The sequence below is a fragment of the Oncorhynchus nerka genome, linkage group LG25 (genome assembly GCF_034236695.1).
Source record: "Oncorhynchus nerka isolate Pitt River linkage group LG25, Oner_Uvic_2.0, whole genome shotgun sequence".
NCBI lineage: Eukaryota > Metazoa > Chordata > Actinopteri > Salmoniformes > Salmonidae > Oncorhynchus > Oncorhynchus nerka.
The window spans coordinates 4,026,759-4,133,845 of record NC_088420.1 but is presented as its reverse complement, the minus strand read 5'-3'; the positions used below and the strand labels follow the sequence as shown (position 1 = coordinate 4,133,845).

The following is a 107,087-nucleotide window of genomic DNA, read 5'->3' as shown; positions in this document are numbered from 1 at the left end:
CCGTTGCCAGTATCCTAGACCGTTGCCAGTATCCTAGACCGTTGCCAGTATCCTAGACCGTTGCCAGTATCCTAGACCTTTGCCAGTATCCTAGACCGTTGCCAGTATCCTAGACCGTTGCCAGTATCCTAGACCGTTGCCAGTATCCTAGACCGTTGCCAGTATCCTAGACCGTTGCCAGTATCCTAGACCGTTGCCAGTATCCTAGACCTTTGCCAGTATCCTAGACCGTTGCCAGTATCCTAGACCGTTGCCAGTATCCTAGACCGTTGCCAGTATCCTAGACCGTTGCCAGTATCCTAGACCGTTGCCAGTATCCTAGACCTTTGCCAGTATCCTAGACCGTTGCCAGTATCCTAGACCGTTGCCAGTATCCTAGACCGTTGCCAGTATCCTAGACCGTTGCCAGTATCCTAGACCGTTGCCAGTATCCTAGACCGTTGCCAGTATCCTAGACCATGGCTGACTTTGTAGTCCCAGGATTCAGCCAAGGGACAATTATTTTCTCTTCAGAGGATGGTCGGAGGGCTTGGAACACAATTACAAATCATTTGTAGACTGACTTTCTTGCGGTCAATTTGCAAACAGATATAATATTTTAACTAAAACATTAACAATTTTAAATCCTTGCTTCGATTTGTATTTGATCAGGTCTCTCTATTATGCCTAGAAATACTTGGGAACAGATGAACCAAATTAAAATCACTTGGAGCTGATATCCTGTTTTTTTTGTGTTTTTTTTTTACAGTTGCAAATTCAAACACGTGAGCCACCAGTTGGGAAATCCTGGTGTAAAAGTCCATCTAGACAAGTCGGTTCCTAGACTGTGGGTCGTCCTGCCAGACAGTATGAGCAGCACAGAAGGTGCAGGAGAAAAGGAAGTGGTGAGAAGCCTGATCGAATCAAAGTGTCACTGTGTCTGGTCCATGGAGCTGTGGGAGACATGGAGGAGTTAGGTTGGTATTCAAGGCAGAGGCAGAACACAATGGCCCGGTCATGACTAAGCTATAATGGTTGTTTAGGTTTAGGCATCATCACCAAGCCAGGTGTTTCTATCTATTCAGGTAAAGTAGACAATTTGTCAGAAATGATACATCGCAGTCTATTTTACAACAATGAAGGATTATACTGCCTAGACTTGACTGAACCCACAATGATACAGACCATAGGGACTTAGAGCTACAGAGAAGTCTGGAGATTCAGGGTTAAATCCACTGTCATCAGAGACATGGGCTGAGTCTGACACGGCACCTTAAACTCTAGGGGCTCTGGTCTAAAGTAGTGCACTACATAGGGAATAGGGCTCTGGTATAAAGTAGTGCACTATCTAGGGAATAGGGCTCTGGTCTAAAGTAGTGCACTATGTAGGGAATAGGGCTCTGGTCTAAAGTAGTGCACTACATAGGGAATAGGGCTCTGGTCTAAAGTAGTGCACTACGGAGGGAATAGGGCTCTGGTCTAAAGTAGTGCACTATGTAGGGAATAGGGGCTCTGGTCTAAAGTAGTGCACTATGGAGGGAATAGGGGCTCTGGTCTAAAGTAGTGCACTATGGAGGGAATAGGGGCTCTGGTATAAAGTAGTGCACTACGGAGGGAATAGGGCTCTGGTCTAAAGTAGTGCACTATGTAGGGAATAGGGGCTCTGGTCTAAAGTAGTGCACTATATAGGGAATAGGGCTCTGGTCTAATGTAGTGCACTATATAGGGAATAGGGCTCTGGTCTAAAGTAGTGCACTATCTAGGGAATAGGGGCTCTGGTCTAAAGTAGTGCACTACATAGGGAATAGGGCTCTGGTATAAAGTAGTGCACTACGGAGGGAATAGGGCTCTGGTCTAAAGTAGTGCACTATATAGGGAACAGAGTGCCATTTGGGAATCAACCATTCTGTTTATTCTGCGGTTTCCCCGTGATGCATATTCCCAGGTCCTGCGCTGCCTAAAAACAAGTTAATTGCGGCGATCAACTGGATAGGCATCAGCTTCCTGGATGAGGAGAGGAGACTGCTGCAGCTCTCCTACCCAGAGGTCACTAGGAGTCAACACCATGAGGTACAGAAAGATAAGTCAACAGTCATAGTTTCAGGCACAGTTGGTTGGGAGCATGGAGTTTAGTGGGACTGAAAATGGCAACAACGCTGCGGCATCCCACCACTCTTTTGTTAAACAGTTGTGCGGCTGGAGAAATTTAACCACTCGCAAATTCCTAGAAAGAGCTATGAATTCAAGGATCGGACCATCCATGATCTGTGTGGTATTGATTTCCTCTCCTTCCCTCAGGGGAGGGCAAGAAGTTTGGCCAGTCTGTGAGTCTCCTGACTCTGAAGGGAGACTTCTCTCTGAAATGCGGTGATGACTGGGAACATAACAGAGCTGGTGCATCTGTTCCTGGGAGGACTGAGGGAACGCTCTCAGTATGCTGTGGCCCTGCAGGAAGTCAACCAAAGTTAGTCAGACACAAACACCAACAAATTATTTAAGAGACGTTACTTTTTCTTTTGCAAACTTTAAAATCATGTTTTATATCCAGTACCAGTCAAAAGTTTGGGACACACCTACTCATTCAAGGGTTTTTTTTTTTTTTTTTTACTCTTTTCTAAAATTGTAGAATAACAGTGAAGACGTCATGAATGAAATATGAAATACCACATACTAGTACTAACGCAGAAAGTGTTAAACAATCTAAATATATTTGATCGGCGTCCAAAGAATGCCGTATAACCGATTGTTATGAAAACTTGAAATTGGCCCTAATTAATCGGTCGACCTCTACAATCCATGAATATGATAGTTATTATAAGCGGACTCTAAGGGCCACTCTACCTACCTGCAGCCAGAGAGCTTCATGGCTCTATGCCCACAGTCCACCCTCTCTTATGTAACAGTTGCCCATCTTTGTTGTCGCGCTGGTCTTCAAAGTAGCCACCCTTTGCCTTGATGAATGAGTAGGTGTGTCCAAACTTCTGACGTACACATGAAGTAGTATGTGAACCCTTTGGAATCACCTGGATGTCTGCATAAATTGGTCATAGAAATTTTTACCTGATCTTCATCTAAGCCACAATAATAGACAAAACACTGTCTGCTTAAACTAATAACACACAAACAATTATACGTTTTCATGTGTAAACATTCACAGTGCAGGGTGGGAAAAGTAAGTGAACCCTTGGATTTAATAACTGGTTGACCCTCCTTTGGCAGCAATAACCTCAACCAAACGTGTTCTGTAGTTGTGGATCAGATCGGCACAACGAGTCAGGAGGAATTTTAGACCGTTCCTCAACAAAACTCTTTCAGTTCATCAATATTCTTGAGATGTCTGGTGTGAACCGCTCTCGAGGTCATGTCACCGCATCAGGTTGAGGTCATGTCACCGCATCAGGTTGAGGTCATGTCACCGCATCAGGTTGAGGTCATGTCACCGCATCAGGTTGAGGTCATGTCACCGCATCAGGTTGAGGTCATGTCACCGCATCAGGTTGAGGTAATGTATCAGGTTGAGGTCATGTCACCGCATCAGGTTGAGGTCATGTCACCGCATCAGGTTGAGGTCATGTATCAGGTTGAGGTCATGTATCAGGTTGAGGTCATGCATCAGGTTGAGGTCATGCATCAGGTTGAGGTCATGCATCAGGTTGAGGCCATGTATCAGGTTGAGGTCATGTATCAGGTTGAGGTCATGCATCAGGTTGAGGTCATGTATCAGGTTGAGGTCAGGCATCAGGTTGAGGTCATGTATCAGGTTGAGGTCAGGCATCAGGTTGAGGTCATGTATCAGGTTGAGGTCAGGCATCAGGTTGAGGTCATGTATCAGGTTGAGGTCATGCATCAGGTTGAGGTCATGTATCAGGTTGAGGTCAGGCATCAGGTTGAGGTCATGTATCAGGTTGAGGTCATGCATCAGGTTGAGGTCATGTATCAGGTTGAGGTCATGTCACCGCATCAGGTTGAGGTCATGTCACCGCATCAGGTTGAGGTCATGTCACCGCATCAGGTTGAGGTCATGTCACCGCATCAGGTTGAGGTCATGTCACCGCATCAGGTTGAGGTCATGTATCAGGTTGAGGTCATGTATCAGGTTGAGGTCATGCATCAGGTTGAGGTCATGTATCAGGTTGAGGTCATGCATCAGGTTGAGGTCATGTATCAGGTTGAGGTCATGCATCAGGTTGAGGTCATGCATCAGGTTGAGGTCATGTATCAGGTTGAGGTCATGCATCAGGTTGAGGTCGTGTATCAGGTTGAGGTTGTGTATCAGGTTGAGGTCATGCATCAGGTTGAGGTCATGCATCAGGTTGAGGTCATGTCACCGCATCAGGTTGAGGTCATGTCACCGCATCAGGTTGAGGTCATGTCACCGCATCAGGTTGAGGTCATGTCACCGCATCAGGTTGAGGTCATGTATCAGGTTGAGGTCATGTCACCGCATCAGGTTGAGGTCATGTCACCGCATCTGGTTGAGGTCATGTATCAGGTTGAGGTCATGCATCAGGTTGAGGTCATGCATCAGGTTGAGGCCATGTATCAGGTTGAGGCCATGTATCAGGTTGAGGTCATGCATCAGGTTGAGGTCATGTATCAGGTTGAGGTCAGGCATCAGGTTGAGGTCATGCATCAGGTTGAGGTCATGCATCAGGTTGAGGTCATGCATCAGGTTGAGGTCATGCATCAGGTTGAGGTCATCTAACATCAAGGCGGTGGCCCGTTCCTGTAGGTTCATGCTCTACAACATCCGCAGAGTACGACCCTGCCTCACACAGGAAGCGGCGCAGGTCCTAATCCAGGCACTTGTCATCTCCCGTCTGGATTACTGCAACTCGCTGTTGGCTGGGCTCCCTGCCTGTGCCATTAAACCCCTACAACTCATCCAGAACGCCGCAGCCCGTCTGGTGTTCAACCTTCCCAAGTTCTCTCACGTCACCCCGCTCCTCCGCTCTCTCCACTGGCTTCCAGTTGAAGCTCGCATCCGCTACAAGACCATGGTGCTTGCCTACGGAGCTGTGAGGGGAACGGCACCTCAGTACCTCCAGGCTCTGATCAGGCCCTACACCCAAACAAGGGCACTGCGTTCATCCACCTCTGGCCTGCTCGCCTCCCTACCACTGAGGAAGTACAGTTCCCGCTCAGCCCAGTCAAAACTGTTCGCTGCTCTGGCCCCCCAATGGTGGAACAAACTCCCTCACGACGCCAGGACAGCGGAGTCAATCACCACCTTCCAGAGACACCTGAAACCCCACCTCTTTAAGGAATACCTAGGATAGGATAAAGTAATCCCTCTCACCCCCCCCCTTAAAAGATTTAGATGCACTACTGTTCCACTGGATGTCATAAGGTGAATGCACCAATTTGTAAGTCGCTCTGGATAAGAGCGTCTGCTAAATGACTTAAATGTTAAATGTATCAGGTTGAGGTCATGTCACCACATCAGGTTGAGGTCATGTATCAGGTTGAGGTCATGTATCAGGTTGAGGTCATGCATCAGGTTGAGGTCATGCATCAGGTTGAGGTCATGCATCAGGTTGAGGTCATGTATCAGGTTGAGGTCATGCATCAGGTTGAGGTCATGTATCAGGTTGAGGTCAGGCATCAGGTTGAGGTCATGCATCAGGTTGAGGTCATGCATCAGGTTGAGGTCATGTATCAGGTTGAGGTCATGTATCAGGTTGAGGTCATGTATCAGGTTGAGGTCATGCATCAGGTTGAGGTCATGCATCAGGTTGAGGTCATGCATCAGGTTGAGGTCATGTATCAGGTTGAGGTCATGCATCAGGTTGAGGTCATGTATCAGGTTGAGGTCAGGCATCAGGTTGAGGTCATGTATCAGGTTGAGGTCATGCATCAGGTTGAGGTCATGCATCAGGTTGAGGTCATGTCACCACATCAGGTTGAGGTCATGTATCAGGTTAGGGTCATGTCACCGTATCAGGTTGAGGTCATGTCACTGCATCAGGTTGAGGTCATGTATCAGGTTGAGGTCATGTCACCGCATCAGGTTGAGGTCATGTCACCGCATCAGGTTGAGGTCATGTCACCGCATCAGGTTGAGGTCATGTCACCGCATCAGGTTGAGGTCATGTCACCGCATCAGGTTGAGGTCATGTCACCGCATCAGGTTGAGGTCATGTATCAGGTTGAGGTCATGTATCAGGTTGAGGTCATGTATCAGGTTGAGGTCATGCATCAGGTTGAGGTCATGCATCAGGTTGAGGTCATGCATCAGGTTGAGGTCGTGTATCAGGTTGAGGTCGTGTATCAGGTTGAGGTCATGCATCAGGTTGAGGTCATGTCACCGCATCAGGTTGAGGTCATGTCACCGCATCAGGTTGAGGTCATGTCACCGCATCAGGTTGAGGTCAGGTCATGTCACCGCATCAGGTTGAGGTCATGTCACCGCATCAGGTTGAGGTCATGTCACCGCATCTGGTTGAGGTCATGTATCAGGTTGAGGTCATGTATCAGGTTGAGGTCATGCATCAGGTTGAGGTCATGCATCAGGTTGAGGTCATGTATCAGGTTGAGGTCATGTATCAGGTTGAGGTCATGCATCAGGTTGAGGTCATGTATCAGGTTGAGGTCAGGCATCAGGTTGAGGTCATGCATCAGGTTGAGGTCATGCATCAGGTTGAGGTCATGCATCAGGTTGAGGTCATGTATCAGGTTGAGGTCATGTATCAGGTTGAGGTCATGCATCAGGTTGAGGTCATGTCAGGTTGAGGCCATGCATCAGGTTGAGGTCATGTCATGCACCGCATCAGGTTGAGGTCATGCATCAGGTTGAGGTCATGTATCAGGTTGAGGTCATGGGTTGAGGTCATGTCACCGCATCAGGTTGAGGTCATGTCAGGTTGAAGTCATGCATCAGGTTGAGGTCATGTATCAGGTTGAGGTCAGGTTGAGTCATCAGGTTGAGGTCATGTATCAGGTTGAGGTCATGCATCAGGTTGAGGTCATGTATCAGGTTGAGGTCATGTATCAGGTTGAGGTCATGCATCAGGTTGAGGTCATGCATCAGGTTGAGGTCATGCATCAGGTTGAGGTCATGCATCAGGTTGAGGTCATGCATCAGGTTGAGGTCATGTATCATGGGTTGAGGTCATGCATCAGGTTGAGGTCATGCATCATGTTGAGGTCATGCATCAGGTTGAGGTCATGTATCAGGTTGAGGTCATGCATCAGGTTGAGGTCATGCATCAGGTTGAGGTCATGCATCAGGTTGAGGTCATCAGGTTGAGGTCAGGTTGAGGTCATCAGGTTGAGGTCATGTCATCAGGTTGAGGTCATGTCATCAGGTTGAGGTCATGTCATCAGGTTGAGGTCATGTCATGCATCAGGTTGAGGTCATGTCATCTGGTTGAGGTCATGTATCAGGTTGAGGTCATGCATCAGGTTGAGGTCATGCATCAGGTTGAGGTCATGCATCAGGTTGAGGTCATGCATCAGGTTGAGGCCATGTCAGGTTGAGGTCATGTATCAGGTTGAGGTCATGCATCAGGTTGAGGTCATGTATCAGGTTGAGGTCAGGCATCAGGTTGAGGTCATGCATCAGGTTGAGGTCATGCATCAGGTTGGTTGAGGTCATGAGGTCGTGTATCAGGTTGAGGTCATGCATCAGGTTGAGGTCATGTCATCAGGTTGAGGTCATGTCATCAGGTTGAGGTCATGTCACCGCATCAGGTTGAGGTCATGCATCAGGTTGAGGTCATGTCATCAGGTTGAGGTCATGTCACCGCATCTGGTTGAGGTTGAGGTCATGTATCAGGTTGAGGTCATGCATCAGGTTGATCATGGGTTGAGGTCATGCATCAGGTTGAGGTCATGCATCAGGTTGAGGCCATGTCAGGTTGAGGTCATGTATCAGGTTGAGGTCATGCATCAGGTTGATCATGTATGGTTGAGGTCAGGCATCAGGTTGAGGTCATGTATCAGGTTGAGGTCATGCATCAGGTTGAGGTCATGCATCAGGTTGAGGTCATGCATCAGGTTGAGGTCATGTATCAGGTTGAGGTCATGCATGAGGTTGAGGTCATGCATCAGGTTGAAGTCATGCATCAGGTTGAGGTCATGTATCAGGTTGAGGTCATGTATCAGGTTGAGGTCATGCATCAGGTTGAGGTCATGTATCAGGTTGAGGTCATGCATCAGGTTGAAGTCATGTATCATGTTGAGGTCATGCATCAGGTTGAGGTCATGTATCAGGTTGAGGTCATGCATCAGGTTGAGGTCATGTATCAGGTTGAGGTCATGGGTTGAGGTCATGCAAAACATGCATCAGGTTGAGGTCATGTATCAGGTTGAGGTCATGCATCAGGTTGAGGTCATGTAACAGGTTGAGGTCATGTATCAGGTTGAGGTCATGTATCAGGTTGAGGTCAGGCCGTATCTTCTGTTTAAGCCATTCCGTTGTTGATTTGCTGTTTTGAGTCGTTGTCCTGTTGAATTTAAATTTACGGCAACAGACATATACCACAAAATACACAATGTGGACCCAGAGGAAATCACTTGAAAGTATTTATTAAAACACATATTTCCAACGTGGCTATTAAAACAATAACACATGGATGGTTAAAACAATAACACATGGATGGTTAAAACAATAACACATGGATGGTTAAAACAATAACACATTGATGGTTAAAACAATAACACATGGATGGTTAAAACAATAACACATGGATGGTTAAAACAATAACACATGGATGGTTAAAACAATAACACATGGATGGCTATTAAAACAATAACACATGGATGGCTATTAAAACAATAACACATTGATGGTTAAAACAATAACACATGGATGGTTAAAACAATAACACATTAATGGTTAAAACAATAACACATGGATGGTTAAAACAATAACACATGGATGGTTAAAACAATAACACATGGATGGTTAAAACAATAACACATGGATGGTTAAAACAATAACACATGGATGGTTAAAACAATAACACATGGATGGTTAAAACAATAACACATTGATGGTTAAAACAATAACACATGGATGGTTAAAACAATAACACATGGATGGTTAAAACAATAACACATGGATGGTTAAAACAATAACACATGGATGGTTAAAACAATAACACATGGATGGTTAAAACAATAACACATGGATTAAAAGACGAGACAAAATTACAAACAACCGTAAAAATATATTAATTTATATTGACGTCCTAAAAAAATGTCACTAGTCACTGCACGTCTCCCTAACCTTAAAAATCAACCGTATTCATTTTACATTAAAACAATCTATTAATTGCACTTCATACCGATCCTTCAAATCAATACACCTGACCAACACTAGGCGGCAGTGGAGTTGTTTCTCTTACTTAGACAACCTTGTCCAAAGGAAAACTTTTGCCTGCTTTTTAAAGCTATTTTAACTTTTTAAATTTGCTTGATCTCCAAGGGGAGGCTATTCCATAGACAAATGCCTGGTTGGAAAAACGTGCTGAACTTTCTCCATTTTTAGACAATTTATCTTACCGTCAACGGATGAACATCAAGGCTTTCAAGAGATACTTTTGTAATCCTTTCCAGCTTTATGCAAGTCAACAATTCTTAATCTTAGGTCTTCTGAGATCTCTTTTGTTCAAGGCAGGGTTCACATCAAACAATGCTTCTGGTGAACAGCAAACTCACATTTTGTGAGTGTTTTTTTATAGGGCAGGGCCCTACTCCAGGATAGCTGACTCCTGACTCCAATTAGCTTTTGGAGAAGTCATTAGCCTATGGGTTTAGATACGTTTTCCAACCTACACTGTGAATGTTTAAATGATGTATTCTGTGTTTGTCTATTGTTGTGACTTAGATGAAGATCAGATGTAATTTGATGACCAATTTCAGCAGAAATCCAGGTATTTCCAAAGGGTTCACATACTGTTTCTTGCCACTGTGTGTGTTTTTATGTATACTGAAACGAGTAGTATTTCACCTGTATTCATTACTATCGCTATCTCTTATTCCCTCTCCCCCTTTCTGTCTCTCTTTCTCTCACCCCCCCTCTCACCCCCCTCTCATCCCCCTCTCTCTCTACCTCTCTTTCCCTCTCATACCCCATCTCTCTCCCGCTCTCTCCATCTCTCCCTCTCTCTCCCCCCATCTCTCTCCATCTCTCCCTCTCTCTCTCCCCCATCTCTCTCCATCTCTCCCTCTCTCTCTCCCTCATCTCTCTCCATCTCTCCCTCGCCCCATCTCTCTCCCGCTCTCTCCATCTCTCCCTCTCTCTCTCCCCCATCTCTCTCCATCTCTCCCTCTCTATCTCGCCCCCATCTCTCTCCATCTCTCCCTCTCATCCCCCTCTCTCTACCTCTCTTTCCCTCTCATACCCCATCTCTCTCCACCTCTCCCTCTCTCTCTCCCCCATCTCTCTCCATCTCTCCCTCTCTCTCTCCCCCCATCTCTCTCCATCTCTCCCTCTCTCTCTCCCCATCTCTCTCCATCTCTCCCTCTCTCTCTCATCTCTCCCTCGCCCCATCTCTCTCCCGCTCTCTCCATCTCTCCCTCTCTCTCCCCCATCTCTCTCCATCTCTCCCTCTCTATCTCGCCCCCATCTCTCTCCATCTCTCCCTCTCATACCCCATCTCTCTCCCGCTCTCACCATCTCTCCCTCTCTCTCTCCCCATCTCTCTCCATCTCTCCCTCTCTCTCTCGCCCCCATCTCTCTCCATCTCTCCCACTCATACCCCATCTCTCTCCCGCTATCTCCATCTCTCCCTCTCTCTCTCCCCCATCTCTCTCCATCTCTCCCTCTCTCTCTCCCCCATCTCTCCCTCTCTCTCTCCCCATCTCTCTCTCTCTCTCTCGCCCCCATCTCTCTCTCTCCATCTCTCCCTCGCCCCATCTCTCTCCCTCTCTCGCCCCCATCTCTCTCCATCTCTCCCTCTCATACCCCATCTCTCCATCTCTCCCTCTCATACCCCATCTCTCCATCTCTCCCTCTCTTCCCCCCATCTCTCCATCTCTCGCCCCCATCTCTCTCCATCTCTTCCTCTCTATCTACCCCATCTCTCTCCATCTCTCCATCTCTCCCCATCTCTCTCCCCTCTCTCCATCTCTCCCTCTCTCTCTCCCCATCTCTCTCCATCTCTCCCTCTCTCTCCCCCCATCTCTCCCGCTCCATCTCTCCCTCTCTCTCCCCATCTCTCTCCCGCTATCTCCATCTCTCCCTCTCTCTCTCCCCCATCTCTCCCTCTCTCTCTCCCCCATCTCTCTCTCTCTCTCTCGCCCCCATCTCTCTCCATCTCTCCATCTCTCCCTCGCCCCATCTCTCTCCCTCTCTCCCTCTCATACCCCATCTCTCCATCTCTCCCTCTCATACCCCATCTCTCTCGCCCCCATATCTCTCCATCTCTCGCCCCCATCTCTCTCCATCTCTTCCTCTCTATCTCGCCCCCATCTCTCTCCATCTCTCCCTCTCTCGCCCCATCTCTCTCCCGCTATCTCCATCTCTCCCTCTCTCTCTCCCCCATCTCTCCCTCTCTCTCTCCCTCTCTCTTTCCCCATCTCTCTCTCTCTCGCCCCCATCTCTCTCCCTCTCTCGCCCCATCTCTCTCCATCTCTCCCTCTCTCTCGCCCCCATCTCTCTCTCTCTCTCTCTCTCTATAACCCTATGTTTCTGAGCTTTAAGAAAGGAGAGCTGATAGTCCTCATTAAAGACGATGAGCTGACTGTCGGCTGGATCAAGGGCAAGAACGAACGCACCAGTAAGACAGGGGCGGTACGCACCGACGCTATCCTGGTCCTGCCCACTCTCACTAAACCCACCAATGAAGTCATGGTATGAACACATAGTCCTGCCCACTCTCACTAAACCCACCAATGAAGTCATGGTATGAACACATAGTCCTGCCCACTCTCACTAAACCCACCAATGAAGTCATGGTATGAACACATAGTCCTGCCCACTCTCACTAAACCCACCAATGAAGTCATGGTATGAACACATAGTCCTGCCCACTCTCACTAAACCCACCAATGAAGTCATGGTATGAACACATAGTCCTGCCCATCTCACTAAACCCACCAATGAAGTCATGGTATAGTCCTGCCCAACTAAACCCACCAATGAACACATAGTCCTGCCCACTCTCACTAAACCCACCAATGAAGTCATGGTATGAACACATAGTCCTGCCCACTCTCACTAAACCCACCAATGAAGTCATGGTATGAACACATAGTCCTGCCCACTCTCACTAAACCCACCAATGAAGTCATGGTATGAACACATAGTCCTGCCCACTCTCACTAAACCCACCAATGAAGTCATGGTATGAACACATAGTCCTGCCCACTCTCACTAAACCCACCAATGAAGTCATGGTATGAACACATAGTCCGTATGTTTCTGAAGTGGATAATGGTTTCTAGGAACTCAGGGATGTTGCAACTCTTACACATCAATCCTGTTCCTCACTCGCTCTGATTGGTGGCTAGTGTCAAGGTTTAACTGACAATGATTGTTATCTGTGGTTGTTCAACCTTCTTTGGTTGAATACATTTGAATCCGTTGACTGTAAGTGGCTCTAACGAAATGACTCAACTGTTTTTTACAGAGTCTACTGAATCTGTCACCTGACCAGACGAAGAGCATCATGGCAGCCAATCAGAAGGAGACAGGCAATGTGGAGAGTATGGCCCCCGTGTCCCTCCAAGAGTTATCCTACGAGTACTTCAGATAAGAAGATCTATCCTTATGTTCCTCAAAGGATCAGATTAAAGAGTTGTCCTATGAGTACTTCAGGTAACAGGTTCCATACATCTGTCCCTCAAAATGTTCTCCTACCAATGCTTCAGGTAACAGTTCTACTACCATAGATATATATGGTATATTATGTAGATTTGTCCTTATATGGTATAGAATGTAGATATGTCCATATAGATCTACTGTAAATGGACTAGAACTAACACATGTAATGTATATTGGAAAACATTGCAATTATAACAGTTCCTAAAAGTTATGTGATTCTGTCTGTCCCTCCAGGCAGCCCATCAAGGATGTGAATCGTCAGGTGATCTCTAAGAACGTGGCCCCTGAGAGGCTGTGGGTCAACTCCAGGGAGCCAATCAGGGAGCCCCTTCTTAAGAGGCTGACGGGGAACTCTGAACTCAGCCACAAGGGCCTGCCTGGGCTTCACTGATATCCTTTAATAATTGATGTACTACCTTCTCACTGACAGATGACTTCAATATTATCTTCAAGAGCATCTTTGGAATCACATGAACATTACATTTGCAGCCCTTTAGCATTCTTATTCAGAGCGACTTACCCTGGCCTTTACTGATATCCTTATACTGTGTTATCGCTACCTACATTTCTATCCAAACCAAGGTGTCATGAACAGTAGAGCCGACGGAAGATTAAAAAGATATGGAATAAGTGCAAAGATATGGAATAAGTGCAAAAATATGGAATAAGTGCAAAGATATGGAATAAGTGCAAAAATATGGAATAAGTGCAAAAATATGGAATAAGTGCAAAGATATGGAATAAGTGCAAAGATATGGAATAAGTGCAAAGATATGGAATAAGTGCAAAGATATGGAATAAGTGCAAAGATATGGAATAAGTGCAAAGATATGGAATAAGTGCAAAGATATGGAATAAGTGCAAAGATATGGAATAAGTGCAAACCATTTTGTCTGGATAAGAGGATACATCACCTTTTGTTATCACGTGTCACGGATCCCTCCGGAACATTCCTCACGCACACCTGTCCCCTGTTCACCTGTCCCCTGTTCACCTGTCCCCTGTTCACCTGTCCCCTGTGCAGCTGTCCCCTGTTCACCTGTCCCCTGTCCGCTGTTTACCTCTCCCCTGTTCACCTGTCCCCTGTTCACCTGTCCCCTGTTCACCTGTCCCCTGTCCCCTGTTCACCTGTCCCCTGTTCACCTGTCCCCTGTTCACCTGTCCCCTGTTCACGTGTCCCCTGTTCACCTGTCCCCTGTTCACCTGCCCCCTGTTCACCTGCCCCCTGTTCACCTGTCCCCTGTTCAGCTGTCCCCTGTTCACCTGTCCCCTGTTCAGCTGTCCCCTGTTCACCTGCCCCCTGTTCACCTGCCCCCTGTTCACCTGTCCCCTGTTCACCTGTCCCCTGTTCACCTGTCCCCTGTTCACCTGCCCCCTGTTCACCTGTCCCCTGTTCAGCTGTCCCCTCTCCCCTGTTCACCTCTCCCCTGTTCACCTGTCCTCTATTCACCTGTCCCCTGTTCACCTGTCCCCTGTTCGCCTGTCCCCTGTTCACCTGTCCCCTGTTCACCTGCCCCCTGTTCACCTGCCCCCTGTTCACCTGTCCCCTGTTCAGCTGTCCCCTCTCCCCTGTTCACCTGTCCCCTGTTCACCTGCCCCTGTTCACCTGTCCCCTGTTCACCTGTCCCCTGTTCACCTGTCCCCTGTTCACCTCTCCCCTGTTCACCTGTCCCCTGTTAACCTGTCCCCTGTTAACCTGTCCCTGTTCACCTGTCCCCTGTTCACCTGTCCCCTGTTCACCTGTCCCCTGTTCACCTCTCCCCTGTTCACCTGTCCCCTGTTAACCTGTCCCCTGTTAACCTGTCCCCTGTTCACCTCTCCCCTATTCACCTGTCCCCTGCTCACCTGTCCCCTGTTCACCTGTCCCCTGTCCCCTGTTCACCTGTCCCCTGTTCACCTGTCCCCTGTTCACCTGTCCCCTAGTCACCTGTCCCCTGTTCACCTGTCCCTGTCCCCTGTTCACCTGTCCCCTGTTCACCTGTCCCCTGTTCACCTGTCCCCTGTTCACCTGCCCCCTGTTCACCTGTCCCTGTTCAGCTGTCCCCTGTTCACCTCTCCCCTGTTCACCTGTCCCTGTTAACCTGTCCCCTGTTCACCTCTCCCCTATTCACCTGTCCCCTGCTCACCTGTCCCCTGTTCACCTGTCCCCTGTCCCCTGTTCACCTGTCCCTGTTCACCTGTCCCCTAGTCACCTGTCCCCTGTTCACCTGTCCCCTGTCCCCTGTTCACCTGTCCCCTGTTCACCTGTCCCCTGTTCACCTGTCCCCTGTTCACCTGTCCCTGTTCACCTGCCCCCTGTTCACCTGTCCCTGTTCAGCTGTCCCCTGTTCACCTCTCCCTGTTAACCTGTCCCCTGTTAACCTGTCCCCTGTTCACCTCTCCCCTATTCACCTGTCCCCTGCTCACCTGTCCCCTGTTCACCTGTCCCCTGTTCACCTGTCCCCTGTTCACCTGTCCCCTGTTCACCTGTCCCCTAGTCACCTGTCCCCTGTTCACCTGTCCCCTGTTCACCTGTCCCCTGTCCACCTGTCCCCTGTTCACCTGTCCCCTGTTCACCTGTCCCCTGTTCACCTGTCCCCTGTTCACCTGTCCCCTGTCCCCTATTCACCTCTCCCCTGTTCACCTGTCCCCTGTTCACCTGTCCCCTGTTCACCTGCCCCCTGTTCACCTGTCCCCTGTTCACCTGTCCCCTGTTCACCTGTCCCCTGTTCACCTCTCCCCTGTTCACCTGTCCCCTGTTCACCTGTCACCTGTCCCCTGTTCACCTGTCCCCTGTTCACCTGTCCCCTGTTCACCTGTCCCCTGTTCACCTCTCCCCTGTTCACCTGTCCCCCCCTGTTCACCTGTCCCTGTTCGCCTGTCCCCTGTCCCTGTCCCTGTTCACCTGTCCCTGTTCACCTCTCCCTGTTCACCTGTCCCCTGTTCACCTGTCCCCTGTTAACCTGTCCCCTGTTCACCTGTCCCCTGTTCATCTTTCCCCTGTTCACCTCTCCCCTGTTCACCTGCCCCCTGTTCACCTGTCCCCTGTTCAGCTGTCCCCTGTTCACCTGCCCCCTGTTCACCTGTCCCTGTTCAGCTGTCCCCTAGTCACCTGTCCCCTGTTCACCTGTTCACCTGTCCCTGTTCACCTGTCCCCATTCGCCTGTCCGCTGTTCACCTGTCCCCTGTTCACCTGTCCCCATTCACCTGTCCCCATTCACCTGTCCCCTAGTCACCTGTCCCCTGTTCACCTGTCCCCTGTTCACCTGTCCCCATTCGCCTGTCCGCTGTTCACCTGTCCCCATTCACCTGTCCCCTAGTCACCTGTCCCCTGTTCACCTGTCCCCATTCGCCTGTCCGCTGTTCACCTGTCCCCTGTTCACCTGTCCCCATTCACCTGTCCCCATTCACCTGTCCCCTAGTCACCTGTCCCCTGTTCACCTGTCCCCTGTTCACCTGTCCCCATTCGCCTGTCCGCTGTTCACCTGTCCCCTGTTCACCTGTCCCCTGTTCACCTGTCCCCATTCACCTGTCCCCTAGTCACCTGTCCCCTGTTCACCTGTCCCCTGTTCACCTGTCCCCATTCGCCTGTCCGCTGTTCACCTGTCCCCTGTTCACCTGTCCCCATTCACCTGTCCCCATTCACCTGTCCCCATTCACCTGTCCCCTAGTCACCTGTCCCCTGTTCACCTGTCCCCTGTCCCCTGTTCACCTGTCCCCAATTCCCACTGATTACTATTTGTATTTATGTGCCCTTTGGTTTCCATGGTCTTGTTTGATTATTGTTCCAATGTCCGTTGGTGCATGTGACTACCTGTGCTGTGTGTTTTGGGCTTTCGTGCCATTGTGGATTGCGCAGATGATTATGGGTCTCGTCCCGTGTGTTAATCATTGTATGCGTGTGTTATTTATTCTAGGTACTCCTCGCTCTTTTGTTTTGGGTTTCAACCCTGTGTCTTTACACGGCACGCTGTAATATGGACTTAATAAAAAAAACTATTACGCATTCCTGCGCCTGTCTCCCGATCCTTCATACCAACGTTACATCACGGTTGGTTCCATATCCTTAAAGGTTGAAGAGCCCAGGATCACAGACCCCACCCCTTCTCTCGTGGTTGGATCACAGACCCCACCCCTTCTCTCGTGGTTGGATCACAGACCCCACCCCTTCTCTCGTGGTTGGATCACAGACTCATCTCTTCTCTCGTGGTTGGATCACAGACTCATCTCTTCTCTCGTGGTTGGATCACAGAATCACCTCTTCTCTCGTGGTTGGATCACAGACCCCACCCCTTCTCTCGTGGTTGGATCACAGACCCCACCCCTTCTCTCGTGGTTGGATCACAGACCCCACCCCTTCTCTCGTGGTTGGATCACAGACCCCACCCCTTCTCTCGTGGTTGGATCACAGACTCATCTCTTCTCTCGTGGTTGGATCACAGACTCATCTCTTCTCTCGTGGTTGGATCACAGAATCACCTCTTCTCTCGTGGTTGGATCACAGACCCCACCCCTTCTCTCGTGGTTGGATCACAGACCCCACCCCTTCTCTCGTGGTTGGATCACAGACCCCACCCCTTCCCTCGTGGTTGGATCACAGACCCCACCCCTTCTCTCGTGGTTGGATCACAGACCCCACCCCTTCTCTCGTGGTTGGATCCCAGAATCACCTCTTCTTTCGTGGTTGGATCACAGAATCACCTCTTCTCTCGTGGTTGGATCACAGAATCACCTCTTCTCTCGTGGTTGGATCACAGAATCACCTCTTCTCTCGTGGTTGGATCACAGAATCACCCCTTCTCTCATGCTTGGATGGTGGGCCTGATTGGCATGCACAGTATTTGACAGACTGTTTTCAGAGATGTTTCAGTTCCTTTTCTTGCCCATCATGTACCTATCCTGGGTGGTTTTAATACTGTTTTCAGGTATGTGTTCCTTCCTTTCCACGACCTGTGTGTACCTATCCTGAAGTACATGGGAGACTACCCCACCAGGCAGATACAGAGTCCTCTAGAGTTGACAGACCAGATCTTTGACCCAGCCACCAAGGACGAGGGCCTGAGAGACAAGATCTACTGTCAGATCATGAAACAAACGACCAGCAACAACAACATGTAGGCTTGAAGGGCCCGTTTCCCAGACGCAGATTAGATGAAGCGTAATCCATTGATCAAGTGGTTATAGCCTACTGTTACTGGTAGATATTAGTGACATAACCACTATATTACTACGATATTGTGATTATTACCCCCAGCATCACTGTAGTTGCACAGTTTCTCTGTTACCCCCCCCTCCTGAAATATACAGTATATATATTTTTTAAATCTATTGAGTCAATGGTCAGCTACTCACAAAGTATAGTCTGCTGTAGTCATTCTCAGTGGCATTAGGCTATGTTGTTCAACATAATTATAATGATGAAAGTGGAGAGAGAGAGAACTTCAAAGAAGTATAATCATAATCATACACTGAAGAAAATAATCAGGATAATCTTCTAGGATGAATCTCGAACGGATCTCGTTTCATTCTTTTAATTTTAACAAGAGAGGAAAAGCAGAACTGGCACCTGTCTTCAGCCCTCGATCGTACACGCTTCGCCGCCCACAGGTCTAGACAGGCCTGTTTTCAGAAAGCTTCCTGATTGGACATATAGAGAATGAGCAAACTCATAGCACGGATCCCCAAAGGACCCATCAATCAAAGTAGCGCATTTCACTCAGACACTTAAAGCAAATCACATTTCTCCTTTCCCTAAAAAAACATATTTTTAAAACCTTGCTTTATCTTCAAATCCGTTCCGCAGGATAGCAAAAATGCGTATAGGCCTACATTGTAGGATAATGCTAAAACAATGTAGCCTATTATGTATATTGACAAGCTCCCTGTGTAGATGTCATCAATATAACACTACATGGCATAGTAATTATCTGGGGGGGGGTTTATACAGCTCTGTAGATGCCTAATGGACAACATTTATTTGTATTGCTTCTAAAATCTTTTTAATGAATTTTTATCTTATTAACACTTTGTTGTAGCTAGCTATTTGTGTCGGTTGCTATCAAGTAAACACAATGATATAGTATTGGATTATTATAGTACTACTATTATAATATTGTATTATACCTGTGTGTATTATACAGTATATCCCAAAAGTGAGTACACCCCTCACATTTTTGTAGATATTTGAGTATGTCTTTTCATGTGACAACACTGAAGAATTGACACTTTGCTACAATGTAAAGTAGTGAGTGTACAGCTTGTATAACAGTGTACATTTTCTGTCCCCTCAAAATAACTCAACACACAGCCATTAATGTTTAAACCGCTGGTAACAAAAGTGAGTACACTCCTAAGTGAAAATGTCCAAATTGGGCCCAATTAGCCATTTCCCTCCCCGGTGTCATGTGACTCGTTAGGTCTCAGGTGTGAATGGGGAGCAGGTGTGTTACATTTGGTGTCATCGCTGTCACACTCCCTCATACTGACTGGTCACTGTCATTGGGCGCTCTGAACGCTCTGAGAGCGAAACGCTCTGAATTTACAAATGGTAATATGACAACGCTCTGAACTTACAACCAGACAATCTGACAACGCTCTGAATTTACAACCAGACAATCTGACAACGCTCTGAATTTACAACCAGACAATCTGACAACGCTCTGAATGTACAACCAGACAATCTGACAACGCTCTGAACTTACAACCAGACAATCTGACAACGCTCTGAACTTACAACCAGACAATCTGACAACGCTCTGAACGTACAACCAGACAATCTGACAACGCTCTGAACTTACAACCAGACAATCTGACAACGCTCTGAATGTACAACCAGACAATCTGACAACGCTCTGAATGTACAACCAGACAATCTGACAACGCTCTGAATGTACAACCAGACAATCTGACAACGCTCTGAATTTACAAACGCCCAACTCTGAACATACTCTGGCACTCCAGAGTGAATTTATGAATGAACACACCCAAAGTAGTAGAAGTGAGGTAACTACGTAAATTATACTCTGAATCAGTATTCATGTTACAATAAGGACTTTACCATGTCAACAAATTGGGGAAAACTCTATTATTTTCCCCATTGACCCCCAGTGTAAAAGAGCCAACTTTCAATCCTTGATTTTTTAAATTTATTATCTGGTTTAATATATCTCTAAAAATATATATATTTTATTTCACCTTTATTTAACCAGGTAGGCAAGTTGAGAACAAGTTCTCATTTACAATTGCGACCTGGCCAAGATAAAGCAAAGCAGTTCGACAGATACAACGACACAGAGTTACACATGGAGTAAAACAAACATACAGTCAATAATACAGTAAAAAAAACAAGTCTATATACAATGTGAGCAAATTAGGTGAGAAGGGAGGTAAAGGCAAAAAAGGCCATGGTGGCAAAGTAAATACAATATAGCAAGTAAAACACCGGAATGGTAGTTTTGCAATGGAAGAATGTGCAAAGTAGAAATAAAAATAATGGGGTGCAAAGGAGCAAAATAAATTAATTAATTAAATACAGTTGGGAAAGAGGTAGTTGTTTGGGCTAAATTATAGGTTGGCTATGTACAGGTGCAGTAATCTGTAAGATGCTCTGACAGTTGGTGCTTAAAGCTAGTGAGGGAGATAAGTGTTTCCAGTTTCAGAGATTTTTGTACTTCGTTCCAGTCATTGGCAGCAGAGAACTGGAAGGAGAGGCGGCCAAAGAAAGAATTGGTTTTGGGGGTGACTAGAGAGATATACCTGCTGGAGCGTGTGCTACAGGTGGGAGATGCTATGGTGACCAGCGAGCTGAGATAAGGGGGGACTTTACCTAGCAGGGTCTTGTAGATGACATGGAGCCAGTGGGTTTGGCGACGAGTATGAAGCGAGGGCCAGCCAACGAGAGCGTACAGGTCGCAATGGTGGGTAGTATATGGGGCTTTGGTGACAAAACGGATTGCACTGTGATAGACTGCATCCAATTTGTTGAGTAGGGTATTGGAGGCTATTTTGTAAATGACATCGCCAAAGTCAAGGATTGGTAGGATGGTCAGTTTTACAAGGGTATGTTTGGCAGCATGAGTGAAGGATGCTTTGTTGCGAAATAGGAAGCCAATTCTAGATTTAACTTTGGATTGGAGATGTTTGATATGGGTCTGGAAGGAGAGTTTACAGTCCAACCAGACACCTAAGTATTTGTAGTTGTCCACGAGCCTTCCAGAGTAGTGATGTTGGACAGGCGGGTAGGTGCAGGTAGTGATCGGTTGGAGAGCATGCATTTAGTATTTAAGAGCAATTGGAGGCCACGGAAGGAGAGTTGTATGGCATTGAAGCTTGCCTGGAGGGTTCAAATGTTTGGATGAAAGATGATTCACTTCAAAGTGATTCAAATTTTAAAAAATTCTAGAACAACAGCGTTGTTTACATGATATCTTGCCTGGGTTTGTTTACATGATATCTTGCCTGGGTTTGTTTACATGATGTCTAGCCTGGGTTTGTTTACATGATCTCTAGCCTGGGTTTGTTTACATGATGTCTAGCCTGGGTTTGTTTACATGATGTCTAGCCTGGGTTTGTTTACATGATGTCTAGCCTGGGTTTGTTTACATGATGTCTTGCCTGGGTTTGTTTACATGATGTCTAGCCTGGGTTTGTTTACATGATGTCTAGCCTGGGTTTGTTTACATGATGTCTTGCCTGGGTTTGTTTACATGATGTCTGGGTTTGTTTATATGATGTCTGGGTTTGTTTACATGATGTCTAGCCTGGGTTTGTTTACATGATGTCTTGCCTGGGTTTGTTTATGTGATGTCTGGGTTTGTTTACATGATGTCTAGCCTGGGTTTGTTTACATTATGTCTTGCCTGGGTTTGTTTACATAATGTCTTGCCTGGGTTTGTTTACATGATGTCTTGCCTGGGTTTGTTTACATGATGTCTTGCCTGGGTTTGTTTACATGATGTCTTGCCTGGGTTTGTTTACATGATGTCTAGTCTGGGTTTGTTTACATGATGTCTTGCCTGGGTTTGTTTACATGATGTCTAGCCTGGGTTTGTTTACATGATGTCTAGCCTGGGTTTGTTTACATGATGTCTAGCCTGGGTTTGTTTACATGATGTCTTGCCTGGGTTTGTTTACATGATGTCTTGCCTGGGTTTGTTTACATAATGTCTTGCCTGGGTTTGTTTACATGATGTCTTGCCTGGGTTTGTTTACATGATGTCTAGCCTGGGTTTGTTTACATGTCTTGTCTGGGTTTGTTTACATGATGTCTAGCCTGGGTTTGTTTACATGATGTCTAGCCTGGGTTTGTTTACATGATGTCTTGCCTGGGTTTGTTTGCATGATGTCTAGCCTGGGTTTGTTTACATGATGTCTTGCCTGGGTTTGTTTACATGATGTCTTGCCTGGGTTTGTTTACATGATGTCTTGCCTGGGTTTGTTTACATGATGTCTAGCCTGGGTTTGTTTACATGATGTCTAGCCTGGGTTTGTTTTCATGATGTCTAGTCTGGGTTTGTTTACATGATGTCTTGCCTGGGTTTGCTTTGTCACCCTGACAGTTTGATATTTCTTAATCACAAATGATGTAAATGACATTTACTGAGTCTTGCTTGAATGTTCTGGAACGGTAGGTAGCTAGCTAGCTAGCTAGCACTCACTCACTCACTCACTCACTCACTCACTCACTCACTCACTCACTCACTCACTCACTCACTCACTCACTCACTCACTCACCTGGCTGCTAGCACTCACTCACTCACCTGGCTGCTAGCACTCACTCACTCACTCACCTGGCTGCTAGCACTCACTCACTCACCTGGCTGCTAGCACTCACTCACCTGGCTGCTAGCACTCACTCACTCACCTGGCTGCTAGCACTCACTCACTCACTCACCTGGCTGCTAGCACTCACTCACTCACCTGGCTGCTAGCACTCACTCACTCACTCACCTGGCTGCTAGCACTCACTCACTCACTCACCTGGCTGCTAGCACTCACTCACTCACCTGGCTGCTAGCACTCACTCACTCACCTGGCTGCTAGCACTCACTCACTCACCTGGCTGCTAGCACTCACTCACTCACCTGGCTGCTAGCACTCACTCACTCACCTGGCTGCTAGCACTCACTCACTCACCTGGCTGCTAGCACTCACTCACTCACCTGGCTGCTAGCTAGCACTCACTCCCCTGGCTGCTAGCACGTCATGAAAAGTTGTCTGCTTGACTAAAACAAGCAGACAACAAGAACATTGTGTTTGAAAAATGTCAAGTTTTTGCTGTGAGCCAATTCGGTAACCAAGGTGACCATGGGTCGTTGTCCCCCGAGGCAGGCGGTGCCGCAACATTCTATTTAATACCAACTGCGAAAAAATAAATAAAAAATAAATAAAAGAAACCACCAACCACTTGTTGTTGATTCTTCACAAAAAAATACAGTTTTATATCTTTATGTTTGAAGCCTGAAATGTGGCAAAAGGTCGCAAAGTTCAAGGGGGCCGAATACTTTCGCAAGGCACTGTATGTCCCCTATAGTTATATATTTCTCCTATAGTGATATATGTCTCTATAGTGATATGTCTCTATAGTGATATATATCTCCTATAGTTATATACTGTATGTCCTCTATAGTGATATATGTCTATATAGTGATATATGTCCTCTATAGTGATATATGTCCCCTATAGTGATATATGTCCTCTATAGTGATATATGTCCCCTATAGTGATATATGTCTGTATAGTGATATATGTCTCCTATAGTGATATACAGTATGTCCTCTATAGTGATATATGTCTCTATAGTGATATATGTCCCCTATAGTGATATATGTCCCCTATAGCGATATATGTCCCCTATAGCGATATATGTCCCCTATAGTGATATATGTCTCTATAGTGATATATGTCTCCTATAGTGATAATCAGTATGTCCTCTATAGTGATATATGTCTCTATAGTGATATATGTCCCCTATAGTTATATGTCTCTATAGTGATATATGTCCCCTATAGTGATATATGTCTCCTATAGTTATATACGGTATGTCCTCTATAGTGATATGTCTCTATAGTGATATATGTCCCCTATAGTTATATATTTATCCTATAGTGATATGTCTCCTATAGTGATATATTGTATGTCCTCTATAGTGATATATGTCTCTATAGTGATATATGTCCCCTATAGTGATATATGTCCTCTATAGTCATATATGTCCTCTATAGTGATATATGTCATCTATAGTGATATTTGTCTCTACAGTGATATATGTCCCCTATAGTGATATATGTCTCTATAGTGATATATGTCCCCTATAGTGATATATGTCTCTATAGTGATATATGTCCCCTATAGTGATATATGTCCCCTATAGTTATATACGGTATGTCCTCTATAGTGATATATGTCCCCTATAGTGATATATGTCTCTATAGTGATATATGTCCCCTATAGTTATATACTGTATGTCCTCTATAGTGATATATGTCCCCTATAGTGATATATGTCTCCTATAGTTGCATACGGTATGTCCTCTATAGTGATATAGTCTGTCACATATAGTGCATACATTGTACAGTGTAGGCTGAGGTTAGAAAAGCCTGTTTCAGTGGTTAAATAACGAAGTGATTTGCATCAAGATTAGAGAAGCCTGTTTCAGTGGTTATTAAGTAACTGTACTTGAGTTGCATCACACTAATACATAACGTTGTTAGGTCTCCACTGCAACCCTCATGCTGTCCTCTTCTAGATATACAGGTAACTGGCCAAATAAACACCCACATACAGTGTGTTAATAAGGGCTTTGGGCCACCGTGAGCAGCCAGAACAGATTCAATGCACCTTGGCATAGATTCTACAGGGTCTGGACCTCCTATCTGGGGACCAGGAATGCCATTAGTTTGTGTTTTGTGATTTGGTGATTGGTGGAAAACACTGTCTCCGACGCCGCTCCAGAATCTCCCGTTCAAACAAGGTTGAGATCTTGTGACTGAGACGGCCACGGCATATGGTTTACATATAATGGCCTGCCCAGCATTTTTATACATGACCCTAAGCATGATGGGATGTTAATTGCTTAATTAACTCAGGCCCTGGTCAAAAGTGGTGCGTTATATTTATTATATTTTATTTATTTATTTCACCTTTAGGTAGGCCAGTTGAGAACAAGTTCTCATTTACAATTTACAAGATAAAGCAAAGCAGTGCGACACAAACAACAACACAGAGTTACACATGTGAAGTAATTACAAATTAGCAAATGAACACTGGAGTGATAGATGAGCAGATGATGAGCAGATGGTGATGTGCAAGTAGTGATACTGGTGTGCAAAAGAGCAGAAAAGTACAAAACAATATGGGGATGAGGTAGGGGGAAATGAGGTAGGTGGAAATGAGGTAGGGGGAAATGAGGTAGGGGGAAATGAGGTAGGTGGAAATGAGGTAGGGGGAAATGAGGTAGGGGGAAATGAGGTAGGGGGAAATGAGGTAGGTGGAAATGAGGTAGGGGGAAATGAGGTAGGAAATAGGGTGACATTTGAGACTCATACACAGACAGGATAGAAACCTTCAGGGCTCAGTAACACCTAATTTTGTAGATCATGTGACTCAGACTGGGTTCTCTTTTCAGGTTATGTGACTCAGACTGGGATATCTTTTCAGGTCATGTGTATGTAGTAACCAGTAGTGACCAGTAGTGACCAGTAGTAACCAGTAGTGACCAGTAGGAACCAGTAGTGACCAGTAGTGACCAGTAGTAACCAGTAGTGACAAGTAGGAACCAGTAGTAACCAGTAGTGACCAGTATGAACCAGTAGGAAATGGTAGGAACTAGTAGTGACCAGTAGGAACCAGTAGTGACCAGTGGTGACCAGTAGGAACCAGTAGTGACCAGTAGGAACCAGTAGTGACCAGTAGGAACCAGTAGTGACCAGTAAGAACCAGCGGTGACCAGTAGGAACCAGTAGTGACCAGTGGTGACCAGTAGGAACCAGTAGTGACCAGTAGGAACCAGAAGTGACCAGTAAGAACCAGTGGTGACCAGTAGGAGCCAGTAGAGACCAGTGGTAACCAGAATACAAGTTAGTGTGGTAGCCTTCTGTTGCCTAGCCCTGCACAGTAGGAACCAGTAGGCTCTCTCTGTAAAGTAAGTGTAATAACTGGTGGCTAGGCCTAGAACTTAGACCTTGAGTCTATTTCCCAGCCAACCTGCACTGTACTAGAATCCTAACCAGATGGTTTAATTGGGTTTCCTGAAACTATTCAAAGCAGCATATCTTCCTCTTCATTAGCCTAATGCTAACAGCGCTGATACAGATGTGTCAGATGTGATAACAAACACCCACACACATGGAACCTTCGCATGACTTTTCAGACCAGGGGTTGTGAGTTCCAAATGGAACCCTATTGACTATATAGTGCACTACTTTAGATCAAAGCCCTATGGCACCCTATTGACTATATAGTCCACTACTTTAGACCAGAGCCCTGTGGCACCCTATTCCCTATATAGGGCACTACTTTAGACCCCGTAGGTCATAGGGTGCCATTTGGGATGCATCCCAGAACAGATGAAACATGTATATTCTAACCTCTCACAGGCTAAAACACAGGCCACTAAAATGTATGTTTCCTATCAGACAGTTCAACATGACAGTGGTGGAAAGATAGTCTTAGCCTTGGGTAACTATTACAACAGTGCGACAAAGCTCTGTGACCAGCAGTCGTGTGCGTGCGTGCGTGCGCATGTGCGTGCGTGTGTGTGTGTGTGGTAGTGGTTCAGCTCTCTCTCTGGCCCTCCTCTCTCTTTCTAACTTCTCAAATGAGGAAGTTCACAGCCATGTTTGTAGCAGCTTCCTTTTTACAGCTTTCGACTCGCTAACAGGAAGAGAGAGAGAGATATAGAGAGTAAGAGAGAAACAGAGAGTAAGGGAGAGAGCAAGAGAGAAGTCTGTGAGAAACATGTCTGTAGCTGAGTGTTTTCAGTAGAGAACTGAACTCTCTAGCTGAGTGTTTTTCAGTAGAGAACTGAACTCTGTCTGTAGCTGAGTGTTTTCAGTAGAGAACTGAACTCTCTAGCTGAGTGTTTTCAGTAGAGAACTGAACTCTCTAGCTGAGTGTTTTCAGTAGAGAACTGGACTCTCTAGCTGAGTGTTTTCAGTAGAGAACTGGACTCTCTAGCTGAGTGTTTTCAGTAGAGAACTGAATTCTCTAGCTGAGTGTTTTCAGTAGAGAACTGAACTCTCCAGGATGTCTACGTCGTACCAGCCATGGCACCATGGTAATATCACCCGATCTAAGGCTGAGGATCTGCTCTCCAAAGCAGCTAAGGATGGGAGCTTCCTCCTCCGGGACAGTGAGTCCATACAGGGTGCCTATGCCCTCTGTGTTCTGTAAGTAAAATGTCCATTCTGACTACTTTTTGAAGATACATATATCTTCAAAAAAAGATATATATATATATATATAAAATATATAAATAAACTGACAGTTTAACAGTCCAATATTCTGTCAAATTGAGGAGGGAAGATTATGTTGAGAACTCGTCCCTTATACCTCTTCGTATGCAGAGAGAGACGGACAAGGAAATATTTGACAGCTAAACTACAAATGCTGTTGTACAAAGTTCAAATTGAGGAAGGAAGATGATGTTGAAGTCTTGACTCTGCAATGCACAGATCAAAGTAGCTTGGGGAGTAGGAAGAGCTGATTTTTTTTTAAATACGACTTTTGAAATCTGACCAAGCAATGATCAACGCTAATCACACTGTTTATTTTTTGGGAGCGATTTCAATCTGAAACCGTCAAATACCTACTTGTATATTATTTCGGATGACGTATTATCCTGCAGTGTGCGTTTGGGATGTATGGCAGAACAATGGGACGTTGACTTTCTGTTTCCTTACATCATGACATAAATCATGCCAACAAGTACATCGGTTGGGAATTTAAAAATCTTTTTGTTCAAGACTTTTGATTAACCAGAGAAACTGTCTAGAATACTGTTGTTGTTGCATGCAGTTATATACATATCTATCTATAGCAGGGACTCTATGTAACGTAGAACTAGTTTAAAAGTACACCTGCGTACTGCAGCAGACAACTCATCGGCACATACAGTCGTGCCGTGAAGCTGGGTAGAGACTCCGTTGTACAACTCATTGGCACATACAGTCGTGCCGTGAAGCTGGGTAGAGACTCCGTTGTACAACTCATTGGCACATACAGTCGTGCCGTGAAGCTGGGTAGAGACTCCGTTGTACAACTCATTGGCACATACAGTCGTGCCGTGAAGCTGGGTAGAGACTCCGTTGTACAACTCACGCCGCACATCTCTGTGTCGCTCTGATGCTTTTATTAGAATAATTGCTAAACAAAATAAATGAATGGTCATTTACTATTTTCCATTGTACACAAAGACCAAACGGAAGGGTGTTTGAGGGCATGCCATCTGTCATTACTGCACCTGTCACACTGCTGTGAAACGTCAGTTACTTTAAACCAGAAACCCAGACCCAACCTCTTCAGACCCAGACCCAGTCTGCTTCTCAAGACCCAGTCGGCTTCTCAAGACCCAGTCGGCTTCTCAAGACCCAGTCGGCTTCTCAAGACCCAGACTGCTTCTCAAGACCCAGTTGGCTTCTCAAGAAACAGACCACTTCTCAAGATCCATACCGCTTCTCAAGATCCAGACCGCTTCTCAAGACCCAGACGGCTTCTCAAGACCCAGACGGCTTCTCAAAACCCAGACCGCTTCTCAAGAACCAGACCGCCAGATCAAGACATCTCTGTAAACTGTATTATGATAACCCATCTTTCCTATTTCCAGGTTCCAGAACTGTGTGTATACCTACAGGATCCTACCCAATGAAGAGAGGAAACTCTCTGTCCAGGTCAGTCAGACAGCTCCACAATATATATTCTTACCAAATGCAATGTGAGGGATCTGCACCCTGTTTTGGGAGTGGATCCCCCTACAAAGCATTTAATGGTATTATTTTTTATGTAATATCTAAGAAGTAATCTAACAGTTCCCCAACAACTACCTAATACACACAAATCTAAAGGGGTGAATGAGAATATGTACATATAAATATATGGATGAGCGATGGCCGATCGACATAGGCAAGGTGCAATAGATGGTATAAAATACAGTATATACATATGATATGAGTTTTGTAAGATATGTAAACATTATTAAAGTGACATTATTTAAAGTGACTAGTGATCCATTTATTAGTGGCCAGTGATTGGATCTCAATGTAGGCAGCAGCATCTCTGAGTTAGTGATTGTTGTTTAGCTGTCTGATGGCCTTGAGATAGAAGCTGTTCTTCAGTCTCTCGGTCCCAGCTTTGATGCACCTGTACTGACCTCGCCTTCTGGGTGGTAGCGGTGTGAACAGGCAGTGGCTCGGGTGGATGTTCTCCTTGATGATCTTGTTGGCCTTCCTGTGACATCGGGTGGTGTAGGTGTCCTGGAGGGCAGGTAGTTTGCCCCCGGTGAGAGCCTTGCGGTTGAGGGCGGTGCAGTTGCCATACCAGTCTGTAAAATGGGTTTTGGGTGACAAGCCAAATTTCTTCAGCCTCCATCCAAGATGGCGTAGCAGTCAGACTTCTTTGTCTTTGTCCTGTCATGTCCCTTGTATATATCTTTTTATATATTTTTCTTCGCATTACATTTTTATAATATTTTCCTAAACCTCAACTTCTAAATTCTCTCCTGCAACCCGCCTCACCCAATGTGGCGTGGATCTGTTTTTTTTTCTAAAGTATTTCTATTTACCTCCAAACTGGAACCCCTCAACTGAAGCTAGTCAGCTAACTAGCTACCAGCTATCAGTCAGCAAACCACTGCTAGCGGTCATCAGCTAACCTCGGAAAGCTCTCGCCAGTTCGTACAACGTGACTCAAACCAGAGCACAACAGACCTATTCTTTTCTCTCCTTATTCCCGGATTCCCACCGCACACTCAGAACATTTTCATCTGGATCTTCGCAACTAGCTAACCGCATTCCCGGGTGACTACTCCTGGCTAGTGTTTCCATCCCGGAGCAAGCACCAATTAGCCTGAAGCTAGCCCGGATAGGGCTCCTAATTAGCCTGAAGCTAGCCCGGCTAGGGCTCCTAATTAGCCTGAAGCTAGCCCGGCTAGGGCTCCTGGGCTACCACCGAATCCCACTCCTGGGCTTCAATATCCGGACCCCTTCTACTGCCGTTACGGGGCACGGAACCCCGCCGATCGTCTACGACTGGAATACCGACATAATCTGCCCGAGGATTCCAACAGGCCCCTCCGGCGTAACGTCCGCTGAAGGCCAATTCTGCTAACCGCGGCCTGCTAGCTACCTAGAGCTACTTGGAACCCTACTAATCCACGACTGGTCTATCAACGTCACCTCACGAAGAGGCAAAAACAGACTTACCTCCATCACGAGATCCCCCAAAGGCCCTTCTGCTAGCTTGCTAGCCCCGGTCTGCTAACTGCTAGCTTGCCTGCCCCGGTCTGCTAACTGCTAGCTGGCTGCCCCAGCCTACTGACTGCTAGCTTGTTAGCATCGGCCTGCTAACTGTCTGAATCGCCGTGTCCCCAGCCAGCCCAACAACTCACTGGACCCATACGCATGCCTCTCTCTGATATCAATATGCCTTGTCCATTACTGTCCTGGTTAGTGATTACTGTCTTATTTCACTGTAGAGCCTCTAGGTTGTTCCACCTCCTACATATGCGATGACATCACCTGGTTTAAACGTCTCTAGAGACTAGAGGTCGACCGATTATGATTTTTCAATGTCGATTCCGATTATTGGAGGACCAAAAAAGCCGATGCCGATTAATCGGCCGATTTTAAAAAAATTAGAAAAATTATATTATATATATATTTGTAATAATGACAATTACAACAATACCGAATGAACACTTATTTTAACTTAATATAACATCAATAAAAATCCATTTAGCCTCAAATAAATAATGAAACATGTTCAATTTGGTTTAAATAATGCAAAAATAAAGTGTTGGAGAAGAAAGTAAAAGTGCAATATGTGCCATGTAAAAAAGCAAACGTTTAAGTTCCTTGCTCAGAACATGAGAACATATGAAAGCTGGTGGTTCCTTTTAACATGAGACTTTTAGGTTATAGTTATAGTATTTATAGGACTCTCTCTATACCATTTGTATCTCATATACCTTTGACTATTGGATGTTCTTATTGGCACTTTAGTATTGCCAGTTTAACAGTATTCCGTCCCTCTCCTCACCCCTACCTGGGCTCAAAACAGGAAGACATCGACAACAGCCACACTTGAAGCAGCGTTATCCATGCAGAGCAAGGGGAACAACTACTCCATGTCTCAGAGTGAGTGACGTTTGAAACGCTATTAGCGCGCACCCCGCTAATTAGCTAGCCATTTCACATCGGTTACATCTGCCTAATCTCAGGAGTTGATAGGCTTGAAGTCATAAACAGCGCAATGCTTGAAGCACAGGGAAGAGCTGCTGGCAAACGCACGAAAGTGCTGTTTGAATTAATGCTTACGAGCCTGCTGCTGCCTACCACCACTCAGTCAGACTGCTCTATCAAATATTAAATCATAGACTTAATTATAACATAATAACACACAGAAATACGAGCCTGGTCATTAATATGGTCGAATCCGGAAACTATAATTTCGAAAACAAAACGTTTATTCTTTCAGTGAAATACGGAACTGTTCGGTATTTTATCTAATGGGTGGCATCCCTAAGTCTACATATTCCTGTTACATTGTACAACCTTCAATGTTATGTGATATTTACGTAAAATTCTGGCAAATTAGTTCGCAACGAGCTACGCGGCCCAAACTGTTGCATATACCCTGACTCTGCGTGCAATGAACGCAAGAGAAGTGACACAATTTCACCTGGTTAATATTGCCTGCTAACCTGGATTTCTTTTAGCTAAATATGCAGGTTTAAAAATATATACTTATGTATGTTGATTTTAAGAAAGGCATTGGTGTTTATGGTTAGGTACAGTTGTCCAATGATTGTGCTTTTTTCGCAAATGCGCTTTTGTTAAATCATCCCCCTGCGTTGCATCGATTATATGCAACGTAGGACACGCTAGATAAACTAGTAATATCATCAACCATGTGTAGTTAACTGGTGATTATGATTGATTGGTTGTTTTTTATAAGATAAGTTTAATGCAAGCTTGTAACTTACCTTGGCTTCTTACTGCATTCGCGTAACAGGCAGGCTCCTCATGGAGCGCAATGAGAGGCGGCAGGGTAGCCTAGTGGTTAGAGCGTTGGACTAGTAACCGAAAGGGTGCAAGTTCGAATCCCCGAGCTGACAAGGCACAAATCTGTCGTTCTGCCCCTGAACAGGCAGTTAACCCACCGTTCCTAGGCAGTCATTGAAAATAAGAATGTGTTCTTAACTGACTTGCCTATTTAAAAAGGTGTAAAAAAAAAAATTGGGGGCCAAATCGGTGTACAAAAATACCAATTTCCGATTGTTTTGAAAACTTGAAATCAGCCCTAATTAATCGGCCATTCCGATTAGTCGGTCGACCTCTACTAGAGACTATATCTCTCTCATCATTACTCAATGCCTAGGTTTACCTCCAATGTACTCACACCCTACCTTGCCTTTGTCTGTACACTATGCATTTAATCTATGCTATCGTTCCCAGAAACCTGCTCCTTTTACTCTCTGTTCCGAACGTGCTAGACGTCCAGTTCGTATATCCTTTAGCCGTACCCTTATCCTACTTCTCCTCTGTTCCTCTGGTAATGTAGAGTTTAATCCAGGACCTGCAGTGCCTAGCTCCACTCCCACTCCCCAGGTGCTCTCATTTGTTGACTTCTGTAACCGTAAAAGCCTTGGTTTCATGCATGTTAACATTAGAAGCCTACGCTTCACTGCTTTAGCACACTCTGCCAACCCGGATGTCTTAGCCGTGTCTGAATCCTGGCTTAGGAAAACCACCAAAAACCCTGAAATCTCCATCCCTAACTATAACATTTTAGATAGAACTGCCAAAGGGGGCGGTGTTGCAATCTACTGCAAAGATAGCCTGCAGAGTTCTGTCCTACTATCCAGGTCTGTACCCAAACAATTTGAGCTTCTACTTCTAAAAAGAAAACAAGTCTCTCACCATTGCCGCTTGCTATAGACCACCCTCTGCCCCCAACTGTGCCCTCAACACCATATGTGATTTGATTGCCCCCCCCCCATCTATCTTCTGAGCTTGTGCTACTAGGTGACCTAAACTGGAACATGCTTAAGTTGACCCCCGTTCAGCTGAAAAGGTGGCGCAGGGAATGCAAAAATATTCTTTAGAAATATTTAACCTCCACACATTAACAAGTCCAATACCTCAAATGAAAGATAAACACCTTGTTCATCTACCCAGCGTGTCAGATTTTTAAAATGTTTTATGGCGAAAACACAACATTTATGTTAGACCACCACCAAACCAAAGAAAAAACATAGCCATTTTTTCCAGCAAAATATAAAAATCACAAAAGCAGGATTAAAAAAAAAATCTATCACTAACCTCTTGAAAATCTTCATCAGATGACAGTCCTATGACATGTTACACAGTACATTTATGTTTTGTTCGATAATATGCATTTTTATATCCATAAATCTCGGTTTACATTGACGCCTTGTTCAGAAAATCGTCCAAAATATCTATAGAAAGCTACGCCAGATAACAGAAATACTCATCATAAACTTTGACTAAAGATACATGTTCTACATATAAATAAAGATACACTGGTTCTTAATGCAACTGCTGTGTCAGATTTTTTTTTAAACGTTATGGAAAAAGCCTAACATTGCAATAATCTGAGACGGCGCTCAGACGTAACAATATTTCTCCGCCATGTTGGAGTCAACAAAATACAAAATTACAACATAAATATTCCCTTACCTTTGATGATCTTTCATCAGAATGTAGTGCAAGGAGTCCTAGTTCAACAATAAATCGTTTTGTTTCATAATGTTCAATTCTAGTGTCCAAGTAGCAGCATTTGCTACCACTTTCAGCTCAAATGCCCCAAAAATGACTTCTGGTCCAGGATAACTTTGCATGAAAACTTCCAAAACTTCCAAAAGACATATTACAGGTCGAAGAAACTGGTCAAACTAAGAATCAATCTTCAGGATGTTATAATCATATATATCCAATAGCATTCCAACCGGATCATTCGTTTTCATCTGGGGCTGATTGGAACAGCCGAAGCACTCAAAGACAAACGCGCCACAACAAAATGGCATTCTTTTTGCGACACCAACTACTTTCCTTCCCATTAGGTCAAAGTTCGCAGCAAATGCTCCATTACACTTTCTACTGAATGAGGACATCTAGTGGAAGACGTAGGACGTGTTTCCAGATCCATAACTTGTTGGGAAGGGAGTGGGCGATGACGTCAAAGTTGCCCCAACTTTCAGGATTTCAAAACTTGTTTGGAAGATTGCCTGCCCTGTGAGTTCTGTTATACTCACAGACATAATTCAAACGGTTTTAGAAACTTCAGAGTGTTTTCTATCCAATATTATTAATAATATGCATATATTAGCAATTTAGGACAGATTTTGATGCAGTTCACTATGGGCACGCAATTCATCCAAAGTGGAAATACTGCCTCCTATCTCTAACTGGTTTTAACACCCCGGCCATCCTACAATCTAAGCTTGATGCCCTCAATCTCAAACAAATGATCAATGAACCTACCAGGTACAACCCCAAATCCGTAAACACGGGCACCCTCATAGATATCATCCTAACTAACCCGCCCTCCAAATACACCTCTGCTGTTTTCAATCAAGATCTCAAGGTCTGTGACCAAACGACCACTCCTCATCACTGTCAAACGCTCCCTAAAACACTTCTGCGGGCAGGCCTTTCTAATCGACATGGCCGGGGTATCCTGGAATGACATTGATCTCATCCCGTCAGTAGAGGATGCCTGGTTATTCTTTAAAAGTGCCTTCCTCACCATCTTAAATAAGCATGCCCCATTCAATTGTTTTTAACTAGGAATAGATATAGTCCACTCCAGACCTGTCTGCCCTTCACCAGCACAAAAACATCCTGTGGCGTTCTGCATTAGCATCAAATAGTGATATGCAACTTTTCAGGGAAGTTAGGAACAAATATACACAGGCAGTTAGGAAAGCTAAGGCTAGCTTTTTCAAACAGACATTTGCATCCTGTAGTACAAACTCAAAAAAGTTCTGGGACACTGTAAAGTCCATGGAGAATAAGAGAACCTCCTCCCAGCTGCCCACTGCTCTGAGGCTAGGAAACACTGTTACCACTGATAAATCCACTATAATTGAGAATTTCAATAAGCATTTCTCTATGGCTGGCCATGCTTTCCACCTGGCTACCCCTACCCCGGTCAACTGCCCGGCACCCTCCACAGCAACCCGCCCAAGCCCCCACCATTTCTCCTTCACCCAAACCCAGATAGCTGATGTTCTGAAAGAGCTGCAAAATCTGGACCCCTACAAATCAGCCGGGCTAGACAATCTGGACCCTCTCGTTCTAAAATTGTCTGCAGAAATTGCTGGAACCCATATTACTAGCCTGTTCAACCTCTCTTTCATATCGTCTGAGATCCCCAAAGATTGGAAAGCTGCCACGGTCATCCCCCTCTTCAAAGGGGGTGAGACTCTAGACTCAAACTGCTACAGACCTATATCTATCCTACCCTGTCTTTCTAAGGTCTTCGAAAACCAAGTTAACAAACAGATTACCGACCATTTCGAATCCCACCGTACCTTCTCCGCTATGCAATCTGGTTTCAGAGCTGGTCATGGGTGCACCTCAGCCACCCTCAAGGTCCTAAACGATATCTTAACCGCCATCGATAAGAAACATTACTGTGCAGCCGTATTCATCGACCTGGCCAAGGCTTTAAACTCTGTCAATCACCACATTCTTATTGGCAGACTCGACAGCCTTGGTTTCTCAAATGATTGCCTCGCCTGGCTTACCAATTACTTCTCTGATAGAGTTCCTTGTGTCAAATCGGAGGGCCTGTTGTCCAGACCTCTGGCAGTCTCTATGGGGGTGCCACAGGGTTCAATTCTCGGGCCGACCCATTTCTCCGTAAACATCAATGATGTCGCTCTTGCTGCTGTTGATTCTCTGATCCACCTCTACACAGATGACACCATTCTCTATACTTCTGACCCCTATTTGGACACTGTGTTAACTAACCTCCAGACGACCTTCAATGCCATACAACTCTCATTCCGTAGCCTCCAACTGCTCTTAAATGCAAGTAAAACTAAATACATGCTATTCAATCGATCACTGCCCGCACCTGCCCGCCTGTCCAGCATCACTACTCTGGACGGCTCTGACTTAGAATACGTGGACAACTACAAATACCTAGGTGTCTGGTTAGACTGTAAACTCTCCTTCCAGACTCACATTAAGCATCTACAATCCAAAATTAAATCTAGAATCGGCTTCCTATTCAGCATCAAAGCATCCTTCACTCATGCTGCCAAACATACCCTCGTAAAACTGACCATACTACGAATCTTCGACTTCGGCGATGTCATCTATAAAATAGCCTCCAACACTCAAGAAATTGGATGCAGTCTATCACAGTGCCATCAGTTTGTCACCAAAGCCACATACACTACCCACCACTGCGACCTGTACACTCTTGTTGATTGGCCCTCGCTTCATACTAGTCGCCAAACCCACTGGCTACAGGTTATCTACAAGTCTCTGCTAGGTAAAGCCCCGCCTTATCTCAGCTCACTGGTCACCATAGCAGCACCCACTCATAGCACGCACTCCAGCAGGTATATCTCACTGGTCACCCCCAAAGCCAATTCCTCCTTTGGTCGCCTTTCCTTCCAGTTCTCTGCTGCCAGTGACTGGAACGGAACAAACTGCAAAAATCACTGAAGTTGGAGACTCATATCCCACTCACTAGCTTTAAGCACCAGCTGTCAGAGCAGCTCACAGATCACTGCACCTGTACATAGCCCATCTGTAAACAGCCCATCTATCTACCTCATCCCCCTACTGTATTTATTTATTTATCTTGCTCCTTTGCACCCCAGTATCTCTACTCGCGCAGTCATCTTCTGCACATCAATTACTTCGCCACCATGGCCTATTTATTGCCTTAACTCCCTTATCTTACCTCATCTGCACACAATGGAAACATTCTTTTTCTTTCTTTTTCTATCTGTATTATTGTTATGTATGTTTGTTTATTCCATGTGTAACTCTGTGTTGTTGTATGTGTCGAACTGGTTTGCTTTATCTTGGCCAGGTTGCAGTTGTAAATGAGAACTTGTTCTCAAATGGCCTACCTGGTTTTTGGGGCGGCAGAGTAGCCTAGTGGTTAGAGCGTTGGACTAGTAACCGAAAGGTTGCAAGTTCGAATCCCTGAGCTGACAAGGTACAAATCTGTCGTTCTGCCCCTGAACAGGCAGTTAAACCCACTGTTCCTAGGCCGTCATTGAAAATAAGAATTTGTTCATAACTGACTTGCCTGGTTAAATAAAGGTAAAATAAAATAAATTAAAAACCTGGTTAAATAAACAAACAGCATTCTTACATAGGTATTCCTCTTGTCCAGATGGGATAGGGCAGTGTGCAGTGTGATGACGATTGTGTCGTATGTGCACCTGTTGGGGCGGTGTTCAAAGACCTCTTGGGTCTTGAGTGGCTGGTAAGGTGGAGGTGATATGATCCTTGACTAGTCTCTCAAAGCAATTCATGATGAACAGACTGTTTATTGTTGCAGTCCACTTCCAGGTGTTGGGTGTTAAGGGGTATTTTAAGAGCCATTTCTCAATTTCTCATGCATCAGGCAACTTCTGCTTTTGCTTTCAATGCCTTCAGAAATTAAGACAGGCCACATGTGGTGGGAACGTTCTGGAATTTAGCATTTTACTGTGAATATTGTGTAACCTATTATGGTTATGCATTGCACAAAATCGACTTGCACGGTGTTTGGGCCAATTCAAGTCAGGGGCTAAAATGTGAGAGCTCTGTAAAACTAGACACTTGATATTAACTGTCACGTTCTTGGGCTGTAAATGAGTTACACTGCTCCTGTCCTCTATTCAAAAAACAGACTGTACACTACAGTCTCTGTTCAATAAACAGACTGTACACTACAGTCTCTATTCAATAAACAGACTGTACACTACAGTCTATATTCAATTAACAGACTGTACACTACAGTCTCTATTCAATAAACAGACTGTACACTACAGTCTCTATTCAATTAACAGACTGTACACTACAGTCTCTATTCAATTAACAGACTGTACACTACAGTCTCTATTCAATAAACAGACTGTACACTACAGTCTCTATTCAATAAACAGACTGTACACTACAGTCTATATTCAATAAACAGACTGTACACTACAGTCTCTATTCAATAAAAGGTGTGTACAGCACAGCGGGTGTAGCTCCATCCTCTCTGCTCTCTCTGTCACCCAGAGGCAGAGGTTGAGATTTAAATACATTTGGTTATTATACATTACTATACATTCCCTTATTACTGTGGCAGTCAGAATATTCCAAACCTAGAGACCATACTACAGTACACAGTCAGATAGATTAGATTAGTTATTCATTTATCTATTGTAGCTGGAAAGCATGAAAGTCATCAATGCTGATTTACAAGTTCTTGAGTTTTAACTTGCCCTGTACACAGAAATGAAGGGTACTGTAGATCATACAGGCTACTCTGCTAATGTTGAAGGGTACTGCAATTCCTAGCAGGCTACTCTGCTAATGCTGAATGGTACTGCAATTCCTAACAGGCTACTCTGCTAATGTTGAAGGGTACTGCAATTCCTAACAGGCTACTCTGTTAATGTTGAAGGATACTTGTAGTTCATACAGGCTACTCTGCTAATGTTGAATGGTACTTGTAGTTCATACAGGCTATTCTGCTAATGTTGAAGGGTACTTGTAGTTCCTACAGGCTACTCTGCTAATGTTGAAGGGTGCTTGTAGTTCCTACAGGCCACTCTGCTAATGTTGAAGGGTACTTGTAGTTCATACAGGCCACTCTGCTAATGTTGAAGGATACTTGTAGTTCATACAGGCTACTCTGCTAATGTTGAAGGGTACTTGTAGTTCATACAGGCTATTCTGCTAATGTTGAAGGGTACTTGTAGTTCCTACAGGCTACTCTGCTAATGTTGAAGGGTGCTTGTAGTTCCTACAGGCCACTCTGCTAATGTTGAAGGGTACTTGTAGTTCATACAGGCCACTCTGCTAATGTTGAAGGATACTTGTAGTTCATACAGGCTACTCTGCTAATGTTGAAGAGTACTTGTAGTTCATACAGGCTATTCTGCTAATGTTGAAGGGTACTTGTAGTTCATACAGGCTACTCTGCTAATGTTGAAGGATACTTGTAGTTCATACAGGCTACTCTGCTAATGTTGAAGGATACTTGTAGTTCATACAGGCTACTCTGCTAATGTTGAAGGATACTTGTAGTTCATACAGGCTACTCTGCTAATGTTGAAGGATACTTGTAGTTCATACAGGCTACTCTGCTAATGTTGAAGGATACTTGTAGTTCATACAGGCTACTCTGCTAATGTTGAAGAATACTTGTAGTTCATACAGGCTACTCTGCTAATGTTGAAGGATACTTGTAGTTCATACAGGCTACTCTGCTAATGTTGAAGGATACTTGTAGTTCATACAGGCTACTCTGCTAATGTTGAAGGATACTTGTAGTTCATACAGGCTACTCTGCTAATGTTGAAGGATACTTGTAGTTCATACAGGCTACTCTGCTAATGTTGAAGGATACTTGTAGTTCATACAGGCTACTCTGCTAATGTTGAAGGATACTTGTAGTTCATACAGGCTACTCTGCTAATGTTGAAGGATACTTGTAGTTCATACAGGCTACTCTGCTAATGTTGAAGGATACTTGTAGTTCCTACAGGCTACTCTGCTAATGTTGAAGGGTACTTGTAGTTCCTACAGGCTACTCTGCTAATGTTGAAGGGTGCTTGTAGTTCCTACAGGCTACTCTGATAATGTTGAAGAGTACTTGTAGTTCATACAGGCTACTCTGCTAATGTTGAAGAGTACTTGTAGTTCATACAGGCCACTCTGCTAATGTTGAAGGGTACTTGTAGTTCATACAGGCCACTCTGCTAATGTTGAAGGATACTTGTAGTTCCCACAGGCCACTCTGCTAATGTTGAAGGATGCTTGTAGTTCCTACAGGCTACTCTGCTAATGTTGAAGGATACTTGTAGTTCATACAGGCTACTCTGCTAATGTTGAAGGATACTTGTAGTTCATACAGGCTACTCTGCTAATGTTGAAGGATACTTGTAGTTCATACAGGCTACTCTGCTAATGTTGAAGGATACTTGTAGTTCATACAGGCTACTCTGCTAATGTTGAAGGATACTTGTAGTTCATACAGGCTACTCTGCTAATGTTGAAGGATACTTGTAGTTCATACAGGCTACTCTGCTAATGTTGAAGAGTACTTGTAGTTCATACAGGCTATTCTGCTAATGTTGAAGGGTACTTGTAGTTCATACAGGCTACTCTGCTAATGTTGAAGGATACTTGTAGTTCATACAGGCTACTCTGCTAATGTTGAAGGATACTTGTAGTTCATACAGGCTACTCTGCTAATGTTGAAGGATACTTGTAGTTCATACAGGCTACTCTGCTAATGTTGAAGGATACTTGTAGTTCATACAGGCTACTCTGCTAATGTTGAAGGATACTTGTAGTTCATACAGGCTACTCTGCTAATGTTGAAGAATACTTGTAGTTCATACAGGCTACTCTGCTAATGTTGAAGGATACTTGTAGTTCATACAGGCTACTCTGCTAATGTTGAAGGATACTTGTAGTTCATACAGGCTACTCTGCTAATGTTGAAGGATACTTGTAGTTCATACAGGCTACTCTGCTAATGTTGAAGGATACTTGTAGTTCATACAGGCTACTCTGCTAATGTTGAAGGATACTTGTAGTTCATACAGGCTACTCTGCTAATGTTGAAGAATACTTGTAGTTCATACAGGCTACTCTGCTAATGTTGAAGGATACTTGTAGTTCATACAGGCTACTCTGCTAATGTTGAAGGATACTTGTAGTTCCTACAGGCTACTCTGCTAATGTTGAAGGGTACTTGTAGTTCCTACAGGCTACTCTGCTAATGTTGAAGGGTGCTTGTAGTTCCTACAGGCTACTCTGATAATGTTGAAGAGTTGAAGAGTACTTGTAGTTCATACAGGCTACTCTGCTAATGTTGAAGGATACTTGTAGTTCCCACAGGCCACTCTGCTAATGTTGAAGGATGCTTGTAGTTCAGGCTATTCTGCTAATGTTGAAGGATACTTGTAGTTCATTGCTAATGTTGAATGATACTTGTAGTTCATACAGGCTACTCTGCTAATGTTGAAGGATACTTGTAGTTCCTACAGGCACCTCAGTACCTCTAATGTTGAAGGGTGCTCTGGCTACTCTGAGTTGAAGGATACAGTTCAAACAAGGGCTTGTAGTTCTACAGGCCACTCTGCTAATGTTGAAGGGTACTTGTAGTTCATCCACCTCTGTTCCTGCAGGCTCTCTGCCAATGTTGAAGGATACTTGTAGTTCATACAGGCCAGTCTGCTAATGTTGAAGGATGTTACTCTGCTAATGTTCTTCATACAGGCTACTCTGCTAATGTTGAAGGATACAAAGTTCCTACAGGCTACTCTGCTAATGTTGAAGGATACTTGTAGTTCATACAGGCTACTCTGCTAATGTTGAAGACACCTGAGTTCCCACCTCTTTAAGGCTACTAATGTTGAAGGATACTTGTAGTTCATACAGGCTACTCTGCTAATGTTGAAGGATACTTGTAGTTCATACAATGTTGAAGGATACTTGTACTGGCTGCTAATGTTGAAGGATACTTGTAGTTCAATACAGGCCACTCTGCTAATGTTGAAGGATACTTGTAGTTCATACAGGCCACTCTGCTAAATGGCTCTGCTAATGTTGAAGGATACTTGTAGTTCATACAGGCCACTCTGCTAATGTTGAAGGATACTTGTAGTTCCCACAGGCCACTCTGCTAATGTTGAAGGATACTTGTAGTTCATACAGGCCACTCTGCTAATGTTGAAGGATACTTGTAGTTCCCACAGGCCACTCTGCTAATGTTGAAGGATACTTGTAGTTCATACAGGCCACTCTGCTAATGTTGAAGGATGGTTGTAGTTCATACAGGCCACTCTGCTAATGTTGATCAAAAGCCTCTTCCTCTTTCAGTTGCAGGAGGTTTTGAATGATCCCCTAGCGTGGGCGTATGACAAGCCACAAGGCTCATCTCGTGGTGCTTAACAGAAAAGAACGGAAACTTCACTTAGAAAAACAACATCGACAGTGGCAGTGAAAGAGGCTATAAAATAAAAAAAAACAGGTGACTTTGGTCGTTAATACGCCCTTGGAATGTAGCCTAACAGTACAAAGTCCTTTATAACAGTGTGTCAGCTGTATGATTGTGATAGAAGGAAAACCTGTCGTTCAGAACAACATGACCTAAAGTCTCTGGAAACATGCAACAGTAAAGCCCTCTAAGATCTTGCTCTTGTGTTGCTACACTGATCTATACCTGCACCAGAAATATCTATACCTGCACCAGAAAGATCTATACCTGCACCAGAAATATCTATACCTGCACCAGAAATATCTATACCTGCACCAGAAATATCTATACCTGCACCAGAAATATCTATACCTGCACCAGAAAGATCTATACCTGCACCAGAAATATCTATACCTGCACCAGAAATATCTATACCTGCATCAGAAATATCTATAATATCTATACCTGCACCAGAAATATCTATACCTGCACCAGAAAGATCTATACCTGCACCAGAAATATCTATACCTGCACCAGAAATATCTATACCTGCACCAGAAATATCTATAATATCTATACCTGCACCAGAAATATCTATACCTGCACCAGAAAGATCTATACCTGCACCAGAAATATCTATACCTGCACCAGAAATATCTATACCTGCACCAGAAATATCTATACCTGCACCAGAAAGATATATACCTGCACCAGAAAGATCTATACCTGCACCAGAAATATCTATACCTGCACCAGAAATATCTATACCTGCACCAGAAAGATCTATACCTGCACCAGAAATATCTATACCTGCACTAGAAATATCTATACCAGCACCATATATGTCTATACCAGCACCAGAAATATCTATACCTGCACCAGAAATATCTATACCTGCACCAGAAATATCTATACCTGCACCAGAAATATCTATACCAGCACCATATATATCTATACCAGCACCAGAAATATCTATACCTGCACCAGAAATATCTATACCTGCACCAGAAATATCCATACCTGCACCATAAATATCTATACCAGCACCAGAAATATCCATACCTGCACCAGACATATCTATACCTGCACCAGAAATATCTATACTCGCACCAGAAATATCTATACCTGCACCAGAAATATCTATACCTGCACCAGAAATATCTATACCAGCACCAGAAATATCTATACCTGCACCAGAAATATCTATACCTGCACCAGAAATATCTATACCTGCACCAGAAATATCTATACCTGCACCAGAAATATCCATACCTGCACCAGAAATATCTATACCTGCACCATAAATATCTAGACCTGCACCATAAATATCTATACCAGCACCATAAATATCCATACCTGCACCAGAAATATCTATACCTGCACCAGAAATATCCATACCTGCACCAGAAATATGTATACCTGCACCAGAAATATCTAGACCTGCACCATAAATATTTATACCTACACCATAAATATCTAGACCTGCAAAATAAATATATATACCTGCACCAGAAATATCGATACCAGCACCAGAAAGATCTATACCTGCACCAGAAATATCTATACCAGTGTCGTGTCTTTGGCTATGCCGGATTAAGTGATATGACATGCTATTCTTTAAAATAATTTCTCCGTAATTAATATTACGTGATTGAGCTAATCATGTAAATGTAATTAACTAGAGAGTCGGGGCACCACGAAATAATATTTATAGAGCTGTTATCTTACGAATAAACTCTTAAAGACCTAGTAATATTTTACATCAATAGCAGTCAATATTAAACGTCATCTTAATTCAGTCTCATCTGAAAGTTGTACATTCTTAGTTATCTGCACGAATCCTGGCTAACAAATTGAATCAGCAATACAAAATTGGGTTTAATTATTTATTTACTAAATGCCTAACTAATCACACAGAATTATACATACACATAATTAAATTATAACTTGATTACAAATTACGTCATAAAGGAAAACGCCCCTGGCGGGCGGAACAGATATGACAGCTTGTTACACAAAAGAAAAGGGCTGGGTGAAAGTGAAAGAGCAGGAAGACTGAGGAACAAAGGGTGAAGCTGTGCTATCGTAAATACAGTATCTTATGCATTCTCAATTACCGCCCATTTGGAAAAGGAAAATGCAATAAATATTTACTCTGAGCAGCGCTTCGGTAGGTTGGTGGTAGATGGAAGGCCGTGTTGCCCAACCAAGTCCTTTGAAGAATGTCTCTGGATGTCAATTGGAGAAATTGTAGTAACGTCGTTGTGTGGTAGACGGGATACTCTGTCTGTTCCTTCCTAACCCTCAATTTGCAGCTGCTGTTGCTAACTCAACGGCTAGGAGGTATCACTTCTGAAGTGAATAAGAGTTCAAAGTTCATACCATACGCAACCATCAGCTCACGCTGATGTTGGCTTCGTTCTGTAGTTATTATCTGAACCATTCTGACATCGGACTGTCGTCCTCACGTCCTCGGAACAGGAGGTTATATTGTCGTCTAGGGCTTATATGGGAAGGGAGAGGAGGGCGTGTTTGAAAAGTTTTATAGCCCATTGAGCAGAGCCCTATCTTATGAAAACCCAAATCTCATATTTTAGAAGCTAAAATCACATTTCATCCCATCACGAAACATTTCATATTCAAACATTTAAATTGAACAACAATTCCATGTGAATCCGATAACTCTGATGTGTAGACTTTCCACTGTAGAGTTTATGTCATCTTATCATTGATGAGAATGTCTCAGATGACAACCGAACTGACATCATATTCATTAAGTACCACTGCATATGTTCCATTGGTCGGATTACCAGAATATAGTTCATTTCCCCCCACATTCTGATGTTCCCAGAATATCTATGTTAACCAAGGGTTTTGCAAATGTAACATCAGTAGGGTAGAGAGAGGTAAAAGGGGGGAAGAGGTATTTATGACTGTCATAAACCTACCCCCAGGCCAACTTCATGACACCAGCACCATAAATATCTATACCAGCACCGTAAATTAAGCACCAAGTAGAGACATGAGAAGAAAGGCTACTAGCCTGTGTCTTCCTGTTGTGCTCTCTAGTGTACTTGTCTTGATGTGGGGCTCTGTAGTGTTATTGTCTTGCTGATGTTGTGCTCTCTAGAGTTCTAGCCTGTGACTGATGTTGTGCTCTCTAGTTCTAGCCTGTGACTGATGTTGTCCTCTCTAGACTCCTAGCCTGTGACTGATGTTGTCCTCTCTAGACTCCTAGCCTGTGACTGATGTTGTCCTCTCTAGACTCCTAGCCTGTGACTGATGTTGTCCTCTCTAGACTCCTAGCCTGTGACTGATGTTGTCCTCTCTAGACTCCTAGCCTGTGACTGATGTTGTCCTCTCTAGACTCCTAGCCTGTGACTGATGTTGTCCTCTCTAGACTCCTAGCCTGTGACTGATGTTGTGCTCTCTAGACTCCTAGCCTGTGACTGATGTTGTGCTCTCTAGACTCCTAGCCTGTGACTGATGTCATTTCTAGACTCAGTAGTGTGTGCCACTAACCAGTGTTTGTTGTTTCTCTGTCTCTGTCTCCAGGCCTCTGAGGGTGTCCCTATCCGGTTCTTCTCTGTGCTGGCTGACCTGGTGGAGACGTACTACAGTCCCAACATGGGTCTGGCTACACACCTGCAGTTCCCTGTTCAGAAAGAGGAGGAGCCAGAGGAGGAGCCAGGTCAGATAATAACCTGTTTATTATCTTTCTGTGTTTCAAAGGGACCTGTGGGACCTGGTCAAAAGTAGTGCACTATCTAGGGAGTATGGTTTCATTTGTGATTTAGCCATTCTCTCGTATTATGTTTTGCTACAGCTGAGCTAACCCAAGGTAGCTTGGATCTGACCTAGCCCAAGTTAGCTTGGTGGTCCCAGATCTGACCTAATCCAAGTTAGCTTGGTGGTCCCAGATCTGACCTAATCCAAGGTAGCTTGGATCTGACCTAGCCCAAGTTAGCTTGGTGGTCCCAGATCTGACCTAATCCAAGGTAGCTTGGATCTGACCTAGCCCAAGTTAGCTTGGCGATCCCAGATCTGACCTAATCCAAGGTAGTTTGGATCTGACTTAGCCCAAGTTAGCTTGGTGGTCCCAGATCTGACCTAATCCAAGGTAGCTTGGTGGTCCCAGATCTGACCTAATCCAAGGTAGCTTGGTGGTCCCAGATCTGACCTAATCCAAGGTAGTTTGGATCTGACTTAGCCCAAGTTAGCTTGGTGGTCCCAGATCTGACCTAATCCAAGGTAGCTTGGATCTGACCTAGCCCAAGTTAGCTTGGTGGTCCCAGATCTGACCTAATCCAAGGTAGCTTGGTGGTCCCAGATCTGACCTAATCCAAGGTAGCTTGGTGGTCCCAGATCTGTTAATGTTGTATAGCCAACTTCTACTGTACCTCAATAACTCCAGTAACCCTGCACACTGTAATTATGGTGGTGGCCCTGAGCCTGTATATAGCTTGCATTTCCTTCTATATACTTTGAAACTTGAAAACTTGAAACCTCTAATACCTGTCCAAAATTGTAATCAGTCAAATAAATGTGGGTTTACTTTTCCCCGAAGAGGCAATAGAAGAAGACAAAACGATCTATCGAACACATTTGTCGTGTCATCATAGCGATCTTTGACTTGTGGTCAGACTGGCTCAGGTGGAACGAACTTAAACTTGCACCTTTTTTTCTGATGCTGAATTGAATGTCATTAAGAAAACATGACTTTCTAAATTTAAAAGTAATCCAAGAAGTAATCATCTAGTTGTGTAATCTGTAATATGATTACAATATTTTTAAGATGATAATGTAACTGAGATTGGTTTTTTAATAATCAGATTACATACAATCCAGCACAGTTAAGGTAGATACACTAAATCAAATCAAATGTATTTATATAGCCCTTCGTACATCAGCTGATGTCACAAAGTGCTGTACAGAAACACAGCCCAAAACCCCAAACAGCAAGCAATGCAGGTGTAGAAGCACGGTGTCTAGGAAAAACTCCCTAGAAAGGCCCAAACCTAGGAAGAAACCTAGAGAGGAACCAGGCTCTGAGGGGTAGCCAGTCCTCTTCTGGCTGTGCCGGGTGGAGATTATAAACCTAGAGAGGAACCAGGCTATGAGGGGTAGCCAGTCCTCTTCTGGCTGTGCCGGGTGAGGATTATAACAGAACATAGCCAAGATGTTCAAATGTTCATAGATGACCAGCATGGTCAAATAATAATAATCACAGTAGTTGTCGAGGGTGCAACAAGTCAGCACCTCAGGAGTAAATGTCAGTTGGCTTTTCATAGCCGATCATTCAGAGTATCTCTACCGCTCCTACTGTCTCTAGAGAGTTGAAAACAGCAGGTCTGGGACAGGTAGCACGTCCGGTGAACAGGTCAGGGTTCCATAGCCGCAGGCTACATGACCAAAAGTATGTGGACACCTGCTCGTCGAACATCTCCTTCCAAAATCATGGGCATTAATATGGAGTTGGTCCCCCCTTTGTTGCTATAACAGCATGGACTCTTCTGGGAAGGCTTTCCACTAGATGTGCGAACATTGCTGAGGGAACTGCTTCCATTCAGCCACAAGAGCATTAGTGAGGTCGGGCACTGATGTTGAGCAATTAGGCCTGGCTCGCAGTCTGCATTCCAATTCATTCCAAAGGTGTTTGGTGGGGTTGAGGTCAGGGCTCTGTGCAGGCCAGTCAAGTTCTTCCACATCAATCTCAACAAACCATTTCTGTATGGACCTCGCTTTGTGCACAGGGGCATTGCCATGCTGAAACAGGAAAAGGCCTACCCCAAACTGTTGCCACAATGTTGGAAGCACAGAATCATCTAGACGATTTGTGCTGCGCGCTTCAGCACTCGGCGGTCATGTTCTGTGAGCTTGTGTGGCCTACCATTTCGCGGCTGAGCCGTTGTTGCTCCTAGACGTTTCCACCTCACAATAACAGCATTTACAGTGGACCAGGGCAGCTCTAGAGGGGCAGAAATTTGACGAACTGACTTGTTGAAAAGGTGGCACCCTATGACAGTGCCACGTTGAAAGTCAATGAGCTCTTCAGTTAGGCCATTCTACTGCCAATGTTTGTCTTTGGAAATTGCATGGCTGTCTTCTCGATTTTATACACCTGTCAGCAACGGGTGTGGTTGAAATAGCCAAATTCATTCAATTGAAGAAGTGTCCACATACTGTACTATATATAGTGCATTTATATGTAAAGTGGGGCACCAGAGTCATTGAGGTAGATATATACATGTTAACAGGAGTACTGGAATCATTGAGGTAGATGTATAACAAATACAGTGCAAATTGCGGAATTTCTTATAAGTTTCCTGGTTAGAATCCCGCTCCTTGAAAGCAGCAGCTCTACCCTTTAGCTCGATGCGGATGTTGCCTCTTGGCTTCTGGTTGGGGTATGTACGTACGGTCACTGTGGGGGCAACGTCATCGATGCACTTATTGATGAAGCCAATGACTGATGTGGTGTGCTCCTCAATGCCATCGGATGAATCCCGGAACATATTCCAGGCTGTGCTAGCAAAACAGTCCTGTAGCTTAGCATCTGCGTCATCTGACCACTTCCGTATTGAGCGAGTCACTGGTACTTCCTGCTTTAGTTTTGCTTGAAAGCAGGAATCAGGAGGATCGTTATGGTCACATTTGCCAAATAGAGGGTGACGGAGAACTTTGTACACATCTCTGTGTGTGGAGTAAAGGTGGTCTAGAGTTTTTTTCCCTCTGGTTGCACATGTAACATGCTGGTAGAAATGAGGTAAAACACATGTACATTTTCCTGCATTAATTATCCCCGGCCACTAGGAGTGTCACCTCTGGATGAGCATTTTCTTGTTTGCTTATGGCCTTATACAGCTCGTTGAGTGCGGTCTTAGTGCCAGCATCGGGTTGTGGTAGTAAATAGACAGCTAAGAAAAATATAGATGAAAACTCTCTTGGTAAACAGTGTCGTCTACAGCTTATCATGAGATACTCTACCTCAGGCAAACAAAACCTAGAGACTTCCTTAATATTAGATTTCGCGCACCAGCTGTTATTGACAAATAGACACAGACCACCACCCCTCGTCTTACCGGAGGCAGCTGTTCTATCTTTCCGATGTACCAAAACCCAGACAGCTGCATGTTATCCGTGTTGTCGTTCAGCCACGACTCGGTGAAACATAAGATATTACAGATTTTAATGTCCCGTTGGTAGGATAGTCTTGAACGGAGCTCATCCAGTTTATTCTCCAGTGATCGCACGTTGGCTAATAGGACTGCTGGTAGAAGCGGATTACCCGCTCGCCGTCAGATCCTTACAAGGCACCCCGACCTACATACCCGATATCTCTGTTATCACAGTGATTTTGGCCTTGTCTGGTGTCTGAAGTAAATCCTTCGCATCCGACTCATTAAAGAAAAAATTCTTTGTCCAGTTCAAGGTGAGTAATCGCTGTCCTGATATCCAGAAGCTCTTTTCGGGTCATAAGAGACGGTGGCAGAAACATTATGTACAGCAAAACACTATAGCATCATTTGTTAGGAGCCCATAAAACGGCTGCCATCTTCTCCAGCCTCATTAATGAGAATGTGGACTTGGTATTTTACCACATAGGGCTATCTTCTGCATACCACACCCCTACCTTTTCAAAACACAACCGATTGGCTCAAATGCATTAAGAAGGGGAGAAATTCCACAAATTCGCTTTTAGCAAGGCACACCTGTTAATTGAAGTGCATTCCAGGTGACTACCTCATGAAGCTGGTTGAGAGAATGCCAACAGTGTGCACAACTGTCATCAAGGCAAAGGGTAGCTACTTTTAAGAATCTCAAATATAAAATAGATTTTGATTTGTTTAACTTGTCATGGCTGCAATCCCAATACCGGGATCGATATGACAACTAGCAGTTAAAAATCGAGGGCGACAAATTCAAACAACAGAAATCTCATAATTACAATGCCTAAAAAATACATGTGTTTTATATCATTTTGAAGGTAATCTCGTTGTTAATCCCACCAAAGTGTCCGTTTTCAAATAGGCTTTTCAGCGAAAGCAAACGATTATGTTAGGTCTCCACCAAACCACAAAAAGCACAGCCATTTTCCAGCAAAATATAGCATTCACAAAAAGCTGAAATAAAGATAAAAATGAATCACTAACCTTGAATTATCTTCATCAGATGACACTCATAGGACTTCATGTTAGACAATACATGCATGTTTTCTTTGATAAAGTTCATATTTATATAAAAAAATCTGAGTTTACATTGGTTTATTAGATTCACTTGTTCCAAAAACATCAAGTGATTTTGCATAGCCACATCGTTTCAACAGAAAAACTCATCATAAATGTAGATGATAATACAAGTTATACACATGGAATTATAGATATACCTCTCCTTAATGCAACCGCTGTGTCAGATTTCAAAAAAGGTTTACGGAAAAAACCAACACATGCAATAATCTGAGACAGCGCTCAGAACAGAAGCCAAATTAGCCGCCATGTTGGAGTCAACAGAAACCAGAAAATACATGATAAATGTTTCCTTTGTTTCCTTTGATGAACTTATTCAGAATGCAGTCCCTAGGAATCCCAGGTCCACAATAAATGCTTGATTTGTTCGAAAATGTCCGTTATTTATGTCCAATTAGCTACTTTGGTTAGCGCGTTTGGTAAACAATTCCAAAGTTACAAGCTGCACAAGAACTCACTACTGTAATGGTCCAGGTTACAAAGTGGCTCAGTGACTCGTGTTTGCATCTCAATGTGAAAAAAACTGTTTGCATGTTCTTCACAAAGAGGGCAACAGATGCTACTGAGCCAGATGTCTATGTGTCAGGGGAGAAGCTCCAGGTGGTATCCGATTTTAAGTACCTTGGCATCATACTTGACTCCAACCTCTCTTTTAAAAAGCATGTGAAAAAGGTAATTCAAATAACCAAATTCAACCTAGCTAATTTCCGATTTATACGAAATTGTTTGACTACAGAGGTAGCAAAACTGTACTTCGAAACTATGATACTCCCCCACTTAACATACTGCTTGACTAGTTGGGCCCAAGCTTGCTGTACAACATTAAAACCTATTCAGTCTGTCTACAAACAGGCTCTCAAAGTGCTTGATAGGAAGCCCAATAGCCATCATCATTGTCACATCCTTAGAAAGCATGAGCTCTTGAGCTCTTGAGTTGGGAAAATCTTGTGCAATACACCGACGCATGTCTTGTATTCAAGATCCTTAATGGCCTGGCTCCCCCTCCACTCAATATTTTTGTTAAACAGAAAACCCAGACATATGGCAGCAGATCCACAAGGTCTGCCATGAGAGGTGACTGTATAGTTCCCCTAAGGAAAAGCACCTTTAGTAAATCTGCATTCTCTGTGAGAGCTTCCCATGTCTGGAATACACTGCGATCAGACACACATAACTGCACCACATATCACACTTTCACAAAATGCTTGAAGGCATGGCTAAAGGACAATCAGATTTGTGAACATGGTCCCTAGCTGTGTGTTGCCGCTCTCCATGTTGTCTGTTGTCTGTAGCTTGTGAGGTGTGGAAACACTTTGTTGCTTTTATGAATTTTGTCTTGCTGCTTTTTGTTCTGTCTGTATGCTACGTCTTGCTTGTCCTATGTTGCTCTGTATGTATGCTATGTATTCTTGTCCTATGTTGCTATGTCTTGCTTGTTCTATGTTGCTATTGTCTATATTGTAATTGTTTTTAATAACCTGCCCAGGGACTGTGGTTGAAAATTAGCCGGCTGGCTAAAACCGGCACTTTTACTGAAACGTTGATTAATGTGCACTGTCCCTGTAAAAATAAAAAATAAACTCAAACTCGAACTCAAACAAAGCGCGTCCACTATAACGTGACGAAATGTCCAAAAGTTCCGTAACAGTCAGTAGAAACATGTCAAACGATGTACTGAATCAATCTTTAGAATGTTGTTTACATATATCTTGTTCCAACCAGAGAATTAGAATGACTTCAGATGAGCGATGGAACGCAGGTCCTTCATCTGTGAACGCGCCTGGTGAAAGCATGGTCCACTCATGGCTGTGGTGACTATTTCCTGTCTCATTCGACCCCCCTTCACATTAGAGTCATCAGACAAAGTTCTATTGACTGTTGACATCTAGTGGAAGGCGTAGGAAGTGAAAACTCATCCATATCTCGCTGTAATTTCAACGAGAGCTTGGTTGAAATTCTGCCACCCCCAGAAAAAATACAAACAGGAAGTAGAATTTCTCAGGTTTTTGCCTGCAATATGAGTTCTGTTATACTTACAGAAACTTCAGAGTGTTTTCTATCCAATACTAACAATAATATGCATATATTAGCAACTGAGACTGAGGAGCTGGCCGTTTACAATGGGCACCTTTTCATCCAAGCTACTCAATACTGCCCTGCAGTCATAAAAAGTTAACACTTTTTTGGTTACTGCATGATTCCATATGTGTTATTTCATAGTTTTGATGTCTTCACTATTTTTCTACAATCTAGAAAATAGTCTAAATTAAGAAAAACCCTTGAATGAGTCAGTTTGTCAAAACCCTTGACTGGTACTGTACAGTATATACATGTTAACAGGAGTACATTGAGGTAGATATATATACATATTAACAGGAGTACATTGAGGTAGATATATATACATGTTAACAGGAGTACATTGAGGTAGATATATATACATGTTAACAGAAGTACTGGAATCATTGAGGTAGATATATATACATGTTAACAGAAGTACTGGAATCATTGAGGTAGATACAGTGGGGCAAACAAGTATTTAGTCAGCCACCAATTGTGCAAGTTCTCCCACTTAAAAGATGAGAGAGGCCTGTAATTTTCATCATAGGTACACTTCAACTATGACAACTAATACTTATTTTCCACCATCATTTGCAAATAAATTCATTCAAAATCCTACAATGTGATTTTCTGGATTTCTTTTTCTCATTTTGTCTGTCATAGTTGAAGTGTACCTATGATGAAAATTACAGGCCTCTCTCATCTTTTTAAGTGGGAGAACTTGCACAATTGGTGGCTGACGAAATACTTTTTTGCCCCACTGTATATATACATGTTAACAGGAGTAAAGGTGACTGTAGGTGCTGTTAGTTATGTAGTAGTAATTCAAGTACTACACAGGGGTATGATACTGACAACTTTAATTATGTCTAACAGTTTGACTGTTGTGGTTGTTCGTCTCCAGATCCAGCTAAATACCCACCCCAGCTACCACCCAGGAACATCTCAGGAGGGCTGTCAGCCAATGGCAGTAAAGAGACCCATGGGGGAGAGTCACAGACTTCAGAGCTCGCCTGTGCTTCCCTGAGAGACACATACCTACAGAGGCTGCAACAGTTGGACATGTCTAAGTATGCTCATTTGGGCCCACAAAATCTTCTCAGAGTGTTGATCTGAGATCAGGTGCCACCCTATCGATGTAATCTGATTCATTATTGATCAGGCAAAAATGTATCTTAGTTCAGCTTTTTGACTTGATAGGTTTTGGCCTTTCTAGGGAGTTTTTCCTAGCCATCGTGCTTCTACACCTGCATTGCTTGCTGTTTTGGGGTTTTTAGGCTGGGTTTCTGTACAGCACTTTGAGATATCAGCTGATGTAAGAAGGGCTTTATAAATACATTTGATTTAATACACTGAGACACTTCTCATTCTACTGTGAGCTGCAAAATGCTGATTGAGTGTCTTCAGTAGTATTGTGTTACTGACGACGTGTTGCATTGTGTTACCCAGCTGCCAATCTTTTAGTTAGGCATCAACAAAACTAATCACACTGACTGCTAATTCATTGTCTTCCAGCCTGCCGGAAGAGCACCAACAATCCATCCAGGAATACTTCCACACCTCACTCTGTCTCGATGCTGAGCAAGCCCAGAATGGGAATCCCAACTTTCCCCGTCTGAAAAAGCTCACTATGGGAATTTGCAAACATCTTAACAGGTACAGGAGACTTACAGACAATAGCTAGCTACAGTGGTGTCCCAGATTGTTGACACACTTGGTGTGGTGACCACTGATTGGCTGGATACCCTGGTCGCGATGTGGTTGAAGCAAGATAAGTCGTTTTTATTGACACTCTTGATAAAGATGAACAATGACTGTATAAAATAAAATAATAATAAAAAAGTTATATTGAATGCATCAACAACAACAACAAAAAGGGGGAAATTATAATATTTTATACTTGTACTTTTGCTCAGAGAAAGAGATTTTGTTTTGTTTTTGTTTTTTTCTCAAGAAGGTTAGGGGTCAAAATTATTGACAGCTCTAAATATTCTTAGATATAAAGTCATCAAAAGTTTAGTATTTGCTCACAAATTTTTACCACACACTGACTACATTACCATTAACAGGGGAGGTTAGTATGTCTTGGAGGTATGATCTAACCTCTCACCATTACCAATAACAGGGGAGGTTAGCATGTCTTGGAGGTATAATCTAACCTCTCACCATTACCAATAACAGGGGAGGTTAGCATGTCTTGGAGATATAATCTAACCTCTCAGCATTACCAATAACAGGGGAGGTTAGCATGTCTTGGATATATAATCTAACCTCTCACCATTACCAATAACAGGGGAGGTTAGCATGTAATATCATACCCCCAAGACATGCTAACCTCTCACCATTACCAATAACAGGGGAGGTTAGTATGTCTTGGAGATATAATCTAACCTCACCATTACCAATAACAGGGGAGGTTAGTATGTCTTGGAGGTATAATCTAACCTCTCACCATTACCAATAACAGGGGAGGTTAGCATGTCTTGGAGATATAATCTAACCTCACCATTACCAATAACAAGGGAGGTTAGCATGTCTTGGAGATATAATCTAATCTCTCACCATTACCAATAACAGGGGAGGTTAGTATGTCTTGGAGGTATGATCTAACCTCTCACCATTACCAATAACAGGGGAGGTTAGTATGTCTTGGAGATATAATCTAACCTCTCACCATTACCAATAACAGGGGAGGTTAGCATGTCTTGGAGGTATAATCTAACCTCTCAGCATTACCAATAACAGGAGAGGTTAGCATGTCTTGGGATTATGATCTACCCTCTCACCATTACCAATAACAGGAGAGGTTAGCATGTCTTGGGATTATGATCTAACCTCTCACCATTACCAATAACAGGGGAGGTTAGCATGTATTGGAGATATAATCTAACCTCTCACCATTACCAATAACAGGGGAGGTTAGTATGTCTTGGAGATATAATCTAACCTCTCACCATTACCAATAACAGGGGGTTAGGTCTTGGGAGCATGTCTTGGAGAGTTAGCATAATCTAACCTCTCACCATTACCAATAACAGGGGAGGTTAGTATGTCTTGGAGGTATGATCTAACCTCTCAGCATTACCAATAACAGGGGAGGTTAGCATGTCTTGGAGATATGGTCTAACCTCTCAGCATTACCAATAACAGGGGAGGTTAGCATGTCTTGGAGGTATGATCTAACCTCTCAGCATTACCAATAACAGGGGAGGTTAGCATGTCTTGGAGGTATGATCTAACCTCTCAGCATTACCAATAACAGGGGAGGTTAGTATGTCTTGGAGATATAATCTAACCTCTCACCATTACCAATAACAGGGGAGGTTAGTATGTCTTGGAGGTATGGTCTAACCTCTCAGCATTACCAATAACAGGGGAGGTTAGTATGTCTTGGAGGTATAATCTAACCTCTCAGCATTACCAATAACAGGGGAGGTTAGTATGTCTTGGAGGTATAATCTAACCTCTCACCATTACCAATAACAGGGGAGGTTAGTATGTCTTGGAGATATGGTCTAACCTCTCAGCATTACCAATAACAGGGGAGGTTAGTATGTCTTGGAGGTATAATCTAACCTCTCACCATTACCAATAACAGGGGAGGTTAGTATGTCTTGGAGGTATAATCTAACCTCTCAGCATTACCAATAACAGGGGAGGTTAGTATGTCTTGGAGGTATAATCTAACCTCTCACCATTACCAATAACAGGGGAGGTTAGTATGTCTTGGAGGTATGGTCTAACCTCTCAGCATTACCAATAACAGGGGAGGTTAGTATGTCTTGGAGGTATGATCTAACCTCTCAGCATTACCAATAACAGGGGAGGTTAGTATGTCTTGGAGGTATAATCTAACCTCCCACCATTACCAATAACAGGGGAGGTTAGTATGTCTTGGAGATATGGTCTAACCTCTCAGCATTACCAATAACAGGGGAGGTTAGTATGTCTTGGAGATATGGTCTAACCTCTCAGCATTACCAATAACAGGGGAGGTTAGCATGTCTTGGAGGTATGGTCTAACCTCTCAGCATTACCAATAACAGGGGAGGTTAGTATGTCTTGGAGGTATGGTCTAACCTCTCACCATTACCAATAACAGGGGAGGTTAGTATGTCTTGGAGGTATGGTCTTTGCCCCTCTGTAACTTTAACAGGGGAGGTTAGTATGTCTTGGAGGTATGGTCTAACCTCTCAGCATTACCAATAACAGGGGAGGTTAGTATGTCTTGGAGGTATGGTCTAACCTCTCAGCATTACCAATAACAGGGGAGGTTAGTATGTCTTGGAGGTATGGTCTTTGCCCCTCTGTAACTTTAACAGGGGAGGTTAGCATGTCTTGGAGGTATGGTCTTTGCCCCTCTGTAACTTTAACAGGGGAGGTTAGTATGTCTTGGAGGTATGGTCTTTGCCCCTCTGTAACTTTAACAGGGGAGGTTAGTATGTCTTGGAGGTATGGTCTTTGCCCCTCTGTAACTTTAACAGGGGAGGTTAGTATGTCTTGGAGGTATGGTCTTTGCCCCTCTGTAACTTTAACAGGGAGGTTAGTATGTCTTGGAGGTATGGTCTTTGCCCCTCTGTAACTTTAACAGGGGAGGTTAGTATGTCTTGGAGGTATGGTCTTTGCCCCTCTGTAACTTTAACAGGGAGGTTAGTATGTCTTGGAGGTATGGTCTTTGCCCCTCTGTAACTTTAACAGGGGAGGTTAGTATGTCTTGGAGATATGGTCTTTGCCCCTCTGTAACTTTAACAGGGTCTTTGCCCCTCTGTAGGGGAGGTTAGTATGTCTTGGAGGTATGGTCTTTGCCCCTCTGTAACTTTAACAGGGGAGGTTAGTATGTCTTGGAGGTATGGTCTTTGCCCCTCTGTAACTTTAACAGGGGAGGTTAGCATGTCTTGGAGGTATGGTCTTTGCCCCTCTGTAACTTTAACACTCATCAATTCATCCAGGATTATCTGTATTCATGGTAGCATCCACATTCATGTAGAAGTGTTTACAAACATATTATATTCTTATTTAAAAGTGACTCCAAAATAACACAATACATTATTTACCATGAATTGATATTGGGCACAAAATAATCTGAAACACAACCAAAACTAACTGCAAATGCTTCCAACAAGTTTGAGGCATCACAAGCTTGATGTAGTCATTGAGTGCTAGGAATATGGGACCAAATACTAAACATTTGACTACTTTATTTATATAGTAAGTATTTTTAGGGGTGTCAATAATTTTGACCCCTACTTAAAAAAAAGCATGTTAGTTACTTTAGTTACTATGCCCCCAGTCTTTAGTTACTATGCCCCCAGCCTTTAGTTACTATGCCCCCAGTCTTTAGTTACTATGCCCCCAGTCTTTAGTTACTATGCCCCCAGTCTTTAGTTACTCTGCCCCCAGCCTTTAGTTACTATGCCCCCAGTCTTTAGTTACTATGCCCCCAGTCTTTAGTTACTATGCCCCCAGTCTTTAGTTACTATGCCCCCAGTCTTTAGTTACTATGCCCCCAGCCTTTAGTTACTATGCCCCCAGCCTTTAGTTACTATGCCCCCAGCCTTTAGTTACTATGCCCCCAGTCTTTAGTTACTCTGCCCCAGCCTTTAGTTACTATGCCCCCAGTCTTTAGTTACTATGCCCCCAGCCTTTAGTTACTATGCCCCAGTCTTTAGTTACTATGCCCCCAGTCTTTAGTTACTATGCCCCCAGCCTTTAGTTACTCTGCCCCCAGCCTTTAGTTACTATGCCCCCAGCCTCTGGAATATCCAGCCTTTAGTTACTATGCCCCCAGCCTTTAGTTACTCTGCCCCCAGCCTTTAGTTACTATGCCCCCAGCCTTTAATTACTATGCCCCAGTCTTTAGTTACTATGCCCCCAGCCTTTAGTTACTATGCCCCCAGCCTTTAGTTACTATGCCCCCAGCCTTTAGTTACTATGCCCCCAGTCTTTAGTTACTCTGCCCCCAGCCTTTAGTTACTATGCCCCCAGTCTTTAGTTACTATGCCCCCAGCCTTTAGTTACTATGCCCCCAGCCTTTAGTTACTCTGCCCCCAGTCTTTAGTTACTATGCCCCCAGTCTTTAGTTACTATGCCCCCAGTCATTAGTTATTATGCCCCCAGTCTTTAGTTACTATGCCCCCAGCCTTTAGTTACTATGCCCCCAGCCTTTAGTTACTATGCCCCCAGCATCTAGTTACTATGCCTTTAGTTACTATGCCCCCAGCCTTTAGTTACTATGCCCCCAGTCTTTAGTTACTATGCCCCCAGCCTTTAGTTACTATGCCCCCAGTCTTTAGTTATTATGCCCCAGTCTTTAGTTACTATGCCCCCAGTCTTTAGTTACTATGCCCCCAGCCTTTAGTTACTATGCCCCCAGTCTTTAGTTATTATGCCCCCAGTCTTTAGTTACTATGCCCCCAGCCTTTAGTTACTATGCCCCCAGCCTTTAGTTATTATGCTCCCAGCCAGAGACCCTGAGGGGGGCTGAAAATGTGGACATATTTTTAGCTTTGCTTTTCCTTTTGGGTGATTTTTAGTTGTTCAGTTCGTCTTTTTTTCCTGTAAAGGACATTGTGTTGTATTCTGTCGGAAATGTGCTGTATAAATAAAGCTTGATTTGATTTGATAACATTTTCTGAGCAATTTGCATTAATAGAAAATAAGATAAATTACCAATTTTTTGGGGGGAGCATAAAATACAGCCCAGTATTTGAATTATTTATTTCATACAGTCATTATTATAATTTTGGACCCCACTGTATATATCTGCAACATTTAAAGCACTCAGCATTCACTATTAACCGCAGGGTTGGGGTCAATTCATGGAAATGAACTGAATAGAAATGGAATTGATTGACTCCAACCCTGGAAAACAACATTTGATGAACCCTAACCCTTGTGGGATGAATTAAGTATTTTCGGTTGAATTAACATTTCTGGTGCTCCTGTGTTGTCAGTGAAATCTCCCGTACCCTGCCCACTCTGGAGGCCTTCCAGAGGCTTCTAGACCAACAGCTGTCCCCAGGGGTCGGCCGAATGAGAAGTCAGGTGGGTTGTTATTATAATCAACCTTATATTAGCCGTTATTTTAACGTCAACATTCAGTAAGGAGATGGGACCGTATGAGCTGCATTCAAGATGGTATTATTTTAACATCAGTATTCAGTAAGGAGATGGGACCGTATGAGCTGCATTCAAGATGGTATTATTTTAACATCAGTATTCAATAAGGAAACAGGTCGGTATGAGGATCCATTCTCGACTAGAGGGTCTTTGTCTTTCTGTAAAATGAGTAATAATGCTATCTGATTATAGGTATATAGATGCTGCATGGTAACAGGTGGCTATTATTAACAATTTATCAGACACTTCTGTTTAGTTTTACTGTCATCTTTGGTCTAGTGTACAGTATGTATATCATCTCTGGTCTAGTGTACAGTATTTATATCTCTGGTCTAGTGTACAGTATGTATATCATCTCTGGTCTAGTGTACAGTATTTATATCTCTGGTCTAGTATACAGTATTTATATCTCTGGTCTAGTGTACAGTATTTATATCTCTGGTCTAGTGTACAGTATTTATATCTCTGGTCTAGTATACAGTATTTATATCTCTGGTCTAGTATACAGTATTTATATCTCTGGTCTAGTGTACAGTATTTATATCTCTGGTCTAGTGTACAGTATTTATATCTCTGGTCTAGTATACAGTATTTATATCTCTGGTCTAGTGTACAGTATTTATATCTCTGGTCTAGTATACAGTATTTATATCTCTGGTCTAGTGTACAGTATTTATATCTCTGGTCTAGTATACAGTATTTATATCTCTGGTCTAGTATACAGTATTTATATCTCTGGTCTAGTGTACAGTATTTATATCTCTGGTCTAGTATACAGTATTTATATCTCTGGTCTAGTATACAGTATTTATATCTCTGGTCTAGTATACAGTATTTATATCTCTGGTCTAGTGTACAGTATTTATATCTCTGGTCTAGTGTACAGTATTTATATCTCTGGTCTAGTATACAGTATTTATATCATCTCTGGTCTAGTGTACAGTATTTATATCTCTGGTCTAGTGTACAGTATTTATATCTCTGGTCTAGTGTACAGTATTTATATCTCTGGTCTAGTGTACAGTATTTATATCATCTCTAGTCTAGTGTACAGTATTTATATCTCTGGTCTAGTATACAGTATTTATATCTCTGGTCTAGTGTACAGTATTTATATCTCTGGTCTAGTATACAGTATTTATATCTCTGGTCTAGTGTACAGTATTTATATCTCTGGTCTAGTATACAGTATTTATATCTCTGGTCTAGTGTACAGTATGTATATCATCTCTGGTCTAGTATACAGTATTTATATCTCTAGTCTAGTGTACAGTATTTATATCATCTCTGGTCTAGTATACAGTATTTATATCTCTGGTCTAGTATACAGTATGTATATCATCTCTGGTCTAGTATACAGTATTTATATCTCTGGTCTAGTGTACAGTATTTATATCTCTGGTCTAGTGTACAGTATTTATACCTCTGGTCTAGTGTACAGTATTTATATCTCTGGTCTAGTGTACAGTATTTATATCATCTCTGGTCTAGTGTACAGTATTTATATCTCTGGTCTAGTGTACAGTATGTATATCATCTCTGGTCTAGTGTACAGTATTTATATCTCTGGTCTAGTGTACAGTATTTATATCTCTGGTCTAGTATACAGTATTTATATCTCTGGTCTAGTATACAGTATTTATATCTCTGGTCTAGTATACAGTATTTATATCTCTGGTCTAGTATACAGTATTTATATCTCTGGTCTAGTATACAGTATTTATATCTCTGGTCTAGTGTACAGTATTTATATCTCTGGTCTAGTATACAGTATTTATATCTCTGGTCTAGTGTACAGTATTTATATCTCTGGTCTAGTGTACAGTATTTATATCTCTGGTCTAGTATACAGTATTTATATCTCTGGTCTAGTGTACAGTATTTATATCTCTGGTCTAGTGTACAGTATTTATATCTCTGGTCTAGTGTACAGTATTTATATCTCTGGTCTAGTATACAGTATTTATATCTCTGGTCTAGTGTACAGTATTTATACCTCTGGTCTAGTGTACAGTATTTATATCTCTGGTCTAGTATACAGTATGTATATCATCTCTGGTCTAGTATACAGTATTTATATCTCTGGTCTAGTGTACAGTATTTATATCTCTGGTCTAGTGTACAGTATTTATATCTCTGGTCTAGTATACAGTATTTATATCTCTGGTCTAGTATACAGTATTTATATCTCTGGTCTAGTATACAGTATTTATATCTCTGGTCTAGTATACAGTATTTATATCTCTGGTCTAGTGTACAGTATTTATATCTCTGGTCTAGTATACAGTATTTATATCTCTGGTCTAGTATACAGTATTTATATCTCTGGTCTAGTATACAGTATTTATATCTCTGGTCTAGTATACAGTATTTATATCTCTGGTCTAGTGTACAGTATTTATATCTCTGGTCTAGTGTACAGTATTTATATCTCTGGTCTAGTATACAGTATTTATATCTCTGGTCTAGTGTACAGTATTTATATCTCTGGTCTAGTATACAGTATTTATATCTCTGGTCTAGTATACAGTATTTATATCTCTGGTCTAGTGTACAGTATTTATATCTCTGGTCTAGTATACAGTATTTATATCATCTCTGGTCTAGTGTACAGTATTTATATCTCTGGTCTAGTGTACAGTATTTATACCTCTGGTCTAGTATACAGTATTTATATCTCTGGTCTAGTGTACAGTATTTATATCTCTGGTCTAGTGTACAGTATTTATACCTCTGGTCTAGTATACAGTATGTATATCATCTCTAGTCTAGTGTACAGTATGTATATTATCAAGTCCTCTGTGTTTTTAATGATATTTCCTATGTGATGCGCTGAAGGCTGTCTCTGCCCTCATGTTGAATTCACGTTTCTGCTTTTAACTTCTAGGTGTCAGCAGATTCAGGTCAGGCTGTGTCATTCAGGCTGGAACAAATTACCAAACTGCTCTACTCCATCGAGGATAAAGTAATGTTTAACACTATTCTAAACTTAGGGCCTGTCCCATTCTCTAAATAGTGCACTACTTTCGATCAGGGCCCATAGATCTCTGGTCATAAGTAGGTCACTATACAGGGAATATGTTTGCCATTTGGGACGCCATCTTATTCTGACATTTGATTTTATTCAACGTTAGCAACGTTAGCAATAGCTTTGTTCATTTACTATTTCTATCAATCACTAACTGAAGATGATCTCTCATATGTTGTAACGTCTTTCCTGTTACACTTTGACCAAAACCAGAAACAGAAACAGTTAAAGGAGTAAATGCTTCCTTTTCACATACTGTAGTTTCCTTTTTTTTCCACAGGCCAAAGCTGCTCTGTTTGAGTCGGTAGGATATGATGGAAGCCACAGGAAGTCTCTAATACCACCTATTACATTTGAAGTAAGTTGAACAAAATGAGATACTGCAGCCCAACAACAAACAAACAAAACTATTATACTATTATACTATGTTTCATGATAACAATGTTACCACTGAATTGAATATCAAAGTTATAGTGGATTATGAAACTTATCTGAAACAAAAAAATAAATAAAATAATCTCTATTATCAATTAGGGTTTAATTGAACAAGGAACAAGGTTGCTTTTGTGAATTTATGAGGTCGTGGTCTTCTTTTACAGGTCAAATCAGAGTTGCTTGGTCTCACAAACAAGATGTTCATCAAGGTGGATGTGGAAACTGGGAAGATCTACTTCAAGAAATATAAAGACGGACCAGAAGACAAATACTTTGTACACAATAAAAGTAAGTACTTTATTCCTCCTATAATAGTAAATAGTCTTTCTATTTTTGTTTTTACATTCTGGACTGTATCTAGGCCTTAGACTGGGGTTACATTCTGTATCTAGGCCTTAGACTGGGGTTACATTCTGTATCTAGGCCTTAGACTGGGGTTACATTCTGTATCTAGGCCTTAGACTGGGGTTACATTCTGTATCTAGGCCTTAGACTGGGTTTACATTCTGTATCTAGGCCTTAGACTGGGGTTACATTCTGTATCTAGGCCTTAGACTGGGTTTACATTCTGTATCTAGGCCTTAGACTGGGGTTACATTCTGTATCTAGGCCTTAGACTGGGGTTACATTCTGTATCTAGGCCTTAGACTGGGGTTACATTCTGTATCTAGGACTTAGACTGGGGTTACATTCTGGGTTGTATCTAGGCCTTAGACTGGGGTTACATTCTGGGCTGTATCTAGGCTTTAGACTGGGTTTACATTCTGGGCTGTATCTAGGCCTTAGACTGGGTTTACATTCTGGACTGTATCTAGGCCTTAGACTGGGGTCACACGAAGCAACTTTCATGCCTTAGACTGGGTTTACATTCTGGGCTGTATCTAGGCCTTAGACCGGGGTTATATTCTGGGCTGTAGCTAGGCCTTAGACTGGGTTTACATTCTGGGCTGTATCTAGGTCTTAGACTGGGGTTACATTCTGGGCTGTATCTAGGCTTTAGACTGGGTTTACATTCTGGACTGTATCTAGGCCTTAGACTGGGGTCACACGAAGCAACTTTCATGCAATTTTAGTTGCAGTTGCAAGTGGCATAATTTCAAGCAATTTTGCTGTTTACATGAAGTTACTCAAACGCCATTAAAATTGCATGCAATAGCCAATCAAATTGAAGCTGCTTATTTGAGAATTCTAAACTCACCCCATGTCATCTGATGAATTACATTAGATTGAAAACACCAACAACACAGCTACAGTTGAAGTCAGAAGTTTACATACACATTAGCCAAATACATTGAAACTCAGTTTTTCATAGTTCCTGACATCTAATCCAAGTAGACATTCCCTGTCAGTTAGGATCAACACTTTAATTGAAGAATGTGAAATGTCAGAATAACAGTAGAGAGAATGATTTATTTCAGCTTATATTTCTTTCATCACATTCCCAGTGGGTCAGAAGTTGACATACACTCAATTAGTATATGGTAGCATTGCCTTTAAATTGTTTAACTTGGGTCAAACATTTCGGGCAGCCTTCCTCAAGCTTCCCACAATAAATTGGGTGAATGTTGGCCCATTCCTCCTGACAGAGCTAGTGTAACTGAGTCAGGTTTGTAGGCCTCCTTACTCGCACATGCTTTTTCAGTTCTGCCCACAAATGTTCTATGGGATTGAGGTCAGGGCTTTGTGATGGCCACTCCAATACCTTGACTTTGTTGTCCTTAAGCCATTTTGCCACAACTTTGGAAGTATGCTTGGGGTCATTGTCCAATTGGAAGACCCATCTGCGACCAAGCTTTAACTTCCTGACTGATGTCTTGAGGTGTTGCTTCAATATATCTACATAATTTTCCTTCCTCATGAAGCCATCTATTTTGTGAAGTGCACCAGTCCCTCCTGCAGCAAAGCACCCCCACAACATGATGCTGCCACCCCCTTGCTTCACGGTTGGGATGGTGTTCTTCGGCTTGCAAGCCTCCACCTTTTTCCTCCAAACATAACGATGGTCATTATGGCCAAACAGTTCTATTTTTGTTTCATCAGATCAGAGGACATTACTCCAAAAAGTACGATCTTTGTCCCCATGTGCAGTTGCAAACCATAGTCTGTTTTTTTATGACTGCTTTGGAGCAGTGGCTTCTTCCTTGCTGAGCGGCCTTTCAGGTTATGTCGATATAGGACTCGTTTTACTGTGGATATAGATACTTTTGTACCTGTTTCCTCCAGCATCTTCACAAGGTCCTTTGCTGTTGTTCTGAGATTGATTTGCACTTTTCGCACCAAAGTACCTTCATCTCTAGGAGACAGAACGCGTCTCCTTCCTGAACGGTATGACGGCTGCGTGGTCCCTACATCTCCTGTTGTGCTAGTCTCTGTTCTGTCAACGCTGATCGCTGGTTGTGCTTGTGCAGCACTGACAGCTGTGTTGACATGACAACTGGGTCAGAATTCTAAACCTTTCGATTGGATCATGTGTCAAAAGTGTTTGTTTTGATTGGCTGTTGCTTGCAACTAGTTGCACAAAGTTGAAACGTTTCATTGGTTGCAGATGAGTTGCTTACGCAGGGGAGTGTTTCACGAAGCAGTCAAGAAGCAACTCATATGCAAAACAACTAAAAATGTCGTCATGTAAATTGCGTCGTGTAACGACAGCCCTGGTCAAGAGTAGTGCCATATAAAGGGAAAAGGGTATCATTTGGGAAGTAATCTAAGACACTTGTGGACGTAGCCTTAAATCTATGTCATGTGTAGTTTTACAGCTGGTGAAATCCCAGAAAGTTGCCAAACTGGTGATCGTGGTGGAGACCGAGAAGGAGAAGACTCTGAGGAAAGAGTTTGTCTTCGACGATACAAAGGTATACCTCAGAGGAACTATAGTGCCTTCCTTGACTTATTCCACATTTTGCTGTTTTACAGACTGAATTTAAAACGGATTAAATTGATTTTTAGAATTGTTTGTAGATTTTTTTGCACATTTATTGAACATTTATCACAGAAATATCTCATTTACATAAGTATTCACACCATTTTTAGGTCTTGCCATAGATTTTCAAGTAGATTTAAGTCAAAACTGTAACTCGGCCATCAGGAACATTCACTGTCTTCTTGGTAAGCAACTCCAGTGTAGATTCGGCCTTGTGATTTAGGTTATTGACCTGCTGAAAGGTGAATTCATCTCCAGTGTCTATTGGGAAGCAGACTGAACCAGGTTTTCCTTTGGGATTTTGCCTGTGCTTACAGTATCTCCATTCTGTATCATTTTTTATCCTGAAAAACTCCACAGGCCTTAACGACTATAGCCATAGCCATACCCATAACATGATGCAGCCACCACTACGCTTGAAAATATGGAGAGTGGTATTCAGTAATGTGTTGTGTTGGATTTGCCCCAAACATAAAACTTTATGTTCAGGACTAAAAGTTAAATTCTTTGCCACGTTTGTTGCAGTATTACTTTAGCGCCTTGTTGCAAACAGGATGCATGTTTTGGAAGAATTTGTTTTAACGTATAGGCTTCCTTCTTTTCACTCTGTCATTTAGGTTAGTATTGTGGAGTAACTACAATGTTGTTGATCCATCCTCAGTTTTAAAGTCACCATTGGCCTCATGTTGAAATCCCTGAGCAGTTTCCTTCCTCTCCGGCAACTGAGTTAGGAAGGACGCCTGTATCTTTATAGTGACTTGGTGTATTGATGCACCATCCAAAGTGTAATTAATAACTACAGCCTGCACAAAGGGATATTCAATGTCTGCTTTTTACTTAATGTCTACCCATCGACCAATAGGTGCCCTTCTTTGTGAGGCATTGGAAAACCTGGTCTTTGTGGTTGAATCTGTGTTTGAAATTGACTGCTCGACTGAGGGACCTTAGAGATAATTGTATGTGTGTATGGGTGTGGTACAGAGATGATGTAGTCATTCAAAAATCATGTTGAACACTATTATTGCAATTTAAAACAGTTTTACTCCTGAACTTATTTAGGCCTAAACAAGAGGGTTGAATACTTATTGATTCAAGACATTTCAGCTTTTCATTTATAAAAATTTCAAAAAACATAAATCCACTTAGACTTACTGGCCTATTGTGTGTAAAAAAAATAATAATTTTAAAACACTATTTAATCCATATTGAATTCAGGCTGTAACACAACAAAATGTGTAAAAAGGTGAGAATACTTTCTGAATGCCTTGTACCATCAAGCTATGGCTTCATGTAAACTGTGTGGTCATCTTTCTGATGTGTGTGTGTGTGTGTGTGTGTGTGTGTGTGTGTGTGTGTGTGTGTGTGTGTGTGTGTGTGTGTGTGTGTGTGTGTGTGTGTGTGTGTGTGCGTCACCAGAAAAGAGAGGGGTTCTGTCAACTCCTTCAGCAGATGAAGAACAAACACTCGGACAAGCCTGAGCCAGATATGATCACTGTGTTCGTTGGTACCTGGAATATGGGTAAAATGGCCGCCTTCGATGTCTACGTTAACTAAAATACATAGAACAATCTACCCAGTGCATCAATTTGTTGAGAAATAATACTTTATTTATCAATTAGTATCAATATTGTTCGATATCGATATTGCTACTTCAGCTCAGTCGATAATTATTTTGCTCAAGAACTCAACTAATTACACATTGATTGATTGGGACAATTAAACAATTGATTGATTGATAATTACCTCTTCCTCCAGGTAACGCCAGTCCCCCCCACAGCATAGCATCCTGGTTCCAGTGTAAGGGTCAGGGCAAGACCAGGGACGACACGGCCGACCACATTCCTCATGACATCTATGTGATCGGGACTCAGGAAGATCCCCTGGGGGAGAAGGAGTGGATAGACACACTGAAGAGTGCCTTGAGAGGAACCACCAACATCAGCTTCAAACAAGTCAGTTACTATCTCAACACTCAGTGCCAGTTTCCAGGACACATATTAAGCCTAGTCCTGGACTACAAAGCACTTTCAATTTAGATTTTCCATTGATTTTGCTAGGCTTAATCTGAGGACAAGGCTTAATCTGAGGATAGGGCTTAATCTGAGAATAGGGTTTAATCTGAGGACCGGGCTTAATCTGAGGATAGGGCATAATCTGAGGATAGGGCTTAATCTGAGGACAAGGCTTAATCTGAGGATAGGGCTTAATCTGAGGATAGGGCTTAATCTAGGGTTTAATCTGAGGATAGGGATTAATCTGAGGATAGGGCTTAATCTGAGGATAAGGCTTAATCTGAGGATAGGGCTTAATCTGAGGACAAGGCTTAATCTAGGGTTTAATCTGAGGATAGGGATTAATCTGAGGATAGGGCTTAATCTGAGGATAGGGTTTAATCTGAGGATAGGGCTTAATCTGAGGATAGGGCTTAATCTGAGGACAAGGTTTAATCTGAGGACAAGGTTTAATCTGAGGACGAGGTTTAATCTGAGGACAAGGCTTAATCTGAGTCCGGGAAACCTCCCCTTAAAGTATAGTTACTTACTCCTGATTTCTACACTGGTATTAGGTAGGTTACACATTACAACGAATCTCATCCACCTGAGATGGCTGTATATGTGGTTACAAATAAGCCTTGGGACATTACATTAAAACAAATGACAGTGACTGTCAGATTGTAATATAATTCACCATACATTTAAAAAAAAAAAGATGAATATGTGTTTTATTGTAATTATTATGTGTTGTATTTTGTTCAGATAGCCATCCAAACGCTATGGAACATCCGCATCGTTGTGCTAGCCAAGCCAGAGCACGAAAACAGAATCTCACACATCTTTTCAGACAGCGTTAAGACAGGGATCGCCAACGCACTGGGTAAATCCCATCATCTCACTACAGACCTATCAGCTCACTGCAGAATCATCCACCCACTGCAGACCCATCCACCCACTGCAGACTCATCCACTCACTGCAGACCCATCCACCCACTGCAGACCCATCCACTCACTGCAGAATCATCCACCCACTGCAGACCCATCCACTCACTGCAGACTCATCCACCCACTGCAGACTCATCCACTCACTGCAGACTCATCCACCCACTACAGACCCATCCACTCACTGCAGACTCATCCACTCACTGCAGACTCATCCACCCACTGCAGACCCATCCACCCACTGCAGACTCATCCACTCACTGCAGACTCATCCACTCACTGCAGACTCATCCACCCACTGCAGACCCATCCACTCACTGCAGACTCATCCACCCACTGCAGACCCATCCACCCACTGCAGACTCATCCACTCACTGCAGACTCATCCACCCACTACAGACCCATCCACTCACTGCAGACTCAACCACTCACTGCAGACTCATCCACCCACTGCAGAATCATCCACCCACTGCAGACCCATCCACCCACTGCAGACCCATCCACCCACTGCAGACCCATCCACCCACTGCAGACTCATCCACCCACTGCAGACCCATCCACTCACTGCAGACTCATCCACTCACTGCAGACTCATTAGCTCACTGCAGACCCATCCACTCACTGCAGACTCATCCACTCACTGCAGACTCATCCACTCACTGCAGACTCATCCACTCACTGCAGACTCATCCACCCACTGCAGAATCATCCACCCACTGCAGACCCATCCACCCACTGCAGACTCATCCACCCACTGCAGACTCATCCACCCACTGCAGACCCATCCAGACCCATCCACCCACTGCAGACTCATCCCCACTGCAGACCCATCCACCCACTGCAGACTCATCCACCCACTGCAGACCATCCATCCAGACTCACTCACTGCAGACTCATCCACTCACTGCAGACTCATTAGCCCACTGCAGACCCATCCACTCACTGCAGACTCATCCACTCACTGCAGACTCATCCACTCACTGCAGACTCATCCACCCACTGCAGACTCATCCACCCACTGCAGACTCATCCACCCACTGCAGACCCATCCACCCACTGCAGACTCATTCATCCACTGCAGAATCATCCACCCACTGCAGAATCATCCACCCACTACAGACCCACCAATTCCCTGCAGACTCATCCACTCACTGCAGAATCATCCAACCACTGCAGACCCATCAATTCACTGCAGACCCATCAATTCACTGCAGACCCATCCACCCACTGCAGACTCATCCACTCACTGCAGACTCATCCACCCACTGCAGACTCATCCACTCACTGCAGACCCATCAATTCACTGCAGACCCATCCACCCACTGCAGACTCATCCACCCACTGCAGACTCATCCACTCACTGCAGACTCATTAGCTCACTGCAGACCCATCCACTCACTGCAGACTCATTAGCTCACTGCAGACCCATCCACTCACTGCAGACTCATCCACTCACTGCAGAATCATCCACCCACTGCAGACTCATCCACCCACTGCAGACTCAACCACCCACTGCAGACCCATCCACCCACTGCAGACTCAACCACCCAATGCAGACTCATCCACTCACTGCAGACCCATCAATTCACTGCAGACTCATCCACTCACTGCAGACCCATCAATTCACTGCAGACCCATCCACCCACTGCAGACTCATCCACTCACTGCAAACCCATCAATTCACTGCAGACCCATCCACCCACTGCAGACTCATCCACTCACTGCAGACCCATCAATTCACTGCAGACTATTTGGCCCAATTTCCCAGACACAGATGAAACCTAGTTCTGGTTTAAAATGCATGTGCAATGAAGATTCTCCAATGAAATTGCTTTTTAGGTCCAAGACTAGACTTAATCTGTGTCTGGGAAACTGGCCTTCTTTTTATTAACAACCGAGATGATGAAAGGCACAAACAGTAGAGAGGCCTAACGTCACATCCTTGTTGTTTTTCCTTTGTGTTCCAGGAAATAAGGGAGCAGTGGGCGTGTCCTTCATGTTCAACGGTACTTCCTTTGGCTTCGTCAACAGTCACCTGACTTCGGGGAGCGAGAAGAAGCTCAGGTGAGCTACAGGAATTTAAAAAATGGCTGACAAATGATGTAATCAGAATGTAATAATCCTCAAGCATTTTAAATAATAAATAATAAATTAAATAGTTCTGACCCCTAGAAACCAGTTTATGTTGAAAGCAAATGGAGCTAAATCAAAAATGGAGCTAAATCAAAAAAGAGTGTATTTATTCCACTGACACAATATCAGAATATTTAGCATCTCCTTAAAATGCCTCTAAACTCTTACAAGTTTTTTTGAGGGTGGTTGTTTTATGCTCCAGTATTATTTAGGATGTCTGTTGTTATTTGTGTCCTGTCTGCTCTATTTCTTGAATAGCCTTTAACTGGTTCTGTTAATTTCTGTTTGATGAAATAGGGAACACAAAGATATGAGTCTGCATATTGCAAAAATAGCTAAACCTGAGAAAAGAAGATACCATATCTCTTCATATCTCAAGTACTTGAAAGCAAGACATTTATTTTCTCAACATTTATTTCTCTTACCAGACGCAACCAAAATTACGTCAGCATCCTACGTTTCTTGAATCTTGGAGATAAGAAACTGAATCCTTTTGACATCACACATCGATTCACTCATCTGTTCTGGCTTGGGGATCTGAATTATCGAATTGAATTGCCATCCACAGTAAGTTGAACTAGCATAGCAGTTAACGTTGGATGTGGAGATTGTAATGTAATGAAATTTCGGGGGGTAGCCTGACCGGGACTCTAACCTGGGTCCAGCGACTGTCAACTCAACCTTAACCGTTATGCTAAGAGATCTGAACCTTTTAAAGAGGCTGTGTTGGGTTAAGGTTGCTACAGTATCAACAGCTCTCAACTGCTCTATCGACTATCAACAACTCTCATCTGCTCTATCGACTGTCAACAGCTCTCAACTGCTCTATCGACTATCAACAGCTCTCAACTGCTCTATCAACAACTCTAATCTGCTCTATCGACTATTAACAACTCTCATCTGCTCTATCAACAACTCTCAACTGCTCTATCGACTATCAACAACTCTCAACTGCTCTATCGACTATTAACAACTCTCAACTGCTCTATCGACTATTAACAACTCTCATCTGCTCTATCGACTATTAACAACTCTCAACTGCTCTATCGACTATTAACAACTCTCATCTGCTCTATCGACTATCAACAACTCTCATCTGCTCTATCGACTATTAACAACTCTCATCTGCTCTATCAACAACTCTCAACTGCTCTATCGACTATTAACAACTCTCATCTGCTCTATCAACAACTCTCAACTGCTCTATCGACTATCAACAACTCTCAACTGCTCTATCGACTATCAACAACTCTCATCTGCTCTATCGACTATTAACAACTCTCAACTGCTCTATCGACTATCAACAACTCTCATCTGCTCTCTCATGCTCTATTAACAACTCTCATCTGCTCTATCTCAACTGCTCTATCGACTATCAACAACTCTCATCTGCTCTATCGACTATCAACAACTCTCATCTGCTCTATCGACTATCAACAACTCTCAACTGCTCTATCGACTATCAACAGCTCTCATCTGCTCTATCGACTATTAACAACTCTCATCTGCTCTATCGACTATTAACAACTCTCATCTGCTCTATCGACTATTAACAACTCTCATCTGCTCTATCGACTATCAACAGCTCTCAACTGCTCTATCGACTATTAACAACTCTTAACTGCTCTATCGACTATCAACAGCTCTCAACTGCTCTATCGACTATTAACAACTCTCATCTGCTCTATCGACTATCAACAACTCTCATCTGCTCTATCGCTCTATCGACTCATCTGCTCTATCGACTATAACAACTCTCACAACTCTCATCTGCTCTATCAACAACTCTCAACTGCTCTATCGACTATTAACAACTCTCATCTGCTCTATCAACAACTCTCAACTGCTCTATCGACTATCAACAACTCTCAACTGCTCTATCGACTATCAACAACTCTCATCTGCTCTATCGACTATTAACAACTCTCAACTGCTCTATCAACAACTCGATCTGCTCTATCAACAACTCTCATCTGCTCTATCGACTATCATAACAACTCTCATCTGCTCTATCGACTATCAACAACTCTCATCTGCTCTATCGACTATCAACAACTCTCATCTGCTCTATCGACTATTAACAACTCTCAACTGCTCTATCGACTATCAACAGCTCTCATCTGCTCTATCGACTATTAACAACTCTCATCTGCTCTATCGACTATTAACAACTCTCATCTGCTCTATCGACTATTAACAACTCTCATCTGCTCTATCGACTATCAACAGCTCTCAACTGCTCTATCGACTATTAACAACTCTTAACTGCTCTATCGACTATCAACAGCTCTCATCTGCTCTATCGACTATTAACAACTCTCAACTGCTCTATCGACTATCAACAACTCTCATCTACTCTATCGACTATTAACAACTCTCATCTGCTCTATCGACTATTAACAACTCTCAACTGCTCTATCAACAACTCTCATCTGCTCTATCCACTATCAACAACTCTCAACTGCTCTATCAACAACTCTCATCTGCTCTATCGACTATCAACAACTCTCATCTGCTCTATCGACTATCAACAACTCTCAACTGCTCTATCGACTATTAACAACTCTCATCTGCTCTATCGACTATCAACAACTCGCATCTGCTCTATCGACTATCAACAACTCTCAACTGCTCTATCGACTATTAACAACTCTCATCTGCTCTATCAACAATTCTCAACTCTCAACTGCTCTATCGACTATTAACAACTCTCAACTGCTCTATCGACTATTAACAACTCTCATCTGCTCTATCGACTATCAACAACTCTCAACTGCTCTATCGACTATTAACAACTCTCATCTGCTCTATCGACTATTAACAACTCTCATCTGCTCTATCGACTATCAACAGCTCTCAACTGCTCTATCGACTATCAACAACTCTCAACTGCTCTATCAACAACTCTCATCTGCTCTATCGACTATCAACAACTCTCATCTGCTCTATCGACTATCAACAACTCTCAACTGCTCTATCGACTATTAACAACTCTCATCTGCTCTATCAACAATTCTCAACTCTCAACTGCTCTATCGACTATTAACAACTCTCAACTGCTCTATCGACTATTAACAACTCTCATCTGCTCTATCGACTATCAACAACTCTCAACTGCTCTATCGACTATTAACAACTCTCATCTGCTCTATCGACTATTAACAACTCTCATCTGCTCTATCGACTATCAACAGCTCTCAACTGCTCTATCGACTATTAACAACTCTCATCTGCTCTATCGACTATTAACAACTCTCATCTGCTCTATCGACTATTAACAACTCTCATCTGCTCTATCGACTATCAACAGCTCTCAACTGCTCTATCGACTATTAACAACTCTCAACTGCTCTATCGACTATCAACAGCTCTCATCTGCTCTATCGACTATCAACAGCTCTCAACTGCTCTATCGACTATCAACAACTCTCATCTGCTCTATCGACTATTAACAACTCTCAACTGCTCTATCGACTATCAACAACTCTCATCTACTCTATCGACTATTAACAACTCTCATCTGCTCTATCGACTATTAACAACTCTCAACTGCTCTATCAACAACTCTCATCTGCTCTATCGACTATCAACAACTTTCAACTGCTCTATCAACAACTCTCATCTGCTCTATCGACTATCAACAACTCTCATCTGCTCTATCGACTATCAACAACTCTCATCTGCTCTATCGACTATTAACAACTCTCATCTGCTCTATCGACTATCAACAACTCTCATCTGCTCTATCAACAACTCTCAACTCTCAACTGCTCTATCGACTATTAACAACTCTCATCTGCTCTATCGACTATCAACAACTCTCAACTGCTCTATCGACTATTAACAACTCTCAACTGCTCTATCGACTATCAACAACTCTCAACTGCTCTATCGACTATTAACAACTCTCATCTGCTCTATCGACTATCAACAACTCTCATCTGCTCTATCGACTATTAACAACTCTCATCTGCTCTATCAACAACTCTCAACTGCTCTATCGACTATTAACAACTCTCAACAACTTCATCACCCCCATCAGACACACATAACTGCACCACCTATCACACTTTCACAAAATGTATGAATACATGGCTCAAGATCAATCAGATGTGTGATCATAATCCCTAGCTGTGTGTTCCCGCTTTCCATGTTGTCTGTTGTCTGTAGCTTGTGAGGTGTGGAAACACTTTGTTGCTTTTATGAATTTTGTCTTGTTGCTTTTTGTTCTATGTTGCTCTGTCTGCATGCTACGTCTTACTTGTTCTATGTTTCTCTGTCTGCATGCTATGTCTTGATTGTCCTATGTTGCTCTGTCTGCATGCTATGTCTTGCTTGTTCTATGTTGCTCTGTCTGTATGCTACGTTTACATTTACATTTAAGTCATTTAGCAGACGCTCTTATCCAGAGCGACTTACAAATTGGTGCATTCACCTTATGACATCCAGTGGAACAGTAGTGCATCTAAATCTTTTAAGGGGGGGGGGATTACTTTATCCTATCCTAGGTATTCCTTAAAGAGGTGGGGTTTCAGGTGTCTCCGGAAGGTGGTGATTGACTCCGCTGTCCTGGCGTCGTGAGGGAGTTTGTTCCACCATTGGGGGGCCAGAGCAGCGAACAGTTTTGACTGGGCTGAGCGGGAACTGTACTTCCTCAGTGGTAGGGAGGCGAGCAGGCCAGAGGTGGATGAACGCAGTGCCCTTGTTTGGGTGTAGGGCCTGATCAGAGCCTGGAGGTACTGAGGTGCCGTTCCCCTCACAGCTCCGTAGGCAAGCACCATGGTCTTGTAGCGGATGCGAGCTTCAACTGGAAGCCAGTGGAGAGAGCGGAGGAGCGGGGTGACGTGAGAGAACTTGGGAAGGTTGAACACCAGACGGGCTGCGGCGTTCTGGATGAGTTGTTGCTTGTTCTATGTTACTCTGTCTGTATGCTACGTCTTGCTTGTCCTATGTTGCTCTGCGTGTGCTCACTGCTCAATGATTGTCTATATTGTAATTGTTTTTAATAACCTGCCCAGGGACAGCGGTTGAAAATTAGGCGAGAGCAGTCGTACAGTATATACATATGAGATGAGTAATGTAGGGTATGTGAACATTATATTAAGTTGCATTGTTTAAAGTGGCCATTGATACATGTATTACATAAAGATGGCAAGATGCAGTAGATGGTGTAGAGTACAGTATATACATATGAGATGAGTAATGTAGGGTATGTAAACATTATATAAAGTTTATTAGTGACTAGTGATACATTTATTTACATCCAATTATTAATGATTAAAGTGGCTAGAGATTTGAGTCTGTATGTTGGCAGCAGCCACTCAATGTTAGTGATTGCTGTTTAACAGTTTGATGGCCTTGAGATAGAAGCTGTTTTTCAGTCTCTCAGTCTCCGCCGTACCAGGCGGTGATACAGTCCGACAGGATGCTCTTGATTGTGCATCTGTAAAAGTTTGTGAGTGTTTTTGGTGACAAGCCACATTTCTTCAGCCCCCTGAGGTTGAAGAGACGCTGTTGCGCCTTCTTCACCACGCTGTCTGTGTGGGTGGACCTTTTCAGTTTGTCCGTGATGTGTACGCTGAGGAACTTAAAACTTTCCACCTTCTCCACTGCTGTCCCGTCGATGTGGATAGGGGGGTGCTCCCTCTGCTGTTTCCTAAAGTCCACGATTATCTCCTTTGTTTTGTTGATGTTGAGTGAGAGGTTATTTTCCTGACACCACACTCTGAGGGCCCTCACTTCCTCCTTGTAGGCCGTCTCATCGTTGTTGGTAATCAAGCCTACCACTGTAGTGTCGTCTGCAAACTTGATGATTGAGTTGGAAGCGTGTTTGGCCACGCAGTCGTGGGTGAACAGGGAGTACAGGAGAGGGCTGAGCACACACCCTTATGGGGCCCCAGTGTTGAGGATCAGCGGGGTGGAGATGTTGTTTCCTACCCTCACCACTGTGGGGCGGCCCGACAGAAAGTCCAGGACCCAGTTGCATAGGGCGGGGTCGAGACCCAGGGTCTTGTGATTAATGACGAGTTTGGAGGGTACTATGCTGAGCTGTAATCGATGAACAGCATTCTTACATAGGTATTTCTCTTGTCCAGATGGGATAGGACAGTGTGCAGTGTGATGGTGATTGCATCGTCTGTGGACCTATTGGGGCGGTAAGCAAATTGGAGTGGGTCTAGGGTGTCAGGTCGGGTGGAGGAGATATTGTCCTTGACTAGTCTCTCAAAGCACTTCATGATGACGGAAGTGAGTGCTACGGGGCAATAGTCGTTTAGCTCAGTTACCTTAACTTTCTTGGGAACAGGAACAATGGTGGCCCTCTTGAAGCATGTGGGAACAGCAGACTGGGATAGGGATTGATTGAATATGTCCGTAAACACACCAGCCAGCTGGTCTGCGCATGCCCTGAGGACGTGGCTAGGGATGCCGTCTGGGCTGGCAGCCTTGCGTGGGTTGACACGTTTAAATGTTTTACTCACGTTGGCTGTGGTGAAGGAGAGCCCGCAGGTTTTGGTAGCGGGTCGTGTCAGTGGCACTGTATTGTCCTCAAAGCGAGCAAAGAAGTTGTTTAGTTTGTCTGGGAGCAAGACATCGGTGTCCGCGATGGGGCTGGTTTTCTTTTTGTAATCCGTGATTTACTGTAGACCCTGCCACATACGTCTGGTGTCTGAGCCGTTGAATTGCGACTCTACTTTGTCTCTATACTGACGCTTAGCTTGTTTGATTGCCACGCGGAGGGAATAGCTACACTGTTTGTATTCGGTCATGTTTCTGGTCATCAATCCACGGTTTCTGGTTAGAGAAGGTTTAAATAGTCACTGTGGAGGGCGGAGTCATCTACCACATGCACTTTCTAATAAACTCCCTCACCAAATCAGTGTATACATCAATGTTGTTGTACGATGCTATCCGGAACATATCCCAGTCCACGTGATCAAAGCAATCTTGAGGCGTGGAATCAGATTGGTCGGACCAGCGTTGAACAGTCCTGAGCACGGGCGTTTCCTGATTTGTTACTGTCTATAGGCTGGGAGCAACCAAATGGAGTCGTGGTCAGATTTCCCGAAAGGAGGCCGAGGGAGGGCTTTGTATGCATCACGGAAATTAGAGTAGCAATGATCCAGAGTTTAGCCAGACCGGATCGCACATTTGATATGCTGATAAAATGTAGGGAGCCTTGTTTTCAGATTAGCCTTGTTAAAATACCCAGCTACAATAAATGCAGCCTCAGGATATGTGGTTTCCAGTTTACATAGAGTCTAATAAAGTTCTTTCAGGGCCGTCGAGGTGTCTGCTTGGGGGGGAATATACACAGCTCTCAACTGCTTTGTCGACTATCAACAGCTCTCAACCACTGCTCATCTAAATTTGTATTCATGTGCTTGTTGAACATGCTGTTACATACCAAGTAAGTAAGCGTAAGCAAGCAAGTTGTGTAAAGGACATGGACCAGAGGAGTGCACTACTTTTTAAAACTTTTTTTTTTTTTTTTTACCAAAAGCCCTGATCTACAGTAGTTCACTAATATAGGGATGAGGGTGCCATTTGGGACAAAGCCAGCATGCAGTTCATGTTCCCTATTTCTCTAGCAGCAGTTAGGCTAAATAGAGACAGTGTTGTTCTGATGACATCACTGTGCAGGAAGAGAGAGCAGCTACTTTGCATTGTGTTCCCTTAACAGGAAGCAGAGAGCATCGTGACCAAGATCAAACAGCAGCAGTACCAGGAACTGCTGTGTAGAGACCAGCTCACCATTGAGAAAGGAGAGGGGAAGGTATTCCTACACTATGGTAAGACATGGCCACTAGCAACATACATTCTGTCATAGCTAACTATGACTAAAGTAAATTAAACTTCACTAGGCTATATGATGTGTATGGAAAATGTGAGGATGAAATTGGTGGTCATTGATAAGTGATTTTGATGAAAGTAATGCATTTCTATGTCAAAGCCATGGTCATTGAATGGGCACAACTAGCCATTGAGTGAACACATCTACAGCATGTTAGCCTTGGTAAACTATAGGCTTGCAAGCCCCAGAGCCATGACTCTAGCTAGCCCTGCCAGTAAACTATAGGCTACCTAGCCCTACCAGATAGTAAACTATAGGCTAGCTAGCCCTACCAGATAGTAAACTATAGGCTACCTAGCCCTACCAGATAGTAAACTACAGGCTAGCTAGCCCTACCAGAGGTAAACTATAGGCTATCTAGCCCTACCAGATAGTAAACTATAGGCTACCTAGCCCTACCAGATAGTAAACTATAGGCTAGCTAGCCCTACCAGATAGTAAACTATAGGCTACCTAGCCCTACCAGATAGTAAACTATAGGCTACCTAGCCCTACCAGATAGTAAACTATAGGCTATCTAGCCCTACCAGATAGTAAACTATAGGCTACCTAGCCCTACCAGATAGTAAACTATAGGCTATCTAGCCCTACCAGATAGTAAACTATAGGCTACCTAGCCCTACCAGATAGTAAACTATAGGCTACCTAGCCCTATCAAATAGTAAACTACAGGCTAGCTAGCCCTACCAGAGGTAAACTATAGGCTATCTAGCCCTACCAGATAGTAAACTATAGGCTACCTAGCCCTACCAGATAGTAAACTATAGGCTAGCTAGCCCTACCAGATAGTAAACTATAGGCTACCTAGCCATACCAGAGAGTAAACTATAGGCTAGCTAGCCCTACCAGAGAGTAAACTATAGGCTAGCTAGCCCTACCAGAGGTAAACTATAGGCTACCTAGCCCTATCAGATAGTAAACTATAGGCTAGCTAGCCCTACCAGATAGTAAACTATAGGCTACCTAGCCCTACCAGATAGTAAACTATAGGCTACCTAGCCCTACCAGATAGTAAACTACAGGCTAGCTAGCCCTACCAGATAGTAAACTACAGGCTAGCTAGCCCTACCAGAGGTAAACTATAGGCTACCAAGCCCTATCAGATAGTAAACTACAGGCTAGCTAGCCCTACCAGAGGTAAACTATAGGCTACCTAGCCCTATCAGATAGTAAACTACAGGCTAGCTAGCCCTACCAGAGGTAAACTATAGGCTATCTAGCCCTACCAGAGAGTAAACTACAGGCTAGCTAGCCTATAGTTTACTAGTTTACTCTCTGGCAGGGCTAGCTAGCCTGTAATTTACTCTCTGTAAACTATAGGCTAGCAAGTTCCTGAGCACCACTTCACCAGGTCAAATTCCTGGTACATGTAATCTCTCTCTCTCTCTATTTTTTATTATTTAATCTCATCACAGATGAGGAGGAGATCACGTTCGCGCCCACGTATCGTTTTGAGAGAGACACACGCGAGAAATATGCCTACACCAAGGCCAAAGCCACTGGGGTAAGTTTACTGTGTGTGTTTCCTGAGATGCTGTATGGTACAGGTGGCCCTCATACAGTAGAGGATTTATTTTTTTATTTTTTTATCTTTATTTTACCAGGCAAGTCAGTTAAGAACAAATTCTTATTTTCAATGACGGCCTAGGAACAGTGGGTTAACTGCCTGTTCAGGGGCAGAACGACAGATTTGTACCTTGTCAGCTCGGGGATTCAAACTTGCAATCTTTCGGTTACTAGTCCAACGCTCTCTAACCACTAGGCTACCCTGCCACCTCTACACTCTAACCACTAGGCTACCCTGCCACCTCTACACTCTAACCACTAGGCTACCCTGCCACCTCTACACTCTAACCACTAGGCTACCCTGCCTCCTCTACACTCTAACCACTAGGCTACCCTGCCACCTCTACACTCTAACCACTAGGCTACCCTGCCACCTCTACACTCTAACCACTAGGCTACCCTGCCACCTCTACACTCTAACCACTAGGCTACCCTGCCACCTCTACACTCTAACCACTAGGCTACCCTGCCACCTCTACACTCTAACCACTAGGCTACCCTGCCAACCCTACACTCTAACCACTAGGCTACCCTGCCTCCTCTACACTCTAACCACTAGGCTACCCTGCCTCCTCTACACTCTAACCACTAGGCTACCCTGCCACCTCTACACTCTAACCACTAGGCTACCCTGCCAACCCTACACTCTAACCACTAGGCTACCCTGCCACCTCTACACTCTAACCACTAGGCTATCCTGCCTCCTCTACACTCTAACCACTAGGCTACGCTGCCACCTCTACACTCTAACCACTAGGCTACCCTGCCACCTCTACACTCTAACCACTAGGCTACCCTGCCACCTCTACACTCTAACCACTAGGCTACCCTGCCACCTCTACACTCTAACCACTAGGCTACCCTGCCTCCTCTACACTCTAACCACTAGGCTACCCTGCCACCTCTACACTCTAACCACTAGGCTACCCTGCCACCTCTACACTCTAACCACTGGGCTACCCTGCCTCCTCTACACTCTAACCACTAGGCTACCCTGCCTCCTCTACACTCTAACCACTAGGCTACCCTGCCTCCTCTACACTCTAACCACTAGGCTACCCTGCCACCTCTACACTCTAACCACTAGGCTACCCTGCCACCTCTGCACTCTAACCACTAGGCTACCCTGCCACCTCTACACTCTAACCACTAGGCTACCTGCCTCCTCTATACTCTAACCACTAGGCTACCTGCCTCCTCTACACTCTAACCACTAGGCTACCCTGCCACCTCTACACTCTAACCACTAGGCTACCCTGCCACCTCTACACTCTAACCACTAGGCTACCCTGCCACCTCTACACTCTAACCACTAGGCTACCCTGCCACCTCTACACTCTAACCACTAGGCTACCCTGCCACCTCTACACTCTAACCACTAGGCTACCCTGCCACCTCTACACTCTAACCACTAGACTACCCTGCCACCTCTACACTCTAACCACTAGGCTACCCTGTCACCTCTACACTCTAACCACTAGGCTACCCTGCCACCTCTACACTCTAACCACTAGGCTACCCTGCCACCTCTACACTCTAACCACTAGGCTACCCTGTCACCTCTACACTCTAACCACTAGACTACCCTGCCTCCTCTACACTCTAACCACTAGGCTACCCTACCGCCACTACACTCTAACCACTAGGCTACCCTGCCTCCTCTACACTCTAACCACTAGGCTACCCTGCCTCCTCTACACTCTAACCACTAGGCTACCCTGCCTCCTCTACACTCTAACCACTAGGCTACCCTGCCACCTCTACACTCTAACCACTAGACTACCCTGCCTCCTCTACACTCTAACCACTAGGCTACCCTGCCTCCTCTACACTCTAACCACTAGGCTACCCTGCCTCCACTACACTCTAACCACTAGGCTACCCTGCCTCCTCTACACTCTAACCACTAGGCTACCCTGCCTCCTCTACACTCTAACCACTAGGCTACCCTGCCACCTCTACACTCTAACCACTAGGCTACCCTGCCACCTCTACACTCTAACCACTAGACTACCCTGCCTCCTCTACACTCTATCCACTAGGCTACCCTGCCTCCTCTACACTCTAACCACTAGGCTACCCTGCCACCTCTACACTCTAACCACTAGGCTACCCTGCCGCCCCAAATAAGCAGATATCTGAGAGCACAAGTCCACAGCTTGGCTGTTTATTATTTTACCTTGTAGAGGAAGTCCCAAACGGCATCCTATTCCATACATAGCCCATGGGGCTCTGGTCTAAAGTAGTGCACTATATAGGGAAAAGGATTCCATAGAGCTCTGGTCTAAAGTAGTGCACTATATAGGGAATAGGGTTCCATATCAAATCAAATCAAATGTATTTATATAGCCCTTCTTACATCACCTGATATATCAAAGTGCTGTACAGAAATCCAGCCTAAAACCCCAAACAGCAAGCAATGCAGGTGTAGAAGCACGGTGGCTAGGAAAAACTCCCTAGAAAGGCCAGAACCTAGGAAGAAACCTAGAGAGGAACCAGGCTATGAGGGGTGGCCAGTCCTCTTCTGGCTGTGCCGGGTGGAGATTATAACAGAACATGGCCAAGATGTTCAAATGTTCATAAATGACCAGCATGGTTAAATAATACTAATCACAGAAGTTGTCGAGGGTGTAACAGGGCTCTGGTCAAAAGTAGTACACTATATAGGGAATAGGGCTCTGGTCAAAAGTTGTGCACTATATAGGGAATAGGGTTCCATAGGGCTCTGGTCTAAAGTAGTGCACTATATAGGGAATAGGGCTCTGGTCTAAAGTAGTGCACTATATAGGGAATATGATTCCATAGGGCTCTGGTCTAAAGTAGTGCACTATATAGTGAAAAGGGTGCCATTTGGGACACACATGTGTCTCTGAAACCACTATTAGAAAGATGGCATGGTCTTAGATAGGCCTGCCATCAAACCAATGCTGATTTTCCAGAACGACTGAATTATAAATTCTTCTCCCTCACAGACTAAATACAATCTACCATCATGGTGTGATCGTGTTCTACGGAGGTCCTACCCCTTGGTGCATGTGTTCTGTCAGTCATACGGTGAGACTACTGCCATGATAATTGATTCATTGCAATTAACGAACAAAATATGTGTCATTTTAGTTCATGTTATTACCAATTCTATAATTTTTGCAACCTCTCTTGTAGGGTGCACCAATGACATTATGACCAGTGACCACTCTCCAGTTTTCTCCACATTTGAAGTCGGAGTGTCATCACAGTTTGTCTCCAAGCACGGTAGAGTTTTTTTTACTTCACTATTTATTTTTAATTTTTTAATTTTACCTTTATTTTACTAGGCAAGTCAGTTAAGAACAAATTCTTATTTTCAATGACGGCCTAGGAACAGTGGGTTAACTGCCTGTTCAGGGGCAGAACGACAGATTTGTGCCTTGTCAGCTCGGGGATTCGAACTTGCACCCTTTCGGTTACTAGTCCAACGCTCTCACCACTAGGCTACCCTGCCGCCCCTACACTCTAACCACTATGCTACCTGCCAACCCTACACTCTAACCACTAGGCTACCCTGCCGCCCCTACACTCTAACCACTATGCTACCTGCCAACCCTACACTCTAACCACTATGCTACCTGCCAACCCTACACTCTAACCACTAGGCTACCCTGCCGCCCCTACACTCTAACCACTATGCTACCTGCCAACCCTACACTCTAACCACTAGGCTACCCTGCCAACCCTACACTCTAACCACTAGGCTACCCTGCCGCCCCTACACTCTAACCACTATGCTACCTGCCAACCCTACACTCTAACCACTAGGCTACCCTGCCAACCCTACACTCTAACCACTAGGCTACCCTGCCGCCCCTACACTCTAACCACTAGGCTACCCTGCCACCTCTACACTCTAACCACTAGGCTACCCTGCCAACCCTACACTCTAACCACTAGGCTACCCTGCCGCCCCTACACTCTAACCACTATGCTACCTGCCAACCCTACACTCTAACCACTAGGCTACCCTGCCAACCCTACACTCTAACCACTAGGCTACCCTGCCAACCCTACACTCTAACCACTAGGCTACCCTGCCTCCCCTACACTCTAACCACTAGGCTACCCTGCCACCTCTACACTCTAACCACTAGGCTACCCTGCCGCCCCAACTACACCGTGCTGTCTGTGTGACTAATGCATGTGTGTCTGACATCGCTGTATTTTATGAAATGATCTACCCTCAGAAAAAATATGTTCTCGTGTTTTACCGAGTGCAAATCTATGGACAAAGACAACTGCCTTTCCAATGATCTTTCTATCTTTTCTTTCCAGATCCCAACAGTGTGTCTCAGGGTGGGATCAAGTTCATGAACTGTGTTGCCACCCTCATGACAAAGTCCAAGACCAAGTTCTTCCTGGAATACCACTCCAGCTGCTTAGAGAGTAAGGCTACTTCCATTTTCCATCTGACCACAGTGGTCAGTGGATCATAGGATATAACACTAAAAGCATATCAAGCGTGGAGACTAACTCACAGTGACTCCACACTATAGTCCGAAGCAAACTAGACCTACTCAGGTTTTTATAAAGCTAGCCAGCTTCAGTTAGCTTCACATTCCAGATCAGGCTTTTATAAAATTGTATTGATGTATTTCACCTTTATTTAATTAACCAGGTAGGCTAGTTGAGAACAAGTTCTCATTTACAAGTGCGACCTGGCCAAGATAAAGCAAAGCAGTGTGACACAAACAACAACACAGAGTTACACATGGAGTAAAACAAACATACAGTCAATAATACAGTAGAAAAATAAACAACAACACATGGAATAAACAAACATGGAATAAACAAACATGGAATAAACAAACATACAGTCAACAATACAATAGAGAAAGTCTATATGTGTGCAAATGAGGTAGGATAACGTAGGTAAGGCAATTCATAGGCCATGGTGGCGAAATAATTACAATATAGCAATTAAACACTGGAGTGATTGATGTGTAGAAGATGAGTGTACAAGTAGAGATACTGGGGTGCAAAGGTGCAAAATATATCAAATAGATAACAGTATGGGGATGAGGTAGTTGGATGGGCTATTTACAGATTGGCTATGCACAGGTGCAGTGATCTGTGAGCTGCTCTGACAGTTGGTGCTTAAAGCTAGTGAGGGAGATATGTCTCCAACTTATTTTTGCAATTCATTCCAGTCATTGGCAGCAGAGAACTGGAAGGAAAGGCGGCCAAAGGAGGAATTGGCTTTGGGGGTGTGCAGTGAAATATATCTGCTGGAGCGTGTGCTAAGGGTGGGTGCTGCTATGGTGACCAGTGAGCTGAGATAAGGCAGGGCTTTACCTAGCAAAGACTTATAGATGACCTGGAGCCAGTGGGTTTGGCAACGAATATGTAGCGAGGGCCAGCCAACAGGTCGCAATGGTGGGTAGTATATAGGGCTTTGGTGACAAAACGGATGGCACTGTCATAGACTGCATCCAATTTGCCGAGTAGAGTGTTGGAGGCTATTTGTTAAATGACATCGCTAAAGTCAAGGATTGGTAGGATAGTCAGTTTTACAAGGGTATGTTTGGCAGCATGAGTGAAGGATGCTTTGATGCTGAATAGGAAGCCGATTCTAGATTTTTTGGATTGGAGATGCTTAATGTGAGTCTGGAAGAGTAGTGATGCTGGACGGGCGGGCAGGTGCGGGCAGCGATCGGTTGAAGAGCATGGATTTAGTTTTACTTGCATTTAAGAGCCGTTGGAGGCCACGGAAGGAGTGTTGTATGGCATTGAAGCTCGTCTGGAGGTTAGTTAACACAGTGTCCAAAGAAGTGCCAGAAGTATAGAGAATGGTGTCGTCTGCGTAGAGGTGGATCAGAGAATCACCAACAGCAAGAGCGACATCATTGATGTATACAGAGAAGAGAGTCGGCCCGAGGATGGAACCCTGTGGCACCCCCATAGAGACTGCCAGAGGTCCGGACAACAGGCCCTCCGATTTGACACACTGAACTCTGTCTGATAAGTAGTTGGTGAACCAGGCGAGGCAGTCATTTGAGAAACCAAGGCTGTTGAGTCTGCCGATAAGAATGTGGTGATTGACAGAGTCGAAAGCCTTGGCCAGGTCGATGAAGACGGCTGCACAGTATTGTTTCTTATCGATGGCGGTTATGATATCGTTTAGCGTGGCTGAGGTGCACCCATGACCAGCTCTGAAACCAGATTGCATAGTGGAGAAGGAACGGTGGGATTCAAAATGGTCAGTGATCTGTTTGTTAACTTGGCTTTCAAAGACCTTAGAAAGGCAGGGTAGGATAGATATAGGTCTGTAGCAGTTTGGGTCTGGAGTGTCATGACCGCGGCAGCTTTCCAATCTTTGGGAATCTCAGACGATACGAAAGAGAGGTTGAACAGGCTAGTAATAGGGCTTGCAACAATTTCGGTAGATCATTTTAGAAAGAGAGGGTCCAGATTGTCTAGCCCGGCTGATTTGTAGGGGTCCAGATTTTGCAGCTCTTTCAGAACATCAGCTATCTGAATTTGGGTGAAGGAAAAATGGGGGAGGCTTGAGCAAGTTGCTGTCGGGGGCGCAGGGCTGTTGACCGGGGTAGGGGTAGACAGGTGGAAAGCATGGCCAGCCGTAGAAAAATGCTTGTTGAAATTCTCTTTTATCTCAGATTTATCGGTGGAGACAGTGTTTCCTAGCCTCAGAGCAGTGGGCAGCTGGGAGGAGGTGCTCTTATTCTCCATGGACTTTACAGTGTCCCAAACCTTTTTGAGTTTGTACTACAGGATGCAAATGTCTGTTTGAAAAAGCTAGCCTTAGCTTTCCTAACTGCCTGTGTATATTGGTTTCTAACTTCCCTAAAAAGTTGCATGTCGCGATGCTTATGCAGTACGCCACAGGATGTTTTTGTGCTGGTTAAGGGCAGTCAGGTCTGGAGTGAACCACGAGCTATATCTGTTCCTGGTTCTACATTTTTTAAACGGGGCTTATTTAAGATGGTTGAGGAAAACACTTTTAAATAACCAGGCATCCTTACGGACGGAATGAGGTTAATATCCTTCCAGGATACTCGGGCCAAGTTGATTAGAAAGGCCTGCTCCCTGAGCGTTTGACAGTGACGACGGGTGGTCGTTTGACCGCAGTCCCATTACGGATGCGGTTTTATAAAGCTAGCCAGCATCCGTTAGCGTCACATTCCAGATCAAGCTTCATCCATACTACGATGGTGGATAATGTCCGTCTGCTACTAACTCTAGCGGGCTTGTAACTGTGTGTGCATGTTGCACATGGGCTAGTTGAACACCAGACCAAAGATGGTACAGTATGAAGATAGGCAGAAGCTGCTTCTCCAAAAGAAATCCCCGATCACACTTGTAGGCGATGTCATGGCGACGTTGGCACAGAAACATGTCATCGGGTCTAACGGTCGACTCTCGCCGAACTGCGCATGTGGCACTCTTTCGATATAACGTTTTTGACTCAAATTGACGTGTCAGTTTGTCACGCTCACGAGGTTGGAGTCATAACAAGTTCTACTACTTAATAATCTACGTTTTTTCCCTTTAGCGTTCAAGAAAATTAACAACTAAGAAATCATTTTTCACTCCTCTCATTGACTTCTCAAACCCCGGCCTGGTCTGTTTCGCAAAAGCGTTCCCAGAAGTCTCGTGATGTTGCGCCTCTGGGTTTAGAAACTCTGTGGTCGAACTCTTCGTTGAGACAAAAACATCACTTCATAGACAAGTCAGCGCCACATTTTAATTTGTGCAGAAATCAAAATGAAAGAAAAGTGATCTTGCAAATTCACCAGACGATGTTTTGAAATAGACTTTTAAGAAGTGTCGTCTTTATTTTATTACTTATAGGCAGGTAGCCTAGTGGTTAGAGCATTGGGCCAGTAACCGAAAGGTTGCTAGATCTTATTTTGTGTGCTTAACAACGCAAAACCACATTTTTCCACTCCTATCTGTGGAACAGCTTGTTGTGTTCTGGCTATAGACATACAGTATAATCTGTAGAAGGGGTTTGAACCTCTAACCCTGGCAGTTTGACTGTTAATCTCATGGGAACAGCTTGTTGTGTTCTGGCTATAGACATACAGTATAATCTGTAGAAGGGGTTTGAACCTCTAACCCTGGCAGTTTGACTGTTAATCTCATGGGAACAGCTTGTTGTGTTCTGGCTATAACAGTTTGTTGTGTTCTGGCTACATACAGTATAATCTGTAGAGGGGGTTTGAACCTCTAACCCTGGCAGTTTGACTGTTAATCTCATGGGAACAGTTTGTTGTGTTCTGGCTATAGACATACAGTATAATCTGTAGAGGGGTTTGAACCTCTAACCCTGGCAGTTTGACTGTTAATCTCATGGGAACAGCTTGTTGTGTTCTGGCTATAGACATACAGTATAATCTGTAGAAGGGGTTTGAACCTCTAACCCTGGCAGTTTGACTGTTAATCTCATGGGAACACTAGCAATGGCTGCCAGTCTTAATTTGAATGAGAACAGCCTTCTATGGATTATGTTTATGGTTGGTTGCAGCTGTCATTTGACTTTTGCAAATTTCAGAATACAATTGTGCAAAAAATATAGAGTTTCATTACTAAATTATTATTACAATATGATAGGTATTTTAATTAACATTCTTTTCTTCTTCTTTTTTTTTCTACACACAAAATGATTTGATGAATAAAATATTTAATCAGTCGTCTTCCTCAAATGACGAGGATGATGATACAGTCTTTGTGAGAGGGTGGGAATCTGATTTCATTGGTCCTCAACTCACAGCTCAGACATTTCATTCAGGATAGTGGAGTTAGCCCTGAGTTAGCCTGCCCTGGAGCAGGTTAGTTCTGGATACAGGATAAACAGAGTTAGCCCTGAGTTAGCCTGCCCTGGAGCAGGTTAGTTCTGGATACAGGATAAACAGAGTTAGCCCTGAGTTAGCCTGCCCTGGACCAGGTTAGTTCTGGATACAGGATAAACAGAGTTAGCACTGAGTTAGCCTGCCCTGGAGCAGGTTAGTTCTGGATACAGGATGAACAGAGTTAGCCCTGAGTTAGCCTGCCCTGGACCAGGTTAGTTCTGGATACAGGATAAACAGAGTTAGCCCTGAGTTAGCCTGCCCTGGAGCAGGTTAGTTCTGGATACAGGATAAACAGAGTTAGCCCTGAGTTAGCCTGCCCTGGAGCAGGTTAGTTCTGGATACAGGATAAACAGAGTTAGCCCTGAGTTAGCCTGCCCTGGAGCAGGTTAGTTCTGGATACAGGATAAACAGAGTTAGCCCTGAGTTAGCCTGCCCTGGAGCAGGTTAGTTCTGGATACAGGAAAAACAGAGTTAGCCCTGAGTTAGCCTGCCCTGTAGCAGGTTAGTTCTGGATAGAGGATAAACAGAGTTAGCCCTGAGTTAGCCTGCCCTGGAGCAGGTTAGTTCTGGATACAGGATAAACAGAGTTAGCCCTGAGTTAGCCTGCCCTGGAGCAGGTTAGTTCTGGATACAGGATAAACAGAGTTAGCCCTGAGTTAGCCTGCCCTGGAGCAGGTTAGTTCTGGATACAGGAAAACAGAGTTAGCCCTGAGTTAGCCTGCCCTGGACCAGGTTAGTTCTGGATACAGGATAAACAGAGTTAGCCCTGAGTTAGCCTGCCCTGGACCAGGTTAGTTCTGGATACAGGAAAAACAGAGTTAGCCTGCCCTGGAGCAGGTTAGTTCTGGATACAGGATAAACAGAGTTAGCCCTGAGTTAGCCTGTCCTGGAGCAGGTTAGTTCTGAATGCAGGATAAACAGAGTTAGCCCTGAGTTAGCCTGCCCTGGAGCAGGTTAGTTCTGAATGCAGGATAAACAGAGTTAGCCCTGAGTTAGCCTGCCCTGTAGCAGGTTAGTTCTGGATACAGGATAAATAGAGTTAGCCCTGAGTTAGCCTGCCCTGGACCAGGTTAGTTCTGAATGCAGGATAAACAGAGTTAGCCCTGAGTTAGCCTGCCCTGGACCAGGTTAGTTCTGAAGGATTCGTTGCCATAGAAATGTACCTGGCTAAAAGGCGAGCCACTTTCTTATGACCGCTTATCCCGAGTTGGACTTGGAGTTGACCAAAGGTACCTTGCTAACTCCTCAAACCCGCTACGTAGTATATATCCCTCAAGGTCCCAGATCTACGTAGTATATAGTCCTCAAGGTCCCAGATCTACATAGTATATAGTCCTCAAGGTCCCAGATCTACGTAGTATATATCCCTCAGGGTCCCAGATCTACATAGTATATATCCGTCAGGGTCCCAGATCTACATAGTATATATCCCTCAGGGTCCCAGATCTACGTAGTATATAGTCCTCAAACCCGCTACGTAGTATATATCCCTCAAGGTCCCAGATCTACGTAGTATATAGTCCTCAAGGTCCCAGATCTACGTAGTATATATCCCTCAAGGTCCCAGATCTACGTAGTATATATCCCTCAAGGTCCCAGATCTACATAGTATATATCCCTCAGGGTCCCAGATCTACGTAGTATATAGTCCTCAAACCCGCTACGTAGTATATATCCCTCAAGGTCCCAGATCTACGTAGTATATAGTCCTCAGGGTCCCAGATCTACGTAGTATATATCCCTCAAGGTCCCAGATCTACGTAGTATATATCCCTCAAGGTCCCAGATCTACGTAGTATATATCCCTCAAGGTCCCAGATCTACGTAGTATATAGTCCTCAAGGTCCCAGATCTACGTAGTATATATCCATCAAGGTCCCATATCTACATAGTATATATCCCTCAGGGTCCCAGATCTACATAGTATATATCCCTCAGGGTCCCAGATCTACGTAGTATATAGTCCTCAAACCCGCTACGTAGTATATATCCCTCAAGGTCCCAGGTCTACGTAGTATATATCCCGCAGGGTCCCAGATCTACATAGTATATATCCCTCAAGGTCCCAGATCTACGTAGTATATATCCCTCAAGGTCCCAGGTCTAGTTGTCTTGCAATCTCTTACTATTCATTGTCATGCCAAACTGGATTTGGCTATGCGGCACAAACAGATCTGGGATCAGGCTAACTGCACACATCCTGTCCACAGAATTTGTCAAGAGCTCAGAAGGAGAGAACCAAGATCACTCTGAGGGGAACATCAAGGTTCGGTTTGGAAATCAAGTTGAGGTAAATTGACATTTTGACGCTTCTTTCAAGTACAATACTAAAGCTAATTGTCTTAATATTTTTGATGCAAAAGAGTTGTTGAGTGTCTGAACTCCTGTCGTGTCTTTTTAAAGCTCGTCCCTATCATCTCAGACCCGGAGTATCTGTTGGATCAGCACATTCTCCTGTGTGTCAAGTCCACAGACTGTGATGAATCCTATGGTGAGAAAGTAGGACAACTGTGGTCTGTTTGGAACGACTCGTTGTTAGAAGGACACAGACCACATTTGGGCTGGTGTAAATACTAGTCTAAGTTTGTGACTCTTGGTCATCTAGTTCTGTCTTCATCTACCTCCGTCTAGCTCTGTCTTTCATCGTCTAGCTCTGTCTTTCATCGTCTAGCTCTGTCTTTCTTCGTCTAGCTCTGTCTTTCTTCGTCTAGCTCTGTCTTTCTTCGTCTAGCTCTGTCTTTCTTCGCCTAGCTCTGTCTTTCTTCGTCTAGCTCTGTCTTTCTTCGTCTAGCTCTGTCTTCGTCTAGCTCTGTCTTTCTTCGTCTAGCTGTCTTCGTCTAGCTGTCTTCGTCTAGCTCTGTCTTCGTCTAGCTCTGTCTTTCTTCGTCTAGCTGTCTTCGTCTAGCTGTCTTCGTCTAACTGTCTTCGTCTAGCTCTGTCTTCGTCTAGCTCTGTCTTCATCTAGCTCTGTCTTTCATCGTCTAGCTCTGTCTTCATTTAGCTCTGCTTGTCTTCATCTAACTCTGTCTTTCTTCATCTAGGGGGGACTCATTCTGATTGGCTGTGCCCCTGCCCAGTCATGTGAAATCCATAGATTAGGCCCTAATTTATTTATTTCAATTGACTGATTTCCTTGTGAACTGGAACTCAGTAAAATCTTTGAAATGGTTGCATGTTGTATTTATACTTTTGTTCAGAATAGTTCTGTCATCTAGCTCTCAGAGAGGAAAAGACAGCTTCTTCCAATCCTCCTCTCCTCCTCTCATCTTCTCTCCTCCTCCTGCTCCTCTTCTGCTCACCTCTTCTCTCCTCTTCTCCTCTACTCCTATTCTCCTCTCCTCCTATTCTCCTCTTCTCTCCTCCCCCTCCTCTTCTCTCCTCTCTTCTCTCCTCCTCCTCTTCTCTTCTCTCCTCCACTTCTCTCCTCCTGCTCTTCTCTCCTCCTCTTCTCTCCTCTTCTCTTCATCTTCTCTCCTCCTCTTCTGCTCGCATCTTCTCTCCTCCACCTCCTCTACTCTCCTCCTCCTCTTCTCTTCTCTCCTCCTCCCCTTCTCTCCTCCTCCCCTCCTCTTCTCTCCTCCCTCCTTTTCTCTTCTGTCCTCCTCCTCTTCTCTCCTCCTCCTCCTTCTCCTGCTCCCTGACATGGTGTCATCCCTACAGGAGAGGGCTGTGTGGCTCTGCGAGCGGCAGAGTCCTCCTACACAGAGTTCCAGGTGACGCTGACGCACCACGGCGAGCGGACAGGCACCCTGACAGGGGGAGTACAACTGCGTACTTCTGGGGGCAAACAGACCGAGAAGTTATACGGTGAGAGGCTGAGAACCAATGTCATAGTGTACCACTGATGTCTCAACAAAATGATGTTTTCTCTTGTTGCTAAACACACTCCTCCTTTTTCAGATTTCATCCAAGTGGAAAGGGATGATTCTGGTGCCCCAAAAGGAAAAGGAGTGGATCCCAACAACAAGTGAGCAAGTCTCTCTCTTCACTCATCGCTATTTTACAATCTTGTGATCTCAGTTCAATTGTGAGATTAGGACATCTGGTTATTTCTCCTGTTCAATAGGTTCGCTTTTCCTCATCCCACTGATATCACCAACCCCAGTTACATGGGGGTGGGCTACAAGTCTGTAGGTGTGACAGACAGGGGCTGGAGCTACAGCATGTCCCTCAGATCAGGCTCCGGAGGTGGGGGTGTCGGTGGGCACGGGGGCAAGGACCAGACCCCCATCTTTCCCAGAAAGACTGTCTACGACCACAACGCTGTGCGAAGCCCCACAGGAAAAGCACTGGATAACGTGTACGTTAATCAAAAAAAAATCTACCACTTTTTATAGTTTTACAAACTCTCTGACAGGCCGGGGTTTTCTCGAACTGAACTCCTTTGAGATATATATTTTATATTTTCAGTCCAGGGGTCCGGGAGAACGACACTTGGTAAATTGGAGGGAATTTGTTGAGGACTTCTATTATGTGGATTCACATTATTTAGGCATACTTGGGACTGAACAATATTGCTTTCTATTTCCCTCACAGAGTAGACAATGTACTGAGAGTGAAGAGATGAATTGATACCTCATTGTGAGTCTGTGAAGCTGAACTCTGAATGACCTGGGTGTGTGTGTGTGTCCTGTCTTCCAGGGGTGAGGACGGGAAGCCAGCGGAGATGTTTGACAACCCTCTGTACGGCTCCATGGGAAAGTCCGGAGGAGGAGCTAAAGACTCACCAGACCCTCAGTCCTCCAAGGACCACCTGACCGCTCCAGACCCTTACTTCTCCTTCCCCAAACCCTCTGACCAGGACCCTGACCGCCCCCCGGTCCCCACCCCGCGTAACCGCTCTTACACCTGTTCAGAGACCAAGCCCCCGTCTTCCGGCCCTACCTCCTTCACCTCCCTCCATCCGCTGTCCTACACCAAGAACCCTGTGAAACCGTCACGCTCCGAGGGGGGCATGGTACTAATGGCCAATAAGCCGCCTCTGCCCATGAAGTCCCGCCCAGGCCAGGCGGAGGCCACGTCCACTAAGCCCAGAGACTACCGAGACAGCTCGGAGCTGCCCAGCAAACTCCGCCCAACTTCAAGGCCCATCCAGCCCCTCCCCAAAGAAGGTTAGACTCCACCCTCTGTTCACATATCAGGCAACCAAGTTGCTAATAGCTTCTGTGGTCATGTTTTTAAACTAAGGATACCGCAGAGGAAGAGCTTATGTACATTAAACTGTACATAGTCAACATGGCCTTTCTTTCTGTAGTTGAAAACATTTCTCTTGTCCCCCCCCCAGCTCTTCATGAGACAACTCAACCCTCGAAGATGGGCCGTTCAGTGAAATGACTGTCTGCTCCTGTCCTAGACGTTGGAAATGAGATGTTAAATGGGGGTGCTAGTGACAGATGATAACTCAATACAACGTCTCACCCAGTCACTCCACGGCTCGTCTCACTGACTCTCCCAAAAACATGTTTCTGTACAAACTCGTCGTTCCTTTTCCATATATTACTGGAAGTCCATAAGACATTTTAGGAATCATCTTCATGTCTCCTCTTTTGTCTCGTGGATTTGTTTTTGTAGAGTCCTCCTTATACAAAGTATCATTGTTCTGTTTTTGCACAGACGTTGACCACCGCAAGAACTCTTTAGATTACAGGAATAATTTTGAAAACAATCTGAATGTGTGTTCCTTGTATCTGGTGTTTGGTCAAATCAGTACTATTAAACTAAAAGGTATGAGACTCACCTGCCTCCATTTCATTTGATTATTCATTTATCACATCTGCTTTGAGCCTGCCTATCTGTACACAGTTACTATTCCGTTTACGAAACAGAGCTAGATGAAGACAGAGCTAACCCAGTGTCCAACTATCCATTATATATTTTTTTAAGAGACTGAAAAGATTTGACACGGGGTCCCCAGATCCTCAAAAAAGTTATACAGCTGCACCATCGAGAGCATCCTGACCGGTTGCATCACCGCCTGGTATGGCAAATGCTCGGCAAAAACAAATACATTCTAAAAGCTTTAACAAGAGGAAGGTATTGTGTTTCATTTGAAAACAGCATCACATTTTGTAAAAGCAGAATATTTAAGGTTCTCCTTCCCCCCTAACCTTTGACCCCGGAACAGCTAATTCCATGGGTGAATGCACATGATAATTGTTTTTTAGACAGACAACAGAGCACAAGGTGCTTCAGAGGGTATTGTGTACGGCCCAGTACATTACTGAGGCCAAGCCTCCTGACAAAATATATATACAGTGTATATATATATTTAAAAAACAAGACTCCAGTCACCCAAGTCATAGACTGTTCTCTCTGCTACCGCAGATAGTACAAATAAACCAAAAACCTTGAATGAGTAGGTGTTCTAAAACTTTTGACCGGTAGTGTGTGCAATAAAATAAATATGGGGGATTGGAAATGATGCAGACAATGACGGAAGCTACAATCTATCTGCACTATTAAAGCTGATCTACCACCAATCAAAAAAATTATATACTATATATAAGCAATGGACCTGAGCACCAAGTCTAGGACCAAAAGGCTCCTTAACAGCTTCTACCCCCAAGCCATAAGACTCCTGAACAACTAATCAAATGGCCACCCAGACTATTTACATTGATTTTGTTTTTACACTGCTGCTACTCACTGTTTATTACCTATGCATATTCACTTTACAAATTACCTCGACTAACCTACACTCCTGCACATTGACAGGTAATTTTCTTGTTACTTTTTATTGATTAAAAAATATATAAATATACTTTACTTTATTTAGTAGATATTTTCTTAACTCTATTTCTTGAACTGCATTGTTGGTTAAGGGCTTGTAAGTAAGTAAGCATTTCACAGGTAAGGTCTACTACACTAATTGTATTCCGCATTTCACTGGTAAGGTCTACTACACCTGTTGTATTCAGCATTTCACAGGTAAGGTCTACTACACTAATTGTATTCCGCATTTCACTGGTAAGGTCTACTACACCTGTTGTATTCAGCATTTCACAGGTAAGGTCTACTACACTAATTGTATTCCGCATTTCACTGGTAAGGTCTACTACACCTGTTGTATTCCGCATTTCACAGGTAAGGTCTACTACACCTGTTGTATTCAGCATTTCACAGGTAAGGTCTACTACACTAGTTGTATTCAGCATTTCACAGGTAAGGTCTACTACACTAATTGTATTCAGCATTTCACAGGTAAGGTCTACTACACCTGTTGTATTCAGCATTTCACAGGTAAGGTCTACTACACTAGTTGTATTCAGCATTTCACAGGTAAGGTCTACTACACTAATTGTATTCCGCATTTCACAGGTAAGGTCTACTACACTAGTTGTATTCCGCGCATGTGACAAATACAATTTGATTTGGTTTGAAATGCTACCACCTGCTGGTATGTTAACAGTATTGCATTAGTGTGGATATATTTAGAATCAAGTGGCAACGTCATTGGATTGGAGAATAATAATTTATGCTTCTTTTAGTAACTCCATAGAAGATATACAAAGTATATTAATTAGCCTACTTATCCTACTCGGTCCATAAATGTATGACATAAGGAGAAAAATAAAATAAATTGCGTAAAATAAGATTTTATTAATGAAAATGTCAGCGCGCATCACAAATGTTTCTTCCACAATCATGACGTATTTAAAAACCGACCAAATGGTATCGTCGTGACATCATCAACCTGAGACGAGGAAGCAGCGCTGAAAACTGAAAATGGTGACAATCTTGCGTGCTTTTGTTTGCTATATTGTAATCGTTTTTATCTCGTTTACAATGTTACAAAGTGTGTTGATAGTTATCATTTAACTCGCATAGTTAAAACTGCATCTATATAACGTTAAGTCAAACATATACGACCGGTTTCAGGCCAGCTAGCATGTCTGAAGAATGAGCATGTCGTTTATCAGCTAGCAAACATTTGAGCCTAGCTAGCTAGGTAATTACAATAAATAATTGTTGCATAAAAATAATTAAGTTACGGCCCTAGTTAGCGCAAGGAATGCCAGACTACTAACTACTAACGCTATCGACCTATCAATGATTCATAACGCTGTAACTAGTTAAGGTTAAATGTGTATTTCTGTGTTGCAGCTTTTCTACTCCTTTTTCAAGTCCCTGGTGGGGAAGGACGTGGTGGTGGAGCTCAAAAACGACTTGAGGTTTGTATTATGTAGTTCGTGGCCAGCTAGTTACAGTGGCAGAATTCACATAACGTCATTGTTTTATAATAACGCGTTTAACATTTTTTTATAGCGCGTTTTCGTTAGACAAAATCTGAAATCGTTTGTTCAAAAAAATAAACAAGTAGTCTTTTTTAATTTTGTTTAATTAAAATATATATAGGCTACAACAGTAGCTAGGTGAAGTCTGAGTGGTTGTTGAAGTCTCACAGCTGCTGTGGCGGTGAGAGAATCTGGAAACTCAAAAGCGAGATGTTTTAACACCGTTTTTTAAAAAAACTAAGGCGCCCGACATGGTTCAATATACCAATAAACCAGTACCATCTACTTTTGCCGTTTTACTTTTCTTCTAATTGTCGGAATCTTGAGGCAAAAATTGGGATCATGTATACTGTGGTAATGAAGATAAATGGATAATAACTGACTGTAATGTCCATTCATTGAGGTATAAAATTTGGGAAGAACGGTTTATATTTTTAGGTCCCTCCCCTTTTTGTTCAGTTTGCGTCTGTTTAAGAAATGTTTTGCAGCATAATTTGAGTAATTTTCAAATAGAGTAATTCATGGACCATATATAGAGCCCCACAGTGGTGTCGTAATACCCATAAAATCAGCCTCCGTTACAATTATTAGAATAATTCAATGGATGTTCTGTGCACAAGTGTCATCAATTTTTGAATCAGTCTTCTCAATGAGGCGATCACTGGAAATGGTCTTTCTGGGCTTGACATCAGTTAAACTGCAGTACAGAAAGCAAGAATGTAGGAACAATTGACTGCTTCCAGACCTGAACCCTGGTTTCCTCTAGTTGCCACAGTCAAAATTGGCAATGCAAAATGTTATTTTTGGTCTTAATTCAAGTTTAGCTGTGTGTTTTAGGTTTAATGTCACATTTAAGAAGAGAAATTGTAAAACATTTAAAAAAGGGGGGGGGGGTTTATGACTGTTGCTGTGGCAACTAGTGACGACTCCTTGAAGTGCATGTTGGGGCTTCCGCTATTCTTTCTGCTCCTCTGGGAATAGCTGCTCTAACACAACAGAGACCCAAAAAGAAAGGAGGACCAATATTATCTAATTGATTAAAATGCTTTTATTTGTTCAATAGAAACAAAGTTGTGTTTTTTTTAAACCGACGTGTTTCGACTGCATGGCCTTCGTCAGGGAGAACAAAAAAAAGGAATACAATGTCCTCTTTTGAACAGCTTTTCAATTACCCTCAGCTATGTTTAGACTGTTCATGTTTTGCTGTGTATTAGGGAATATATTTCTTTCTTATTCTTGACACTTCTCGCAGTCATATTTAAGGTTAGAAGTACATTTACTATATTTAAGGTTAGAAGTGTCCTGATACTTCTATTTTGGAGTTGTATTTTTATGATCACATAGCTACAGTATTTCACCCTTTAATGTGTATAGTATTGCTTACTAGGTGTTGTCCAATCAATTGTGTAACCACTCCCTCTTCCAATTAGGGCCAATTGGGAAAGCTGATTAAAAGAGGACATTGTATTATTTTTTTGTACTCTCTGATGAAGGCCATTCTATTGAACATGCCATACAAATAAAGGCATTTTAATTAATTACATGAAGAGGGCCTTGGTCCTCCTTTCTTTTTGATGACCAATTTACCCCTTTTACCAAAGAGAGCACCTATCTACCAAAATGTACCATTGTGTACCTTAGTAGCGCGTCCCTTCCTCCTCTTTCTACTACAACAGAGACCCACTTAACCGCTTGCTTACAGCTGCACCACGGGGTCGACAGGCCGTTGGCTTAAATTATCGTCATGCCTGCTCTGCGGTGTCCGACCCTGTAGTGTAAGGTGGCTAGCTTATCCACTTTCCTTCATCTGAGGGTTGTTTTTGTAAAGGATGGGTGTAAATCAATGTGGTCTACGAAGGCAGACGACACCCGATACAATTTTTAATGGAAATTAATTTTGTGAAAAGCACACAAATCAATATGTTATAATACATGCAATTAAAATAAAACCGAGAAGTGAGTGTACACATTTTCCCGTAGTCCCGGTGACACAAGGTCAGCCCACGTCACGGGGCTCTGGGAGAACGTGTTTTCATACCAAGAAGATGTAGACAAAGACATTTAGGAGCACAGTGAAAGCTATTTAAGGTATTAATAAAACTAGACACTTTCATTTTTCTAGGAGCTCCTAAATTAAACTTACAGGTCGCACCGTAACAATATTTAGGCGCACATGCGAGTCCCCCTGTAGAACCCCGTGTCCTTGGTCCCCCTGTAGAACCCCGTGTCCTTGGTCCCCCTGTAGAACCCCGTGTCCTTGGTCCCCCTGTAGAACCCCGTGTCCTTGGTCCCCCTGTAGAACCCCGTGTCCTTGGTCCCCCTGTAGAACCCCGTGTCCTTGGTCCCCCTGTAGAACCCCGTGTCCTTGGTCCCCCTGTAGAACCCCGTGTCCTTGGTCCCCCTGTAGAACCCCGTGTCCTTGGTCCCCCCGTGTCCTGTAGAACCCCGTGTCCTTGGTCCCCCTGTAGAACCCCGTGTCCTTGGTCCCCCTGTAGAACCCCGTGTCCTTGGTCCCCCTGTAGAACCCCGTGTCCTAGGTCCCCCTGTAGAACCCCGTGTCCCAGGTCCCCCTGTAGAACCCCGTGTCCCAGGTCCCCCTGTAGAACCCCGTGTCCCAGGTCCCCCTGTAGAACCCCGTGTCCCAGGTCCCCCCAGGTCCCCCTGTAGAACCCCGTGTCCCAGGTCCCCTGTAGAACCCCGTGTCCCAGGTCCCCCTGTAGAACCCCGTGTCCCAGGTCCCCCTGTAGAACCCCGTGTCCCAGGTCCCACTGTTCAATAGCCTGGTTAACGTTGGAATGAAGTGGGTGGTGTCCACTATGTTGGTGGGATGTCCTTGTCTCTTACCTGTCTGTCATGGAGTCCCTGAAGCCCCCCCCCCTGCACTGAAAACCTCACAATTGAAAGCTTGAGATGACAGATGTTGATTTTGCAAATCTTTGTCTATTTTCAGCATCTGTGGAACACTTCACTCTGTTGATCAGGTAAGACTAGAAGACAACCCCAAACCACATTCATCACCTTTTTTAAATGGGCGCCTACGTTGTGCTCACTAGTTCTTTCTCTTGCAGTACCTGAACATTAAACTGACGGACATCAGTGTCACGGATCCAGAGAAGTATCCACATATGGTGAGTTGTCCTGTCCATACATTGGACAATAATAGGGCTGGCTTCCCAGACATACTGTATTTACCCTATTTACAGTGCATTGGGTAAGTAATTCAGACCCCTTGACTTTCCACATTTTATGTTACAGCCTTATTCTAAAAATGGATTGAATTGTTTTGTTTTCCCCTCTCATCAATCTACACACAATACCCCATAATGACATCACAATACCCCATAATGACATCACAATACCCCATAATGACATCACAATACCCCATAATGACAAAGCAAAAACAGTTTTTATTTTTTATCTTTGGCAAATGTATTCAAAAATGAAAACAGATCACATTTACATAAGTATTCAGACCCTTTACTCGGTACTTTGTTGAAGCACTTTTGGCAGCGATTACAGCCATGAGTCTTCTTGGGTATGATGTTACAAGCTTGGCACACCTGTGTTTGGGGAGTTTCTACTATTCTTCTCTGCAGATCCTCTCAAGCTCTGTCAGGTTGGATGAGGAGCATCGCTGCACAGCTATTTTCAGGTCTCTCCAGAGACGTTCGATCGGGTTCAAGTCCGGGCTCTGGCTGGCCCACTCGTGGACATTCCGAGACTTGTCCCGAAGCCACTCCGTTGTCTTGGCTGTGTGCTTTGGGTCGTTGTCCTGTTGGAAGGGGAACCTTCACCCCAGTCTAAGGTCCTGAGTGCTCTGGAGCAGGTTTTCATCAAGGATCTCTCTGTACTTTGCTCCGTTCATCTTTCCCTCGATCCTCACTAGTCTCCCAGTCCCTTCTGCTGAGAAACATCCCAACAGCATGATGCTGTCACCACCATGCTTCACCGTAGGGATGATGCCAGGTTTCCACCAGACGTGACGCTTGGCATTCAGGCCAAAGAGTTGAATCTTGGTTTCATCAGACCGGAGAATCTTGTTTCTCATGGTCTGAGAGTCTTTAGATGGCTTATGGCAAACTCCAAGTGGGCTGCCTTTTACTGAGGAGTGGCTTACATCTGGCCACTCTACCATAAAGGTCTGATTGGTGGAGTGTTGTAGAGATGGTTGTCCTTCTAGAATGTTCTCCCATCTCCACAGAGGTCACCTCCCTGACCAAGACCCTTCTCCCCTGTTTGGCCGGGCGGCCGGCCTCTAGGAAAAGTCTTGGTGGTTCCAAACTTCTTCCATTTAAGAATGATGGAGACTACTGTGTTCTTGGGGACCTTCAATGCTGCAGAAATGTTTTGATTCCCTTCCCCAGATCTGTGCCTTGACACAATCCTGTCTCAGTGCTCTACGGACAATTCCTTTGACCTCATGGCTTCTTTTCAGCTCTGACATGCACTGTGTAAATGAGGTATTTCTGTTTTTTATTTTTTTAAATAAATTTGCGAACATTTTTACACCTGTTTTCACGTTGTCATTATGTGTGTAGATTGTGGAACATTTTTTAAATTCATTTTTCGAATAAGGCTGTAACAAACTGTGAGGGGGGGGGGGTTCAGAATATTTTCAGAATGTGTAGTCCAGGTCTAGGCTTAAATCTGTGTCTAGGAAACCAGCCCTTAACTAAAAGCTCTGCTTCTGACATTGACTGGATGCACTGTAAAACGCCAATTCCTTCCTTCACAACACCATCTCAAGGTCTTCAGAACAGATGATGCTGTGAAATAAATCAATAAGGGATTATTGACTGTTCTCCTGTTGTTGTCCCCCCCCCCCCCTCTCTAAAGTGATCAATTCAGCCTGTTGCCCCCCTCCTCTCTAAAGTGATCAATTCAGCCTGTTGTCCCCCTCCTCTCTAAAGTGATCAATTCAGCCTGTTTCCCCCCTCTCTAAAGTGATCAATTCAGCCTGTCCCCCCCTCTCTAAAGTGATCAATTCAGCCTGTCCCCCTCCTCTCTAAAGTGATCAATTCAGCCTGTCCCCCCTCTCTAAAGTGATCAATTCAGCCTGTCCCCCTCTCTCTAAAGTGATCAATTCAGCCTGTTTCCCCCTCTCTAAAGTGATCAATTCAGCCTGTCCCCCCTCTCTAAAGTGATCAATTCAGCCTGTCCCCCTCCTCTCTAAAGTGATCAATTCAGCCTGTTGTTCCCCCCTCTAAAGTGATCAATTCAGCCTGTCGTTCCCCCTCTCTAAAGTGATCAATTCAGCCTGTTTCCCCCTCTCTAAAGTGATCAATTCAGCCTGTCCCCCCTCTCTAAAGTGATCAATTCAGCCTGTCCCCCTCCTCTCTAAAGTGATCAATTCAGCCTGTTGTTCCCCCTCTCTAAAGTGATCAATTCAGCCTGTTGTTCCCCCCTCTCTAAAGTGATCAATTCAGCCTGTTGTTCCCCCTCTCTAAAGTGATCAATTCAGCCTGTCCCCCCTCTCTAAAGTGATCAATTCAGCCTGTCCCCCCTCTCTAAAGTGATCAATTCAGCCTGTCGTTCCCCCCTCTCTCTAAAGTGATCAATTCAGCCTGTCGTTCCCCCCATCTCTAAAGTGATCAATTCAGCCTGTCGTCCCCCTAAAGTGATAAATTCAGCCTGTCGTTTATTATGGATCCCCCTGCCAAGGCAGCAGCTCTCTAAAGTGATCAATTCAGCCTGTCACCCCCCTTCTCTAAAGTGATCAATTCAGCCTGTTTGTCTAATCCCGTTCTGTTATCTTCTGTCACCAGTTATCGGTGAAGAACTGTTTCATCCGAGGCTCTGTGGTGCGTTACGTCCAACTGCCTGCAGATGAGGTTGACACTCAGCTTTTACAGGACGCTGCTCGCAAGGAGGCACTGCAGCAGAAGCAATGATGCTTTAACACATGACATCATGGCTGGGGGAGGGGGGGTTGGAAGATGGACAGATATGTTTTTAGTTTGTGTAAACTATCATTTGGGTATCAAAATTAAATCTGTTTGCATAGAAGCCCCTGATGTGTTCCTTGTCGAACCTATTTTGCCACATTGGTATTGCAGTGCTGCAGTGTCACTTACCTCAAATGCCGACTAAGGTCTCCCAGTACTTGGCTTACTCTCCTGTTTCGTAAACATTTGGACCTCCAATACTTTAATTTCTCTGTTCTATACCGCGCCACTATCTGCTGGTGTCAGAAACGACCAGATTCTGCCTGTTTTTTTATTTTATTGATGTCCTTGAGAAGCGGTGTCCAGAATGAATATATTCTCCTTCTGAAGAGAATACTCTCTGCTCGTTTCCTTTCTAAAAACCAGTTTTCAGCTTGTAAGACTCGTGTTATTTGCATCGCCCTTTTTGATGTGTAAATAAACTTTGTTTAAGTTCTTATTGTCCACTCGTTTCAATACAATACACCTGAGGGATGGTCACTAAAGTTTCTATTTTATACAGTCTTTATTTGTATTTATTTATTAGGGATCCATTTACATTACATTTAAGTCATTTAGCAGACGCTCTTATCCAGAGCGACTTACAAATTGGTGCATTCACCTTATGACCTCCAGTGGAACAGTAGTGTTCATCTAAATCTTTTCCTGGGGGAGGGGGTGCAGAGGGGTTTATTACTTTATCCTATCCTAGGTATTCCTTAAAGAGGCTGGGGTTTCAGGTGTCTCCGGGGTTTAGGTGGTGATTGACTCCGCTGTCCTGGCGGGGTTTATGAGGGAGTTTGTTCCACCATTGGGGGCCAGAGCAGCAAGAACAGTTTTGACTGGGCTGAGCGGGAACTGTACTTCCTCAGTGGTAGGGAGGCAGCAGGCCAGGGGTGGATGAAAGGCAGCAGTGCCCTTCCTGTTTGGGTGTAGGGCCTGATCAGAGCCTGGAGGTACTGAGGTGCCGTTCCCCTCACAGCTCCGTTTATTATGGATCCCCATTAGTTCTGCCAAGGCAGCAGCTACTCTTCCTGCAAGCACCATGGTCTTGTAGCCCCATTGCGTTCAACTGGAAGCCAGTGGAGGGAGCAGGGTCTTCCTGGGTGAGACGGATCCCCATTAGTTCCCCATTAGTTCCTGTCAAAGCAGCAGCTACTCTTCCTGGGGTTTATTATGGATCCCCATTAGTTCCTGTCAAAGCAGCAGCTACTCTTCCTGGGGTTTATTATGGATCCCCATTAGTTCCTGTCAAAGCAGCAGCTACTCTTCCTGGGGTTTATTATGGATCCCCATTAGTTCCTGTCAAAGCAGCAGCTACTCTTCCTGGGGTTTATTATGGATCCCCATTAGTTCCTGCCAAGGCAGCAGCTACTCTTCCTGGGGTTTATTATGGATCCCCATTAGTTCCTGTCAAAGCAGCAGCTACTCTTCCTGGGGTTTATTATGGATCCCCATTAGTTCCTGCCAAGGCAGCAGCTACTCTTCCTGGGGTTTATTATGGATCCCCATTAGTTCCTGTCAAGGCAGCAGATACTCTTCCTGGGGTTTATTATGGATCCCCATTAGTTCCTGCCAAGGCAGCAGCTACTCTTCCTGGGGTTTATTATGGATCTCCATTAGTTCCTGCCAAGGCAGCAGCTACTCTTCCTGGGGTTTATTGTGGATCCACATTAGTTCCTGCCAAGGCAGCAGCTACTCTTCCTGGGGTTTATTATGGATCCCCATTAGTTCCTGCCAAGGCAGCAGCTACTCTTCCTGGGGTTTATTATGGATCCCCATTAGTTCCTGTCAAGGCAGCAGATACTATTCCTGGGGTTTATTATGGATCCCCATTAGTTCCTGTCAAGACAGCAGCTACTCTTCCTGGGGTTTATTATGGATCCCCATTAGTTCCTGTCAAGACAGCAGCTACTCTTCCTGGGGTTTATTATGGATCCCCATTAGTTCCTGTCAAGACAGCAGCTACTCTTCCTGGGGTTTATTATGGATCCCCATTAGTTCCTGTCAAGGCAGCAGCTACTCTTCCTGGGGTTTATTATGGATCCCCATTAGTTCCTGTCAAGGCAGCAGCTACTCTTCCTGGGGTTTATTAGGGAACCCCCCCCCTGATTTGATTTCAAGTCGGAAGGCAGCAGCTACTCTTCCTGGGGTTTATTAGGGAATCCCCCCCCCCCTGATTTGATTTCAAGTCGGAAGGCAGCAGCTACTCTTCCTGGGGTTTATTAGGGAATCCCCCCCCCCTGATTTGATTTCAAGTCGGAAGGCAGCAGCTACTCTTCCTGGGGTTTATTAGGAATCCCCCCTGATTTGATTTCAAGTCGGAAGGCAGCAGCTACTCTTCCTGGGGTTTATTAGGAATCCCCCCCCGATTTGATTTCAAGTCGGAAGGCAGCAGCTACTCTTCCTGGGGTTTATTAGGAATCCCCCCTGATTTGATTTCAAGTCGGAAGGCAGCAGCTACTCTTCCTGGGGTTTATTAGGAATCCCCCCTGATTTGATTTCAAGTCGGAAGGCAGCAGCTACTCTTCCTGGGGTTTATTAGGGAATCCCCCCTGATTTGATTTCAAGTCGGAAGGCAGCAGCTACTCTTCCTGGGGTTTATTAGGGAATCCCCCTGATTTGATTTCAAGTCGGAAGGCAGCAGCTACTCTTCCTGGGGTTTATTAGGGAACCCCCTGATTTGATTTCAAGTCGGAAGGCAGCAGCTACTCTTCCTGGGGTTTATTAGGAATCCCCCTGATTTGATTTCAAGTCGGAAGGCAGCAGCTACTCTTCCTGGGGTTTATTAGGGAACCCCCCTGATTTGATTTCAAGTCGGAAGGCAGCAGCTACTCTTCCTGGGGTTTATTAGGGAATCCCCCCCTGATTTGATTTCAAGTCGGAAGGCAGCAGCTACTCTTCCTGGGGTTTATTAGGGAATCCCCCCCCCTGATTTGATTTCAAGTCGGAAGGCAGCCTACACAAGAAATAACATCTAGAAATATATCATATTGATAACCATCTAGAGGTCACCTTGATACATCGGCTCAATGGGGAGGGCATGAACAACAACCCCACCGGGGAACGTTGCCCTTCACTCCCGCTTGCTGTTGCCAGGCAACAGGAACCTAGTAGCCAGAGGTGGAATAAACCCAAATGCAACAGGAACATCTACCTAGTAGCCAGAGGTGGAATAAACCCAAATGCAACAGGAACCTAGTAGCCAGAGGTGGAATAAACCCAAATGCAACAGGAACATCTACCTAGTAGCCAGAGGTGGAATAAACCCAAATGCAACAGGAACCTAGTAGCCAGAGGTGGAATAAACCCAAATGCAACAGGAACATCTACCTAGTAGCCAGAGGTGGAATAAACCCAAATGCAACAGGAACCTAGTAGCCAGAGGTGGAATAAACCCAAATGCAACATGAACCTAGTAGCCAGAGGTGGAATAAACCCATATGCAACAGGAACATCTACCTAGTAGCCAGAGGTGGAATAAACCCAAATGCAACAGGAACCTAGTAGCCAGAGGTGGAATAAATACAACAGGAACATCTACCTAGTAGCCAGAGGTGGAATAAACCCAAATGCAACAGGAACATCTACCTAGTAGCCAGATGTGGAATAAACCCAAATGCAACAGGAACATCTACCTAGTAGCCAGAGGTGGAATAAACCCAAATGCAA

At 44.0% G+C, this 107,087-nt stretch overlaps 2 protein-coding genes across 2 annotated transcripts; both read left to right on the top strand.

Moving 5' to 3' along the window:
- Positions 1 to 26,634: 26,634 nt before the first annotated feature.
- On the top strand, positions 26,635 to 94,993 carry LOC115119147 (phosphatidylinositol 3,4,5-trisphosphate 5-phosphatase 1). Its single transcript, XM_029647898.2, has 27 exons — positions 26,635 to 27,117; positions 28,554 to 28,617; positions 45,677 to 45,812; positions 53,330 to 53,495; positions 53,941 to 54,081; positions 59,379 to 59,469; positions 62,432 to 62,509; positions 62,853 to 62,930; positions 63,172 to 63,295; positions 65,756 to 65,859; positions 67,344 to 67,446; positions 67,683 to 67,879; positions 68,684 to 68,801; positions 70,831 to 70,927; positions 71,425 to 71,563; positions 78,678 to 78,786; positions 80,264 to 80,352; positions 83,387 to 83,468; positions 83,577 to 83,666; positions 84,720 to 84,830; positions 91,468 to 91,547; positions 91,661 to 91,748; positions 92,918 to 93,064; positions 93,158 to 93,224; positions 93,324 to 93,557; positions 93,899 to 94,368; positions 94,542 to 94,993. Exons 1-27 carry the CDS (start codon positions 26,975 to 26,977, stop codon positions 94,589 to 94,591), a joined length of 3,396 nt encoding a protein of 1,131 aa, XP_029503758.2. The 5' UTR covers positions 26,635 to 26,974; the 3' UTR covers positions 94,592 to 94,993.
- A 1,885-nt stretch (positions 94,994 to 96,878) lies between these two features.
- On the top strand, positions 96,879 to 103,873 carry smx5. The gene is made up of 5 exons (XM_029647897.2): positions 96,879 to 96,985; positions 97,361 to 97,428; positions 100,442 to 100,472; positions 100,560 to 100,619; positions 103,257 to 103,873. The coding sequence occupies exons 1-5, from the start codon at positions 96,983 to 96,985 to the stop codon at positions 103,380 to 103,382; spliced, it is 288 nt and encodes a 95-aa protein (XP_029503757.1). The 5' UTR covers positions 96,879 to 96,982; the 3' UTR covers positions 103,383 to 103,873.
- The last annotated feature ends 3,214 nt before the right edge of the window (positions 103,874 to 107,087 follow it).

What these genes read in the sequence shown, in the direction of transcription:
- LOC115119147 (XM_029647898.2), top strand. Translation starts at nt 26,975, where the DNA reads ATGTCTACGTCGTACCAGCCATGGCACCATGGTAATATCACCCGATCT. An exon ending in TGTGTTCTGTCAGTCATACG is followed by an intron (nt 83,469 to 83,576) that starts GTGAGACTACTG and finishes CCTCTCTTGTAG; the next exon opens with GGTGCACCAATGACATTATG. An exon ending in CCACTCCAGCTGCTTAGAGA is followed by an intron (nt 84,831 to 91,467) that starts GTAAGGCTACTT and finishes TCCTGTCCACAG; the next exon opens with AATTTGTCAAGAGCTCAGAA.
- smx5 (XM_029647897.2), top strand. An exon ending in GAGCTCAAAAACGACTTGAG is followed by an intron (nt 97,429 to 100,441) that starts GTTTGTATTATG and finishes GTCTATTTTCAG; the next exon opens with CATCTGTGGAACACTTCACT. An exon ending in CAGAGAAGTATCCACATATG is followed by an intron (nt 100,620 to 103,256) that starts GTGAGTTGTCCT and finishes TTCTGTCACCAG; the next exon opens with TTATCGGTGAAGAACTGTTT.